General features: G+C 42.9%; 1 protein-coding gene across 1 annotated transcript; it reads left to right on the top strand.

Annotated features, from left to right (window-relative positions):
- The first annotated feature begins 28,466 nt into the window (after positions 1-28,466).
- KIF5B (kinesin family member 5B) lies at positions 28,467-141,778 on the top strand. Its single transcript, XM_073629863.1, has 26 exons — positions 28,467-28,807; positions 68,633-68,720; positions 77,059-77,132; positions 77,217-77,321; positions 80,997-81,045; positions 84,056-84,111; positions 84,362-84,449; positions 86,549-86,673; positions 87,924-88,028; positions 89,792-89,937; positions 92,720-92,868; positions 96,316-96,497; positions 99,317-99,385; positions 99,805-100,011; positions 102,098-102,241; positions 103,091-103,279; positions 107,697-107,814; positions 108,833-108,894; positions 109,011-109,120; positions 115,139-115,240; positions 118,401-118,461; positions 118,553-118,624; positions 118,725-118,829; positions 118,926-119,142; positions 121,833-121,966; positions 137,227-141,778. The coding sequence occupies exons 1-25, from the start codon at positions 28,682-28,684 to the stop codon at positions 121,958-121,960; spliced, it is 2,877 nt and encodes a 958-aa protein (XP_073485964.1). The 5' UTR covers positions 28,467-28,681; the 3' UTR covers positions 121,961-121,966; positions 137,227-141,778.
- The last annotated feature ends 2,401 nt before the right edge of the window (positions 141,779-144,179 follow it).

Raw genomic sequence — 144,179 nt, 5'->3', positions numbered from 1 at the left:
CATTGTGAGGCATTCAGTGGGCCGCCCAAACAGTCGAATGCCCTGCCACTTCGGGTATTCCCTGAATGGGAGAACAGCCAATGTTGGGGCCGAACTTATGCTCAGCCCAAACTGTTCGCCCAACAATATAAGCGAGCTGTTTTTCCTGCCAAAGGTTTTGTATTCCTTTTCATCCAGTCCTGAAGTTTACAAAGCTTTTCCACACAGTACCGTCCTATTTGGCAGGGAAGGAGACCTGATTTTTCTCTGCTGCGGTATTCTCTTTGGGTCTCCTCCCTACTCCCAGACTGCGATTGCACAATAAGTAGACTGATGAGATCATCTATCTGTCATTCTGTTCGCTCCTGCTATCAGTATACTTTGTGCTTTGCAGTAGAAATGTTTGGCTCCTTTTGCAGCCTCTCCCTCCCACATTTTCAAATCTACTATACTGTACATTGAGTTGCAAGAGGTATTTGCATTGATCGTTTTTTTTTGTTTTTTTTTACAAATACTTTAAAAGATCTAATAATTAATTCAGAGCTAAAGTAATTTGTGTCTTTCATATCTGCTCAGAGTTCAGCTGTATTAAAGTGGTTTGGAAAGGTAGAAGGTTTTTTATTTTAATGCATTCTACTCATTAAGATAAAAATCCTTCTGTGTGCAGCAGCCCCCCTAATTCTTACCTGAGCCCCATCTCGATCCAGCGGTGTGCACGAGAGACTCGACTGTCCAGGACTCTCCCTCCTGATTAGCTGGGACACACAGCAGGCGTCAGTGGCTCCCACTGCTGTCAATCAAGGTCAGTGAGCCAACGAGGTGAGAAAAGGGGCGGGACGAGCCGCGGCTCCGTGTCTGAATGGACAAACAGAGCAGCGGCTCGGCTCGGGTGCCCCCCATTGCAAGCTGCTTGCTGTGGGGGCAGTCGGCAGAAGGGAGGGGCCAGGAGCGCCGCGAGGGACCCGAGAAGAGGAAGATCTGGGTTGCTCTGTGTAAAACTACTGCACAGATTAGGTAAGTATGAGATGTTTGTTATTTTTAAACAATAAAAAAACAAGACTTTAGTAACACTTTAACTTTAAGCACTTAAAGTGATTGTAAAGGCTCGTTTTTTATTTAAAAAAAAAAACAAATATATCATACTTACCTCCACTGTGCAGCTAGTTTTGCACAGAGTGGCCCTGAACATCCTCTTCTGGGGTCCCTCAGTGGCTCTCGCGGCTCCTCCCCACATCGTATAACCTCCTAGGAGAAGCACTCTCCTGGGGGGGGGGTTACCTGGCGGGCGCGCTCCCGAGTCTAGTATTTGCGTCCATAGACACAAATGCCGGGCTCGGCCCCGCCTCCCGGCGCCTGCATCATTGGATTTGATTGACAGCAGCGGGAGCCAATGGCTGCGCTGCTATCAATCTATCCAATCAAGAGCCGGGACCCCGTGAAGAGAGGGGGGGCTAGGGGGTTCGGTCCCTGCCAGGTGTTTTTTCACCTTAATGCATCTTATGCATTAAGGTGAAAAAACATGAGGGTTTACAACCCCTTTAAAGCGGAACTTTACCCATAACAACTTGATCAAAAATATGTTCTTTAGCAGCCAAGGAACATACATTCCACATTAATAATTATGCTACCAACATTAGTGTGTGCTGTAAATTGCCTCCAGCATTGCTCCTGTTTCTTCTTGCTGGAGGTTGCCATTTTGCTGAAGCCCAGAGTCCCTGAACAGCAGTAAATCTTAAAGCAGAACTAAACCCATCGATTTAACAGTTTAAAAAAATTGTTACATTCCTGGAATGCAGGGATTCTTTACCCCCCTTTCACACTGGGGCGGTGCCAGCGTTAGCGGTAAAGCGCCGCTAGTTTTAGTGGAGCTTTACTGCTGTTATAATGGTGCTTTTTGACCACTAGTGGGGCTCTTTTAACCCCGCTAGCTGCCGGAGAAAGGGTTAATAGCGCCTGTGTTGCGGCCCTGCCAAAGTGCTTTGCAGGTGCTTCAGCAGCGTTACCCATTCATTTCAATGGGTAGGACTATTTGGGAGCTCCTGTCCCGCCCCAAAGATGCTGCTTACAGGGCTTTTTTTCCTGCCCTGCAAGCGCACCGCCCCAGTGTGAAAGCATTCGGGCTTTCACACTGGGGTGGCTTGAGAGGCGCCTTTCAGGTGCTTTACAGGCGCTAAAACACCTGAAAAGCGCCCCAGTGTGAAATGGGTCTAACTGTCACATTTGCTTGTGTCCTCAACCAAACTGTCAAACCATCAAATGGCTGGTGTCATAAATGATCACATGTACAGCACCATTGCAGTTGCAGATCACACAGAAGCAGCTTCCTTGATTGTAAAGGATAGAAGGGTTTAATTCTGCTTTAAGTCTGTCAGTAGATCGGCCTCTACAAATTCAGCAGTGCCTAAAAATGGAGAGCAACTGAGCAGGTGCAGAGCAGGCTGAGACAGTGTATTGTATAGTCACTTATTTTAAATATTTTACCTAGCTATATCTGAAAAAGGGGCCAGCCTGAAGAGATCTAGCAGGACGTAATTTTTTGATTAAGGTTCCATTTTAAAGTGGTTCTCTTTTTTCCTTTATTTTCAGCTGGTTATTCAGCCAATAAATCAGTTATTTTTCAACCTTCTTTAAGTGTAACTTTAATCAGAAAATTAAGTCCTGCTAGATCCCTTCAGGCTGGTCGTTTTTGCAGGTATAGCTAAGTAAAACATTAAATATAAGTGTCTATACTGTTTAAAATCCAGTAATACATCCTGCTTGGCACATGCTCAGTTGCTCTCCACTTTTAGCCACTGCCGAGTTTGTAGAGGCTGATCTGCTGACAGCCTTAAAGTGATTGTAAAGTCCAGTTTCTTTTCCTATAAAAATAACAAACATGTTATACTTACCTGCTCTGTTGCAGTGGATTTGCACAGAGTGGCACGGATTCTCCTCTTCTTGAGTCCCTCTTCGGTGCTCCTGGCCCCTTCCTCCTGTTGAGTGCCCCCACAGCAAGCAGCTTGGTATGGGGGCACCTAAGCTGAGTCACAGCTCCGTGTGTTCATTCAGACACGGAGTGTCAGGGTGATAACCGTAGGAGGGGTAATTCTGCCAGTATTCCTCATGGTGGCGCCCTTCTGCCTATTTAAGCCTACTGCTGGTGCATGCTGGTTGCTGGATTATCATCAGCTTCCTGTGCTCCTTGTTCCTGTTGTGATATCTGCTTCCTGTTACTACTCGGCTTGCCTGACTGCTCCAGTATTCCGCCTGCATTGACCCCGGCTTGGACCTGACTATTCTTCGGCTCCGCATCTGTACCTTGATCGTCCTCCTGTGTTTGACCCCCGGCTCAGCTACCTTCTCTGTTCCTGATTATCCTGCTGTACCTCACCTTGGACTGATTCCTGTGCTGAATGACCATTGGCCTGGCTCTGACTCCGCTCCTGGTTGCTCCACGGCTCCATATCTGGAATCCCTCCTTGCACGGTTGCCCTTCAACCTTACCAGCGCACCCCAGCAGCTCCCTGCTATCTGCTACTCAGCAACAGCACTCTGGCAACCCCTGCACCTTTGGGCACCGTACTCCCTATCTCACTCCCAGGGTTACGCTGCACTTAGCCGCAAGGGGCACCCCCTCTGCAATCCGGCCTCACATCCAGGACTCTGACCCGGCCCCGCCCCCTCTCTCCCCTGATTGACTAGCTTACAGCCAATGGTGCCGCTTCCGTGTCTCAGCCAATCAGGAGGGAGAATCTCAATCCGCTGAGATACTCGTGGACATCGCTGGACAGAGAGGGACCCCAGGTAAGTGTTAGGGGAGCAGAGGGGGGCTGCTGCACACAGAAGCCTTTTTATCTTATTGCATAGAATGCAATAGGATAAAAAAAAGTTTGCCTTTACAACCCATTTAAAGCGGAATAAAACTCAGAGACATCAGTTTTTCTGCACGTGTTCTGCAAGGGCACAAAAAAACAATTGTTTTCCATGTGTCCTGTTCACACCACAACTCTGGTATCATATGTGGATTTTTTTCTGCACAGGAATCTGCAACATGTATACAGTTTTCTGCATGGGAAAAAAACTGACGTGACATCAACATTGGTATGAATAGGACACATAACTGCTGCGCATGAAAACTGATGTCAACTGATGTGAAACTGATGTCTCTGCAAGTGAATTCTGCATGGTTTTCCCATCAGTTCCCATCAGGTTTCATACACGTATGGTGTGAACGAGCCCTTACAGCCAAGGAAGCTGCTTCTGTTTAATCTGCAACTGCCATAGTCCTGCACATGTGATCATTTATGACACCAGCCATTTGATGGTTTGACAATTTGGTTGAAGACACAAGAAAATGTGACAGTTAGCAATCCCAGCATTCCAGGAATGTACCTGTTTTTTTTTTTTTTAAACTGTTGTGTTTAGTTCCGCTTTATGACTTACTGCTGTTCAGGGGCTCTGGGCTTTAGCAAAATGGCTGCCTCTGGCAAGAAAAAAACAGGAGCTGGAGGCAATTTACAGCACACGCTAATTTTGGTAGCATGATCATTAATATGGAAAGTGTGTTCCTTGCTAAAGAACATTATTTTATATAGTTGTTATGGGTAAATTTCCACTTTAAACACACCAAACTATTGAACAAAAGTGGCAGTTAGAAGGTTGAGACGAACTATGTAACTCTGATGGGGTGCTTACTATGGTTAGCTTCTATTAATTTATCATTTAAATCTTTCCAATTTCAGCATAATTATATAAATGCCACGCTGAATTGCGAAAATTGACAGCAAATGCAATTGTTCTAATTTTTTTAATGTTTATTTTTCCAATAAAAACCATGGAGATTAGAATTTTTGTATCCACATTTACTAAAAAATAAAAGCTCTTTCTGTCCCCAAAAAATTATATATAATACATTAGGGTAGACTACAAAACCTAAACATTATATAGTAATATGTAGCAATATCACCAAAACAATAAAAAATGCTCTAGGACCCAAGGGGATTTAGGGAGAAAGGGGCCTGGGGACTCAATTGGTTAAATTCACTGTCACATACACAGAATAAATATACAAGGAATACAAAATTGTTTTACTAATAAATTAGGTTTGGAATTGGAATTGCAATTATATATTTTTCCCACTTATGAATGAAAAAAGGTGATTAGAAGTTCTGTTACAAATCTGTGTTTAGACATTTATGATGGTAGGTCTTTATGATCTAGGATCTTGTATCTCACAGTATAATGCAGCATAATTGTCCACTGGATTTTGTTGAGCTATTTAGAGCTTTCAAAACTAGCCTGCTTGACATCTGTTTTAGCCACCGGAATTTGAGACACTGATTCATAGATTCCATAGTGATCCAAACACATACTTCTATTCACATAAGCAGCTGGGTGAACAAATGCTGCTTGATTATCTGCTCTATGTTCTAAATATTCACAATCGACTGCTAGGCCTCACAGACTACTGCTCTCAAAATCCAAAAAGCAGAAAGTCAAAAAATTATAATGACTATATGAAAAGCATAAGTGTTAAAGGGTATCTAAAGTGTTTTTTGTATGTAGTATGTGTTTATACTTTTTTAGGTACATTTTTAAATGTTCTGTATAAATATTTTACATTTAAGCTTGTGCAGACACACTATAGTGACCCTGGTGACAACCAGAGAATCCCTCACTTTCTACTCACTTCCTGTTTGGCTATGGGACAAGAAGTGAAGATAAATCTCCCCAGTGGGACACAGATGGCAAGAAAAATATGACATGGGTTATAGCCTTCTTTTACCTTATACAAAATGAAAAGCGTTTGTTTCTACTTTAACCACCTGCTGACGGTAAACATATACAGTATATACGTTCCGGCATCAGGTTATAATAAATTAATGACTGTAGCTGCAGCCACAAGCTTTGTGTAATTGTTTTTCAGCTGGCAATTGGCTGTTGAATAAAAGTGATCTGGGCAGCTCTACAACCAACGGATCACTTTTACACTGTTACAGCCAGGGAAGCAGCTAATCAAGCATGATCTCTGCTTGATTAGCTGCATTGGAGGGCAGGGGAGACATTGGGGGTCTAAAAGACCCTTGATGTCTCCAAAAAGAGTACCTGTGCCCAACGCTATTACACGGGTGCTTTTTAGCCCCCTTGTGATAGCAATAAAGATAAATTAAAATAAATTTGAAAAGACTTAAAAAAATATATTTTTCCCTGAGTGCTTAATTATTTTGTATTACTCTGAGGGATTTAGCCTGTCCAGGTTTGACATTGACATCCTTGCAGATTTTCCTGGACCTTACTTCAACTTTCTAGGTTTTGCATACAACCAATGCCACTGTTTTCTTTTACTTGGTTAACAATATGTGAAGTCTTCCTCTGAGTTACGCTGCCACTCCAAGCCCCTGCATGGGCAGTTTGGATGCTTCTTTGTTATTCTTTTAAAAATTGAACAAAATATTTGTACCAGAAAAAAAAATACATAAATATACACGCATGATGGGGTGGTGACATCACAAGGGGTGTCTCCGGATGATGTCACTGGATGGCCACGCCCGTGGCAATATAAGAAATGGCAGACGCCCGGAGCTAACACAACAGCGGAAGCTAGCGTCGGAAGAAGACATCACCAGAGGGAGAAGAACTGGCAGAAGAACCAGAGGAAGAAGACAGTGGAGGGAGAAGAATCGTAGGAAGAACCAGAGGAAGAAGGTATCAGCAAGGGGAGAAGAACCAGAGGGAGAAAGAAGACATCACCAGAGGGAGAAGACATCACCGGATGGAGAAGACATGTTGGAGCTACGACAGGGGACATTCTTCATTTTTAATAAAGGACTTTGTCAAAAACCTGTGTACTGTTTTTATCTATTTTTGACACATTTTTGGGTGAATGAGTAGGGGTACAATTTACCCCTACTCATTCACATGGGGGGGTCGGGATCTGGTGGCCCCCTTGTTAAAGGGGGTTTACAGATTCCAATAAGTCCCCCGCCCGCTGACCCCCACAACCACCACCCAGGGTTGTCGGGAAGAGGCCCTTGTCCTCATCAACATGGGGACAATGTGCTTTGGAGTGGGGGGCGCAGAGTCCTCCCTGCCCCAAAGCACCCACCCCCCCCATGTTGAGGGCATGTCGCCTGGTATGGTCCAGGAGGGAGGAGGGGGAGGGCGCTCGCTCGTCCCCCTTTCCTGCCCTGCCGGGCTGCATGCTCGGATAAGGGTCTGGTATGGATTTTGAGGGGGACCCAAACAGATTGAAGGGCCTGGTATAGTCGGATCCCATTCATTGAAATCGCATGTAAGTCTGACATGAAGTCGTAGGGCAAAGTCAGATTGGAAGTTGTCCGACTTCCATGTCAGAGCAGTGTGAACCTAGCCTTAGAGGTGATTTCCATTTCCATTTGAGCGCATCTCACCGAAAATGACATTTTTGTTGGAGGGAATGCTCAAAATCTGATTTGTATCTTAGTTCAGACTACTGGGAAAATCAGTAGTCCAATCACAAAAGCATAAAATGACATGTCTGTGTACAGAACTCCTCCAGATAGCCATATTGCATTGCATTTTACGTAAAATTACAATGCTGCAGATTGAAAAGGAAAGGTAATTTTTAATAACATTCAATTACAATATGACTTGTGTCGCAATTGTATATGCTATATTATTTTTTTTTCTTGCTATTTTTTTTCCATGAAAGTGGAGTTACCCTTTACGGTTTTTTACCTTAATGCAGTCTATGCATCAAGGTAAAACCCCCATAGAATTTCCCTGGACAGCAAGTGATTAAAGTGTATTTAAACTGTCACAGAATTGTTGTATACTGTAGCTTTCAAGTCCTTATATGACTTAGTTTCTTTTTCTTTTCACCTGGGATTCCTGCAATTGACACATTTTCTGTCTCTGCATGGCTACATTCACTCCTTTATTGTATCTATTTAGCCATAGTTGCTGCTCAGGCTGGACTTCAATCACCTTACTAAAATATACAATGTTATACAGTGATCGCTTGTTATGATTTGAACTTCAAACAGGCCTGTCTTTGTTCCTTTTCATTACATGGGAGATGTTGGGATTAGTAGTTTACACAAGAAAGATAACATTGTTTTTGCTGTCTTATCATCTCTCAGGTAGTGACAAGGACACTGCATTTCTGGCAAGATCTACAGTTTTTTTCTGTACTTTCTGAAAATGTTCTAAAGCTGGCCATATATGGATTGAAATTCGACCGGCTCAGCAGGGAACGCCCGAATTTCAATCCATGCATGGGCACCCTGGTTGAACACCCTGGTTGTACACAAGTTGATCTATTGATTGACTTGTGTACAACCAGCCTGTGGAGTTTTTCCTGAACGATTAGTGATATAGCCCGCAAAACGAATCATTGTGTTCTGCCGGAAGGGAAGGCTCCCTGCACCCCCCGGCCGGCAGAACACAATAGCGCTGCGGGAGGGATTACCCATCAACACTAAAGCCAGCCATAGATGGTGCAAATCTCAGCTGGTTCAGCAGGGAGTGGCCAAGATTCAATCCATGTATGAGCAGACTGATTGTACCCAAGTTAATCCATTGACTGACTAGGGTATAGTCAGCATGTTCGATTTCTATTTCTAGCATGCAATTATTGCCAGCTGCTATAGCTGCTAGCAATAATCACTGTGTTCTCCCAGCAGGGACTGCCCCCCCATCAACACTGACCCGTAGTTGCAGGAAAGATCATTGCATCATCTATGGCCTGCCTTACTGTGTTGATGAGGGAATCTAGCAATTTTCTTTCCTTCTATCCAGTGGTGTATTAAGGTTTTGTGCTGCCCTAGGCCTGACTAAACTCGCGCACCCCCTAATTTTAATATGACCCACCCCTTCCTGTTAAGGCCACACCCCTTCTTTTTTAAGACCCGCCCTGTCATCTTCATGAGAGGAAGACAGAGGGACACCGTGGGAGAAGGACAAAGGGACGCTGTGGGAAGAGGATAGAGTGGGAGAAGGGCAGAGGGACGCCGTGGGAAGAGGACAGAGAGGGATGCCGCAGGGGGAGGACAGAGCAGGAGGAGGACAGAGATACGCAGTGGGAAGAGGACAGAGAGGGATGCCGCGGGAGGAGAACAGAGGGGGATGCCATGGGAAGAGGACAGAGGGGGACACCAAGGGAAGAGGACAGAGGGACGCCGTGGGAAGAGGACAGAGAGGGACGCTGTGGGAATAGGACAGAGTGGGACACCGTGGAAAGAGGACAGAGGGACACCGTGGGAAGAAGACAGAGGGATGCCCTGGGAAGAGGACAGAGGGGGACACCTTGGGAAGAGGACAGAGGGGGGCGCCGTGGGAAGAGGACAGAAAGGGACGCCATGGCAGGAGGACAGAGAGGGATGCCATGGGAGGAGGACAGAGAGGGACGCCGTGGGAAGAGGACAGAGGGGGACGCCGTGGGAAGAGGACAGAGAAGGACGCCATGGGAAGAGGACAGAGAGGGATGCCGTGGGAGGTGGACAGAGAGGAACTCTGTGGGAGGAGGACAGAGAGGGACGCCGTGGGAGGAGGACAAAGAGGGACACCATGGGAGGAGGACAGAGAGGGACACTGGGGGAAGAGGACAGAGAGGGACGCCGCCGTGGGAAGAGGACAGAGAGAAGGACGGCCACAGGAGGAGGACAGAGAGGTACGCTTCGGGAGGAGGACAGAGAGGGACGTTGTGTGTCAATAAGGCCTAGAGGATAGTAGGCACTTCCTAATGGCTCAGTCCCTAGGAACAGTAATGGATAATTGCCAACTGGCCCTCTTACCAGACCCAGCGAAACCGCAACAGTGATCCCTCTGGCTGGACGTTCGCTCACTCTGGGTTGCCCAGGCTTACTCTAGTCAGTAGTGTAGCATGTCTGTACCTGGCAGTGGCTCTGTCTTTCTCCCCCTTTGGTGGTGTGGCTCTCTCTCTGGTGGTGCGGTTACAGCGTGGCTCTCTCTCTGGTGGTGCGGGTACAGGGGTACAGCGTGGCTCTCTCTCTGGCTTCCCCCTGCACAGTCCTCTCTTTTTCTCTTCTCCTGCAGCACTCTGCTTTTTGCTGGGTTCCAGGTTCTCTTTCTCCCCCACCCCCCCCAGAGTGCATGCATTCTGGGGGACTGTAGCCTGCTGTCTGTGGACACACTGGGGCTGCCAATCTTCCGGGACTACATTTCCCATGATCCCCCCCAGTGTCTTCTGATTGGCCCTCTGCTGTGGCCAATTGGGAGGGGGAATCAGAGCGGGCAGGAAGCTGAGCGGCGTCACAGGGAACTCAATTAGAGCCTCTCTCTCTCTTCTCCTGTTCAGCTGACAGGAGAAAGGCAAGGGGGGCGAGCGGGGGAGATACACAGACACTGCGTAGCTCTCCTCTCCCTGTCACAGTGCCGATGCGGAGCTGGCAAACGGAGCAGGGGAAAACATTGGGGGGGGGGACGACACCCACTACAACTGCTTCCTGGTGTCACTCGGGTGCGGTCTGCCCCCCCCCCCCCCACAGCCCCACAGCGATGCCACTGGATTTAGATGTACTCGCCTGATGGCGGCCCTGCGTGCGGTAGCTGGGTGGAGGATGCCCTCGCAAAGTGCCGCCCTAGGCCTGGGCCTTGTCAGGCCTAGGCCAAAACACAGCACTGCTTCTATCTGTGGTGGAAAGAAAGAAGATTGCATAATCTACGGCCAGCCTATATCCGGGTACAGACAATCAAAATATCATACAAAAAATATTGCTTTCAAAGTGATTGTACGATATTCTGATTGTTAGTACACAGCTTTTGTCTGAAATTTTCGAAATGGACAAACATAAAAAAATTTCTAATACGATACACAATTTTCATTTTAATCAGTACAGTTTTCATCCAAAAATTCAATACAAATACATTACATCACTTACAAATTTTTATTCTGTCGTACAAAAATTTTCGTACTTCAGTAACCTCTTTGTTTTCGATATGAGACTAGCATGCAAAAAAACAGACAATCATTCGTCCAAAAATCTCATCGTGTCTCTAGGCTTACCTTGTGCAGCACCCTGTTGTCACCCTTCCACATTAGACAGTGAAGCCAGGGCCTTGTGGTCATGTGACCATATAGAATAATAATAGAAAAAAGGTGTTTATTTTGCAATTTATTAGAAAATGAATGCCGGGCAATGGGGAACACTAGGGAGTCAACATTTAAAAGTCAGTTTATAGTTTTGAATTTCCTGCCACTTTAATTTACTGAATTTCAGGCAAGATCAACTGATATTTAATTGGTTTTGCACTTTTTGAAAATATAAAACAAAAAGCACACCTCCCAACTTTCTAAAATGGTAATGAGGGACACCTATTAGCAAAAGTATGTACACATAGAACACACACCCTGTCACGCCCCTCTAATTGAAATGTACAAAAAAAATGTTTAGTTAAAATCACAAGTGCTTTTTTTTTACCACTACTATTCCTTTATATTGGCTCTTGGGATTTACAAATACAGCCATTTCGAAATTGAATGAAAGGTTTAGCACTGGGAAACACTTTTTGATAGATTAATAGTGCATTTTATATACAACTATATAGAGCAGACCAAAATGAGGGACAAATGAGGGGGAAAGAGGGACAGAGGGACTTTGTTCCAAATCAGGGACAGTCCCTTGAATTCAGGGACAGTTGGGAGGTATGCAAAAAGCTCTCAGTCATATGTTTAACATACAAAAGGGAGAAAATAATAAATTAACAGTAGCGGTCCCCAGGCTAGAGAATCGGCCCCCTTATCAGCTGTCTTGTCCTAAGCCCCACTTATTCTGAATACAGTTTACAACAACAATAGTATCACTCCGCTCTTAGAGTATAAAATTCAGTCCATTTTGAATTATTTATGTTGTTTGCTTTCAGAAAATGTTCTCTCAGCAATTTGAGGCATATTTTGTCTTTGAAATAAAATCAATAAAGAATTTCAGAAGTGGATTGGTAGTTGATTGAAAGCATGAATGATTTTGCATGTGCCAAAGCTGCACAATGTACCAGAACCACTAAGACTTTGTCTTTTCTAAGTAAGAAATATTAAATAAGGAAATCCAATGTTTGATGGAAGCTGTGGCTCAGGCTGGAGAGAATAAAATATGGGAATTCCCATTGCTGGTTTAAAGCATATCATTCTGAACACAAAAGCAAAAATGTATTATACTGCAGTTTATCAATCCTCAAAGTAACACTATGGCCAAAAAAAAAAAAAAATGACATACAGTAAGTCCCCTACTTATGAATGAGTTTGGTTCCGGGTGCTCATTCGTAAGTCCAACAAAGATCAGTGGATGCAGACAAAGGCTGTGAGTGCTGATAGTGTGTTCTGATGGGGGGAGATCACTATACCAACATTGCTTGTATTGGCACAGTGATCTGTCAGTTTTTTTCATTCAGCCCACTGGGTTGAATGAAAAAAAAAAAACCCCAGTGTAAATACATGTTGACATCTTTGAAAGTTCGAAACTTAAAGGTTCCTATGTAGGGGACTTACTGGCAGTATCATGAAAGTGGTTGCAAAGGCAGAAGTTTTTTTACCTCACTGCATTCTATGCAGTGAGGTAAAAAAACTTTCCGCATGCAGCGTTCCCTGCATCCCTCCTAAATATATACCTGAGCCCGATCTAGCGATGTGCGCGAGAGCCGAGGCTCTCTCAGGTCTCTCACTCCTCATTGGATCAGATGCAGCAGCAGGAGCCATTGGCTCCTGCTCCTGTCAATCAGAGCCAGTGAGGAGGGAGCGGGGGACAGGGCCAAGTCTCACTCTGTGTGTTTTATGGACACACAGAGCGAGGCTCGGGAGCGAGCACACACGAGTGCCCCTGGGGCAAGCGATGCTATAGGGGCACTTGGCAGGGGGTGGAACCAGGAGCGCCAGTGGGGGACCCGAGAAGAGAAGGATCGGGACTTCTCTGTGCAAAACCAGAGCAGATATATATGACATGTTTTAAAACAAAACAAAGAAAGCCTTTATTATTACTTTAACACAGTAGTCTTTGCTTTTCTGAGTCCCACCGTAATATAGTTTTTACTTGGTGATCTTCCTGTAACAGAACAAGCTGTCCAGCAAAAATGACAGAGGGTTGAGACAAACGATTTACCACTAACAGGATGCTTATGGTCAGCTGGTATTCATTTATATAAAACCTTTATCTTGCTTAAAGTGGTTGTAAAGGCAGAAGGTTTTTTTTTATCTTAATGCATTCTATGCATTTAGATAAAAAAACCTACAGTGTGCAGTGCCCCCCCTCAGCTCCCCCTAATACTTACCTGAGCCCCATCTGTATCCAGCAACGTGCAAGAATGCCTTGGCTGTCCAGGACTCTCCCTCCTGATTGGCTGAGACACAGTGGTGCCATTGGCCCCCAGTGCTGTCAATCAAAGTCAGTTAGCCAATCAGGAGAGAGAGGGGGTGGGGCCAAACTGCAGCTTTGTGTCTAAATAGAAGCTGCTTGCTGTGAGGGCACTCGACAGGAGGGAGGGGCCAGGAGCACCGATGAGGGGCCTGAGAAGAAGTGGCTCTGGGCTGCTCTGTGGAAAACCACTGCACAGAGCAGGTAAGGACAGTACAAATACCCCCCAAATTACCCCTTTTTGGAAAGTAGACAGTCTGAGGTATTTAGTAAGAGGTATGGCGAGTTTTTTTTAAATTGCAAATTTTTTGCCACAATTTGTTTTTTCACAATTTTTTTTACATACTGTCACCAGTGTAGTACACCATCATCATATGACTGGGGTGGTGGTGATAAGGGATACTGACTAGTGACAGTATGTAAAAAATAAATAGATAAAAAAATACATTTTAATTCATTTTGTATTCAATTTTTATTTTTAACATTTATTTTTTTACATTTTTTAATTTAATTTACAATTTTTTTTACATACTTTTTTTACATACTTTCATCTGAGTAATTCAGAGTGGTCAACACTGTAACAGCAATCAAAGTGTAAAAAAAAAAATCCTGATCAACCCAACATGGTAGTACAGTGTGTACTACCATATTGGGTTGATCAGGATTTTTTTTTTTTTTTTTTTCACACTTTGATTGCTGTTACAGTGCTGACCACTGTAACAGCAATGTTTGAACTGTCATGAATGGGGAACAATCATAACAGCTATAATTTACTATTGTGTGCTGTGATAGGCCCCCCGCTATCACATGGTACAGGGTGCTGTGGCCCAGCTGTGGGCCAATCACAGCATCACTATAGGAAACATAGCTGTTATGAATGATATTCATTCATAACAGCTTTGTTTACAATGTGATCATGGATCCCCCAGCCTCCGCAATCTGCTGCGTGCCATAGCAGGATGACATAATTGTATGTGATCATGCCTGGCTGTGCCTCCCAGGAAATGTACTATGGCCTGGTGGCAAGCAGTTAAAGGAAGTTTAAAATAAAGGAAAAAAGCTTAAAAAACAAAATGAATCCCGCCATCACATTTAAAGCATAACTAAACCCAAAAATTAATGTATTATAGCTTAGTAATCTTTGGATGTGGTGGCTGCATTAGTTTTCTTTTTTTAAAAGCTTTTATTTCTTTATTTTGATCCGATGATAGGCCAGTAACACACCTACTGTCTTAGAATGGCTACATTCCCTCCTCCACTGTACTGTATATATGGGGGAGCAACATGGACTAGATGGACTACTAGTAGATTAGATGGACTTTACATAAGTGACAAACAATGTAAGACCAAACTCAAGCTAACACTTATTATCATTTACCTGAAATCAGTTTAGGGTCGAGCACACATATATTATCCCTATTACTATCACATAGGGTTCTAATAGCCACTGTATCTGCCAACATACAGTACCTGTACAGCCTGAGGGGCAGTGGAGCCCAGGGTGCATGGCAGGGGTAGTCTGTGGAGGGTTGTACCTTTGGGGGCATGGGGGGGGGGGGAGTGTAAAGTGACTATAAAACAGTTGGCTGGACCAAGTCCCGGCTGCTATAGAAGCCAGAAATACTGTATGTGTAAAATCCTGCACTGCCACCAATGTGAACAAAATGGTTAAAGCATATATAGCTAGGCTCTCTCACATCTAAAGGAGCTTCGGGGATGTGCAGCTCCTAGACTCTGTTCCATCTACAGGAGCCCTGGGGATATGCTGCTTCTAAGATCTGTCACATTTAAAGGAGACCCACAGATACGCTATTTAAAGGCTCTGTCTATAGCTACGTGTTAGTGGAATTTGATAGAAAAGTTTGTGGGACAATAAGTCTCAGAGAGACTGTTAACTTCATCTTTGTGGACCTTCCATATCACCTCACCTAACTGGCCAGCACTGGTTCATAGGGAGGTGGATGATAGGCACAGTTGCGGTGTGGAGGACACTGCTCCGCCCCCCCCTTCTTTTGGGGGTATTTAAAACCGGTATTTGTAAATGGCTGGTTGGTTTTTTGGGGGTTTTTTTTTTTTTAGGACCTGCAAGATAAAGGCATAATGTGCCAGTATGCATCGCATACTGGCACATTATGTGAAACTTACCTAAAAACTAAGCCCTCCAGCGATGCGATGTATCTGAGGGAACGGCACGGGTGGCTGTTCCTTCAGAGCGCATGCGCCGATGACATCATCGGCTGCATGTAATGTAAATATCTCCTAAATGGTGCACGTTTAGGAGATATTTACAGTACCTATAGGTAAGCCTTAATATAGGCTTACCTATAGGTACAAATTATGCCTCTGAGCTTACTTCCTCTTTAATCACCACTGTTTTATTTTTTATTTTTTGCTAAATAAACAACAAAAAAAAATATGTTTTTCAGTTTGTTATAAAATTTTGCAAACAGATAATTTTTCTCCTTTACTGATGTGTGCGGATGAGGCAGCACTGGTGGGTACTGTTAAGGAGGCACTGATGTGCGCTGATGAGGCTGCACTGAAAGGCAGCACTGATGGGCACTGATGAGGTGTTTCATCAGATTCGGCGACCCATCAGAATGTGTAGCGGAAGTGACATTCTGTCGCCGCCATCTTGCTACACCCCACACTCCTCCACAGTAAGAATACAGTGAGAAGGGGGAAAGTGGATATTGATATGACTGATTTCTGATTGGGACTCTAAAACAAAGTTAATACTGCAGCTGCAGGAACAGATTCACAGGACTCAATCACTGTGTTTAAAATGTCCGTTCAGAGAAAAATTTATTATTACATGTTATTTTATACATAGATAAGAAAGGGGTGGTGTGAGATGTTATTAAAAACTAACAAATAGCAATATGTTATTAAAAGCTAACAAATAGAAATATGTTATTAAAAACTAGCGAATAGAACAATTGCAAAAGTAAAACCTTGAAAAGGGAGGGGGGAGTAGAGAGCGTTTAGTAGGAGAAGTGTCTGTGTGTTAGGTGAAGGTTACAGAACACATTTCAACAGTGAGAACAAAATGGATTCTCTTGTGCTTAAATGAACAGTACAATGAATGTCCATGTCATTTCCCCCCTTTTGTTTATTTGACACCATTCTTCTCCTCGTTACGTTCAGCCGATTGCTGGTAACTCCTGTTACATTGGCGCAGAGAGACGGCGTCCTGTTCAGCTCTCTCCTAGCTTTCTCACAATAATGGGTTCATCAGGGCTGGTGGTACATTTGTTGGTACAGCGGGTAGTCACACAGAGGCATAGCCTGATGAGGAAGTAAATAACAAACATGAGAAATAGGAACATCACAATGTAAGCGCCTAGTTTCTGTAACCATGTTGCTATGCCATATAAAAAATCACCAAAACCTCCTAAACCCTGAAAGGGGTTCCATCCATCTTTAGCAATATCTCTGGCCTTATTCTGTAGTTCTCTTATCTTAGCAAGATGCCCTTTAATAATGTCCTCATTATCAGAAATGTATATACAACACTCAGTGCGAAATATCTTACACATCCCACCTTGAGCTGCAGTGAGATAATTTAGCGTTAATCTGTGCTCTAATACTACTTTTTTTAAGCTGAACCATTTCTTCATTTAATAAACCTATATCAGTGGTAGTAAGGTTAATAATCTCATCTACAATTCTAGTGTAATTATTTAGTCTTTTCATTGCTTCAATTCCCCATCCTGTCCAGGAAGGGAACCATGACCATGCCATGTCACCTTCAGTGAACAGTTCTCTTTTGAACACTAAAGGGTATTCTGGACTTTGATCTGGTCGCACTGTATCTTTGCGAACAGCCAAAGCAGGTACTAACTTCCCAATGTAACATGTACCTGTAACATTAGTAGGAAGCCAGGCGTAAGCTTTATTTCCACATATATAATATAACCCTCTACGTATGGACGGTATGCCTGCTCCTAAAAAACTGGAAGCAATAACATGGAATCTCAGGAAATCGATATTTTCACATATTGGAAACTGTAAGCAATTTGTACTATAAAGGGTTCTATTTAGTTCTGGATCTGGGATATAATAATATTGACCATAGTCTCCTCCATAAACTGTAATTTTTGCTCCGCTGCAATCTGAATTGCCCAACCGTGTACATTTAGTGTTAAACGGGCATGTAATGTTTAAACAAATCTGTGGAGTGTTTATCTGTTTCGAAACCATCAAAGTTACTGATCTGTGCTCATTAGCTGTGGAGACTATGTATGAGCCATTTATTCTGGTCCTGTTTAGATCAGTGAAATTGAGAGGCATTGCTATCATGGGTATTGTTCCTGTTTGGGGATGTAAGTGAGAACACACCCAGCAGTTACTAGCGTTGCTATGGGTTGCATACAATTTTAACATTTGGATGAAAGGGTTATTTTTCCATGTCTCAGTTCTCACAAACAACAAAAAGAAAAGAAACATTATCATCTTTTTTTCAAAGGATATCATCACTTCAGGATTTTCTTGCAGTGACTGGCGTGAATCCAGGTGGGCTTTCCTTCCAACTTGACAGCAGAACCGGTTGTCAAAAGCACCAAATGTGGTCCGTCAAATTTTGGTTCTAGTGGCTTTCTGACGTGTCGCTTGACCACCACCCAGTCACCTGGTTGGATTCTGTGAATACCTGAAACAGAATCTGGGTCGGGGATAGATTTATAAACACCTTCATGTATTTTATTCAATGTTCTTTGCAAAATCTGAACATATTCTAACAGATTAGAGTGAGAAGCCTGCAACTGTTGGGGAAAATATAGCCCTGTTTTGGGTGGCCCTCCAAATAAAATCTCATAGGGGGACAGCCCATGTGGTTGTTTAGGGGTAGTTCGTACAGAATATAGGGCTAATGGCAAAGCTTCCACCCATCCTTTTCCTGTATCTGCTTTAATTTTTGCACATCTGTTTTTCAAAATTCCATTAAGTCTCTCAAATTTACCACTACTTTGTGGATGATAAGGTGTATGGAAAGCTTGCTGTATGTGAAGTGCTTCCATTACCTCTTTCATTACTTCCCCAGTAAAATGGGTTCCTCTGTCACTCTCAATAGTTTCAGGAACTCCATATCTACAAACTATTTCATTCAAAATTTTCTTTGCTGTTGTTTTTGCATTTGCTTTGGCTACTGGCCAGCTCTCGGGCCAACCTGAAAACATGTCAACACACACTAAAGCAAACTCATAGGTGCCTATTCTGGGCATTTGAATGTAGTCTATTTGAATTCTTTGGAAAGGGAAATCTGGCTTTGGAGAATGCCTTTGGGGAACATGAACAGGCCTCCCTGCATTGTACAGAGCACAAGTGAGACATGAAGCACAAAACCTGGCTGCAAATGCACTAAATCCAGGTGCTATCCAATAGCAGTCAGTAAGTGCCACCATCGCGCCCTTAGCAAGATGACTGACGCCATGTGCCAGCTGTGCTAAAACTGGGTACAAACTCCTGGGTAGACACCACCTGTTGTCAGCGCTCCACAGGCCCTGCTGATTTTGGGTAGCATTACATTTGATCCACTTATCCTTCTCTTCATCAGGGGCCTGGTTCTGCAACTAAATTAGAGTTTCTACATCCCACTGCTCTTGATGAGGGGAATCTGTCCCCGCTACCTGGGCGACCCCTACAGTGGGTGTGACTCCAAATGCCATAAGGGCAGCATCCTTTGCCGCTTGGTCCGCTAAAGCATTTCCTCTGGCTGTCATGTCACTTCCCCTTGCATGCCCTTTTGCCTTCAAGATGGCAACTTCTGCTGGTTTCTGAAAGGCCTCAAATAGCCGCTCTATGAGTTTTGCATGTCTCACTGGCTTCCCTGCACTAGTCAGAAAGTGCCGTGCTTTCCAGATAGGCCCAAAATCGTGGGCTATTCCAAATGCATATCTGCTGTCAGTGTAAACATTTCCCCTTTGATTCTCTAGGAGATGACATGCTTTGACTACAGCATACAACTCCGCTTCCTGTGCTGACATCTGGAGTTTCAATGCTTCCTGATATAAAATGGTGTCTGTAGTGGTTACAGCAAACCCTGTGTGTGGCTGACCATCGTCAGTGTAAAATCTGGAACCATCTATGAATAAGTGTGTGTCACAATCTGATAAGGGCTCATCTTTTGCTGGTGTGACAGAGGCCCTTTCTACCTCCATAAGAGCCATACAATCATGAGAAAAACTCTCAGGTTCTACATCAGTACCATTTGTTGCATCTTCCTCATCAATTATAGGAAGAAGAGTAGCCGGATTTAAAGTAACACATCGTTTGATTGTTAAATTCGATGGAGCAAAAAGAGCAGACTGGTACTTGTCAAATCTACTGGCAGACACATGTCTAGTATTTACTTGATTCATGATTTCCTGTACTGCATGTGGCACATACAGGATCAGAGCAGAATCTAGTACAAGCTCCGTTACTTTGTCTAGCAGCAAAATGCAGGCTGTTATGGCTCGCATACAACTGGGGGAGCCTTTGATGACAGGGTCTAATGAGGCTGATACATACATCACAGGCCTCTGTTTGTCTCCATGTAGCTGGATGAGTACACCTGCAGCAAATCCATTGACTTCATGACAGAACAACGAGAAAGTCTTAGTATAGTCAGGAAGTCCAATGGCGGGAGCTTCAGACAAAATTTTAATAAGCTCCTTCATCTGCAATTCATTGTCCCATGTGAGTTTGAAAGGGTTTCTAGTGGTAGCCTCATATAGAGGAGCCATAAGTTCTGATGCATTTGGAATCCAGTCCCTACAATATCCCACTAACCCCAGGAAGGCAGGTAGTTGCCGTACATTTCTTGGCTTTTCAAAGTTTTGTAGAGTTTTAACTCGATCTGGGGTTAGGTGACAGATTCCATGTGAAATGCAGTGACCCAGGAAGATCACTTTCTCTTGGCAGTATTGTAGCTTATCTTTGCTAACTTTGTTGTTACTGTTAGGCTCGGTTCACACATGGGCGGCACGACTTGCAGGTCGCCTCAGCGAGGCGACCTGCAAACGACTGCCGGGGCGACTTGCGAGACGACTTCTGCATAGAAGTCTATGCAAGTCGCCCCAAGTCGCCCCCAAAGTAATACAGGAACCTTTTTCTAAGTCGGAGCGACTTGCGTCGCTCCAATTAGAACGGTTCCATAGCACAGAACGGGAGGCGACTTGTCAGGCGACTAGGTCGCCTGACAAGTCGCCCCAGTGTGAACCGAGCCTAATAGAGAAACAGGAGAAGGCTTACTGTTTCTCTGCTACAAATGTCCTCTGTATCAGAACAAATAAGCAAATCGTCTATGTACTGAAGCAAAACTGTGTTTGGGTGTGAGGGGGACCATTGGTCCAATACTTGCTTTAACGCAGTATTATATTCAGAGGGGCTACTCACACAGCCTTGGGGCAATCTTGTCCATGCTAACTTTTGGGCATCATGGGTAAATGAAAAAAGGTGCCAGCAATCTGGGTGCAGGGGCACCGAAAAGAAAGCATTTGCAAGATCAATCACTGTAAAGCAGGTGCTGGAGGCAGGTATTCCACTTAGTAAAGTGCGGGGGTTGGGCACGATCGGGGTATCTGCCTCTATTATATTGTTAATGGCTCTCAAATCATGCACCATGCGATATGTCACCTGCCCACCCTTCTTGTCTGGCTTCTTTGCAATTGGGAACAGGGGTGTATTGACCTGGGACTTAATTGGTACAACAACCCCTGCTGCTTTCAGTTGAGTGATTTGATCCTTTATCCCCTCAGTCTGAGCAATACTCAGTGGGTACTGTTTAATCTGTGGGAGATGGGCTCCTGGTTTAATTTTTATCATGACTGGGGTGCAATCCAGCAGACCTACATCATATTTGCTGGTGGCCCATAATTCAGTGGGAATCACTTTCAATTCTGGTGGAAATGGCAGAGTGGAGTCTTGGATTAAAAATACTCCACAGGCAGAATTTAAAACTTCTCCTGATAGACTACTGACCACTTGGACTCCTGTAGGAGTGTAGTCTATGTTTGCTAAAATTTGGTTCAAAATGTCAGCTCCCAAAAGATTGGTAGGAACTGTGCCTGAAACTAACACTTTAGTGACAATTTCTGTTTGCTGTCCTAGCCTGAGTTTAAGTGGCTTGGACTCAACCAAATCAGTAGAGGTCCCGGTTAGGCCAACACCAGAGATAACATTTGTAGATAATAATCCTGGAGGTAAGTCCTCTATATTAACCACTTGACAACTGGGCACTTAAACCCCCTTCCTAACCAGACCAATTTTCAGCTTTTGGTGCTCTCACATTTTGAATGACAATTACTCAGCCATGCAACACTGTATATATATGAAATTTTTGTCCTTTTTTTCACACAAATGGAGCTTTCTTTTGGTGGTATTTAATCACCGCTGGGTTCTTTATTTTTTGCGCCGTAAAAGAAAAAAGACCGAAAAATCTGTAAAAAAATGCATTTTTCTTCATTTCTGTTATAATATTTTGCAAATTAGTAATTTTTCTTCATATATTTTGGCCAAAATTTATACCGCTACATATCTTTGGTAAAATTAACCCAAATCGGTGGATATTATTTGGTCTTTGTGAAAGTTATAGAGTCCAAAAGCTATGGTGCGAATATCTGAAAATTGATCACACCTGAAGTACTGACGGCCTATCTAATTTCTTGAGACCCTAACATTCCAGAAAAGTACAAATACCCCCCAAATGATACCTTTTTGGAAAGAAGACATTCCAAGGTATTTAGAAAGATGCATGGTGAGATTTTTGAAGTTGTAATTTTTTCCCACAATTCTTTGCAAAATCAAGGTTTTTTTTTTTACTTTTTTTTTTCCCACAAAATTGTCATATTAGCAGGTTATTTCTCACACACCACATATGCATACCACAAATTACACCCCAAAACACATTCTGCTATTACTCCCGAGTACGGCGATACCACATGTGTGAGACTTTTACACAGCGTGGCCACATACAGAGGCCCAACATGTAGGGAGCACCTTTAGGCATTCTGGAGCACCCAGGCCAATTCTAACATTTCTCTCCTACATGTAAAAATCATCATTTATTTGCTAGAAAATTACATAGAACCCCAAAACATTATATATGTTTTTTTAGCAAAGACCCTAGAGAATACAATGGCGGTCGTTGCAACTTTTTATCTCGCACGGTATTTGCGCAGCAATTTTTTTAACGCGTTTTTTTTGGGAAAAAAACTGTTTTGTGCTTTACAAAAACCAAAACAGTAAAGTTAGCCTAATGTTTTTGCATAATGTGAAAGATGAAGTTATACTGAGTAAATAGATACCCAACATGTCACCTTTCAAAATTGCACGCGCTTGTGGAATGGCGCCAAACTTTCCTACTCAAAAATCCCCATAGGCGACGCTTTAAAATTTTTTACTGGTTACATGTTTTGAGTTACAGAGGAGGTCTAGGGCCAAAATTATTACTCTCGCTCTACCGATCGCAGCGATACCTCACATGTGTGGTTTGAACACGGTTTTCATATGTGGGCGGGACTTACGTATGCGTTCGCTTCTGCATGCGAGCACGCAGGGACAGGGGCGCTTTAAAATTTTTTTATTTTTTTTTATTATTCATTTTACTTTATTTATTTTAGTTTGATGCTTTTTTCCAAAAATTTTTGACCACTTTTATTCCTATTACAAGGAATATAAACATCCTTGTAATAGGAATATGGCATGACAGGTCCTCTTTACAGTGAGATATGGGGTCAATAAGACCCCAAAACTCACCTCTAGGCTGGGAAGCCTGAAATAAAAAAAAAAAAAAAAACGATCCTGGCTTCTATCGTAGCGGTGAGTCGGTAGAAGCGCGGGAGGGGGGGACATCCCCTCTCGCCTCCCGTAAGAACGATCAAGCAGTGGAACAGCTGCTATGATCCTTCTCATGGTGTAGGGATTCGCCGGCTGAAAAAGCCGATATCTGAATGATGCCTGTAGCTGCAACCATCATTCAGATATCTCCGCACAAAGTCAAGGACGTTGTATGACGGCCGGTGGGCGGGAAGTGGTTAAAACGCATTTTTTTTTTAACACAAAGTTGTCCATTTATACAATATTTCTACCACATAACATGTACATACCAAAAATGATACCCCAAAATAGATTCCCCTGCTCCTCCTGAGTACGGCGATACCCCATGTGTGAGACTTCCACAGCTTGGCCACATACAGAGGCTGAGTACAGCTGAGCATGGCTCGGTATGGCGGGGTATGGCGGGGTATTGCGGAGTATGGCGGGGTATTGCGGAGTATGGCGGGGTATTGCGGAGTATGGCGGGGTATTGCGGAGTATTGCAGAGCATGGCAGAGTATGGCGGAGTATGGCGGGGTATTGCGGAGTATGGCGGGGTATTGCAGGGTATGGCGGGGTATGGCGGAGTATGGCGGGGTATTGCGGAGTATGGCGGGGTATTGCGGAGTATGGCGGGGTATTGCGGAGTATGGCGGGGTATGGCGGGGGCATGGCAGGGTATGGCGGGGGCATGGCAGGGTATGGCGGGGGCATTGCAGAGTATTGCGGGGGAATTGCAGAGTATTGCACAGCATTGCAGAGTATTGTGGGGGCATTGCAGAGTATGGCGGGGGCATTGCAGAGTACTGCACAGCATTGCAGAGTATTGTGGGGGTATTGCAGAGTATTGTGGGGGTATTGCAGAGTATTGTGGGGGTATTGCAGAGTACTGCACAGCATTGCAGAGTATTGTGGGTGTATTGCAGAGTATTGCACAGCATTGCAGAGTATTGTGGGGGTGTTGCAGAGTATTGTGGGGGTATTGCAGAGTATTGTGGGGGTATTGCAGAGTACTGCACAGCATTGCAGAGTATTGTGGGGGTATTGCAGAGTATTGCACAGCATTGCAGAGTATTGTGGGGGTGTTGCAGAGTATTGTGGGGGTGTTGCAGAGTATTGTGGGGATGTTGCAGAGTATTGCACAGCATTGCAGAGTATTGTGGGGGTATTGCAGAGTATTGCTCAGCATTGCAGTGTAGTGGGGATGGCTGAGCATGGATGGATGGATGCCTGGATGTCTCTGTGCAGCGCTGTGGGCACTACACATACAGCCCACAGCGCTGCAGACATCCATCCATCCCCCTCCCCGCTCACTGTGTACCGATCGGTACACAGGCGGGGAGGAGAGGGGGAGGAGAGGAACCGGCGTCATCAGATGACGCCGGTCTGTTTACATGTGATCGCGCCGTCATTTGACGGCGCGATCACATGATAAACGGCCGCGATCAGCGGCCATTTACCGGGATCCGTGATGCGCCGGGTCCTCCGGACCCGGCAGTCACGGATGTGTTCGGGTGCGCGCCCCAGGGGGCGCGCGAGAGGGGAATTCTGGGAGGATGTCATAGTACGTCCACCCAGAGTTATCCAACCGCCCTGCAGCCGTCATTCGGCTATGGGCCGGTTGGTAAGTGGTTAAAAACACTTCGGCTTGCACCAGTATCAATTAAACAGGTTAATTCTGTTTCTCCTCCAGGATAGGGGAGTTCTTGTAAAAATACTTTTACTCTGGCCTCGGGACCATTGTCTCCCCTATTTAACATGATTGATACTGGCATGCCATTTTCCTATGCCTGATCCACTGCTTTTGGCAGAGAACTGGGATCAACATGAGGTGCCTCTAAGCTCTTTTCTAGTCTACGGTCAGGAAGATGGCAGAATTTGGCTATGTGTCCTTCCCCATCACAATTGTAGCATATAATTGGTCCCCGATTGCCATGATTTCTGAAATTGCCTTTGCCTCTTCCTTTTCCTCTCTGCTTCCTCGTGTACATTACCTTGGGTTTGCTGTCTTTTTGGTTAATCCTGTTTTCTATGGATAACAGGATAGGCAGGACGTCTCGAATAGACATATTGCCTGCCTCAGGCCTTGCTGTGAACAACTTTTCTTTCAACTGGGGTATTAAACCATCAAGAAACCTTTGTTTCACCAGTTGTGTAGATGGACTTGCAGTTTCTCCCGCCTTCTCTTCCTCTATTTTAATGCCTGCTTCCTCAGCCATATCACTTAACCGCCTCCAATAAGCCCCTGCTGCTTCCTCTTTCCCTTGCTTAGCATTCATAAATTCAGCATGTTTGGTTTGTCCATATATTTGGGGCAATTTTTCCTTGAATTTCTCACAAACCTCCCGTCCACTAACCATCTTACCTAGATTTTTGACGTCTACACCACATTCTTTAAGTATATAGCCAGACATGTTGCTTCCCACTGCTTTAATAAGAAGCTGATGAATGTCAGTAGCAGAAGCCTCATATGCTTCCTGTGCAGCACTAAGTTTGTTTGCAAACCCTATTGGATTCTTTCTAGGATCTCCCAATCCCTCTAATATGGCTCTCATATCTTGGGGACTAAAAGGTACATGCCATTTAATTTGAGACTTACTGTCAACAGCATCACCTTCAAAAACTAATTGGGTTCTGACAGGATAAACTGCAACAGATTTCTCTATGCCAGGGGCAGAAGGGCTGGCATCTCCCTTCCTTCTCTCTTCATCTTGCTGCCACAATTTGGAAATTATGGTTTGCTCTGGAAGTTCAGACTCTATCTCTCTTTCTCTGGCCAAAGCCTTAAGTTCAGAGAGATCTAGGTTTGCATATGTGCCTTTTGATTTATGCCAATCATCTGTTTCTAGGATACGAGCCAAATCCCTCTTTGTAGGTTGATATGGGGCTATTAAACCTCTGCTCTCTACTATATTGCATAGCTCATCTTTTGTGTGTTCCATGTAATCTAATTCTTTTGCTTTTGTGCCTGGACCCCTTAAAGCCAAACTGGCAGCCACATAAGGTGGGGGGTCCTCCTCTACAGAGTCTTCTGGCCAAACGTAGTAAATTTGGCCAGTACTTTTATTAAATATCTCTGTCAAGCCAGTTTGATTTGCTACTTTAGCTTCTGTCTCCCATGTGCAAGCTATTCTCCACGTTCCTTCACTGCACAGTAGTGGGTCATAATCGTGCAGAAAAGTTTGCCATACTTTTAAATCAAAAGTCCCTTCAGATTTTAAAGGTTTAGCTGTTCCCTTTGTCCATTCTACCCATTTATCTTGGGGCTCAGTATAGGCAGAACCGTACCTTCGGTTCATATATTCTCTAGCGCTCATCTTGCGCTGGGCATTTTCTGAAGGCCTCTCTCCCTTCATTCCCTTAATTAATTTAATGCCCATAATGACTGGCCAGTCTTCTGTCTTCTCTACTTGTGCCTATACCCTCTTGCCTCTAAAACAAATAGTAAAGCAAATCTGCAGATTTACAAGAATAGTCTCCACTTATCTACGTGGATAGAAGGGGTTTATGACAATAGACAAAACACTCATTAAGAGACCCTCCTCGTCTCTTCTCTTCTCTGTGAGTTTTATCTGACCCTACCATGCGCCTCTGACCCAGGTCGCCCACAAGGAGTCAACGCAGGGAACTGCAGAGGATTTTCCCTATCCACACACAGTCCAACCCGTGAAGGGGGACACAAACACATTCACACACACACGTTACCCAACCAGAAAGGTCCGAGAGTGGTCTGGTTTCCTTGAGAACCGACAGATAGGATACATAGGAAAAGGCAGAAATATAGCAAGCTTAAGGGCAGCTTACCTAGCCGGCATTTGAGGTCTGCGTTTCCCGATGATCCCGATCGAAGCGCGGTTCCTTCTGGAGACTCTGCCAAACTCCTGTTATGGCTCGCCAAGACTGATATGACTGATTTCTGATTGGGACTCTAAAACAAAGTTAATACTGCAGCTGCAGGAACAGATTCACAGGACTCAATCACTGTGTTTAAAATGTCCGTTCAGTGAAAAATTTATTATTACATGTTATTTTATACATAGATAAGAAAGGGGTGGTGTGAGATGTTATTAAAAACTAACAAATAGCAATATGATATTAAAAGCTAACAAATAGAAATATATTATTAAAAACTAGCGAATAGAACAATTGCAAAAGTAAAACCTTGAAAAGGGAGGGGGGAGTAGAGAGCGTTTAGTAGGAGAAGTGTCTGTGTGTTAGGTGAAGGTTACAGAACACATTTCAACAGTGAGAACAAAATGGATTCTCTTGTGCTTAAATGAACAGTACAATGAATGTCCATGTCAACATCTTGTTACACCCACTGGAGTTTTGCATTTTACACTTATTTTTAACAGTACAGTGAGTTTATATAGTGAAATACCGTAGTTAGAACTCCGTCTGACTGGTTAGATGTTACATTTTAAAAGCAGCGGCAAGCCTGCTGATCTCACAGGTTTCCTAATCTGACAGAAGTTTGCGGCTTTTAAAATTAAACATCTAAACATTCAGACAGAGTTCTAAGTACTGTATTCCAGTATGTAGGCATAGGACACACCCCCAGCCACGCCCCCTTTAAGGAAAATTATTCATAAAAAAAAGATTAGTTAACCCACAAGTGCTTTTTTTTTACTACTGTTATTCCTTTATACTGGTTTGAAATTTACAAATGTAGCAATTTAGAAATTGGATGAAAGGTTTAGCACTGGGAAATACTTTTTGAAAGATAAAACGCACATTTTATATACATCTATATAGATCAGACCAAAATGAGGGACAAATGAGGAGGAATGAGGGACAGAGGGACATTGCTCCAAATCAGGGACAGTTGGGAGGTATGGTTTAATAAGTTCAAAAAAAAATCCTGTTGATCCTGCCAGAAATCCAGTGATCTGATAACGTCCTGCCCTCTGTTACATTGTTCTCAGCTATCTGTGGGGACTACAGAAGCACACCCCTCTGTTTTATAGAATAGAAGAGGGGTGGGGGAGCTCTTTAGTCCTAGTTTGTCTCTCTCCTGATGTTTCCTGAATGTGTATTGTCACTCTAAGACAAGAAGTGCATTGTTTGATCACCTGGTCAAAATAAAAGAATTCTAAAAAAGAAAACGGATACAATCATCACATTTTATCACTGGTGAGCTGCAAAATATTACATTTTTGGTTTGAGGATTAGAGCTCAGTCTTGGTCTACACAAAAATGGAGTCTGTGACTTGACAGCGACCATCCTACCTGGAATACATATTGTATTAGGTGTTTCTACCTCTAGTGGTGGCAGATTGCGAGTCTCCGCCCCTCTCAGGAAGACAGTGTTGGGAGGATGGCACATGCGCCGTGAACTAAGGGAGCCCCGTGTGCGGGTGACGTCACCTCCAGGCCAGCGCCGCCAGGAGGGGAGGAGCGGCATCGTCATCGCCGGCCTCCGCCATGTCTGCCATATTGGATGGGAAGTGAGCTGCCTCCCTCCGCCCACTGAGATTGGCGGCGCCGGTGCTCGTCCATTCACTGTGCCATAGAGGTTCCCCTGGCGCCGCCAGCCGCCTGATTGTTGCCGGTCACACCGAGGGGGGCAGATAGCGGGCAAGATGGCGGACCCGGCGGAGTGCAGCATCAAAGTGATGTGCCGCTTCAGGCCTCTGAATGATTCGGAGGTGGTGAGAGGGGACAAGTATGTGGCCAAGTTCCAGACAGAGGACACGGTGGTGGTCTCGGTGAGTGTGGGTGAGGGGCACCAGGGGGGCAACCAAGAGTCTGCTGATAGGGCAGAGCCGGGCCCCTCCATACCCTGACATTGGGGGCCCCCCCTCCATTCCCTGAGACTGGGGGCCCCCCTCCATTCCCTGAGACTGGGGGCCCCCCTCCATTCCCTGAGACTGGGGGCCCCCCTCCATTCCCCGAGACTGGGGGCCCCCCTCCATACCCTGTCACCGAGGTCCCCCCCTCCATACCCTGTCACCGAGGTCCCCCCCTCCATACCCTGTCACCGAGGTCCCCCCCTCCATACCCTGTCACCGAGGTCCCCCCTCCATTCCCTGTCACCGAGGTCCCCCCTCCATTCCCTGTCACCGAGGTCCCCCCTCCATTCCCTGTCACCGAGGTCCCCCCTCCATTCCCTGTCACCGAGGTCCCCCCTCCATTCCCTGTCACCGAGGTCCCCCCCTCCATTCCCTGTCACCGAGGTCCCCCCCTCCATTCCCTGTCACCGAGGTCCCCCCTCCATTCCCTGTCACCGAGGTCCCCCCTCCATTCCCTGTCACCGAGGTCCCCCCTCCATTCCCTGTCACCGAGGTCCCCCCTCCATTCCCTGTCACCGGGGTCCCCCCCTCCATACCCTGTCACCGAGGTCCCCCCTCCATTCCCTGTCACCGAGGTCCCCCCTCCATTCCCTGTCACCGAGGTCCCCCCTCCATTCCCTGTCACCGAGGTCCCCCCCTCCATTCCCTGTCACCGAGGTCCCCCCCTCCATTCCCTGTCACCGAGGTCCCCCCTCCATTCCCTGTCACCGAGGTCCCCCCTCCATTCCCTGTCACCGGGGTCCCCCCCTCCATTCCCTGTCACCGGGGTCCCCCCCTCCATTCCCTGTCACCGGGGTCCCCCCCTCCATTCCCTGTCACCGGGGTCCCCCCCTCCATTCCCTGTCACCGGGGTCCCCCCCTCCATTCCCTGTCACCGGGGTCCCCCCCTCCATTCCCTGTCACCGGGGTCCCCCCCACTCCATTCCCTGTCACCGGGGATCCCCCCCACTCCAATCCCTGAGACCGGGGATCCCCCCCACTCCAATCCTCCCTGAGACCGGGGATCCCCCCCCTCCAATCCTCCCTGAGACCGGGGATCCCCCCCCTCCAATCCTCCCTGAGACCGGGGATCCCCCCCCCCTCCAATCCTCCCTGAGACCGGGGATCCCCCCCCCCTCCAATCCTCCCTGAGACCGGGGATCCCCCCCCCCTCCAATCCTCCCTGAGACCGGGGATCCCCCCCCCCTCCAATCCTCCCTGAGACCGGGGATCCCCCCCCCCTCCAATCCTCCCTGAGACCGGGGACCCCCCCCTCCAATCCTCCCTGAGACCGGGGACCCCCCCCTCCAATCCTCCCTGAGACCTGGGACCCCCCCCTCCAATCCTCCCTGAGACCGGGGACCCCCCTTCCATACCCCGTCACCAGGGGTCCCCCCCACCTCTATTCCCCATCACCGGTGGGTCCCCCCCACCTCTATTCCCCGTCACCGGTGGGGGCCCCCCTCCATTCCCTGACACTGCCCCCCCCTCTATTCCCTGTCACCGATGGGGCGCCCCCCTCCATTCCCTGACACTGGCCCCCACCTCTATTCCCCGTCACCGGTGGGTCCCCCCCACCTCTATTCCCCGTCACCGGTGGGGGCCCCCCCCTCCATTCCCTGACACTGCACCCCCCCCTCTATTCCCTGTCACCGGTGGGGGCCCCCCTCCATTCCTTGACACTGGGGCCCGCCTGCTGTCACATTAAGTTGTAAAGCGTTGATAGGACTAGCTAAGTCCTCTTCCAGTTAGGCCTCATTCACACAGGAGTACCGATCCCTATACCTGTGTGAAGGGCCATCTTCAGTTGCCCGGGATGCACATGAGTTCTATGTAGGGGCAGCTGACATCATGTCCAAATCAATTAGAGGGCGGCCCTCCGTGCCCCCCATAGTGTACATCTGTACAGGGCAGAACACTGCCCGTCCCTTGTATGGCTCTGTGGATGAGTACACCTGTGTGACTGAGGCCTTCTAGCTTTACTACAGTCCTACCTCTCACTTGTGGGTTATCTGCCATCCCCATGTCCTCTACCGTTGTAGGACCATCCCGTCCAGTTTGTTATGATCATCGTCCTTCCTATATAGAGGCAACCAAAAGTCCTAAATAATATTGCTGGTTGGACCAGTAGAACAGGTGTAGTTGGAGTGTGTTTTATGAGTTTTCTGGCAAGGCTTTGATGCTTTTCCAAGGCTTTCTTCAAGTGAAATTTCTCAAATGAAATCTCTCTGGACTGAGGCCATTGCAGTCTCATCTTATGTCACCAGCACTATGACAGTTGCTGCCATTACTGCCGGTTCACACAGGGGCGACTTGTCAGGTGAACTAGCCGCCTCTCATTCTGTACTATGGAACCGTTCTAATAGGAGCAAGGCAAGTCGCTCTGACTTAGAAAAAGGTTCCTGTACTACTTTGGGGGCGACTTGCATAGACTTCTATACAGAAGTCGTTGTGGAAGTTGTGTGAAGGCCGCCTCGGTGAGGTGACCTGCAAGTCGTGCCGCCCCTGTGTGAACCAGGGCTTGTTGAAGTCCTTCCAGCCATTTTCCATAGCACAGTTGGCAGTGCCCCAGTGGTACCAGCCACAACAAGCAGGCCCCCATTATCATTGTCTGGTGCTGCTGGCTTACTGCCAACATGAAGGACTTCTGTCTGGGCTCTAGTCTTCTCTTTTCCTGAATAGCTCTTACATTTTGGCAGCAGCTTTTCTATTATCACCTGGCCAAAATTGTATTAGCAGAGTTGCGATTTGGTGTAATTGATAATCTGGTTACCTAGTAGTTTAGACTTTCATATTGTGGCATTGCATTCGTTTTTCTGGGCATTGCTTACTTTCTGTGGTAGTCTGATAAGGCTGGCTGTATGGGACTTGTAGTTCAACTAGAAAAGCATTTTCTTACTGACTTTATAATCGTCCCTGTTGAATGGTCGAAATTTCTATTTGTTCCCCCAGGATGGCTTTGTAATATTTTATCATTTCTAACCAGATTTCTGGGACTGATTCAATATACAGCCTTCAGTTTGTAGGAAGATTCCGTGCATATAGTTGATTGACCTTGTTATAGTGTTATCCCAAGATAAACATTCCCGCTTTGAGGTGAAGTGTGGTCTAATGTCTTTTAATGAAGGTTTGTTGTACTTTGGAGTGCAATATTAAACCAGATAACCGTATATCTTTGCTTTGCAAGGAAGCTGTGATTCATGTGATCTTTTGCTAGAGACTTTCATTTTAAAGGTGGATACGTTTTTCTGTATTTATAGTCAATAGAACTCCTGAGTCCTAATACATCTCCAGACTTTGCCAGGTCTGTGTTCACAATGCATATATCTTCTGCTTTGTTACTGCGCACTCGGGTGACCATTTTTATTGCTGATTTTGTGTATCTTCTGTTAGTAGGCCGAGTCTTGGCAGCTCTTTCCTGCGCTCGATCATAAAATCAGGCCAAATAAGATGATAAAATTTCACAGTATACATAATGTGTTTTTTATTCATCACAACAGATAGCAGGACCGTGCTTGTTTCATAGAATAGATTTTATATTTAGTGGGTATTTTCATTTTATCATTGTTATTTACAGGATCGATTAGTCTAAAGTCTATGTAGCCAAAGCACCTAAAGAGGAGTTCCAGTCTGTAAAAAAAAAAAAAAAAAAAAAAGGTAAAGTCTGCAGCTACAAATACTGTAGCTGCTGACTTTTAATACAAGGACACTTACCTGTCCAGGGATCCCGCGATGTCAGCAGCCCAAGCTGATTCATCAATAGGCTTTAGGTGCAGGCACACATCATGTTTCCTACTGTACATGTGCGAGTCATGCTGTACTTTCTGAATGGTCCCGCCGTCTGTGTCCCCCAGAAGTCAGCGGGGGGAAGGGGGAGGGGCCGTAAATGTCATAGATCGCTGTGCGGCGATCTTGCCTGGAAGTAAGAGCGGGTACCCATCAAAACCATGTAACTGCTCCCCCCCCAAAAAAAAGTGCCAATGGGGGGAGGGTGGTTGCGAACAAGTGGAGCTTCCCCTTTTGGGTGGAGCTCCATTTAAAAAAAATAATTTCACATGGGGCCTGATTTTATTCAGTGTTTTCTATTGACGACCAGCACGTATTTCTTGGTGTCTTTAGGGTCCTTTCACACAAGCATGTTTGGATGAGAGTCGCTTGTCAGTTTTTCTGGTGGATCTGCAAGGAGGCTCCATGTTAATCTATGGCCAGGCAAATGTAAATGGACTAGGTCTAAAAAAAGGAAAATGTTTTGTGCCCTTCTCTGGTTTTTCAGACTTAAACATGACAGATCAGAGGTAAAAGTATGTAAATGGATGCATGTTTGTTTACATTAGCTTGCCTATAGAACTAACATAGCTCTATTAGAGCAACGCATACATTATACATGGAAGTGGCCATATATTACGCATTTTATTTATTTTTTCCCTTCAACCATAGGGTAAAGGAAATAAAATTGCTTGATTTCCCCATGAACACAGTCAGTATGGGTAAATCCCTCCCGCAGCGCTATTGTGTTAGGCCGGCAGAGAGCGCAGAAAGCATTACCCACTGGCAGAATACAATGATCACCGCCGGCAGCGATCAGGTGAGGAAAAAAAACGGCAGGATGGTTGTACTGAAGTCGATTTATGGATCAACTTCAGAACAATCAGCCTGCCCATAGTCAGATCAAAATTCGGCCTGTTCCTGCTGAACTGGCCTGTTCCAATCCATCCTTGGCAGGCCATATATGGTTCAATTTCTTTCATTCAACCAGTAGTTTGAATGAAAGAAAATATACAGATTTCCCATCAACCTCTTCAGGGTGGATGGGAAAAGTCCCTCCCATGAAGCTATTGTGTTCTGACAGCGGGGAGGCTTCCCTGCCATCAGAATACACTGGGCAGACGGATCAAAATTAGTCTGGTCCCTGCTGAACTGGCCAAGTTTGCGATTCGTCTATGGCCAGCTTAAATGATATCTTTATTCTCCAAAAATAAACTATACACATCCACCACTTAGCCTGGGTTCACACTAGCGCGATCTAAGATCGCATGTGATTTGCATCCGCACTGCAGGTGCCGATCACATGCGATCGCTGAGCAATGCGAGTTCAGCTATACAGTTGTATGGCTGAACTCGCATTGGATTCGCACAGAAAATAGTGCAGGGACTTGTTTTTCCCTGTACTAGAATAGGATCGCATGGGTGTTCTCACCTATGTGATCCGATTCCTGTGCGAGTTCACAGTTCGCTCTGTGAACTAAACTGGGGGTGTCATTAAAGTGATTGTAAGGGTTTTTTTTTTTTTTTAAATAACAAACATATCATACTTGCCTCCACTGTGCAGCTGGTTTTGCAGAGTGGCCCTGAAATTTCATCTTCTGGGGTCCCCCGATGGCTCTTGCGGCTCCTCCCCACATCAGATGACCCCCTAGGAGAAGCGCTCTCCCATGGGGGTTACCTTGCGGGCGCACTCCCGAGTCCAGCATTCGGCGTCCATAGACCCCGAATGTATGACTCGGCGTCTGCGTCATTGGATTTGATTGACAACAGCGGGAGACAATGGCTGCTCTGCTATCAATCTATCCAATCAAGAGCCGAGAACCCCGGGCAGAGAGCGCGTCCCCGCTGGGTCAAGTTCCCAGGCTCAGGTAAGTAAGATAGGGGGCTGGGGGGTCGGTCACTGACAGGTGTTTTTTCACCTTAATGCATAGTATTACAACCCCTTAACTTTGTTAATGACACCTGAAGTGGTTCGCACAAGGCAGTGTGAACTGCCTGCGGGAGAGGAGCGATGCGGGAACCGGTGCTGGACTCTTGCTGGTTTCCGCATCACACTAGTGTGAACCCAGGGTTAAAGTGAAGATTCCTCCCTCCACGCTGCTTAGCATGGATGGGAGAATAAGGTCAAATCAAGCCATGGTAATTTGGGTGGAACAGTAGCTAGATATGTATGTTGACTTTAGGTGCACATTAATAAAACACAATACAAGAGCTTAGCAGGGAGATTGTAGTACTAATAACGCATAGTTAGTAGGGATGCACCGATATATCAACTGCCTGAAATTATTAGCTGAAAATAGGGTTATTGGTGTTTTGCTGATAGAAAAAAAAAGATGCCGATAATGGCTGCTGAAAAACTCACACGGTTTTGCCCCGGTTTTTACAGAGATTTTCACATACGTAATGTGACTCAAAAAATGCATAAAAAAATGCAACAAGGGAGGTGCGTTTTTTTACTGACCAAATATGCTCCAAAAATGTGGCATGCAGGATTTTTAACACTGCAATGGAAGTGCAACGGACCAGTGTGAAGACATGCACAGACTTTAAAGGGGTTGTAAACCCTTTTTGTTATTTAAAAAAAAAAATGTCATATTTACCTCCACTGTGCATTTTGTTTTGCGCAGAGTGGCCCCGATCTACCGCTTCTGGGGTCCCCTGGTGGCACTGGTATCTCACGGGGTGTCCATGTTGGAGAAGCGCTCTCCTTGGTGGAGTCCTGCCACCAGCTAGAGCTGGTGTGCGTGTTCGCAGCCGGAGAAAGACAGCGTTCATGTAAGTAAAAGTAAGTAAAAAAACCTTAAAAAAAATTGTCAGCAGCTACAAATACTGCAGCTGCTGACTTTTAATAATCGGACACTTACCTGTCCCGGGGTCCAGTGATGCGGGGGGAAGGAAGTAACGCTCGTTTCCCCCTCCGCTCGGCGGCGCCGGTATTTTAACTGTGGGCGCCCGGCTGCGGCTTCACAGCCGGGCACCCACTGCGCATGTGCAAGCCGCGACTGGCCGTGCAATCATCTGGGACCTGTCACGTGTCCTGCGCCGAGGGAAGTGACGTCAGGAGCCCAGGCGCAGAAGGTGGCAGACTACGAGGGACCCCCTAGCAACAGGCATTTAGAGGCGAGTAAAAAAAAAAAAAATTCTTCTCCAAATGTTTTTTTTTTTTTTAATTTTTTTTTAAGCACATTACTTTTTTTTTTTTTTTTTGGGGTGGAACTCCACTTTAAGATGAAAAAACATGAGGGTTTTTCTTTTAGCTGTTCTAACACAAAAGCTCTTCAAAAACTGCTTTTTGAAGAACGGCTTTTTTATTGTTCAGCCCGCTGGGTTGAATGAATAAATTACCTATGTGTGCCAGGCTTTATCGTGTGAAATTCTTGGGGAATTGCCATCCTGTAACAGAATTTCGATACAAAGCATTTGCATATAAGAATGCTACTGGACACTTTTAGTATAAGAGAATTTCTTAGTTGCTAAATAAATGTGTCATCCATTGAGACATCCTGCCAGAAATCTTGTGAGCTGCTGCACTGTTATCAAGTAAGCTGGCCATAGATGATTCGTTTTTTTTTTTTTATTTGCTCAGTGAGCTGAATAAAAAAACAAAACAAATGGATGCTTTCATTCACACAAACAAGGCGGATGGAGGAATCCCCCTGCCTGGACCTTGTATTCTAATGGCATGACTCTCCGTTGTCAGAATACACTGATCAGCGGCTGCAGCTGCTAATCGGCAAGGGTTTTCCAATATTCCTGTTCACCAAATGCTGATCTAACTATTGATTTTGTTGAACCGGGATGCCACATATAGATCAAAGTTTGGCCATTCCCTGCTGAACCAGCCAAATTTCAATCCGTTCATGGCCAGATTTACATTTGTTCCCAGTTTTTTCTGAGGACTACATAACCCCTCTGTCCTTTGTTATGGAGAAGAGGATGAGGGAGTCCTGTCCTTGGGTGGGGGCAGAGGGGGAAATGCTGCTTTTCCAAGAGTGAAACATAATAAGTGAGCGTTGTCATTGGACAAGTATAATCACAGGGTCACCAAGGCCCCTTTCACATGTCTGCTGATCCCCGCCGAGGAGGCGGGTGACCGGTCTGTGTTCGTTAGCCGAGCGGACACGGACACGGACACAGCCTTCTGTTCTCTATGGGGCTGTCGGATGGAAACAGACCGCCCGTCATCCGATCCATCCAGATCCCCATCCATCTGTTTTTAGCGGATAAAATCGGATGTCAGTGGATGTTGGCAGACACTTGTCCGCTGACATTTGCTGCTCAGTAGAGAGCCCAATAGGTCTGTCAGTGTGAAAGGGGCCTTTCAAAAAGAAACCAGCCCTGTAAAAGAGGCTCTTCACATCTTTCTGTTGGTGTCTTTTAGAGCTGCACAATTTTGGCCAAAATGAGAACCACGATTTTTTTGCTTAGAATAAAAAGATCACGATTCTCGCGACGTAAAATCTTTCACATTATACAAAAAAAGGCTAACGTTACTGGTTAGGCTTTTTTTTTTTTTTTAATTCATTAGTCATTTTTTCCAAAAAAATTGCATTTGAAAGACCGCTGTGCAAATACAGTGTGACATAAAATATTTCAACAACCAACATTTTATTCTCTAGGGTGTCTACTAAACAAAATATATATAATATAATGTTTGGGGGTTCTAAGTAATTTTCTAGCAAAAAAATTATTTTATTTTGAAACCAACAACAAATGTCAGAAAAAGGTTTAGTGTTTAAGTGGTTAAACTTTTTTCACTTACACAGGAAGTCTATTCCATTGACAAATTGTTACAATGTTTATACTTAAGTTCAACTGATAAAGAATTTTTTGATTCTTGTCAGTCTGCCTGGTTTCTTCCTTTCTTTTGAAGGCTGTGGCTTCAGAAGAGCTCAGAGAATTCTTTGCATAGAAAGAATCAGGAAACGCTTTAGTCAAGATCTCGATAACGATTCTTGACGATTTATCCTTTACAGCCAAGGAAGTGGCCATCTTAGCCTCTGGTTGATCTGTAGTTGCAATGGTGCTGCACATGAAATCAGCTAGGACACCAGCCATTTGATGGCTTGACAAGTTTGGTTGAGAACTAACAAAAGTGTACTAGTAATTGTAAGGGCTTGTTCACACGGGAGTTTGGGAGGGTTAATCGCGGGCCTCCTAAAATGTATGTGTAGTTTCTCATAATCTGTCCTTGCATGGAAATATATGGTGAACTGTTGGTACCACCTAGAATTCAAAATTGAAGAAAAATTGCTGGCTTAACAGTGACTTCATCATATTGAGCATTTTGACCGTTGTGGTTGCTGTGGCTGTCTGAATACAGTAGTTGGAGATGCAGATTTCTCCATCCACACAATGTGGATGAAGGAATCTCTCCTGTCGGCTATTGTATTCTGACAGTCACCACTGGTGGCTGCCAGAATACTCTTAACATTGGCTGCATCTGAGGAGAAGCAGCCACTGTTGGACTGATAATGTTCTCCCTGGATCTTTGGATTTTCCCAACAACGTTGGATGAGAGATTTTTGGGAGGGCCACCTACAGCTCAAATTTCTGCACAAATTTTCTCTGTGTATGGCTAGTTTCAGTAAATGGCAACACAAATGTCTTTTCCCTGGGCCCAAATAATCAGTGATTTTAAGTCTTGGTGTTTTGATTACCAGAAGACAAAAGAACAGAATTTCTCTGCAGTCAGCAGACCAATTCTTTATCTTCCTCCTCTTACTTCCATAAAGGAGATTGTCTGTCTGCTGCTAGGAAGAACAGATTGTGCCTGATCTGGCAAAGGAGCCGGAGTCTGGGCCTGCTGAGTCCAGATGTTCCTGCATTGGGGCTTTTTAAGTGAAAATCTGTATGTTGTAATAAATAGTTCTGAGAAATAACACAATGCAGCTTACATTTGTGGTCTCTAAAAATGTGCAAGTGGCTGGACAGCAAAATGTTTAGAATTGCTGGTTGTAGGAAGGGCTTTCAGACTGCTCTAGTCTGCACAGCGTATATGTAATCCTTTTAATAATTGCTTTAACTGTAAAATCTAAGATTTAATTTAGTTATGCCAAGCCTTTAAATCAGGCATGTCTGGCGTATAGTCATGTTCTCTGAGAAGCTTGATAGATTACTTCATAGTTATTGTTTACGGCTGTGAATAGCCGGTGTCACCTGTGGGATTTGATACTCCCTCTGCACAGTACGGATAGCTGGGTGCGCTTTGTTAGTCATCCCACTCATCTTGCTGGTTCTTGTAGAGTCACTCTTCGAAAATCTTCCTCTCTGCGAACCTGTTAGTCATTGTGGTGCTGGAGGTGACCGTTTAAAAGAAACCTGTCCTGAGAGAAATATAAAGCTGCTATTGCAGACATTTTCCTTTTTATCTTAGTTGCTTGGCATTTTCAGAAATAAAATGTGTGTACACCCTAACAATGGACGACGACTTTAGTTTCTTTTATTCTGATAAATATACCACAGGGGGGTGGAAAAAAAATGAAATTGATGTCCCAGTCTACTTGTCCCGCATGACAATCTACTTGTCGTGATTAAATATATATACTTTTTCCCAGGATAGAAAATGATGTTTTTATTAGGCAGAGGTGCTTTTTAGCAATGTCTGGGGCTTTTAAACATGAAAGGGCTTTATGGTGAATTAAACTTTTAATGCTTTATTTTTTTGCTAGAGCATTTCTTAGAACACTCAAACATTTATATTTATAGCAGAGACCCCAGAGAAAAAAATTGAGGGGTGTTGCAATTTTTTTATGTCACACAGTATTTGCATGGTGGTTTTTCAAGCGCAATTAAAAAAATAATTTTTTTGAATGTTAATGCAAAAGAAGCACAATGCATAACTCTATTTTTTGATAAAATGAAAAAGATGTTACGCCGAGTAAATAGATACCATCGTGCATCGGCGATGAACGTAACTTTTACTAACTATAGAAGCTTTAAAAGCCTTTACATGTTATCACTTTAGATTCACACGGGGGTCTGGTGCTAGAATTACTGACATTCGCGATCATACTTTTACATGTGTGGGACAAGACCGTATGCAACCGGTCTAAACTACGTGGCATGTTTACCAATGCCATGAGTCTGGCGGACAAGACGGGAGAACTAGAGCTACTGTTGTACGAGGAGCATTTAAATTTTTTGTAGGATTTAGAGACTTGGTTTGACAGCTCTCATGATTGGCTGGCAACCATTCAAGGGTATTCCCTATATCGCAGGGATAGAGAGGGTAAAAAAGGGGTGATATGCCTGTATCAAAAATGATGTACAAGTGAATGTGAGAGATGACCTCACTAAGGGAGGAGGTGGAATCCTTATGGGTAGAGCTACAAAGGGAGGAAACTAAGGGGAAAGTAATACTGGGAGTCTGCAATAGGCCCCCTCTCCAGAGGGCAGAGGCGAACCTTTTATCACAATTTGGATTAGCGGCAAGAATGGGAAGTGTCATTATAATGGGGGATTTTAATTAATCAGACATAGACTGGGTGGAAGGAACCGCACATTCATCTAAGGCTCGCCGGTTCCTAAACGTCATGCAGGACTATTTCATGGGTCAGATGGTAAATGCACCAACTAGAAGTTCTGGGCACCAGTCTCCTCAGGAAGGATGTACTGGAAATGGAGAGAGTCCAGAGAAGGGCAACAAAACTAATAAAGGGTCTGGAGGATATTAGTTATGAGGAAAGGTTACGAGCACTGAACTTATTCTCTCTGGAGAAGAGACGCTTGAGAGGGGATATGATTTCAATTCATAAATACTGTACTGGTGACCCCACAATAGGTATAAAGCTTTTCCGCGAAATGGAATTTAATAAGACATTCAGCCATTCACTAAAATTAGAAGAAAAGCGGTTTAACCTTAAAATGCATAGAGGGTTCTTTACTGTAAGAGCAGTTAGGATGTGGCATTCTCTTCTACAGGCAGTGGTTTCAGCGGGGAGCATCGATAATTAAAAAAAAAAACTATTAGATGGGCACCCGAACGACCACAACATACAGGGATATACAATGTAATATAATCACACACATAGGTTGGTGTCTTTTTTCAACCTCGCCTACTATTTAACAGCCATGGTTACCGTGGCCAGCACACATGGGGACACAGGAGCAGACAGAATCAGCCAGGTATTTTACAACCATAGAAAGAGGCAAATTACATTGCAGAAGCACTATATGCCCATGTCCCATCATGCCTCTGAGTGTCATGCTTGTGTCTGTCAGTCTTGCTATGCCTCATGGGACTTGTAGTTCTGCAACAGCTGGAGGGTCCGCTAATTGCATATCCCTGGTATAGATCATACCTTAGAGCAGGGATATGCAATTAGCGGACCTCCAGCTGTTGCAGAACTACAAGTCCCATAGCAAGACTTTGACAGCAATAAGCATGATACCCAGAGGCAGAGGCACGATGGGACTTGTAGTTTTGCAACAGCTGGAGGTCCGCTAGGTGCATATCCCTGCCTTAGAGGAACAGAAACTTTTCTTTTTTTCGGCCCTTTTCACACGGGCCGTCTGATCAGGTCCGTCTGTCGGCTTTTCAGGAAGACCTGATTGGACCCTCCAGTCTCCCCTATGGAGCGGCGGATGTCCTTGGTGACATATCCTCTGACATCTGCCGCTATTTGATCCGACCCTGTTCGCATCAAAACTCAGGCCCCACGCTCAGGAAGTCCCGCCTACGGACGTAACGTGTAGAGGGGTTTGGTGTCACGCATGACGTTACCCGCGGCCATCTCGTATGATACCATTACACGTATATATATTTTTTTTTTTAGTAGAGACCGTATTGTTGTTGCAATATTTTATGTCACACTGTATTTGCGCAGTGGTTTTTCAAATGCAATTTTTTGTAAAAAAAATTACTTTGATTAATTAAAAAAAAAAAAAAAAATAACCAGTAAAGTTAGCCCAATTTTTTTGTATAACCCCTTCCCGCCGAGCGTACACATATATGCGGCCCCAAATACCTGTTTTTTTTTCCCGTGGGGCTGCACATCTGTGTACATGTATTCTGGGCGGGATCGCGCCGGATCGCGTGCACGTAGCGAGGAGAGGGGAGTGTCAGTTACAGCCTCGGGTCTCGGGCTAATGATTGACAGGTGGGGGAACCCACCCCCAGTCATGTGATCACTGTGACAGCCAATCACAGCGAGCACATGAATGGGAAGCCTGTCAAACAACTTCCGAGTATCTCTTTCTCCTCAGATCGTCTGTGAGGAAACTGATACAGTGTTACCTCCACTGAGAAAAAAAAAAAGTAAAATACCTTATAATCAACCCACAATAGGTCTCAGATTAGGCTCTGATCACCCCTGTTAGCATTAGTTAGGTTAGGTGCAGTGACGGCTTCAGTTCAGTAACAGTGACAGTTTCAGTTTTAGAATATTTTGTATTGTCGTAGTGTCAGTAGTCTGAATGTTAGCCGTTCTGTCACAGTTCATCTCAGCGTTAGCGTCTGTCACTAGGCCTGCAACTAACGATTATTTTCATAATCGATTAGTTGGCCGTTTTTATTGTTTCGGTTAATCGGTTAATAACCTTAAAGAGAAAGTGTGGTGTATAATTTAGTTGATATGTAAAGTTTAAAAAAAAGGCAATTCTTAAATATCTCTATGCAGCGTTAAATATAAACAACCAGCTATATGGTTAGGGAGCAAAATATTGAATCCACTCTGAGAATAACAGAAGAGATATACTGTTTATACTATTAGAGGAGATATACTGTATATATTAGAGGAAATATAGAAGAGAAATACTGTTTTTTGGCCAATTTGTTGCTGGGCAGATTAAAAAATACAAATTGCTGCAAAAACGCATTACATGCTTTTCTGCAGCTTCTCCATTGAAGTATATTGAACCTAAAAAGCACCGTTTTGCATTTAAAAAAAAAAAAAAAAGTCCTTGACCCTTTCCAAATACGCAGCGGCTGAAAAAAAGGATAGATGTGAACGTGTCCCATAGGAAACCATGTTAAATGAACTGTAGTGTGTTTCTGCAAAAAGCACCAAAAAACACATAGATATGAACCAGGTCTAAGACGTTTAGTAACATAATGGGGTTAAAAGAAACTAAAATGAGCCCTTTATAGTACAAAAAAAGCAGATAATCACTACTATAAGGGGTTCATTTTTTTTACTGAAGAATGGTGAAAGTAATATTTTACAGTAGCGATTATTTGCCCTTTTTGTACTATAAAGGGCTCATTTTATTTTTTTTAATCCCATTATGTTAGTGGCTGATTAATCGATTATGAAAATAGTAATCGATTAATTTCATAATCGATTAGTTGTTTCAGCCCTATTTGTCACAGTTCATCTCAGTGTTGGCGTTTCTGTCACCGGAGTTTTAGTTTAAAAAAAAAAAAATTAAAAAAAATTATATATATATATATTTATTTATAGAAGTATACTGTTTTAGTGTGTGGGGTGTAGTTTGTGCCCATACTGCCAGCGTTTGTGTCTGCGCAAGTGTGAGTTAGTGCCTCGGCCAGTGTCAGTGTCGTTGATGGGGTCAGTGTTTTAGGAAAAAAGTTTTAGATTTCAGTATTTTATAATATATAACAAAAAGGTTTACTTTTGCATAGTTCGGGGTTTGTAGAGTGCCTAAAAAAAAATGGCAAGTAGGCGGTATACTGTTGAAGAGGCATATGCCCTCCTGTGCCCGGACAGTGAAGCTGAGTTGGGCTCAGAAGATGAGGATTTCATCTGTGACAATGAAAGTATCACTTCAGGCATCTCTTCTGACTATGAAAGGCCTGTTACTAGCATCAGTTGCACAGTAGTACACCTCTCAGTGGATACCAGCGAGCTCTTTTACCCCTCAAGTACCAACATTTACAACCTCACCGGGCATAAATATCAATGTTGAAAATTTTGGCCCTGTGGATTTCTTCAAGATATTTGTGGATGACGAGCTCCTACAGCACAAGGTTGATCAGACTAACCTTAATGCCACCCAGTTTATAGCACAACACCTGACATCTTCTCACAGGAGGAGATGGGTGCCAGCACACCTTACAGAAATCAAAATTGTACTGGGTGTGTTACTCAACATGGGCCTAGTCCGAAAGCCTACAATTCGGCAGTATTGGACCTCCAGTCCCATCCATGCCACGCTAGCTTTTCCTGGAGTTATTTCAAGAGACCTCTTTGAAGCATTGCTGCACTTTTTGCATTTTAACGATAATTTGCAGTGTCCCCCAAGCAGTGACGCTAGATATGACTGCCTGCGGCCCCTAATTTCTTTTCTGTCTAATACATTTTCAGTGGTTTATACCCCAGACAAAAATATCTCTATTGATGAATCCCTGATGAATTTTAAAGGCCGACTGCATTTTAAGCAGTTCATACCATCCAAACGTGCCCGGTGTGGCATAAAATTTTACAAACTGTGCGAAAGCACAACAGGATATACATTTGGATTTCTGATCTATGAAGGATTGGACAGACAACTCAACCCCCAGGGCTGCCCAGACGATCTTGGACGATCTCAGTGGGAAACTTGTCTGGCACCTGATCCAACCTCTGCTCCACCAAGGCTACCATCTTTACGTCGACAACTACTACAGCATTGTGCCACTTTTTAGATCTCTGCATGCTGCTGGCACAGGAGCATGTGGGACCATCCGGAAAAACCGCAAAGACTTTCCACAGCAGCTGGTGAGGCACATCACTCAGCTACCAACAGGAGGAAATGATGGCTGTCAAATTCTCAGACAGAACAGACATCTATATGCTGACAACGATCCACCCAGGGGGCACAGTGACTGTAACAGAATGGGGGTCAGCTACACAGAAAGAAAAGCCACTGTGCGTTACGGCATACAACAAATACATGGGTGGAGTCGACCTCTCTGACCTGATCTTGCAGCCCTTGTTTTGAAATTTACCACACCATCCCACATTATTAGAAACCAGAAATATCGTGAGGTAGGAGGTTAACGTTTGCCTTATTTCTTCCCTTTCATAAAATGTCAGTCGTTTACGCAGCATTTTACGCAGGGTTTTGGGTTAGACTTAAAAAGAGAAATTCACCTTCACAAAAAAAAAATTCACATTTTTTGCAGGTAAAAAGAAAATGCTTTTTTTTTTTTTTGTCTTTGTTAGGAGCCTGTAAAGCATTGCACCCACGGTCAGCAGATCATGGGTGCAATTACACGTTCCTGTGGACTGCCTGTGTAGCTTGTACTGCCTGTAGTTACACGACAGGAAGCATCAATGAACTACCTATAGATCTCAACATCGCCCTGGTAGTTCATTGAGAACTACAAGCCGACAGCCGCAAACGTTATCGGCTTGTAGTTTTCACATTCGATTGTGACAGTGAGCAGGGGATTTTCTCCCCCTGCTCACTGTCACAAAAACGGGGGATCGGGAGGGTATGGGGGTAGATGTTACATGTTACACCCATATTGAGGGTGTAACATGTTACAAAAGGTGAACTTACTTTTTAAAAGAATAACATCACACTGCAGAGTGTCTGTAATGTATACATTAATAATTAGACTTGGATGAATTGCCCTCTCTGAATGCAGCATATTTTTGGATCCTGCTATGGGTAAAAACAACGTATATTGTACACGTATATAGTATCCCCATGCGCGTCAGAAGTAGGAGAATTTATTTTGGGTTGATTTTTGGTGGTGGGTCAAAGTAATGGCACAAAATATATAGATAAATTGAACGTTTGTGAAAAAAATGCAATTTATGTTTTTGCCTACCAAATTCAAAATTATTCCCACAAAAATTGAGAGGCTAAAAACCCAAGATTTACCCCTAGATAGATGCCTAGGGGGTCTTGATTGCAAAATGGAGTGATTTGGGTGGTAATTCCATTATTTGGATACCACAAAGTGTCTGTAATGAATTCATAGTACCTGAAATGTTAACCTGGATTAATTGCCCTCCTAAAGGCAAAATGTGCACTATGGTTTCTGGGCCCAATTATGGGTACAAACAACATATAACACACACACATATGTGGCATATTTATTCATAGCAGTAATAGAAGAAGTTATTTTGGGTTGTTTTTTAATGGTGGGTCATGATAGCGACCAAAAATATACAGCCAAAACGTAAAAACTTATTTTTTTTTTTTACCTTTTTTGGCCAGTTTTCCTTTAATAACAAAACTAAATTCATGAGTTATACAATAACATTTACCACCGAAAGAAAGCCTAATGTGTCCTGATAAAACAAGGTACAATTCACCTGGATACACTAAGCAGTTGCAAAGATATGTACGGTTTAACTAACACATGTCAAAATTGCAAAGCTGCCTTCAGGCATTAAGGTTTGTTTTACCTTTAGGCATGAAAGGGATGATGTGAAAGGTTTTATGTCGCGAGAATCATGATCTTTTTTTTTCTAAGCAAAAAAATGGGGATTCTCACTTTGGCCAGAATTGTGCAGCTCTACTAGTATATGTCCTGTGAGCCCAGAGAGTGATAGATGCATCCCCTTTGGGGGACTTGTGTTGCACAGAAATGCATGGTAGTGGTAATCACATTGTTTTCAATGGTGCACATTCACATCAATGCATCTCAGCATGGCACATTTTTGGAAAAGATTCTTGTTCTAGCACAAGTTTGTCCCCATAGAAAATGCAAACCACTTTAAAGTAGCATCCAAATTGCACTTCGTCATCAAAATGACAGCAGTGGAACCCTAGCCTGATTGACAAGCTGGGCTGGCTTAAAGGGTATCTGCAGAAATGGCTGCTGAAAATGGGTCTGTGCAATCATATCTGCATAATAAATTGGGTTATTTCAATATGTAGCGTCTGTAACCTTCGTTATAACTTGGCTGCATTTTTTAGGCTTGGTTCATATCTCTGTGTTTTTAAGGCTCCATTCATACTTGTGCAACTTTGGACATCAGTGTTGCATGACACGTTGTTCCCCATGTTTTCCAATGATAACCATTCATATATGCGCAACTTAAAGTTGCTGCAACTTCAGAGTAGTTCATGCATTACTTTGGTCAAACTTTCATGCAACTTGAGGGCCATAGACTTCTATGTTAACCCTCAGAAGTTGCATGAAAGTCATACCTGAATGGTATGCAATGCAACTTGTGTGCAACAGTTGTTCATTATCACTGGTGAAAGCCAACGTCGTATCAAAGTTGCACTTCAAAGTCAGCGAAACTTTGGAGTCGTACAAGTGTGAATGGAGCCTTAGGGCGTTCACAGATCTGCAGAAACACACCACAATCCATTTACATTTTCCTGTGAGTCCTGTTCACATTTATGCAGTTTCGTGCAAGGACTTTTTTACATGCAGCATGATGGGTTTTTGGCTCCATAGATTTCGGTGGAACTGCATTAAAAACACATGTATTTTTTTATGTGTACTTACAGCGCTGTCAGTTTACATGGTGCTTTACATATATATTGTACATTCACCTCAGTCCCTGCCCTTAAGGAGCTTTACAGTCTAAGGTCCCTAACTCACATTCATGCATACACGGACCAAATTTGACAGGAGCCAATTGACCTACCAGAATGTCTTTGGAGTGTGTGGGCGAAAACCCATGCAGGCACGGAGGGAGGACCTCCGATGTAGTAGCGACTTTACGTCACGTCTGCCTAGTATTCCAAAATGCAGATATTTTTTTTAGTGCAGAGGAAGGATTTGGGATCCCTCCATAAAGAGTACCTGTCACGCCTATTACTGTCACAAGTGATGTTTACATTCCTTGTGACGGCAATAAAAGTGATCAAATTTTTTTTTTTAAAAGAGACAGTGTAAAAAAACTGCCCCCTGCATGCTTGCGCACCAAAGAAAACGCATACTTAAGTCGCACCTGCAAATATAAACGGTGTTTAAATCACAAATGTGAGGTATTGCCGCGATCGCCAGAGCAATAATTCTAGCAAAAGACCTCCTCTGTAACTCTCTAAACTGCTAACTGTTAAAACATTTTAAAACGTTGCCTATGGAGATTTTTAAGTACCGTAGCTTGTCGCCATTCCACGAGTGTGCGCAGTTTTAACCGTAACATGTTGGGTATCTATTTACTCGGCAGAACATCATCTTTCACAATATACAAAAAAATTGGGCTAACTTTACTCTTTGTTTTTTTTTTTTAAATTCAGTAAAGTATATTTTTTCCTCTTTCTAAAAAAATATATAATGTTTGGGGGTTCTAAGTAATTTTCTAGCAACAAAATACGAATTTTAACTTGTAAACAACATGTGTCAAAAATAAGCTTGGTCCAGAAGTGGTAAAGCAGAGTTTATGCTATTTCTGTGATATTTATTATTTGTTACACATGCTTTACGATTATATTTTATTGATACGGGTTGCACAGTGACATTATAGCACTTTGAAGTTTATCTGCACAGGTTTTACTAGCACTAGATGTGCAAGAGGATTAGATTTATTGGTTCCCTGCACACGCTACACTGATACAGGATAGATATTCACCCTTTTACATTGCTGGATTGTTTCACAGGATACTGTGCAGACAGACACACTACCTGCACACCTCTCCAAATTTTTTTATATATTTATTTAATATATTTTTTTCCTTATATTTTGCCTTTACCGCACACTATCATATAGTTACACTTTACTGGACCAGCGCAGCACTATTGATTTTTATTTTTTACACTACCCATGGGCTTTGTTTGATCCCACTCAGTGTTTGCAGCTGTCCATGTGCACCATTGTTTTTCCAAGGTAGCGCAGGAATAATTTATACATATAAAGCAGAGTTCCACTTGCTCGTAAATTTATTAAAAGTCAGACAGCAGCTACCAAAAGTGTAGCTGCTGACTTTTAATAAACAGACACTCGCCTGTCCCACTGTCCAGCGATGCGGCCGCCGAAGCCTCGATCCTCTCCCCCTTCTGTCTGCTGCACCGACATTGCAAGTGTGGGCACCCGGCTGTGTCAGCTTGCGGCTTCACAGCCGGGTGCGCACTGCAAGAGTCGCACTGCACTCTGCTCTTAATGGCCAGGCAATCTTCTGGGACCTGTGACTTGTCCCAGAAGATTGTAGAGGAGGAGGCGATGGTAGAAGGAAGTGGAACAGAAAGCACAGGTCAAAACTAGGTACCCCCCCAAACGTGGCATGTAAGAGGGTTAGGAGTGCTTAAAGTGGAAGTTCCACTTTTGGTTGGAATTCCGCTTCAATATTACCTTTTGAAGCTGAACATTCAAGAAACAGATTGTTTCACTTTCTCAATTTTGGCAGAATTTGGTGTCTGTTTGTGGAGCATCCCTTTTAAAGGGAAATTTTAGCGCAGCAATAAGGTTCAAGAAAGCAAATCTTAATCCTCCTGCTGTATCAGAACAATACCATGTTGTTTTTTGATCATTTTACAGCTCCTACTGATTGCCCTTCCTATTTTCTGGAATAGACTGTTCTTTGTTTCCTGTCTGCATCTATTTCCTACGTCCTATAAATATTTCTGTTATTGGCTCTGCTTTTCAGAGCAGCAAGTTTCTATTTCAGGGGGGTGTCAGTTAGTGTAGGCTCTATTAATATTCAGTACAGTTGGAACCTCTGTATAATCTGTCCGCCCTGTTTCATTGTGATTTTTCTCCTAAGGTGAAGGTGTGTCTTGTAGCTAGAAAGGGTTTTTGTTTTTTCTTCAGTATCCTGACTAAGCAACTTTGTGAAATGAAGGCTTGGGCTTGCAGGGAGGATGGCAGAGTTACAGCAGGCAATTTTTATGTAATACAGTTTACTTCTACACTGCAGTAATAACACTGATTTGTCTAGATATATTAATCTACTAATTATGCGGACTGTCGTTGATCACCAGCTCCTGAAAATGCTTGTTGCCTGGCCTGTTTTTGGCCTCAAAGCTTTCTGCGACAGTAACTTGGAACAAACATGATAGACAGTGAAAGTCAGAGTAATGTCAGAGCACCTCAATTCAAAATCTTTAGCCATTGGAGAAGTGTTGCAGCCGAGGATCTATCATTTTTAGTATGAGAGGCGATGGTGGCCTTTCATACAAAGATATTGGTTATACTTCTGGATTGTTGCTGTGCTAAACTTTTGTCAGATTCCTTTTAGAGCCCTTCCACACTGGCTGTCAGCCACGTTAGCTGTAAAGTGCAGTTTTAGAGGCGCTTTCCAGCCACTAGCGGAGAGCTTTTTGCACAGAGCAGCCCCAATCCACTACTAGTTGAGTCCCCAGCACTGCTGACTCCACCCCCGACCATTGCCCCCAATAGCAAGCTGCTTGCTATGGGGGTACTGGTGCGTGCTCCCTCTTGAGTCATGCTCTATACTTCCATAAGACACAGAAAGCCATGGCTTGGCACTGCCCCTACTCTCTCATTGGCTCACTAGCTGTAATTGATAGCGAAGGGAGCCAATGACTCCCACTACTGTGTCTCAGCCAATGAGAAGTGAGCGATGGACCGGGAAAGCTGAAGCGCCCGTGCCTTGTGCGAGAGGGGCTCAGGTGAAGGTTGATTGCATGAAGGTAAAACCTTCAGCTTTTAGAACCACTTTTAGGTAAACCCTTATGTTTTTCTTAAAGTATAACTAAAGGCAAAGAGAGAAGGTGAAATTGTCCAATGGGGACACTAGTTCTGGTGACCTGGGGGTCCCCAAGAGATTCCCTTAATTAGCAGGGCTTTCCTCTTACTTCCTGTTTTGGCTATGGGACAGGAATTTAAGCTCTCCCCAATGGGACACAGATGGCAAAAATAAACCTTACAGGGGTAATGACCCTTCCTTACTCTAACCAAAACGAAAAAAAAGTTTTGCTTATAGTTCTACTTTAATGTACCCACAGGTATGAAGTATATTAACCTCCCTTGCGGTTTTCCCGAGTGTGGTTTGGGGTTAAATTTCAGTACCATTAGCGGTAACCCCGAGCCACACTCGGGATTGCATTGCAGTATACTTGTCTTGTCCCCAGGATCCTGCGATGTCCCCCCCCCGCTGTGTCCATGGGCTCTGTCCTCCGCCCGAAACCTCTGTGTGCCGGGCTCCGTTCCCAGCGAGCGCCGCGATGCACATGGGCGGAGCCCGGCGGCAAATTCAAAAAATGTAAAAATAACACATACAGTACACTGTAATCTTTCAGATTACATTACTGTATGAAACTGTATTCACATCCTGTTTGTCCAATGCCCTGCATGCAGTTTTATATGATATGAGATATATATATATATATATATATATATATATATATATATATACATACACTGTTCTTTCTGCCTGGAAACTGGAGATTGTCAATAGCGACCAAAAAGTGTCCCTTTACGTCAAGTGGTTTTAGACCAGCTAGGAAACAGCGATAGTAAATTAGAATACTTGCAGAATTGAGCGATAGTGATTTGTGGGGAAATTAATTTTGTTGTTGTTATATTTTATAATTATTTATATTATAATGTATGATTTTGTGTTTCAAACTTCATCATACCCGGGATGTCTACTAGACTCTTGTTTGGACAGATTTAAGTGTGTTAATTAGGGATGAGCTTCGAGTCGAACTCGTGTTCGACTCGAACATTGGCTGTTCGCAAGTTTGCCGAACAGCGAACAATTTGGGGTGTTCGCGGCAAATTCGAATGCCGCGGAACACCCTTTAAAAGTCTATGGGAGAAATCAAAAGTGCTAATTTTAAAGGCTAATATGCAAGTTATTGTCATAAAAAGTGTTTGGGGACCCAGGTCCTGCCCCAGGGGACATGGATCAATGCAAAAAAAAGTTTTAAACGGCCGTTTTTTCAGGAGCAGTGATTTTAATAATGCTTAAAGTCAAACAAAAGTGTAATATCCCTTTAAATTTCGTACCTGGGGGTGTCTATAGTATGCCTGTAAAGGGGCGCATGTTTCCTGTGTTTAGAACAGTCTGACAGCAAAATGACATTTTGAAGGAAAAAACTCATTTAAAACTACCCGCGGCTATTGCATTGCCGACAATACACATAGAAGTTCATTGATAAAAACGGCATGGGAATTCCCCAAAGGGGAACCCCGAACCAAAGTTTAAAAAAAAAAATGACGTGGGAGTCCCCCTAAATTCCATACCAGGCCCTTCAGGTCTGATATGGATATTAAGGGGAACCCCGGCCAAAATTAAAAAAAAAAAATGACGTGGGGTTCCCCCTAAATTCCATACCAGACCCTTCAGGTCTGGTATGGATTTTAAGGGGAACCCCGCGCCAAAAAAAAAAAAAGGCGTGGGGTCCCCCCAAAAAATCCATACCAGACCCTTATCCGAGCACGCAACCTGGCAGGCCGCAGGAAAAGAGGGGGGGACGAGAGTGCGGCCCCCCCCCTCCTGAACCGTACCAGGCCACATGCCCTCAACATTGGGAGGGTGCTTTGGGGTAGCCCCCCAAAACGCCTTGTCCCCATGTTGATGAGGACAAGGGCCTCATCCCCACAACCCTGGCCGGTGGTTGTGGGGGTCTGCGGGCGGGGGGCTTATCGGAATCTGGAAGCCCCCTTTAACAAGGGGACCCCAGATCCCGGCCCCCCCCTGTGTGAAATGGTAAGGGGGTACTTACCCCTACCATTTCACTAAAAAACTGTCAAAAATGTTAAAAATGACAGACAGTTTTTGACAATTCCTTTTATTTAAATACTTCTTCTTTCTTCTTTCTTCTATCTTCCTTCTTCTATCTTCCTTCATCTTCTTCTGGTTCTTCTGGTTCTTCCTCCGGCGTTCTCGTCCAGCATTTCCTCCGCGGCGTCTTCTATCTTCTTCTCCTCAAGCCGCTCCGCACCCATGGCATGGGGGGAGGCTCCCGCTCTTCTCTTCTTCATTTTCTTCTCCGGGCCGCTCCGCATCCATGCTGGCATGGAGGGAGGCTCCCGCTGTGTGACGGCGCTCCTCGTCTGACAGTTCTTAAATAACGGGGGGCGGGGCCACCCGGTGACTTGACGGGACTTCCCTGTGACGTCACGGGGAGTGCCACAGGGAAGTCCCGTCATGTCCCGTGCGTCAGAGGGGGGCGGGGTCACCGGGTGGCCCCGCCCCCCCCGTTATTTAAGAACTGTCAGACGAGGAGCGTCGTCACACAGCGGGAGCCTCCCTCCATGCCAGCATGGATGCGGAGCGGCCCGGAGAAGAAAATGAAGAAGAGAAGAAGGAAGAAGAGAGAGCGGGAGCCTCCCCCCCATGCCATGGGTGCGGAGTGGCCCGAGGAGAAGAAGATAGAAGACGCCGCGGAGGAGATGCTGGACGAGAACGCCGGAGGAAGAACCAGAAGAAGATGAAGGAAGATAGAAGAAAGAAGAAGTATTTAAATAAAGGAATTGTCAAAAACTGTCTCTTGTCATTTTTAACATTTTTGACAGTTTTTTAGTGAAATGGTAGGGGTAAGTACCCCCTTACCATTTCACACAGGGGGGGGGGGCCGGGATCTGGGGGTCCCCTTGTTAAAGGGGGCTTCCAGATTCCGATAAGCCCCCCGCCCGCAGACCCCCACAACCACCGGCCAGGGTTGTGGGGATGAGGCCCTTGTCCTCATCAACATGGGGACAAGGTGTTTTGGGGGGCTACCCCAAAGCACCCTCCCAATGTTGAGGGCATGTGGCCTGGTACGGTTCAGGAGGGGGGGGCGCACTCTCGTCCCCCCCCTCTTTTCCTGCGGCCTGCCAGGTTGCGTGCTCGGATAAGGGTCTGGTATGGATTTTTGGGGGGACCCCACGCCGTTTTTTTTTTTTTTTTTTTTTGGCGCGGGGTTCCCCTTAAAATCCATACCAGACCTGAAGGGTCTGGTATGGAATTTAGGGGGAACCCCACGTCATATTTTTTTTTTTTTTTTTATTTTGGTTCGGGGTTCCCCTTTGGGGAATTCCCATGCCGTTTTTATCAATGAACTTCTATGTGTATTGTCGGCAATGCAATAGCCGCGGGTAGTTTTAAATGAGTTTTTTCCTTCAAAATGTCATTTTGCTGTCAGACTGTTCTAAACACAGGAAACATGCGCCCCTTTACAGGCATACTATAGACACCCCCTAGGTACGAAATTTAAAGGGATATTACACTTTTATTGTTTTGACTTTAAGCATTATTAAAATCACTGCTCCTGAAAAAACTTTTTTTTGCATTGATCCATGTCCCCTGGGGCAGGACCCGGGTCCCCAAACACTTTTTATGACAATAACTTGTATATTAGCCTTTAAAATTAGCACTTTTGATTATTCATGTTCGTGTCCCATAGACTTTAACAGTGTTCGCGTGTTCGAACAAACTTTTTTCCTGTTCGCATGTTCTGGTGCGAACCGAACAGGGGGGTGTTCGGCTCATCCCTAGTGTTAATGCTAAGAATTACAGGCCTACAATATAAAACACCAAATTTCTATGCAAAATAATTGTACCGCTTTGAGACGCAAAAATCTGACATCATACCGCCAGGGAGGTTAAGTAGTTCATTATCAAGTAGCATTGTCATTGAAATAAAACAATAATAGAAAATGCACTGGCAGGTATTAGGGCTGGGCGATTTTCTTAAAAAAAAAAAAAAATCTGCGATTTTCTTTAAGAAAACTTGATTCACGATTCGAATCGAGTTTTTTTTTTTTTTGGACACCGCGCCGGTCCTGAGGAGCTGCGGGCAGGAGTTTTTAGGCAAGGCGTCCCGCCTCGTGGACTAGACCAAAGCCGCGGCCTCGCCTAAAAACTCCTGCCCGCAGCTCCTCAGGACCGACATGGTGAAAAAAAAAAAAAATCGATTTGCTTAAATTTTAAGAGGGGTCAAATCGATTCAAGATTTAAATTGATTTTTTCCCCAGCCCTAGCAGGTATATAAACAGGAATAAAAGCTGCTGGCAACAGAATAGTTTGACTAATTATGCATTATAAAATTCCTAACGCGCTGAAGTGGACTAAAAAGATTTTTGTAGAAATAGTGAAAAGTACAATAGTGAAAAATACAATAGTGAAAAAATAAATATAGAAGGTAATACAGCTGCAATCAATTAGTGACACCCCACAGTTTAAGATAAATAAGTAAAGTGATGCGCTTGTATTATCTATTTGTTAATGTGCTGCCTCTTGTGCCTATTTGATACTTCTAAAATAAGTGAAACATTGTGTAAAACTTTTCTTAAATAGTAACTTGTGTTTAAATAAACCATAACAACTCAATTACATAGAGTAGTCGCATATAAAAAGATATGTTCAGGAGAAAATGTGTTCAGAGCCTTTTTCTATTAAACACTCCCAAAAACTTTCAGCCAGTGAATAATAATGAAAATTTCTAATATATAAAGCATATAATTTTATGATGAAAGTCAAAACATATTGATCCACCAATTTATATTGGAACGATACCTCCTCCTTACAGACAAGCCGCTCCACTGCTGACAGAGTCTCATTGAGCCTGGGCTTAGCAGAGGAGGAGGTATCGTTCCAATATAATTTGGTGGATTAATCAATATGTTTTGACTTTTCTAATATATAAAGCATATAATTTTATGATCAAAGTCAAAACATATTGATTAATCCACCAAATTATATTGGAACGATACCTCCTCCTCTGCTAAGCCCAGGCTCAATGAGACTCTGTCAGCGGTCTAGCGGCTTGTCTGTAAGGAGGAGGTATCGTTCCAATATAATTTAGTGGATTAATCAATGTGTTTTGACTTTGATCATAAAATTATATGCTTTATATATTAGAAATTTTCATTATTATTCACTGAAAGTTTTTGGGAGTGTTTAATAGAAAAAGGCTCGGAACACATTTTCTCCTGAACATATCTTTTTATATGTGTCTATGTAATTGAGTTGTTATGGTTTATTTAAACACAAGTTACTATTTAAGAAAAGTTTTACACAATGTTTCACTTATTTTAGAAGTATCAAATAGGCACAAGAGGCAGCACATTAACAAATAGATAATACAAGCGCATCACTTTACTTATTTATCTAGACTAATTATGAACTTGCATGAATAAAACAAATTTTAGCTTAGTATGCATAAAATTCCCAAGATGTATGATAGAGGTTGCAAACAATGCTTTACAAAAATTACCAGTCCAAGTAGGCGCGGCGACTTCGCATGCATTAGCACCACCAAAAGCGTTTCGTCATACGTGACATCAGGGGCATAAACCATTGCTTGGAACCTCTATCATGCATCTTGGGAATGTCATGCAGACAAAGCGCGTATTGTTTTTATTCATGAGTAGTATTCCCACTTTAAAGTGCAATAAAACCTTTTAGACTGTTTTGCACTGTGAATTCTTCCATTTTTGATTTTATGTGGAAATTTGTGCATTTGTGGTTACCATTGATTAAGGTCACGAGATACACTGCTGAACTCCAGCCAAAACAATATGAACCAGATTTCTGCTTGATGGGATTGTCATGTTTATGCTGATTTGACTCTGTAGTGAAGTCCTCATGTTCTGAGTCCATTGCTTGTAGTCGGTAAAGGCTCACATGGTGATTGTCAAAGTGGATTGAACGCTGTCTTGCTGCAAAGTATCACTGCAGTTTTGGAAAACCTAATCTGGACTATATTCACTTACATATGCACATGTGTGTGTTCTATATTTTATACGTTATATTTCACTTTAATTGAGTCACCTTGTACATTATATTTTAGCATGGCAATTTACACTGAGCTGTCTGAGCCTCAGTCATGTGATATGGAGTTCTGTTTTCAGCTACAGGACTATTGAATTGATGATCGCATAAAACACATAACACACAAACTTACTGGAACTTCACTCACCCTTTACAAAAGTAAAAGATTCTACAAATACTGTGGCTGCTGAGTTTTAGAAAACATAAATAAGATGATAAAAAAAAAAAAAAAACTGAACAGATTCTCCCATACCCAAGCAAGGTGAATGGAGGAATCCTCCCCGCTGTGCTATTGTAATCCGATAGCGAAGATTCTTCAGAGCTGCAGTCGATTGGCTGATCAAATAAAATTTCAATGAACAGTCCTGTTCAAGAGGAGTCCTTATTAGATCCACTCCTCTCAAACAGGGATGTCCATAGGTGGATCGAAATTCAGACAGTCCCTGCTTAACTGGCCGAATTATAATTTATCTATGGGCAGCTTTACCAGACCATGATGTCCGGTGCGGTCTTAATCACACCTGATTCCTTGAAGAGACCCTATTCCTCTGCGCGACCATCTTACATTCGGGAGACAACTGTCACTGTGTGTGATGTGTATCCCAGGAGGCTGCAAAGAGGACAGGGAGGAGGTTTGAGGGCTGTCATGCAGCATGCTCCCATAGGTGAGGAAGGAAGAAGTCGGATCAAGTTCCTGTAAGAAAAAGACTTTATTCAGTTACGGGGGTGGTGGGGTGGTTATGATGCAGAGTTCCTATAAGTGCTGCTATATTAAAGTAAGAACCACATAAAGTGGTTGTTAACCCACTTGGACTACTTCATATAATCCTCTGTATCCTAATGACAGGTGCTCCTGTCTCTGTGCCTTCTTTACCTTATTTCACAGCGTCTCCTGGTGATTACGTGACCGACCGGCTCTCTTCTCTCCCCATCTATCCCCCCACCCTCCTCCAACATTAGTCAGGAAGAGAGGAGGAAAGGAGAGAGCCGGCCGGTCACCTGATTGCCAGGAGATGCTGTGAAATACGGTAAAGGCATTTTTTTTTTTTTTTAAACACACAGGAGCACCTGCCATTAGGAAAAAGATGATTATATGAAACAAAAGTAGTTTCAGCAGCAGGAGGGGAAGGGGCGGGCACTAACACAGGAGTGACAGGCAAGAAGGGAGGGAGGAGACAACAGAGCAGGGCTGCAGATGACAGAGGCACGTAAACTGACCAGTGTCAGGGCTCAGCAGCCATGATATACCGTGTTCAGTTTACAGGGGGAGGGTATAGCCAGGCAGGATCAGCTAGGTTTTTTAGGCAATATGGGGGGGGGGCGGAACACAAATTTCACAGCACAAGCGCTGTGCTGCATAACATGCTTTAAAGGAACAGGATCCTTTTTCTTCTCCTTTTTTTTTTTTTTAAACAAACACTTTTAAAGTATAACTAAAGGCAAAACTTTTTTTTTTTTATCTCTATTTGTCCTGTTTGCCATTATCAGTGAAAGAAAATCCCAAATGTTGTGGTTGGGCTGGTTGTGCCCAGGAAAAGTAATATAGGAGACATCTTCCAATGGTTACACTAGTTCTGTTGACCAGGGGCTCCCCAAAAGATTCTCTTAATTTGCAAGGATTTCCTCTTTTCCTGTCTTGGCTATCGGACACGAAATGAAGGGAAATCTCCCCAATGGGACATAGATGACAAAAAAATAACCCTCCCTTAACAGCTTCAGCTTTATAAGGTTTACCCTCCTTTGTGACCAGGCTGTTTGTTTGCAATATGGCACTCCGTTACTTTAGTTGACAATTGTGCGGGGCGTGCGATGCTGTACCCAAATAAAATTGATGTCCTTTTTTTCCTCACAAATAGAGCTTTATTTTGGTGGTATTTGATCACTTCTGTGTTTTTGGGGGTTTTTTTTTTCGTTTTATTTGTTGCACTATAAACAAACAAAAAAAAATTTTTTTTGAGAGAAACAATATTTTTTACTTTCTGCTATAAAACACATCCAATTAAAAAATGTAAAAAAACAAATTAGAAATAATTCGTATAAGAAAGTAGTAGTATTCTGCTACATGGGGTTTTTTTTTTTTTTTTTTTTTTTTATAAAAAAAATCCCAATAAGCTATATTGATTGGTTTGCAGTTATAGCATCTACAAACTATGGGATATTTTTATGGCATTTTTTTTTTTTTTTTACTATTAATGGCGGCGATTAGTGACTTTTATAGCAGGACTGCAACATTGCAGCAGACAAATCAGACACTAAGTGACACTTTTGATACTTTATTTGGGGACCAGTGACACCAATACAGTGATCAGTGCTAAAAAAAATTGTCATCACTGTACTAATGACACTGGCAGGAAGGGGTTAACATCAAGGGCGATCAAAGGGTTAAATGTGTTCCTAGGGAGTGCTTGCTAACTGTGGGGGAGGTGCTTTGTGGGAAGACAGAGATCCATGTTCCTGCTTAGCAGAAACACAAGAAAGGCAATCTGTCTTGTTTACATAGGCAGACCGCTGTACTGCCTCTGTCAGGAATGATTGGTTGGTCCCGCCGGACCTGCTTATTGGCTCCCGCTGTGTCCAATCACAGCAGAAGAGGCCACCGGAACCTCGCAGACCCGGAAGTGCAAAATCACAGACCTGTACTTGATTTTACACAGAGGAGCTGCTGCCTCACAGTAAATGTATGTTGGGCAGTTGGCAAGAGGTGGCTCTATCCAAAATGGAGGGGAGGGGGGACTTTTTGCCTGTAGTTCTACTTTAAATAAAATGATTGTGGAATGGGAGCAGGTTGGATTCTGCAATAAAGTTTACTTTAACCGATACATAAATATCAAAGCATAACTAAAGGAAAAACTTTTTTAGTTTTATTTAGGTAGTTGAGAGGGATTGAATACGCTGTCAGTTTTTATTGCTTTCTGTGCCCCCCATTTAGGAGATTCACCCTCTTTGTCCCCGTTTTTATAGTCCTCATTGAAAGCAAACCCCAAATTTTGAGTTGTCCCCCCAGAAAAGTATTTGAGGGGAAACCTTCCAATGGGGACACTAGTTCTGGTGACCTGAGAGGCCTCAAGGGATTCCCTTAATTTGCAGGGATTTCCTCTCACTTCCTGTTTGGCTATGGCACAGGAAGTGAAGGTATTTCTCCAGTGGGATATAGATGACCATAAAACGGACTTCCTTCATCTTATTCGTTTATCAGAGCAATACGCCTTACCTGATTTCTCTGTTTTATCACTTACATTTTAGCTTATCAAGAGCGGGTGCTGTTACCAGTAGCAGCCTATCAGACATTCAGTATAGCTGTCCATTGGGGCAGAATATCCAGACTTATTTTTATGCATGTAAATAGTTAGTTCTGAAAATTTCACAGCATGCCAATAAAGCTTCAACCTCAGCAGATTTGAAATACACAAATGAATGCAGCTCTGTATTCATGAATACATCCTTAAAATAGAACTAAGGGCAAAACTTTTTTCTATTTTTGGATGGTTATAACCCCTGTCAATTTTCCCATTGGGAGGATTTCCCTTCATTTCCTGTCCCAATGCCAAATCAGGAAGTGAAAAAATCCCTGGTTATCACCAGGGTCACCAGAACTAGTACCCCAGTTGGAAAATTTCCCCTCACTTTCTGTTCCTCCTAACAACCCAAAATGTGGTATTGTATTTAAATTTTAGTGAATGTTGCTAAACAGTATGAATAAAGAGTGACATTTCCTAAAGGAGACACAGCAACAAAAGCCTGAGAAGTGTTCTATGCCCTCTCCACTCTATTCGAAATTGAAAAAATGTTTTTCCTTATACTTTTAAATGTGGTGTTTTAAAGAGGAAGTAAAGGCAGGGAAAAAAAAAAAAAAAACACCCTGTAAGGCATAACGAGCTAGTATGCATAGCATACTAGCACATTATGAATAACTTACCTGAGATGGAAGCCCCAAAAGCATGCGCCGTAGACCTCGGTGCCAGTCTTTTGCAAATATCTCCTAAACCGTGCAGGTTTAGGAGATATTTGTTGCACCTACAGGTAAGCCTTAACCACTTCCCGCCCGGCCCATAGCAGATGGTTCAGTTATCCTGATTTGGCGTCATATAACGTCCAGCAGGATAACATGCCGCCGCGCGCCCACGGGGACGCGCATCGCGGCGATCTGTGTGTCAGTCTGACACACCGCTACACCGATCTTGGTGAAGAGCCTCCGGCGGAGGCTCTTTACCACGTGATCAGCCGTGTCCAATCACGGCTGATCACGATGTCAATAGGAAGAGCCGTTGATCGGCTTTTCCTCACTCGCATCTGACAGACGCGAGTAGAGGAGAGCCGAACAGAGGTTCTCCTGACGGGGGGGGGGTCTGCACTGATTGTTTATCAGCACAGCCCCCCTCAGATCACCACACTGGACCACCAGGGATCGTCACTAGGACCACCAGGGAGAGGGGCAACATGTGGATGACTAGGTGTGTACCCCATGGCCATCCACATGTGCCCAGTCAGTGCCCAATCTGTGCCAATCAGTGCCCACAAATGGGCACTGATTGGCACCATTATATAGCACTGATGCCCAGCAATGCCACCCTTAGGGGCATCAGTGCCATCAATCAGTGTCATCAGTGCCACCCATTAGTGTCCATCCGTGCCCATCAGTGCCCACCTATCAGTGCCCATCCGTGCCACCCATCCGTGCCACCCATCCGTGCCACCCATCCGTGCCACCCATCCGTGCCACCCATCCGTGCCACCCATCAGTGCCACCCATAAGTACCCATCAATGCCACCTACAAATGCCCATCAGTGCCGCCTATGAGTGCCCATCGGTGCTGCATACCAGTGCCGCTCATCAGTGCCCGTCAGTGCCACCTCATTGGTGCCACCTCATCGGTGACCATCAGTGCCCGTCAGTGCCACCTCATTGGTGCCACCTCATCGGTGACCATCAGTGCCACCTCATTGGTGACCATCAGTGCCCGTCAGTGCAGCCATATCAGTGCCCGTCATTGAAGAAGAAAACATACTTATTTCCAAAATTTTTTTTACAGAAACCAAGAAAAACTTGTTTTTTCAAAATTTTCAGTTTTTTTTTATTTGTTGCGCAAAAAATAAAAACCGCAGAGGTGATCAAATACCACCAAAAGGAAGCTCTATTTGTGGGAACAAAATGATAAAAAAATTTGTTTGGGTGCAGTGTAGCATGACCTCGCAATTGTCATTCAAATTGCGACAGCGCTGAAAATTGTCCTGGGCGGGAAGGTGTCTAAGTGCCTGGTATTGAAGTGGTTAATCTAGGCTTACCTGTAGGTAAAAGTGGTCCCAGAGGGTTTACAACCACTTTAAATGTAAGCTGTGTATGTACCTGCATTTGAATTGGAATCTGTATTTTGCAGTCCCTGTACAGCCGAGCTCAGACTGGGAGAGAAGAAAGCCACACAAAAAGCAAATTGGTTGTGCTGCAGTGCAAGGAGCATACTGATAGGAAGACAGAGCAGTGCGACCAAGAGATGAGATTGTCTATCTACTATTTCTTCTCCTTTCACAATCTAGTCATGGGAAGGATGTGTTACCGCACAGTGCTAGTAAAAAATAAGGTCTGCTGTCCAGCTGAACAGGGCCGTGCTCTGTGACAGAGCTGGGCAAATCTTTAATCCGGATGGGCATAAATACAATTTCTATAATGGCTCAACTATATATTTCATCTGTCAGGGATACTCAACCAGGGTTCCCCCAGGGGTTGCTAGGGGATCCTTGAGCAATTTCTGCCTCCTGGATGAGTTCCCACTGATACCATTATTTTAGCCATCTGTGAGGAGGTAATTCTTCCCAATGACCACAAATGTAAGGATCATTCTTCACACTGACCATTACTATTGCAGTCAAACTCCATTGCATAGCAGGCCGCATCAGCATTATGGTTCCCCTCAAAGGGCAGATTGTATTTGTAAGACTAGATGTCCAGAGCACCCAGATCAGATGTCAAGAGTCTCCCATCCTTGCTTACTAGGGTTGTCCCGATACCACTTTTTTAAGACTGAGTACAAGTACCGATACTTTTTTTCAAGTACTCACCGATACTTTTTTTTTATTGTCGTGTGACAGTTTGATGGGCACTGATAGGTGGCACTGACTGATGGCTGGCACTGACAGATGGGGATTTACAGATGGCACTGACTGATGGGAACTGATAGGTGGCACTGATGGCATTGTTAGGTGGCACTGACAGGTGGCTGGCATTGATAGGCAGCACTTATGTGCAATGATGGATGGCACTGGTAGGCGGCACTTATGGGCACTGACTGGTGGCTGGCACTGATAGGAGGCATTTATGGGCACTGATAGATGGCACTGATAGGTGGCTGGCACTGATAGGTGGCTGGCACTGATAGACGGCACTTATGGGCACTGACAGGTGGCTGGCACTGATATGCAGCAATAAATGACATGAGGAAAGAATTTATTTTGAAATGCTATGCTGCAGCGCTCACCTTGGTACACCCTGCACTCGGCCACAGTAAGCAGCAGCAGACATCTTATTACACCCAGCCTGAACTCTATGGGCTGGGTGTAACAAGATGTCCACTGCTGGCTTACTACAGCCAAGTGCAGGGTGTACCAAGATGGACGTCGGGATGTTCAGCTGATGACGGCGACCGAATGTGACGGCTCCGGTCCGCGATCCTGATGAGGCTGCGCCCTGCACCCCTGACAGCTTACCTAGCTAGTTCACTGAAGGTGAGGACTTGCTCTCCATTCCGCTGACTCCGCCCGCTCTCTCCATCCACCAACTCCGCCCACTGACTCCACCAACCCTCCCCGTCCACCGACTCCGCCCACTGGCTCAGTCCGCCCTCATCGCCCGCCAAACAGGTATCGGATAAGACATCGAGAGCATTTGTGAAAGTACAAGTACTCGTGCAAATGCTCAGTATCGGTACAACCCTATCGCTTACATCGCAGTACGCTCCCCTTACCTTGTTCTGCTGCCTGGAATAAGCTAGGGGCGAAGCTGGGAAGCAGAAAGTGCAAGGTCTGGACGAGGACCAGAGGAGGGACGGTGTCTACTGAATGCTGAGACCAGGGGAGGCAGAAACAAGGGTGTGCTGTAGCTGCACAGAGGTGCAGGATCTGTAGGGGGAGATCTGCTGCTGAGGCAAAGTGGGGGCGGAGATGATGGGGTTGCCACAGCCTCAGGAGAGATGCAAGGGCCACATGAAATTGCCAGGCTGGATGCGATTTGACATGTCAAACCATAATGCAAAGCGGCGGATATTGCCGGCATTGGCACCGTCAGAATTGGTGCGGCACTGATTCCCAAAAGTTGTTCCTGCACTACTTTTGGCGACTTCAGGGTGTGATTTGTATAGACATCTGTGCAGGAACCCACACAGATGTCTCTGAAATCGCTCCCGAAGTCGGGAGTTCAGCCAAAGTTCAAGTTCAGCCAAACTCGCACGATTTCTAACCCGCTGTCAGTGTGAACCTAGGCTAAAAGAGAAGAATGGGATTTTTTTTTTTTTTCAATCCTACTTCCCTATGTGGATGCAGCATCGGTCCCGTTGGCTCTAACACTGAGAACCAGTCGATCGAACACCACCTGATTGCTCGGTTCCCACAGCTCCCTGAGCAGAGAGCTGGTGACTTACATGACTTGCCGCGTTTACATGAGGTCTCATGCACACGAGACGCTGTTAAACTCGTGTTTAGAGGCAGTTGGACACTTTTTTTCAACTGCCCCTGAACCCATTCAATGTTATCCTATGTGTCCATGTACACCGTCTCGTTTTTTGGCGTTTTTAGGCAGTTGCGTTTAACCTCGTTTTTCCAGAAGCAAAAAAATGGGTTCAGACGCAAAAGTTTTTCATGTTTCAGACACCAGATGTGGCCAAACGCCGGTACCGCGTTTAGCCGCGTTTTGCGTTTTATAAGTGTTTTTAAAGGAACATTTTACGACCCGACTTTGGGGCCACTTGGTGCTAGCAACCCCAAATTTGGTGTGCTAACACAGTGGAACTAACACTATAACGTGCTAATTTGGGGTTCCTAGCACCAAGTGGCCCCGAGATATGGGGCCCCAAAGTCAGGTCACAAAATGTCATTCTCTGCTGCAGAAAAGTGCTTGACATTTTTCAACCCGAATTTTGGGCCCCATATCTCGGGGTCACTTAGTGCTAGGAACATGGATATGTTTTAGTGCTAGTTCCACTGTGTTATCACTCCAAATTTGGGGTTCCTAGCATCAAGTGGCCCCGAGACACGGGGCCCCAAAGTTGGGTCGCAAAATGTCATTTCTAAACGCCGGTTTCAGCTTTTAAAAACATGTGTTCAGCAGAGTTTGCATCGGCGTCTCGTGTGCATGAGGCCTAAGTCTAACTAAGGTTTTTGTGGAAATTGGGTTGTTGGTGACAATCAAGCGATACAGTGTGAAAAATATTTTTACCAGCCAGGGCAGTACAGCCTAGGGTTGGTTCTCGAAACTGGGCTTTGTTTGGGGAGTGCACTGGGATTGGGTATCTGATCACCAGGGTGGGTTTGAGTTAAATCACTAGTAAAAAGGCTTACTTTAAATCAACTCTAAAAAATTTGATTTATAAGAGCAACTGTCATCTCTGACCTGCTGTTGACTCACCGACAGTCCCATTCACTTTAATGGGACGGCTGGTGATGTGGCAGTGACACAACAAGGTGAGGGACGTGGCAGCAGCAGGTGAGTGGATGACCGCTAACAGGCGCTGCCATGATGGATCTGAAATGACAGGTGCTCTTTAAATGTAAGGACTCATTCCTGCTGGTAGTTAGAATCTTTAATATTTGCAAACAAAGTGAAGGTTTCCTATTTAGAATAATAGGCTGTCAGGTTAGTAAAACAGTGATATCAGAACCGATTCATACAGTTTGTAGTGTACATAGATTTGGAAAACAATGGGATAAAGGAATATTCCTGAAATTTGTTTTATCTCATGGTTACTGTGAAATTGTGTGAATGTATCAATACAGTGCAATGTTCCCCGCTTGCAGAGCTTGGATTCATTGAATGAGTTTACCAAAATGTAAATATTGCAGCATATAGAGCCTCATGCTACGTAACTAAGCTCCATTTCATGCTGAATAAACTAAATTATTGTACCTTGAATAGAAAACTATCTTTAGATTTTTTACTCAAAAAGAATTTTATTTAAATGGATTTGATTACAAAAAAATCTAATTTTTAAATCCAAAATATTTCATTAAAAAAAAAAAAAAAAAAAGCATTTTATCCACCCTGCTGATCACACACATGGCTTCTCCCTGTAGGCATGCTTCCTTCTCCAGTACAAACAACTCTCTATAGATTGAATTATTACATCACCACCATGCAGTTATCGTATTAGATAATTGATTTTAATGTTTCTTGGGTCTTGTCCATCTTGGTGATTTGATGTTTTGTAGACAGCTAAGGGCGTCACTCCGCTGTTATGTCAGATGAGTTGGATGTTTACCTCTGGACTAGTAGCAGATGCATTCGGATAAGGGCTGAAGTATAAAATGGAAAGTAAAGAAAATTAAATTTAGGCTTCTGTACTAAAAGATGAAGGTGGAATGTCAGTCAGCAAATGTTGTAACGATTAAAAAAAAAAAAAAAAAAATGTATCTGTCTTGCTTTTCGGATCCCAAAGAATATTCCACAATGTTTTAGGCTTGTGGCCTTCGGCATTGAAAAGCAATACAGCCACTTTCCCTTCACCGTATTCATTTGGTACACGCTTCCAGAATAATTTGCAGGATAGAAATGCTGATTTAAAGGATTTCCGGCAGTGTATTTTTATCACAGAAGTGTTCTTATACTTTAAAGTGGAGCAAAGTTCCTCTGGGTGGACTTGTGCCATAATGTGCACATCACTTACCTCCTAATATGTGTAGTCTTCCAACCATGATGGATCTAGGTTCCAGTCAGTGCTCCGTTGTTGCCATCTTTCTCACCACCCTTTCCGTGTCCCGTGACACGTCTTTTTATTCATTAGTTGGCCACTGACGATTTAACTCCAGCAAATGCGTATAATGGTTGTCATCCCTGACGCTCAGCTCTGTTCTTAGTGAGTCGGAATAATGTACACTGCATGGCGTACCTATGTTCTCCCTATATTATAGGGAAGAGGAGAGGGGTTTAGATAACCTTCATAGAGGAAGTTACATTGAAAATTCTGCTGGTGAATGACTACGATATCTTGGTGTAGTAAAGCATGTATATTTCTCCTGGAGGTCACATTTCAGAAATTATAAATTAGTATGATAGTTTAAAAAATAATCCTGGCTATGAAACAGAATAGAAGAGGAAATCTTTATATAATCCTCTTTTTATCTGTGTATGAAGAACATATTTCATTCTTCATGTACCAGACGTTCTCAAATGTGTGATGAGTTAATGTGGCCTCTGTGCTGTAGCTAACTAGTCTGTTTTAAATCTGTGTGGCCTTATAACGGGTCATATGCTTGTACTGTATATAATGAGCGATTGTATAATTATAGCTCGCCATTTGTCCAAGGGGAAAATGATTGCTGCATTTAGCTTAACCATGTGTTCTTATTCCAAGTGTACTCTGCACATGCTTTATTAAAAAGAAATAAAAAGTGTGTGTAGATCGAGGTAGACCATTTTGCTCAACCTTTGTGCTGTATCTATATCATATAGGCTTATTGATGGACTAATTTTCTGGTCTAACCTTACCTCACTGCTACAATATGCGTAACTCGTCATAGCACATTATACACAATTTCTGCATTAGATGGCATTCTAGTTACAAGATGGCATATTGGTAAAAGAATAGTGTGCCACATTCTGTCTTAGGCCTCATGCACACGAGACGCTGTTAAACTCGTGTTCAGAGGCAGTTGGACACTTTTTTCAACTGCCCCTGAACCCATTCAATGTTATCCTATGTGTCCATGTACACCGTCTCGTTTTTTGGCATTTAGGCAGTTGCGTTTAACCTCGTTTTTTCCAGAAGCAAAAAAATGGGTTCAGACGCAAATGTTTTCCACGTTTCAGACGCTAAACGCGGTACCGCGTTTAGCCGCGTTTGCGTTTATAAGTGTTTTTTACAACCCGATTTTGGGGGCCCATATCTCGGGGCCACTTGGCGCTAGGAACCCCAAAATGGTATGCAAACACAGTTGAACTAGCACTACAACATATCCAAATTTGGGGTTCCTAGCACAAAGTGACCCCAAGATATGGGGCCCCAAAGTCGGGTCACAAAATGTCATTCTCTGCTGCAGAAATGTGCTTGACATTTTGCGACCGACTTTAGGGCCCCATATCTCGGGGCCACTTAGTGCTAGGAACCACAAATGAATATGTTGTAGTGCTAGTTCCACTGTGTTAGCACACCAAATTTGGGGTTCCTAGCACCAAGTGACCCTGAGATACGGGGTTCCAAAGTTGGGTCACAAAATGTCATTCTCTGCTCTGCAGACGCTTCTAGATGCAAACGCAGCTAAACGCGGCATGCAAACACGGCAAAACTGGCGTTTCTAAACGCCGGTTTCAGCTTTTAAAAATAGTTTGCACCGGCGTCTCGTTTGCATGAGGCCTTAACCTGTATCAGTTGAAAAATAACACTGGATCCTTTAGGTCAGGGATATGCAATTAGCGGACCTCCAGCTGTTGCAAAACTACAAGTCCCATCACGCTCTGGTTCTGGGTGTCATGCTTGTGGCTGTCAGAGTCTTGCTATGCCTCATGGGACTTGTAGTTCTGCAACAGCTGGAGGTCCGCTAATTGCATATCCCTGCTTTAGGTTATCTTATTATTCTCTTAGCAGGTATTTATATAAGTAATCTGTTTCCTGGAGGGGTGGCTTCTACACCCTGGAAGATCTCCATGGTCTCTTTGGCTTGTAGTGTAAGGTAACAAAAATGTAAATTGAAGTGCCACATCACCGCTGAAAGGTCCAGAAGGAATTATATTCAAATAGATTAGAGGGACAATCCAAAAAGTACCAGGGCATTGTGAGGGTCCCAAAATGCCCCTTTCATCAGGAATTTATTGAAAACAATGCGAATGGACTAGAAGTGAACTGAACCTTTACTGATATTTCAGTGTGATTACAAGCAGGGGTCTTGTCTGCCAAACCAGCTGCTGACAAAACCCGTGCTTGTAATCACACTGGAAAAAATACCATTGCATATGCAGTTTACTTGTTGTCCATTCGCAATGTTTTCAATCGAGACCTGATGCAGCTGGCATTTTTGGACCCCTAAAATGCGTTGCCTACTTTTTTGGATTGTCCCCCTGACTTTCATGGGAATAAGGTCATGTCTGGACCTTTTTAGAAATAGTGCTGCGCTTCAATTTACATTTTTGTTACATTAACCAATATCAGGACCCTGCACCATAGTCTTTCCCTTATAAATAGCATCTCAGGATGGCATACCATACCACTATAACCATTACCATGGCCTGTCCTCTATAACCTCCATGCTGATCTGATTTTTTTTTTCCCCCCTTTTATATAGGCAAAACCTTATGTCTTTGACCGAGTATTCCAGTCAAACACCTCTCAAGAACAAGTTTACAATGCCTGTGCTAAAGCAATTGTTAAAGGTAAGAATGATTATGTTAAATTGTTTAAACGTAAAAAAGTTGTGCTTTTATTAGTTATCAGATTTAAGATACTTCGTGTCATAACTACAGAAGTTTGTTACCCCCAGTATTGCATGTTTAGGGGCCATTCACACCAGATCAAGAGACTGGTTCTATCCGAATTTATTTCTACAGCTATAATCGCTCAGAGTAATGATACTCTGACCCAGCACTAGACTTGGAGGCATAGGATAGAACAGGGTGGATTTGATTTAACTCAAGTAAATTTAAATCACTAGTAAAAAGCCTTGTTTTAAATCAACTTGATTTAAATCATAATTTTTAAAGAGCTGTGCTGTAATCTCTGTAACTGTCATCTCTATCCTGCAGTGGCTCCTCCCCTGACCCGCTGTTTACTCACTGACAGTCCCATTCACTTTAATGGGACGGCTGGCGATGTGGCAGTGACACAACAAGGTGAGGGGCGTGGTGGCAGCAGGTGAGTGGATGCCCGCTAACAGGTGCTGACATGATGGATCTGAAATGACAGGTGCTCTTTTTAAATGTAAGGACTCCTTCTTGCTGGTAGTTAGAATCTTTAATATTTGCAAACAAAAATTAAGGTTTCCTATTTAGAATAATAAACTGTCAGGTTAGTAAATATTCCCAAACTTTTACGGCCTGCTGCCATTTTGCTCCTCAAGGGAGAAAAAAAGTAGGGCTGTTACTGATTAAAATTTTCGTGTTCGATTAATCGTTTTTTTTAATCAATTAATCGACTAATTTTGATTAATTATAACGCACATACAGATCCAATTACTTTTAGCTGATTTAGCACCGTTGTTATGGCAACGGCCGAAGCCGGACATAGCAGGGCATGGCTAGGACGTCGCACGTCATAAACTCAGCCTCGCCGTGCCCATAGTCGCAGCCTCGCCGCGCCCATAGTCGCAGCCTCGCCCGTATAAAGGAATATTCTTGAATTTTGTTTTATCTCATGATTACTGTGAAATTGTGTGAATGCATCAATGCAGTGCATGCTATCTCAGCTTGCAGAGCTTGGATTCATTAACCGCTTCCTGCCCGCTGTACGCCAAATGACGTCCTCGGCTTTGAGCGGGGATATCTGAGTGATGCCTGTAGCTACAGGCATCATTCAGATACAATAGATAATAAATAGCAGCGCTACATAGACTAAATACCATACACCAATAATAAATGATGTAAAGAAGTAAAAGTGCTAGTGACATGAAAAATTACATATATATGAGATTGGACTAGCATATAAACTGTATAAGCGTGAAATTTGACAAATCAAAAGCAGCACTAAATGGGCAATAATTAAAGTCCATCTAGATGTAAGTGAAAAAGTCCAAAACCCAGATCACAATCTTCATAGTGATATTGGATACAATAAGTAGGTAAATGGTTCCTCCACCGCACCGCTGTGATAACACCAATAAAAATGTGCGCTTACCACAAGGCAAGCCCAAAAAAGCTTGCGACCTTAACCCGGTCGGGGCCTTTATCCAGAGGGAATAATTGGAAGGCAATGATCCACCAAGCCACATAGAGGGATCGATCACAGCATAGAACACTTCATATGCACCTCCAAGGCACCGGGATAGTTACCACTCAGGGGTTCCCCAAGAGAAGAGAGGGAATCGACATAGCGTAATCCTGATAGTTAATCGTTTATTAAAATTGTAGAAAACACACTTACATTGCAGTAGACATAAGACAGCATAAAAAAGTCAGCCGGCTGGCTTAAGCGATCACCCGTCCTGCAGACGGAACACACGAAACGTCAGCACGTCAGCTCCTCCCTATCATTCAGATACAGTCTTTTAGAGGCGGCGAATCTGTGCACCATAAGAATGATCATAGCGGCTGTTCCGCCGCTTGATCGTTCTTACGGGAGGCCTGAGGGGACGTGTGTCTCCCCCCTCCCTCCGGTGCTTCTACCAACTCACTGCTACAATCGGTGAGTCGGACATAGGATCCGCCGGCCCCGGTTGTTCAGAATAGAGATTTCCGGCGGACCAGATGGTTGCCGGAGTCTCTATGATCGTTCAGAGGCCGGGCGCGATCTTATGACGTCACGCCCGGCCTCTGTATTTAAAAAAAAAAAAAAAAAAAAAAAAAGGCGAAGCGGTGATCGTTTTTTTTTTTTTTTTTTTTTATTTCAGGCTTCCCAGGCTAGAGGTGAGATGTGGGGTCTTATTGATCCCATATCTCACTGTAAAGAGCACCTGTCATGCTTATTCTTATTACAAGGGATGTTTACATTCCTTGTAATAGAAATAAAAGTGATCAAAAAAATTTGGGGGGGAAAAAGTGTCAAGCTAAAATAAAGTAAAATTAACAAAAAAAAAAATTAATCTTAAAGCGCCCCCCGTGAGCTCGCACACAGAAGTGAACGCGTACCTAAGTCCCGCCCACATATGAAAATGGTGTTCAAACCACACATGTGAGGTATCCCCGCAAATGTTAGAGCGAGAGCAATAATTTTGGTCCTAGACCTCCTCTGTAACTCAAAACATGTAACCAGTAAAATTTTTTAAAGCGTCACCTAAGGGGATTTTTAAGTAGCGAAGTTTGGCGCCATTCCACGAGTGTGTGCAATTTTGAAGCGTGACATGTTAGGTATTTATTTACTCGGTGTGACCACCATTGTATTCTCTAGGGTCTTTGCTAAAAAAAAAAAAATATACAATGTTTGGGGGTTCTATGTAATTTTCTAGCAAAAAAATGATGATTTTTACATGTAGGAGAGAAATGTCAGAATTGGCCTGGTAGGCAAGTGATTAAATGAGTTTCCCAAAAATGTAAATATTGCAGAATATACAGCCTCATGCTCAATTTCATGCCGAATAAACTACATTTTTAATGTATTTAAAATAGAAAACTATATTTTTGGATTTTGTACTCTTAAATAAAAAAAACAATGTAAAAAATTTTTTTTTTAAATCATCGGTTTTTATCCACCCTGGGACAGGAGGATGCAGTTGTTACACTTTCCAATGTCCATACACCCTTCGGTCTCTATCATGATGGACGTCTTTGCTGTAGCTAAAGAGGGGAAAGTTCTCCACCTCTTTTGAAGGTGTTGAAGATGGTCACCAGCTTAATGGGCTGTGGAGGAGTTCTGGATTACTTTCCGGTGTAAGGATTTGGTCTGCACGGGAGTGGGTGTCCATCAATATTCTAGAACAGCAAGTGATTTGATCCTCCTGAATCGGTCAACGCAATGGCAAGAACTCAGTCCGACAATAGTTCTCTTTGGGGGAGCGGCTCTTCACCTGGAGGGGTTCCAGCAGAGCTGTAGGCAGTCAAACATACTAGTTATGGATCTTCTGCCGTCCAGGTTCATTGCAAAACTAGACAGGTTCCATTCCAGGACCAGAGATCCTCAACCGTTTTGTTGTGAATGCTTTGGGGACAACATGGGATCAGTACCTTCTGACTTATGCCTTTCCTCCACTACTGCTTCTTCCACGTCTGCATCCCAATATTTGGGGGTCAAGATCACCGATGATTCGATTTGTTCCGGCTTGATATAGGGGAATGTAGTGGACTGTCCTTGGGTTCTTCTGGATTATCATGACTACCTGATGCTAGGTTCAATCTTCCATCCTTCTTTATGGTCTTTAACCACCTGTCTATTGAAGCCAGAGTCTTGAAAGATGGGAATTTCTGATTCTGTTATTCCTACTCTTTTAAAAAAAAAAAATAGTCTACCTTTGAGGAAGATTTACTGCTGGACCTGGAAATTATATTTTGCCTGATGAGACTAACACGTTTCATCCCTGCAAGTATGTTGTGATCCGTTTCTTGGATTTTCTCTATACCGGGGGTTAATATTTGCTCGGTCTTGAGTATGTTTAGAGGTCAGTTTACAGCTTTAGCCCCCCCACTGATGGATTTTTCCTCTCGTTCCTTGGTGTGTGATTTTATACAAGTTGCCACAGGTCTTGCTCCTCCGGCCTAAAGGCCTTTGAACTCATGGCACCTCAGTTTGGTTTTACAGAAAGCCCAGTTTGAACCTATTTGAGACCATCTGTTGGTACATTTGACGAAGAAGGTCTTATTTTTGGATGCATTTACTTCAGCTCATAGGGCTTTGGAACTGACAGCCCTTAGAAAAAATGTCTGGTTCTTCGGCCTCGGCCTTGTTTCTTACCACATGTGGTTTTGGTTTTTCTATTTAAACCAAGACATTATTTTACCTGCTTTTGTGGTTCTCTTGGGCCTCCGTCACAGGAGGGAAAAAACACCACAGTTTAGTTGTGGTCAGTGCTATTAAAATTGGTCTGAAGTCCTTGAACAATTAGATATTCAGTATGTGATTCTTGAGGATCCAAAGATAGATCATCCAGCTTCCAAATCTTCTATTTCTTGTTGGATTTGCCTGGAAATTTCTCAAGCTTATGGGTTGGAAGACATGGTTCCACCTTTTTCTCAATGACTGCTCTTTCTACCAGTAGTGTTGGGCTTCCTGGGCTATCTGCCATCACGATTCAGTGGCTCAGGTTTCTGAAGCCGCTACCTGGTCTGTTGTTCAGGCTTTTACGAATTTTTAACATGTTGATGTTAGCGTCGCTGTAGACGCTTCTTTTAGCCGTAGTGTTTTGCAGGCTGCGCTTGAGGTGCTTTCCTGTTTCTGGTTGTTTTTGGGGGATTGTTGCTGTTTCCCTCCCCTCATTTAATTTCATTTAATTGCTTTGGGACATCCCTGATACCAAGGATTACTTAAAGCTGCTGTGTCCTGTGATGTACTATAAAGAAAATTGGATTTTTGACTTGCCTGTAAAATCAATTTTTTGGATTACCTCATGGAAGACTGATCCCTCTTCTCTGTGTTGTGGTTTATGGCTTGCTACAAAACCGAAGCATCTCTCACATGGGAAGGGGTTATGCCTAAGGGAGGGGACTTCCTGCTTTTCTTGCCAGTGTCCAATCACCAGTATTTGGCACGCAAGGTGGATTTGATTCAAGTCGATTTAAATCACTAGTAAAAAGGCTTGATCTAAATCATAATTTTTAAAGAGCAACTGTCATCTCTGTCCCGCAGCGCCTCCTCTGACCCACTGTTGACTCACCGACAGTCCCATTCACTTTAATGGGACGGCTGGGGATGCGGCAGTGACATAACAAGGTGAAGGACATGGCGGCAGCAGGTGAGTGGATGCCCACTAACAGGCGCTGCCATGATGAATCTGAAATGACAGGTGCTCTTTAAATGTAAGGACTCATTCTTGCTGGTAGTTAGAATATTTAATATTTGCAAACAAAATGAAGGTTTCCTATTTAGAATAATAAGTTGTCAGGTTAGTAAAACAGCGATAGCAGAACCGATTCAATCATACAGTTTGTAGTGTACATACTGTAGATTTGCAAAACAATGGGATAAAAGAATATTCCTGAACTTTGTTTTATCTCATGGTTACTGTGAAATTGTGTGAATGAATCAATGCAGTGCATGATGAGTTTAACAATAATGTAAATATTGCAGAATATACAGCCTCACATAACTAATCTCCATTTCATGCTGAATAAACTAAACTATTAATGTATCTTAAATAGAAAACTATCTTTGGATAGATTTTACTCCAAAAGCATTTTATTAAAATTTGATAAAAATTAAAAAAAACAGATTAAAAAAAAATCACAGATTTTTATCCATCCTGGTGGCACGTACCCCTAATAGTAAGGATTATTAAATATGCTCCGTTTTCCCTGGTGTCAAAATGGGTTGTGCACGTTAGTCGAAAATCCAATTCTCATTCATTTCTATTGGCTACAGTGTGAAGCAGTAAATGCGCCATGCTGAGCTTTAAATCAAAATGTACTATATAGACTATAGTTTTGGAACTGAATATTTTTCACCTGTGGTTAACTTTTACAGATGCCTATACTAGAATAAAGGTTTAGGAATGTTTTTGCTCTCTCTCCATGCCGTATTTGTTTTTAAAGCTGTTTACACTTTTATATACTGTGATCTGTTAATCAAAATATACATTGAAGCTCAGGGAATACAAAGACATGTACATTTTTTTTTTTTTTGTGTATCTAATGTGGCTACATCATGATATTAGCATTTTTGAAAACAGTAAGGCCCCTTTCACACATTGTCGTTTTCAGGGGGACCTCATCGAACACGCCATTCATCTGACGCTATCCGTTCCAATCCTGTTCGCCAAATCTAGATGGATGGATGGAGGTCTTATTTTCCATCCATCTGGGGGATCGGATGAAAACGGAAAGGCGGTCCATTTTCATCCGACCACCCCCACCCCCATAGAGGAGAGCGGGGCTCTGACAGGTCCGTCTCTGCATGGAAACGGACCTATCATCGCCTGCTCAGCGGAAATCAATGGACCGATCCCTGCTGAGCAAGCGGAGTCCGTCAAAACGGATGTTCCCCCATGTGAAAGGGGCCTAATTTTGCATGCTAAAGATATTTAGCTCCTTATATTGAATTTTCATTACACTCATTGTCAGAGTAGCGGAAATTAGGTTTTGTTTTGTTTCGCATGTTGACACACAAGTACATTTATTGGCATTCTTTGTACATTTAGCACACATCAAAAAATGTTTATAACCTCAGCAAAAGAAATGTTTGATTACTGATGAAAGCTAGCATAAAGGTAAAATTTACACCATCACAGCAGTAAATACTGAAACAATATGTGATAATTACAGTCAAAATTCTATTGCCATATGAGAAAAGGTTTGACACCTATTTACCATGCCCTGGAATAATGGTGCAACAAAATGAAATATGGGCAGCACACACAGTTAATAGTTTCTTAGCTGTGACTTAGGGGTATGATGGTGGGGGACAAATCTCCCTCATCTTTGTGTTTCCACAGTGTGTAATTGATATGGGCATGGGGATAATTTCTTTTTTCATTTTATAAAGAAGTGCTTTTACTTGCCATGGGGTCCCTAAAACTTGAGAGTCCTGTGCAGTCCTTATTTAAAGGAAGTCTGTTCCTTTTTTTTAGGCTGAGTTCGCACTGCCCCGACATGGGGGCTTATCGGAATCTGGAAGCCCTCTTTAACGGGGGGGGGGCAGATTCCGGCCCCCCACCCTATATGTATGAGTATGGGGTACATTGTACCCCTATTCATTCACCCAAAAAAAGTGTAAAAAATTAAATAAAACCAGTACACAGGTTTTTGACAAAGTCCTTTTATTAAAGTAGCTCCAATGTCTCTCTTCTGCCTCCGGTTCTTCTCCCTCCACTGATGTCTTCTTCCTCCGCTGATGTCTTCTTACTTTTGATTTTTCTGATGGTTCTTCTCCTCCCTGAAGTCTTTTCCCAACGCTAGCTCCTGCTGTTAGCTCTGGCATGTGCCATAACTTATATAGCCATGGGGCGTGGCTATTCTGTGACGTCATCTGGAGACCTTGCCCCTTGTGATGTCACCGCCCCATCATGCCTTGGCAGAAGACAACGCAGAGAGAAGAACCAGAGGTTATGTCTGGGGGATAATGTGTATATGATGTCTTTTTGATGATGACTATCCCTCCAATACTCAAATGTCTTTAAACAGTAACCCCCTTTCTCCAAACATATACACACCCTGAAGAAGATTATATATAAAGTGAATTTTACAACGTGTTGGGTGTTCATTATTTGGAGTGTCCTGCTTGGGGATCTTCAAAATTGTGTATATCGTGTCAATGTAACCCTTATGGAAAATAGCCATTCTCCCTTTTTAACATTGTGTAATGTGTTTTTTTATATTCTATGATGTGAATACATTTTTTTGTTACAATTTTAGATTTAATTTCAAGACCAGTTATTTACCCACTTCCTTTTGCTGCTTAACGTCCCACCTATGAGGGTTCCCCTTTTTTTCTAGAAATTTTGAGATGTTGGCAATTACCGGCCACAGTCTTGATATGCTTTCAAATCAATGGGCTGAAATCGTGCCCAAGTCGGACCTGAGTAGTGCTGGAACCTTTTTCAAAGTCAGACTGACTTGTACCAGTTAATACGGCTCTCATAGGGAATCATTGATTTATACACATCATGGGACATGTGCTCCCAAAGTCGGCGCTTGTGTCTCACCAGTGTGAACCGGGCCTTAGTGAAAACTTACAATCCCTGTAAAGCAAGCAATTCTCAATTCTCGCCTATTCTGCTACTCCCACCACTAAACTTCACTGCCGAAAGATCTTCAGTATTCAGCACACTTCCGAGTATCTCTTCTATTCTTCTTTGCTGGGATTGCCTTCCACCTTTTTCAAATGGCAACAGAGTTGCTTTAAGAGGCTTTTCAGAATGGGGAATGATTATATTGTCTTGGTTTGCTTGCATTAATATCTAACACTTTGTCGTTCCAGATGTACTCGAAGGATACAATGGTACAATATTTGCCTATGGACAGACATCATCCGGAAAGACCCACACCATGGAGGTAAAAAACAAACATGCAGTTTGCTGTGGTATGTGCTGTGATGTTGTGTTTATTGTGCTAAGAATGTTTTCATTTTCTACTTAGGGAAAATTACATGATCCAGATGGAATGGGAATTATTCCTAGAATAGTGCAAGATATATTTAACTACATTTATTCCATGGATGAAAACCTGGAGTTTCATATAAAGGTAAACCAAAACAGAGCATAAGTTAAACTGCCCTAAAATAACATGCAGTGTGAGAGCACAGAAGTGGCATCCTTTTTTTCTTTTTTTTTTTTTCCTGTCTCATAGAATGTGTTTTGATTTTAACTCGTGGAATTATGCACTACTTCCAAGTCTTCTACCCTAGTTTAAATATTTTCAGAACTAGTAGTCCTTTTTTTTTTTTTTTTTTTTTTTGCCTGCATTAAAGGATACTTTTATTAGCAAGGCCTGTGTTTAAATCAGGCTTGGGCTGGTGTTAAATTATATAGCCAAAAATTTGTGGACACCCTTCCAAATTGAGTTCATGTATTTCCAGTGAAGGGTAGTGTTGAGGCTATAGCATACAGTGCAGAAACATTTTTGACACTTATGGGCTTCCAACCTTGTGGTAACAGTTAAGTGAAAGACATATTTTCTGTTCCAGTATGAACGTACCCATGTGCACAAAGCCATTTCTGTAAAGACAGTTTGACAAGTCTGACTTGGAGGAACTCAAGTGGCGGCCTTAGATGGTTCAAATCTCGGCCGGTTCAGCAGGAACCGAGTGAGATTCGAACTGTGTATGGGCAGACTGAATGTACAAGTTGATCGATCGACTGGATTTACTTGCGATTATCACTAGCAGCTACTATAGCCGCTAGCAATAATCAGTCTTCTGCCGGCAGGGTCTGCTTCCTGCAACCCATAGTTGCGGGAAAGAAATTTGCACCATCTATGGCCTGCCTTTACTTTAAAGTAGAACTATAGGCAAAACTTTTTTTTTTTTTTTCGTTTGGAACAGTAAGAGAGGGAGGAGTATAACCCCTGTCAGATTTTTCTTTGCCATCTGTGTCCCATTGCAAAGATTTTCCTTCACTTCCTGTCCGATAATCCGAACAGGAAATGAGAGAAAGTACCGTATATACTCAAGTATAAGCCGAGTTTTTCAGCACATTTTTTTTGTGTTGAGAATGCCTCCCTCGGCGTATACTCGAGTCAAGCACTTTTTCTGCAGCAGAGCATTTTCCAAACCGACTTTGGGGCCCCGTATCTCGGGGTCACTTGGTGCTAGAAACCCCACATTTGGTGTGCAAACCCAGTGGAACTAGCACTACAACACATCCTAGCGTTCCAAGCACCAAGTGGCCCCGAGAGACGGGGCCCCAAAGTCTGCTCGGAATATGTCATTCTCTGCTGCAGAAAAGTGCTTGACATTTCTGAACCGACTTTGGGGCCATTTAGTGTTAAGAACCCCAGCTGGATATGTTGTAGTTCTAGTTCCACTGGGTTTGCACACCAAATTTGGGTTTCCTAGCATCAAGTGGCCCCGAGATATGGGGCCCCAAATTCAGTCAACTGTGTCCATCTGCAGCAATGTCATTTCGGGACCCTTTGGGTCCAGAGACCCCAAATTTTGGCTGCAGCGAGGGGGCATCTAGGAACCCTTAACTACCGAGTTCGGGGGACCTATGGCTGCAAATGGGCACAGTGAGACATGCAAGTGGGCACTGTGAGGCTGCAAATGGGCATTGTTGACCCTCTTTTCCACTTACAGTAGCTGCGCATTTCTCACCCAAGGCTTGTACTCGAGTCAATAAGTTTTCCCAGTTTTTTTGTGGTAAAATTAGGTGCCTTGGCTTATATTCGGGTTGGCTTATACTCGAATATATATGGTACCTGCAAATTAAGGGAATTCCTTGGAGACCCACAGGTCACTGGAACTAATAGCCCCAATGGAAGAGTTTGCCTCTATTAATTTTCTGGTGACAGCCCAAAACTGACAGGCGTTCTAATTCCTCTCTACTCTATCCAAAACTAAAAAAAAAAAAAAAAAAAAAAAATGTTTTGCCTTTTAATTATACTTTAACTTTCGTGTAGCACCTTTGAGATGAGTTTGGGAGCCAAGTCTCATCCAGCAGCATTGCCTGAACTCATAACTGCTTCTTTGGCTGAAAGGGCACAAATTTCCAGTCGCGCCCCAAAATCTTATAGAAAGCCTTTCCAAAGAAGTGGAAACCATTATAGCTGCAAAGGGGAGGGACAACTGTGCATAGTTTTAGCTCACATATGTGTGGTTATTAGGTGACCACAAACTGTTGGCCTTTAGGGCCAGTTCACACTGGTGCGATGTCAGAGATCGGATGTGATTTGCACTGCAGTGAAAATCACATGCGATCTCTTTGCGATGCGATTTCAGCCATAAAGATTGTATGGCTGAATTCGCATTAAACTTGCACAGGACCTTTTTTTTTGTCCGCAGCAAAATTTGGAAGTCTACGATATGCAAACTGATTTGGAGGTATCATTAACTTTTACCTGACACTCCCAGCAGTTCGCATAGGACAGTGTGAACTGCCGCCGGGAAACCTGCGATGCGGGTGCAGCAGTGTGAACCTGCCCTTAAAGACTAAGTTCACCTTCTAAGAAAAAAATAAATGCACGTGTTTTTGCAGCTAAAAAAAGGGTATGTATTTATTTTTTTAAACTGGAGCCGTCAAAGTATTGCACACACAATCGGTTGACTGCAGGTGCGATATCCAGCTTCTGCAGCCACATCCTACAGCTCTTAGCCCATACCAGTGTACTGGCTTTCAGTTATTAGGGCCGGTTCACACTGCTGCAATGCGGGAACCCTGCGGATCCACTGCGGGTTCCCGCATCGCATGTTTCCCGGCGGCAGTTCACACTGCCCTAGGTGAACTGCTGGGAATGTCAGGTAAAAGCTAATGGCAATCCCCAAATCAGTTTGCATATTGCAGTGTGATCTGCAAACTCGGACAGGAATTGGATCGCATGGGTGTGAACACCCATACGATCTGATTCTGCTGCGAACGAAAAAGAGTCCTGTGCGAGTCTAATGCAAATTCAGACATACGATCTTTATGGCTGAAATTGCATTGCACAGAGATCGCATGTGATTTGCGGTGTGAATCGCATCCGTTCTCTGACGTCGCACCAGTGTGAGCCAGCCCTTAAGCTCCACAAAGTGTCAAAAGATTGAGTGCATTGATCAGCATGCTCGTAGTCCATTGAGAACTACAAATCCATCTGCCACTGTGGGACATGGGACTTGTAGTTTATTGATTCACAGATTTCTGTGAATGAATAACGTGCTGCACGAGTGGAAACCTTGTCTACTGTCATGGAGGGTGGCAATTGGGGTGAAGTCTGGGGTGCTTAGGAACATGTTGCATGATAAAGACAGGTGAAACATGTTGCTAGAGGTGGAGAATGCATTTAAAAGCACTACCCTGCCCACTATGCTTCTTGCATCCCGACTCTGCTGCTTCTGTGATTTAGACCTGCTTTGCCCACAACCTACAGCCAAATGGGTGTTATCTTTCTCAGGCCAGACCCTAGCGTTTAATATATTGAGGCAGACCCCACCTATTTGACTGCCAGTTGTGAATACACCAGCATCTGTCCCAAAAAGCAGCAGTTCAAGGAATTGCACATAAAGTTGTTTCCAAGGTGTTAAGGGTAATTTAATTATCTAAAGGCAGCTGATTTCTGCCTAACCTAAATGCAGGCTTTGCTACAGAAAATAAAGCTATCCCATAAGAAAAGGGGCAACCTGCTGTTCAATTGCTTAGGCAAAGAATATTTTACAAAAATCACAGTGAAATATATTTGTGTTGCTCATAAGTGTGTGGTTTTTTTTGTTTTTTTTTGTTTTAGGTATCATATTTTGAAATCTATCTAGACAAGATTAGAGATCTATTGGATGGTAAGTTTTATATGCAGATTACTAGTCTGAACTCCCATGTGGTGCATGTATATGATGGAGTTGCAACGTGTCGCAGCCACTTGTGGTCTGCATCAGGGGGAACATGTGTGATAGGGTGATAACACGAGGGCACATATGGGACCAAGCTGCAAAATCTTGTCCATTTTTAAACAGGAAGTGCCTGAACAGTATTGTAATAAAAGATGCAGATTTGAAAATTACTTTTTAAAACACAATAGAAAGTTAAAGCGTATCTTAACTAAAAACAAAATTTTAATGTTTCAGCTTACCAGTCCATATATGTACAGATTGAATTTTTTCAGTTAGTATTCCTTTGAATAAAACTTTCTGTCTCTGGGTAGCTAAACTAATTTATCCACTGTATTTATGAAGCCATCCATGGTTGCCACACGGGATAGACCTTAAACATTACTGCCCTTGTTCATCTCTGTTACATGGGGGATGCAGAGAAATAACACCACCAGTCTAAGGACTGGTAAGCTGCAAAATGTAACACTTTTGTTACTCATTGTTTTCTTATCTGATTTGGTTTATATATACAGGTGCATCTCATAAAATTAGAATATCATCAAAAAGTTAATTTATTTCAGTAATTCAGTTCAAAAAGTGACTCATATTTTATATAGATGCATTACACCTGGTGATGTATTTCAAGCATTTCGGGCATGGAGGCGATCAATTTTGATGATTATGGCCTACGGCTAGTGAAAACCCAAAATTCAGTATCTCAGAAAATTAGAATATTACATAAGACCAATAAAAAAAGGAATTTTTAATACAGATATGATGGCTTACTGAACAGTATGTCCAGTATAGTATGCACTCAATACTTGGTCGGGGCTCCTTTTTGCATGAATTTCTGCATCAATGCAGCGTGGCATGGAGGCGATCCGCCTGTGGCACTGCTGAGGTGTTATGGAAGCCCACGTTACTTTGAAAGATTCTCTGTGGGGTTTAGGTCAGGTGAGTTTGCTGGCCAATCAAGCACAGTGATAAAACACAGTGGACCAACACCAGCAGATTACGTGGCTCCCCAAATCAACAGACACTGGACCTCATTCAACTTGCATTCTGTGCCTCTCCACTCTTCCTCCTGATTCTGGGACCTTGATTTCCAAATGAAATGCAACATTTTCCATAGTCCGTGATGATTTGGGGAGCCATGTCATCTGGTGTTGGTCCATATCGAGTCCAGCACTGTGTTTTATCAAGTCAGCGCAGCCCTCTACCAGAAAATTCTTGAGCACTTCTTGCTTTCCTCTGCTGACCAGCTTTATGGAGATGCTGATTTCATTTTTCAGCAGGACATGGCACCTGCCCACACTGCCAAAAGTACCAATACCTGGTTTAATGATCATGGTATCAATGTGCTTGATTGGCCAGCAAACTCGCCTGACCAAAACCCCATAGAGAATCTGTGGGTTATTGTCAAGAGGAAGATGAGACACCAGACCCAACAATGCAGGTAAGCTGTAAGCCACTATCAATGAAATCTGGGCTTCCATAACACCTCAGCAATGCTACAAGCTGATCACCTCCATGCCACGCCGCATTGATGCAGTAATTCATCCAAGTATTAAGTTCATACTATACATGGATATACTTTTCAGTAAGCCAACATTTCTGTATTAAAAATTCTTTTTTTTTTTTTTTTTTGTTATTGGTCTTATGTAATCTAATTTTTCTGAGATACTTAATTTTCAGTTTTCACTAGCTGTAAGCCATAATAGTCAAAAATAAAATAAAAATTCCTGAAATACATCACTGTGTGTGTAACGCATCTATATAAAATATTAGTTTCACTTTTTGAATTGAATAACTTTTTGATGATATTCTAATTTTGAGACTTCAAGGGGCATTCTATGGCTCTTCCTTAAACTACAAAGGCAGTGGGCAGGGATGTAAATATGCTGTGATGCTTTGCTTCACAGCCACGGCATGAAATAAACCCCTCGTCACATTGAGCATGCACTACTGGTCGTCGAGTGCGACCCAACCATGTGGTTGTGCTGCACTTATGGGGTTAAAACAGGTAATGAGGAGGTGGCATATTGCCTCTTCACCACCTATCGAATGCCCTACTGCATCTTATAGTTCAACTTTTTGCCTTCCTGAGCCTTTCAAGTAAAAATAAAAACCCTACAATAAATTTGTTTTTCAGTCACCAGAAAGTTAATTTATTCAATGTAATTCTATATTCATTCTGATGCATTTTTTCAGTGATTAATCCCTAGGCCAAAGCATTACACAAACTCTTCCCCAGTGAATTTGTCCTATTCGCCATTCACAGCTTCAATTAACTTATGCGAAATCTTTCCCATGGAGAAGTTTGATTTGTGAAAACAAACAAAATCACAGGTTACCGTGTTAGTGGAATAGTGAATGGGTTCCAACTCGACACAAGACTGCTGAATGGTAGCCGCCATGGTTAAGCCTGAAGCCAAGAATCGATCAAATGCGGTTTCCCAAGGGCTCCAGGCTTCAAGTAAGCTGGCAAAGCAATGTTCACCATCATATTTTTTTTTTTTCTCCAAAATGTCTGTTTCAATGCGTCTGGAGGAAGGGGCCACAGTGACAGCCAAATAGTACTTGGACATCTTTTGTGTTGCATGCCATGACTTCTCTGTGGATGGAAAAAAAGAACTTAAGGAAGGCTAGATAACTCTGGCATTGTGCATACCCCTTTTATGTAACACTGGTATTGGGATGAATGAGATGGTGATTTTTATTTTTTCCACACAGAGTCTAAATGTGGGCAAATGTTACTGTTCCTAGCAAGCATCCAGACAATGATTGTCTCACCAGTCTGTCTGTCGGTGCAATTCTAAATTCTGTTAGCGGATCTGAAACTGTCAAAATGTTTCCAATCAAGCCTTGAGACTTGCCGCTGAAACTGCTGTGCACATGCCTGGACTGACATGGTTCCCATGCAGAGGCGTTACCGCTAATGTACTCCAATGCATTCAAATTCTTTCATCTTTTATTGCAGTGTCGAAAACAAATCTGTCTGTTCATGAAGACAAAAACAGAGTTCCGTATGTAAAGGTGGGTCTTTTTTTAATTATTTGTTATGGAAACTGTGCGTATGTGTGAAAAAATAGAAAAAAAAAAAGTGTGTGTGTGTATATAGATATACATATAGATATACATACATATAGAGATATATATATATATATATATATATATATATATATATATATATATATATATATATATATATATATATATATATGTATGTATATGTGTGTGTGTGTGTGTGTTTTTTGCGTTTAATGGATTTCCTTTTCCTCTGTAGGGTTGTACTGAGAGGTTCGTTTGTAGTCCTGAAGAAGTCATGGATACTATAGATGAAGGAAAATCTAACAGACATGTAGCTGTGACAAGTAAGTTTCACATGACTGATGATCCCCTTTTAAACTGAAACAGTCCTGGGAGATTGTAAAAATAGGATTTCGCGCAAACACATGTATCAAATAAAACGTGCCACACCAATAAAAAATCAAAAGTAGTGTCCAATAATGATAAAAAATGTGTAAACTTCTATCTTCCTGTTGGATACTATAATGGAAAATTGGCTGGGTGATGTATTTTCACATATAATCAATGATAGGATGATGTCCTTCCCTTAAAAAAGTCTCCCATTGCCCTTACCTTAAAGGGCTTAAAATAAAGCCTTGATGTGGATACAGGTGATGGTCCGGGAGTAACTGGAGTCTGTCCTCTGGTGGTGGTTCCTGGTGTGTTGAAACTTGGGGTACTTCTAGTCAGGAACGATTCCGGGTCCTGGGCTGATGACTGATGATCCCCTTTTAAACTGAAACAGTCCTGGGAGATTGGGAGCCGCTGCTACTGCCTTTTTTTCTGGGGCAAAAACAGAGTTTTTGTCCTTTCTGCTTTTCAGAAGATTTAGTTTCATGCATACTTAGCCTAGGCAGATTCCACATTATCATATTGGGTACATGTTGAATGCAAACAATATTGGTGTTTAAAATGGCATTTTAGCACAACCTCTTTATCCATAGCCTAGGAAAATCAAGGCTATGCCTTTCTCGTCTTTATCCTATTAATGCCTAATTTTCATTTAGTTTATATCTATCAAATCATGGCATAATTTTAATGCTGGTAACCTATTGCATCCAAGTTTTACAACAGAGGTAATTTTTCATCAAAAAGTTAATCTGTTTGCCTGCCATAGACCTCTCTTACAAGACCCTTGCGTACAAGGCTTCTCATGCTAGGATTGCTGAACAATCTCCCAAGAAGAGCAGATTTGGAAAGTTAAAATTTGTATGGATGACAAGTCAAAGTCCTGTTGCCAGTTATATTTTTTTTTGTGTGTCCTCTTGTCTGCCTTTTTCAGTGTATGGCACACCACCTGCTCTGCGTCATGGCTAGACAGGGTAAACTCTCATAATGCTGTTGAGCTGCTGTTTCTTTGCTCCAGTAAAAATTACATCATCTTAGCACCATCTTTTAATATGATTATGGGGGTGATTTGTTAAAGTGGTTGTATACCCATTTTTTGCATTTTTACCTACAGTTAAGCCTATAATAAGGCTTGCTTGTAGGTAAAATGAGTATCTCCTAAGCCTGTACGGTTAAGGAGATAATCACTTTGCATGCAGCCGCTGACGTCCGTGGCACATGCTCTTTGAATGCACGGCTGAAGGTCTGGCAGATGCTGCCGGATCTTGCCAGGAGGAAGACTCCCGCGCGCCCCTCACAGTGCCAGAGCCGCAAACCCGGAAGAGGGAGCAGACGTTTTGCCCTCCGGTGTGGGCCAGGATTAGCTACCAACGCTTTGTTATAAGGTATTTCATAATGAGTATTTCATAATGAGCTAGTATGCGGTGCATACTAGCTCATTATGCCTTTTGCCTTACAGGTTTTTTTTACATTATTTATTTAAATTTTTTTGTGTGCGGATATACAACCGCTTTAAATAGCTTTTCAGCAGAGAATTCCCCCCCCCCCCCATATTTATAAAAACCAGCATTGTGCTTCATATGTCACTTGTTTGGGGTCTCTAAATTAAAGCCCTGTTTATTCTAGCAAATGGAAGTGGTGGGAGGTGGTGGGAGGAGCCTGTTGCATTACTTTGAGGAGGGCTCTCCTGTCCTTGAGTGTTCTCTGAAGTGGTATGCGGAGAACATCCAAGAGATGCTGCACTGTGCTCTGTGTTTTTTGAATGAAATGTTAACTCTGCAGGATTTGTGTGGGATATTCACTGTAATATGCTTTGGAGTACGCACTCATTATTAGGGTTTTTTATGTTCCGAAGATGTGCTGTAGCAGAGATGATAATTTCCAGTTGTCAAAACACATTTTTAAGTTCTAATCTTATGTTTTTCTCATGCATATTACTAAACAAAGCTTTGTCCTCAGCTTGGTGGCTGTAAAGAAAACACGGTACAGTATCAGACTACAATGGAAAGTGTGGTCCTCTGCTGTAGATGTAATGATGTTCTTTCCCCTCTTTTAGATATGAATGAACACAGCTCTAGAAGCCACAGCATTTTTCTAATCAATGTAAAGCAAGAAAACACTCAAACAGAACAGAAACTGAGCGGTAAACTTTACTTGGTTGATTTGGCTGGTAGTGAAAAGGTAAACTGCTTTAGAGGTTTTCCAGTGTGTGTGTGTGTGTGTGTGTGTGTGTGTGTGTGTGTGTGTGTATATATATATATATATATGTAATGTTGTCTTCAGTTGCTGTTCCCTATATACACTTGGGAACTAAAGCTTGATCATACACGGTTTGTTTTTGTTTTTTGTTCACAAGGAGGTGGGTGGTGAAGGGGTGTAGAAAAAGAGAGGACCCTGGGAATCTCAATAAGCATAAGATCCGAAACAATATGTAAATCTAGATTGATGGGCATAATCAATCCAGGAATGCCAAGTACGGGGGAACTTATGAGAGTCAGCCAAGATGGCTGTCAACCTTTCGTTAATCATGTCATTCATGCTGTGTTTTGTACCTCAGAACTAAGGGTAGAAGTTTTCCAAGCCCTGGCTATAGTTAATTTAGTAGCTGTGAAGAATTGGGCAGCCAATTGGCATTCCAAGCGGAAGGGAGAGTCGATTGGTTTATGAAGTGGAGCCTCATGGTTTTTTCTTTAAATTGGAGTGAAGTAGTGTACGTAGTAATACGTAAACCCTGATCAACAGTCTGCTCACCCTTGGACATGTCCACCAAATGTGCACTATTGTGCCTGTTTAAGCACGACCACCAAAGCGTAATGGAGAATACTGTGGAATAATGCTTGCCAGACGGGCTGGCGTATAGTACAAGTGGTACATTATTTTGTAGGCATTTTCCAAAATGAGTAAGTTCTGGGGACATTTAGTGATATTCTGTGTCATGACCTGCTAGTCGTTTGGATCCAGCGCAGCCTCTAACTCACTTTCCCATTGACGCTGAAAGTTACCAGAGGTTTCCTCAGAGACAGTAGTGAAGTATAGGAGAGAGATGATACCCGAAGAGTATGAGCGTGATTTGCAGATACTTTCAAAGTCAGGCTTTAAGGGAGCTTTCATACGAAGTCTAAAAAACAAAATGTCCAAGAGGCAGATGGCCAAAATGCTCTCGCAGTGGAATTTGTATAAAGTTTATTAGTGAAAGGTGGATTGTGATTGGTTGCTAGGAGTTAACCGGCTATGCTATATGTGCTTTGCTGAAGAAGCTTGTGTTTTCTGAGGTTATGAACATGAAGCAGATAAGTTGGAAGTACTTTGAACACAAAAAGTAAGGGTTTTAATTTTGTGTGAATCCGTATTTCTTAATGCTTTTTCTTTAACACAAGAACACCAAACTTTTGCTCCTCATTTCAAACTGTATTTCTTTCTAATGTTTTTAGGTTAGCAAAACTGGAGCTGAAGGAGCTGTGCTTGATGAAGCTAAAAACATCAACAAATCTTTGTCAGCACTTGGAAATGTCATCTCTGCACTGGCTGAAGGCAGTGTAAGTTGTCAGCACACTTAAAGTGGAGGTCCAGTGAAAAATTAAAAATGTTCTTGTTAATAATATGTTAAATATCTTTATCTTTGATATTATTCATTTTCTGGCTAGCCGATTGTTTAGCTTGGAAAGTCTTGTCTAAGCCAGACAATCAGCTTCTTCCTGTTCTTCACCGACAACGCTATCTCCCTTTGGTGTCCGTTTATGAAGCAGTAAAAATATCCTGGCTTCATTCTCCGGCATTCTCAGAGGAGATCGTTCTCCTCTGTGTGCCAGTTTATGAAGCTTTGTAGATCGCTTCTCCTTTTGGAGGAGTGAAGTGATCTACAAATGCTTAAAACAGTGTAGAACGGCCCCTGATACTGGAATTTCGTGAGACTTTGAGATTACAGTACCAGAAATTCACTGAAACACTGAGATGTCAGTTTATTAAGCAGTGATAAATTATCACTTCTCAGTACACAGACAGACGGCATGGTTAATGCTAATAAATAGTCCCCCTACATATATAAGTACTGAGATCGCAGCTTCATAAACTGCCCATTTCTGTGTCGGTCAATGAGGATTCTCAGTGTGCGGAGATCATCGGCGGGAGAACATGTTCAAACATGTTCTCCCGCGATTACCTCTGTTTCATAAACCGTTTATGGACTGTGATCAGTGGCGATCCTCGGGATCACTGCTGTTCAGTTTCATAAATGGTCACCACAATCTGAATTTGCTAAGCTGTCTTTTCAGCTCCTGAAAAGGTTGTCGGTCATTCTTAGACAGGCATGCCTAGACCTACCCAGCCCCACCCCCATCCCTCCTTTCCTTCACAGGACATGGTCAAGAGAGAGAGGACAGGCTTTGGACATATGTTATTTTTGTTAGAAACTACAAGCTAGATCACAATACAACATGCTGCAGATTTTCTACAGTGTAGAACCACTTGTTTGTTTCTGCATGCCACTGATGGCGCACTGTGTGCATGGTGTGGCTCACGCCCAGCTGCTGTGAATGGTGGAGGGAGCTGGGGAAGAAATAAGGTACACAGGAACATTTTTGAAAGTTTGGAAGGATACAGATCAATTTCTATTGCTCATTACATGTGAGTAATAAGTTTAAGGCTCCGTTTCCACTAGTGCAAGTCACAACCCATTAATTTCAATGGCAAACATTCCTATCTATGCGACTTTAAAAATCAGCAACTTTGAAAAGGTGCCTTCACTACTTTGATGCGACTTTGATCCAGAGTGTAAAGTTGGATCAAAGCTGCATTCAAATTTGCAGTCTAAATCGCACATCTTTGGAGTCGCACTAGTGGAAACGTAGCCCAAGGCTAGAGTGCGACTTTGGAGTGTGACTTTGAGTGCAGCTTTGATCCAACTTTACACTCTCTGGATCAAAATTGCATCAAAGTGTAGTGCAGGTACTTTTTCAAAGTCGCATAGATGGGAACGGGTACCATTAAAATCAATTTCTCTCCTGTATGTTCACCTGATTACTTCTATGTATGTATGTATGTATGTGTGTATATATATATTCAGGAAGGATATTTAAAAAAAACACCTCTTTTGCCAAGGAATATACATTTCACAACTTGTTTTGTTGGCTGAGCATTGTAAATAAGGTCATTTACATCCTCTGCTGAACAATTATATCCGGCCCTGGTTCTAGTAAGAATTCCTAGCCTGTTTTATTTTGTTTGAAGGAAACAGCAGTCATAAATGTAAGTTTAAATGTTTCAGCTTGCTTGCTTGATATGACATTATGTCCCCATACAGGTCTATATTCCATATCGAGATAGTAAAATGACTAGAATCCTCCAAGACTCCCTAGGAGGCAATTGTCGAACCACTATTGTAATTTGCTGCTCACCATCCTCCTACAATGAGTCTGAAACAAAGACTACTCTAATGTTTGGTCAAAGGTGAGAAACATGATGTGCAACTTAACACTCACCACCACCCCACAAAACAAAATTGCGCTTACCAATATCTAAGCAGGCTGTGATTCTGCAATGTTAATTTAAAAAGTTAAAATCTATTTCATTGGGGTGATTTTGGTAATTTGTTTAATCTCTATTAATAATATTAACACAAAACGTGTATGTAAGAACTGGCATGCAAGTATTTAAATTGCTCTGTTACAAGGGTCGGAAGAAACCATGATAGCAGGGTGAGATAGATATACACAAACCTAGAGCCATTTTTATTCTTGCATGCCGAATCAGCCACCTCGTATAACCCAGCCTTTCTCAACCTTTTCAACACCGAGGAACCCTTGAAATTACTTTCCGGTCTCAGGGAACCCCTACTAAAGACTATATCTACAACTCATGATACATTAGTGCGATGGTCAGTGGGAAGAATGCTCCTTACACTGGGGGGTCATTGGGAAGAATTACCTCCTTACAAGTAGCTAAAAAAATCAATGGTGTCAATAGGAACTTTATCTGAGAGGCAGAAATTACTCATTGCTCAAGGAACCCCTAGCAACCTCTGGGGAAACCCTAGGGATCCACGGAACCCTGGTTGAGAAACCCTGGTATAACCAGCTAAATAAGTTCAGGTTTGGTTACAATTTCTTAAAATGGAACTGAACTCAAAAAGTAAAGAACTGTTAATTGTGCCTAAGCAATACCCTGAAAGATTTGACCTTTTTGTCTGAAATTCATCCTGAAAAATACCGATAGCAATGTGCTTCCTGGTATTTGGATGTGCCTTCAGCCTCATAGATGTTTGTCTGCAATGTAAGATCTGAGGCACTGTTGCTGTCTCAAGAGGTTGGGAATTGGGTCACTACTGTGTTGCTTGCTGTTCTCTTTACTAGCGGCTCTGAAATGAGAAGGTAAAGCCCTGCTTTTACCAACATGACTGCCTCACAGAGAAACTCTATAAAACAAAGAATGGTAAGTCAGTAGTGGGGAAAAGATTATCTGCAAGGAGAACACGGGTAAACCTGGTGATAGTCCTTTGCTCTCTGTGTGCCTTTTGTTGGCCAGATCTTCGAGTTAGGTTCCCCTTCATAGCTCATTTTTAATCAGCATAAACCTTTATGAATGTGGCAGGACATTATGAACTGTTTCCCTTTTGGTATTAAAGGGGTTGTATAACCTTGTTTTTTTAACCACTTAAGGACCGAGCCTCTTTCTGGAAATTGGTATTTACAAGTTAAAAACTGTTTTTCTTTTTTTTTTTTTGCTAGAAAATTACTTGGAACCCCCAAACATTATATATATTTTTTTCTAATACCCTAAAAAATAAAATGGCGGTCGTTGCAATACTTTCTGTCTGTATTTGCGCAGCGGTCTTACAAGCGCACTTTTTTTTTTGGAAAAAATACACTTTTTTGAGTTAAAAAAATAAGACAACAATAAAGTTAGCCCAATTTTCTTTTATATTGCGAAAGATAATGTTACGCCGAGTAAACTTTTACCCTCAAAAATCTCCATAGGCGACGTTTAAAAAATTCTACAGGTTGCATGCTTAGACTTACAGCAGAGGTCTAGGGCTAAAATTATTGCTCTCGCTCTACCGATCGCGGCGATACCTCACGTGTGGTTTGAACACCGTTTTCGTATGCGGGCGCTGCTCATGTATGCGTTTGCTTCTACATGCGAACTCGGCAGGACGGGATCGTTTAAAATTTTTTTTTTTTTTTTTCTTATTTTACCTTTTTTATTTTATTTTTTTACACTGTTCTTTAAAAAAATTTCACTTTTATTCCTATTACAAGGAATGTAAAGGAATGTTAACATCCCTTGTAATAGAAAAAAAGCATGACAGGACCTCTTAATAATGAGATCTGGGGTCAAAAAGACTTCAGATCTTATGTTTACACCAAAATGCAATAAAAAAAAATAAAATAATTTTATGTCATTTGAAAAAAAAAAGAAATGTCCCTTTTAAGGGCTATGGGCGGAAGTGACCTTTTGACGTCGCTTCCGCCCTGCAGTGGTATGAAGATGGGTGGGGGCCATCTTCCCTCTCACGCGTCTCCATGCCAAGCCAGGCACAGGACACTATCGCCTCTGCCGCAGCGAAGGCACCGGAGAGCGGCAGGAGGGCGCCCCCCTCCTGCCGCCGATAACAGTGATCTCGTGGCGAATCTGCCGCAGAGACCACTTTTATCTTGAAACAGACCGCCCGCTGAAGAAGAGGATACTGGTGGTTAAAAAAAATAAACAAACATATCATACTTACCTCCACTGTGCAGTTCGTTTCGCACAGAGTGGCCCCGAACCTTGTCTGGGGTCCTCTGACGCTCGCAGCTCCTCCTCGCATCGGAAAACCCCCTAGGAGAAGCACTCTCCCTGTGGGTTACCATGCGGGCATGCTCCCGAGTCTAGCATTTGCGTCCATAGACACAGAATGCCGGACTCGGCCCCACCCCCCCGGTCATTGGATTTGATTGACAGCAGCGGGAGCCAATGGCTGCGCTGCTATCAAGCTATACAATCAAGAGCCAAGACCCCAGCCAGAGAGTGTTTGCGCGTCTCTGGCGTGGGAACGCACGGGCTCAGATGAGTAAAATGGGGGGCTGCTCAGTGACGGAAGTTTTTTCATCTTAATGCATAGGATGCATTAAGGTGAAAAAACGTGAGGGTTTACAACCCCTTTAATGCATAAATGCCATTTAGTTACACAGCTACGTCTTAGTGCTAGAACAAAGTTGAGAAGAGTAACAACTTTTTGTTTTACTTTCACTAGAGCGAAGACCATTAAAAACACTGTGTGTGTTAATGTTGAGCTCACAGCTGAGCAGTGGAAGAAAAAATATGAAAAGGAAAAGGAGAAGACAAAGACATTGCGAGCTACGGTGCAGTTCCTGGAAAACGAGCTTGCCCGCTGGCGTAAAGGTGAGGTCAAGCATAGCTTTAGTACTGTCAAAATGCTGCTGCAGGGAGGGGTTTTCTAAACTTATTTGCTCTTCCTTATACAAAAATCTTATGACCCAATGGCTAATGTTTTGGCCATGAGCCCAGATATTAAACAGTAGCATTTTGTCCAAGAAAACCACGTATTTCAGTCCTTTAACCCTTTTCACTGGCCACCGATGTTTGTCATAGATGGGCTGCAGCATGGGGGGGGGGGTGTTCATACACAAACTCCCTGCTGCCTCTGCAGCCAGGAGTGCTGTCAGATCTGACAAGTCCACTTTTGGCTGTCGGGTGTAAGTGATCCGGCAGCACTACCAACGAACCCCGGGACTTTTGCTCCCCTATGTGAAAAAAAAAAAGTTAAGGTAAAAACTAGAATTCTACTAAGGTAGAATGTAAACGTGTGCATGGGGGGGCCTATATATGAAAACATCAATTGAGCTACACGTTACATATTTCCGCACGCAGTAATTCTGCAGCCACCCACTGTTGAACCCAAAGTGATGACTTGAAGGAGCTTTTAGAGAATCCCATTTGATAAAATTTGGGTTCAAAGGTTCTTTGTAATTTCATAGACGTAATGTGCTTGGCACATTTGATATCTAGTGACTTGGCTCAACCTCTTGTTTTATATTTTTCCAAGCATTTGGTAATATTTTTCATATGTATGGCCTAAAATGAACTTTAGTGTATTTTTTTTTACTTTTACTTTTTTTACCCTGCTGTGCTAATATCAAGTGACACAAATTTTTGTAATCAACATTTTATTCTCCAAGGTCCCTGCTTACAGAAAATATAGGTTATGGGGCTTTAATTATTCAGGCCTAGAATTTAAATTTAAACGTGTTCAAAAAAGCACCAAAATGGCTCTAGTAATAAAAGGGTTAAAGTACTTTATCACAAAAGCTCATATGCTAGCTCATATGCTTTCTTTGGTTCTAGGCTAAGTTTTGAGTACAGATTTAACCTTATTGTGATTTACTGTCTAAACTGGCTGTGTGATAACCACTTTAGTAAGGGGCACTTTCACCCCCTTCCCAGGCCAATTTTCAGCTTTCAGTGCTGTCTCACTTAGATTGACACGCGGTTGTGCAACACTTTTGCCCCCCTCCCTTTTTTTTTTTTTTTTTTTTTTTTTTTTTTTTTTTTAGACCGCTTTATTTTGGAGTTGGTTATTCAGCCCTGGGGGATTTTATTTTTTGCTAAACAATCAAAAAAAGACTGAAAATTTTGAAAAAAAAAAAAACACTTTGTTTTTAGTTTGCGATAAAATTTTGAAAGAGTAATTTTTCTCCTTCACTTATGTGCGCTGATGAGGCAGCACTGATTATCAGTGTAGATGTCCCCTATCACAATTGCCGGTTACCAACTCTCCTCACGCTGTGGCAGCTTGCGAGAAAAGGAATGCCGATAACCTGCAAGTTTGTTTACATGTGAGCAGCTGTGATTGGACACAGCTGATCACATGGTAATGGGCCGCTGTGATTGGCCCTTTACTCAGATCTGTGTGATCAGAGCGTGCGGGGGGGGGGGGGGGTAGATTAGGACAACTGTTTTTACTGCTGTCTGCCCCCTGTTAAGGATATTCATGCTCCCCATCTGCCCTGTTTACTGTCGAAAGTAAAAGAAAATCACAAATTTTGGATTGTCCCCAGAACAGTAATGAGAGGGGGTGCGGGCGGGGGGAGGGAATCTTTTAATTGGGGAAACTAGTTCAGGTGACAATGGATGCCCAGCAGATTCCCTTCATTTGTAGGGGTTTCCACTCGCTTCCTGTTTTGGCTATGGGACATGAAGTGAAGGTAAATCTCTCCAATGGGATGCAGATGGCAAAATAACTGGTTAAAACCCTCCCAAAGTACTATGTGTGTATGTATGTATGTGTGTGTGTGTGTATATGTATGTATATATGTGTATATATATATATATACACACACACACAATATAATGTTAATTTACAGAAAGTTGCATTTTAGATTTGCAAACTGATATTGATTGAAGGATGGTGTGCTAAAGTATAATTTCTTTAGACACAGACTTGGGCCAGACTACCTCTGGGTGTTATGGGACGCATTCGTTTAGTTAAAATGATACTCCTCCCAAAGATACTCTATTTGATGTGGCATGCCCCCCTGTATATACCACAAAAATTCTTCAAAATAATTGAATCCATTCTTCATTTATATGGGGCCACAGCAGACACAAATTATCTTGGAGAATCCTGAAGAACCCAGTGACGGTGGGAGGAGCTGTTCTTCCAGATTTTCAGGACTATTATCTTGCGTCCCAACTGTCCCATTTCTATCATTTTGACAAAAACAAGCTACCAAGATACCAGCTACTACTCTGTGAGCACCCTGGTGACCCAGCCCATACCCCACTTCAGTCAGTCCTCAGAGCCCCATTGATAAGACGTCCCTCCCAACACAAAGCAGACATGCTGACACACCACAGGTCCACTCTTACACCCCTCTCTGGTTCAACACACGCTTACACGAATTATTGTCCATTCCAGACCCGGCGGCGTGGATACGACATGGGATCCTATACATACACTAGATCATGACCACTATGGGACTTAAAACATTCCAAACGCTAAAGGACGAATTTTACCTCCCCATTTGCCTTTTTCTTTAGGTATCTACAACTCCGCCACGCTATACAAACCCAGTTTACTGGCTCCGACCCATCCCTGGTAGTCCCCTCTATTGTCGACATACTCCGCCTCCCTAGTACCACAGCATTGTCCTATACTGCCAAGACTAGATGGGATGTGGATGTTGGAGTAATTGAGGATGAGGATTGGGACGAAATTTTGGAGGACGTGAAAATAGTTTCCCCCAAACTGTCAGACCGCCTCACACAGTTGTATATTATACATAGGATGTATCTGACTCCTCAGAGGACAGCGCGCTACAAACCCACGCACAATCCAGGGTGCCTCCTATGCCACCACACCCCAGGCTCCCTCTGTCACCTCATATGGTCCTATCCAACTATCCAAGCGTACTGGATACAGCTGGTACGCTTCCTGCTTGACCAGATGGGCTTGCCTGCTACCCTAGACCCAAAGATGTCTGCCTGCTCGATCTGCTGCCAGACTTAGACGGTGATAAACCCCTGCGTACCCTTTTACATGAGACGCTATTCTTGGCGAGAAGTCGTGGCTCGCAATTGGATGTAGGCCCTGCCCCCTACAATCCAGTGCTGGAAAAAAGAGATTAACGATACTCTTCCATTTAAGAAGCTGATCTATGTACATAGAGGGTGCCCGCTTAAGTATGAGAAGGTCTGCAGCAGATGATCTGTCTATGATTGGCCATGATGGCTTATACCGATTTATGTACCATGCATATACTTTCCAATAAAGTTGGTTTTCCAATTAAAAAAAAAAAAAAAAGTATCATTTCTTTCTGTGTCCTGCAGGTGAAACGGTGCCTGTTGATGAGCAGTTTGACAAGGAGAAGGCCAATCTGGATGCATTTGTTGTGGACAATGTGGTAGCCAATGATAAGCCAGCTGTGACACTTACTGCTAATTTCACTGATGCTGATAGAAGACACCGTGAGGATGAAGTTGCTAAACTGTATAAACAGCTGGATGACAAGGTAAACTTTATTCTGTGCATTTATAATATGTTTTAACATAAAGAGCCTGGTACGAATCAGTATCGGAGTTGTTTACACACAGTAGTGATGTAAACATCAGCAGTAGGAGCCACAGGACCCAGCTTGAGACATCCAAAAACACTCGGAAGTGTTGGATAGCAGCGACACCGGTATCTCTTCAAGAGAACATTTGCTGCCCTTTGGGAATGCAAGCATTAAACCTTGTTCACACAGGTAAAAATTGCCCTCCTATGGATTTTTGTGGCAAGTATACTGCAGATCCCTAGACATGGATCCTAGGTGTTCCGGCGGCTGCTCTGCCTGTACAACTGCACATCCAGTGGTTACCTGTGATTAAGAACAGATGTCTGTCCCTGATGGCAATCTATCTGTGTTTTAGAGGTACCATCTGTTTCTAATAGCAGGTAACTACTAATTAGAACTAAAAAAAAAAAAAAAAGCATCTATTGGATGTTCAAAACATAGCATCTGGCACAATACCATAATACATAGCATAATAAACCTCACAAAACCATAGAGCAGCTCTAAGAGTCACCACAAATTGAAAAAATAAAACCAAGAAATCCAAATTTGATGCCAAAAACTGAATTCCATGTTTCTTCGATTTATGAGGAAAATGACAGATGTGGATACCAACCACCCCCAAACATCATGATAAACCACATAGCACCTTGGTGCTGTGTGACCCCCCCCCCAAATAAAAATGGTCAACCAGCACTTGTGTATCAATTAAAGAAAACCAGCTTCCTTCAAAATCAGGTCAAACAATGGTACGTTGTAATCGCTGTGCATATATACTCAGTTGGACATAGTATCATGAAAAGAAAGACACACTCTCTATTGTGTAATCCCGATAAAAACACAGATTTCAATGGTGAACATCTCTTCATTGTAAATGCCCTTACAATGAAGAGATGACAACCAGGCACTTCATATCATATAAAGAACGCATATTTCAGAATCCAAGATGGTCGTGGCTGAATCGCACATGCGTAGTAGCGTTTGTTTCGTCTCCGCCCTCATCTCTTCATTGTAAGTGCTTTTGCCACATTAAATTGCTGTTTTAATCGGGTTTACACTATAAAGAGCGTGTCTTTCTTCATGATACTATGTCCAACTGAGTATAAATACACATCGATCTATTACAACGCAGCAGTACCATCGTTTCACGTGGTTTTGGGAAAAGCTGGATATCTTGGATTGTTACACAAGTGCTGGTTGACCACTCCTAAATAAGGCTCATATAATTCTGGTAAGTCTCCCTCTGTTGCACACTGAGGTGCTGTGTGGTTTATCATTAAGTAGTTTGGCATCCACATTTCCCTCATAATCGAAGAATCACGGAATTCAGTTTTTGGCTTGACATTTGGATTTATTTTTTTAAATTTGTAGTGACACAATTTATATTTTCATTGTACTATTGTATTGCATATACATTCTAATTTATCTTGGCGCTGCATTATTTTGTGATGTTTATTAAGCAGGTACTGGTTATACTGATACATGCATTTAGATGCTTACATCAGCAGAATGGTGCAGCTGCTGCTTATCAGAACACCTAGGATTCCAGCTGCAAGTATCGGAAGTTTACTTGAAGCAGAAATTTGTAGGAGGGCACTTGTTACTCACATGAAGGAGGCCTTAAACTTCCTTTTAGAGGGCCTATGTTTCATTGGTTTTTTTTCTGTGGTGACAGACTTGCTTTAACTTTTGTCAGTTCTAAATTTCATTGTAAATACAACCAACTGCATTTATAATGTCCTGTTTGCTGAAGGCAACAGAAGGAATAAACATAGATTTTATCTCTTGCCTCTGTCATGTTACATGACTTTGTGGTGTGCAGAAACTGGATATTATGTCACAATTGCACAGCTGTGTACAGGTGTTGGAGACCTGTTTCTCCATTTTTTTTTTTTTTTATGACTCCATCTTAAAGTGATTGTAAAGACACATGTATTAATTGCTCTAATTCTCTCTGTTTTAGGTCCCTGTTCAGTAGAGTGTATGTGTGTGTTTTCCTAAAATTATAATGCTAAATACCTTCTTTGCAGAGCCCTGCTGTGCTGTCATGTGACCCCCTCTGCTTCCCTTCCTGATGTGAGTACAGTGGAGGGGGCTGAGGTTCCCCTCTGGTGAATGCAAGCCAGCAGAGGGAGTTCATGTGTCTGCACAGCAGGGTTCTGCAGAGAAGGTATTTAGCATTATAATTTTAGGAAAACCCACACTGTACTGAACAGGAACCTAAAACAGAGAGGATCAAAGTAATATATTTTTCTTTACAAGCACTGAAGCAGCTGCAGGGAATAAAAATACACAAGCAGGAGAGCAGAGGGGCGGAGAGGATATCTGTTCACACACAGACTATGGAAATGACAGGGAGAGGGGGAAAGGGGAGATGCTGAGGAGAGAGCAGTGTGACCGAGGCACGTAAACTGACCACGGTATCTGAAATCCACAGCCCTAATAAACGCGGTCAGTTTAAACGGGAAGACAGAAACAGGCAGGATCAACCAGATATTATACAACATAGAATGGGACAAATTATCCTATGCTATATATTATGCCTTAAAGAGACAGGAGCATTTTTTAATTTTGGGGTGGGGGGGGGGGGGGGCAGTTACAACCACTTTAAACGAGAAAATCAGGTGGACTTCTGTCTACAGTGGTCCATCTTCTAATAGTTTCTGATTACTAAAAATGTCAAGTTGGTTGACATTCTAGCTGCTGTGTTTATAAAATGTGGTGTTTGTCCTACAGCATTCATTTGAACATTTTTTTTTTTTTTTTTAACCTTGCAGGATGAAGAGATCAATCAGCAGAGTCAATTAGTAGAAAAACTGAAGCAACAAATGTTGGATCAAGAAGAGGTAAGCTCTTGTACAGAAACATGAAGATCTTTAATACGTTATTCGAAGGCTGTGTGTGCTGTATCATACAAGATTACCATCAGCTACTTACAGTGTGCAGCACTGTGTGAGTTGGCCTGAGTTCTTCTCTACCGTTCAGAGAAAGCCTTGTATTTTTATTGATGAATACAAGGCTCTGGAGAAGCAGGCAGCTGTTTTCATGATCTCCACCTCGGCTTGGCCCAAACAAAGTAAAGTGACAGGAATCCTGGAATTCTTCTTTAACATTTCTATCCATGTCCCATTGTACATCTTTAGCACTGTCTCCCTTTCTTCTTGATAGATTGTTCTTACATATGTGAATTCATACTAGTGTTCTACGTGAATCTCATATCTATTCCATGTTTATGTATTAGTTTTAAAGTATGTTTATCTCTCAGCTACTGGCCTCCACAAGGCGGGATCAGGATAACATGCAGGCTGAATTAAACCGCCTACAAGCTGAAAATGATGCCTCCAAAGAGGAAGTGAAAGAAGTCCTCCAGGCCCTGGAGGAACTGGCTGTTAACTACGATCAGAAGTCTCAGGAAGTAGAAGACAAAGCTAAAGAATACGAGATTCTTAGTGAAGAGCTTAGCCAGAAATCGGTGAGGTTCAGAAGGTGTCTTGGTTTATCAAGGTTGGGTTATTTAATTAATAGCTATTAGTAGCTAATTTAACATGATTAGGAGGAATTTCCCCTGTATGTAGTAACATTTAGGGAATCGCAGCCAATTCTGCAACTCTCATTGGGGTGTTTAGTTACTTTTACAGAATGTGTATTTGTTGCTTACCTGTCAGAAACCGTTAATAACATGTAATAATTATATGTATTCATTCATGCACAAGGTGACAGGTGGGGACTTCATTTTTATTACATTGAGGGTCTCCAAATCAGGCGTGTTATTTTTCTTGGATATCCCGAAATGAAAGAAAATTCAGCAACCCAAACAGAAAAGTATTTTGTTTAACAACTTACTGACCACCCGCATTGTACTGTGGATTAGGCTCTAGGTTTAGGGTGCGTGCCTGCACGCCAACACTCACCCCCCCCCCCCCCCCCCCCCTCAGCTGGCTTCCGCTGTGAATTACACAGCGGGGTAGCCTGTCAGCAAGTCCTGGCCAATGATTCACACCTGGGACCTGCCGACCGGCTATATACATTCACACCTTGGACCTGCTGATCGGTTATGTACATTTATAGCCCAGAGCTCTGTATTGACATTCAACACTGAGCTCTGTACACAGGGAACAATCTTTTTTCTCATCCCTGTAAAGCAGGGATCAAAAACTTAGAGGTCAACTAATAAAAGAAGCACACTTTACAAACATTACACATAGTTGAGCACATATTTAACCGCTTCCCAGCCAGTGTCATTAGTACAGTGACACTATATTTTTAGCACTGATCACTGTATAATGGCACCGGTGATGTTCGTGGCAGTTAGTTCACCTCAGTGTCAAATTGCCCGCCGCACTATTAGTCTCATTATAAGCCATTGATCGTCACCAAAAATTAAAAAAAAATTCAAATTCCAGTGTATATACCATAGTTTGTAGGTGCTATAACTTTCACACAAACTAATCAATATACACTTATTGGGATTTTTTTCTTTATCAACAACATGTAGCTGTTTATATTTTGGCCAAAATCTATGAAGACATGTGTTTTTTTTATTTTTTTTTATTGGATATGTTTTATAGCCAAAACTTTTTTGTTTTCTTTTTGTCTTTTTTTCACACCCAGTGGTGATTTACCACCAAAAGAAATCTCTATTTGTGTGAAAAAAAAATTGTATAAATTTCGTTAAGGTAAAAAAAAAAAATTAGCACTTGCTGTGCCCCTACCCCCCACCAAACACCTGTTTCCTGTATCAATCCAGTGCTGTGCCCGGCTGCAGCTCTTCTCTCCCTCTTCTCACAGGCTGCACTGATAGCGAGAGCCATTGGCTCCTGCTGCTGTCAATCAAATCCTGAGAGGAGGGAGTGGGGGCACAGCCAAGACATGCTGTAAGGGTGTGTCTGTTAGGGAGACACAGCCCAGCTTGGGCGCTCACCCATATGTATGCCCCTATAGCACATAACCTGCTATGGAGGCACAGGCAGAAGAGCAGGAACGGACAGCCCGGACGGAAACCCTTAAGAGGAGGTAAGGGGATGCTCTGTGCAATACCATGCACAGAGAAGGTAAGTATAACATGTTTATTCTTTTAATAAAAAACAAAATTAGCCTTAACAAATTCCAAGATCCCTCAAATGGCAAAACAAATTTGTTGGAGTCAGGGAATCCAAAGTGCTTTACTATTTAAACAGTTAAGTCATGGAGTGTGCGCTTATGAGTGGCACTAAATACTTAGATGCAAAAAGCCAAGTTGAGGACTAGCTTGGTGCACATACACATTATAATGCCCTCCATTCTGTTTATGGACATATCCTTTTATTTGTCTAAAGAAGCCAGCAGGCATTGAGATTCTAGGAAACCTGTGCTTCTAATGACAAAAATGGAGAGAGCCATAGTTGAGCCATCTGTATTTGTTTAAGCACATCGACAACGTGTCCTCTGGATGTATCAATTCCTGGCTCAGCTCCTGTTTATCGCATTGTGATCAGGCTAAGAATCACTCCACAAGTTGACCTTTTTGTATTCCTGTTTTTTTTTTTGTTTTTGTTTTTTTTTTTTTTTTTAATTTTTAGGTTATTCTTAGCAGCATAGACTCTGAACTACAAAAACTTAAAGAAATGACCAACCATCAAAAGAAAAGAGCTACAGAAATGATGACCTCTTTACTGAAAGATCTTGCTGAAATTGGTATCGCAGTAGGAAATAATGATTCCAAGGTAACTGGTCTGTCTTTTTCATGAATATATTTATTATAGATTAATAATGCAAGCCTCCCTGTTCTCAGTATGCTTTTTGCAGGCCCCTCCTGACTCTGATACAGCCTCACTTAACTCATTTTCTCAATTTAGAAATGTTCCTTAGATCTACTTGATACAGTCAGTCTGGAATTAATGTGGCTTATGTTTTTATAAAGTTAAAAAAAAGAAATGTTTGCTTGTACCCATTCAGAGGGCTTTATACACTGGCAAAATATTTGAACTACTTTGTAAAGTATTTTCTGTTGATTGTGAGTCTGATTGGAAAAATGCATCTTTTTTTTTTTTTTTTTTTTTTCTTTTCGGATAAAACAATTTGTTTCGTTTAAAGAGGTACACATCATAAACTTCCTATTGGGAAATATTGACTTGTCCTGAGAACACTGCAAAGATGTCTGTAGACCCTTGTGGTTTGGCCTTGTCTTATAGAATCGGCTTTACTGTTTTTTTTGGTTTTTTTTTTTTTTGTTTTGTTTTTAACCCTTGCAGTGCTGGCACAGCCCCTCTGCTAGGGGTATTTTTACTTGTTGCCCAGAGTTGGGCTGTAAAGAAAATTGGGTGTAATCAACTAGCACTCCACCATGTGGAGTGCTACATCTAGAAAGGAGCCACCAATTCAACGTTTTTGTCTGTGTTGATATTTTTAATCTGTCACTTGTTTAAATTGAGGTGAGCAGTGTACCCTGATTTTCACTTGACTGGTTATCAGTAGGCAGGTTCATGAAAACTGCTAGTTGATCCATTTGTTCAAAATAGAGTAACCTCTGTCAAGCAATAGGCAAATATCTCACATCTGCTTTCTCCTGTTAGCAACCTGAAGTGAGTGGCATGATTGACGAAGAGTTCACAGTGGCCAGACTATACATCAGCAAGATGAAATCTGAGGTAAAGAGCATGGTGAAGCGCTGCAAGCAGCTGGAGGGCACCCAGTCTGAGAGCAATAAGAAAATGGAGGAGAATGAGAAAGAACTTGCCGCATGTCAGCTCCGCATCTCTCAGGTAAGTTCCGCAACCCACACTTGGGGGATGGGTGTTGTAAAAAGGTATCATGATTAGTTAGGAGAAGCCAAGTATTAAAACTCCAGCTGTGGCATGAACACTTCACATATGGCTTTATTAAAGCAGAACTATAGGATGTTATAAAAGGCACACATTACTGCAGCTGCTTATTATTTAATACATTTTTGAATGCAAGCAGTGTAAGGACCTGAATCTGACCTGGTATCAGCTTTTTGCAATCCGCTATACAACAGAACTCAGACTGGGAGAGAGAGAAACAACACAAGGATACTATCTGTGCTTGTTTGCAAACATTATTTTTACACAATAACTTATCTTCCAGGAAGCTGTATTGAACGACATAGACCCCATACACACTATTAGATTTTCTTCAGATTTTCCAAAACCATGTAGTGCAAGGGCCTGCCTGATTATTATTATTATACAGGATTTATATAGTGCCAACAGTTTACGTAGCGCTTTACAACTTGAGGGTAGACAGTACAAATACAATACGTTTTAAAACAGTAGCAATCAGAGGGCCCTGCTCCTTAGACCTTACAATCTAAGAGGGAAAGTCAAGAGATACAAGAGGTAATAACTGTGGGTGATGTGCTGATTGAGAAGATAAATGTACAGTTGTTAGGTGGGGGCCTGATAGGCTTCTCTGAAGAGATGAGCTTTCAGGGATTGTCTGAACGTGGATAAAGTAGGAGAAAATCAGACGGATTGGGGTAGAGCATTCCAGAGGATGGGAGAGGCTCTGGAGAAGTCCTGAAGGTGAGCATGGGATGAGGTGACAAGGGAGTTTGAGAGCAGGAGGTCTTGGGAAGAGCAAAGAGAACTATTAGGTTGGTTTTTTGAGACTAGGTTAGAGATGTAGCTGGGGGCCAGGTTGTGGATGGCTTTGTAAGTTATAGTTAGTTACCGAATTAAATTCAAGATACTGAGTGGCAGCCAATGGAGGGATTGGCAGAGGCTGATGGCAGACGCTGAGCGGTTTGTGAGGTGGATGAGCCTGGCAGCAGCGTTCATGATGGACTGAAGTGGGGATAGCCTATTTAGAGGTAAGCCAATGAGAAGGGATTTGCAGTAGTCGAGGCGGGAGATGACCAGGAAGTGGATTAGAAGCTTTGTGGTGACATTGGTTAGGAAGGGGCGTATCTTGGAGATGTTGCAGAGTTTAAGGCGGTAAATTTTGGATAGTGATAGAATGTGGGGCCAAAAGGTTAGTTCAGAGTCCAGGATTACACCTAGCACTTTGGCGTGGAGATGGGTTGATAGTTGAGCAGAGGAAATATCATGAGCTCGGTTTTGGATAGGTTGAGTTTGAGGAAGTGATGTGACATCCAGGCTGATATGTCTGCTAGTAAGTTGGTAATGCGTGAGGAGACAGATGGAGAGAGCTGGGGGGTGGAGAGATAGATATGGGTATCATCAGCGTAGAAATTATATTTAAAGCCGTGGGAGGCAATCAACTGACCCAGGGAGGTGGTGTAGATTGAGAAAAGGAGAGGTCCAAGAACAGAACCTTGGGGGACACCAACAGAGAAAGGAAGAGGAGAGGAGGAAGTAGAGTTGTAAGTGACACCGAAGGAGCGGTGGGATAGGTAGGATGAGAACCAGCGAAGAGTACAGTCACCGAGACCAAAGGAGTGGATTTTATTGAGGAGGAGGGGGTGGTCCACTGTGTCAAAGGCAGCAGAGAGATCCAGGAGAAGTAGTACAGAATAGTGTCCACTGGTTTTAGCCGTTAATAGGTGATTGCACACAAATTGAAACTCTTAAGGTTTGACCTCATGTTATATGGTTTTGGTAAATCTGAAGACAAAAATCTGCAGAAAATCTAATAGTGTGTAAGGGGTCCTGTAGTCTTGTTGATGATCTCCTAGTAGTAGTTTTATGTTGTGAACAGTTGTTCTGGGTATATCTGTAGTCTCTCTTAAAGTGGAGTTCCACCCACTTTTACAGTTCTTCAGCATCCCTCACTAAACTGTGCACTGTAAACTAATTGTATATTTTTAAAATGTTTTTCTCAGCACCTACTGTATATCTGCTGTATTCATTTTTCACTTCCTCCTCCCTGGCCGCGGCCCATCGCATCATTTCCTGTTTGCAATGCCTTCTGGGAAGGGGCGGCAACTTCCTCTGACACTGCCTTTGCTATGGAAACCTGACCTGAAACCTATTACACTGCTTGTGCTGCACTGAGCATGTGCGTGATCTGTAAGGATGAGATGCAGGAAGAAATACAGTCTGGCTTCAGATGCCCACACTTAAGATGGCCACAGCCTGCTGGAAGTTTATAAAATAACAAATTACTGCTATAAACTAAAAAAACAGACCTTAGTTTACAGACTAACTTTACTAGAATACATTAAGCTTGTGTATTATAGGGGTATTTTTATTTAAATTGTATAATTTCAGCCGGAACACCACTTTAAATTTAAGTCAGGTTGTGATACAACATGCCAACAGTTCTGTAGAGAACTGAACTATCATCATTGGGTAAAGTTGTCCTTAAAAAATATGTATTGTGTCATATTGGGGTTGATTTACTAAAACTGGATAGTGCAGCTGTGCATGGTAGCCAGTCGGCTTCTAACTGTTCATTCAAGCTTTGACAAAATAAATAAATCTGGAAGCTGATTGGTTTCCATGTAGAGCTGCACCAGATTCTGAACTTTCCAGCTTTAGTAAATCTGTCCCATTGTGTTATAGGTTTATTGCACCTGTTCATGTAGCTAGGTAATGCATGCAGTTGTGCTCATAAGTTTACATACCCTGGCAGAATTTATGATTTCTTGGCCATTTTTCAGAGAATGTGAATGATAAACACAAAAACATTTTTTTTATCTCATGGTTAGTGTTTGGCTGAAGCCATTTATTATCAGTCAACTGTGTTTACTCTTTTTAGATCATAATGGCAACAGAAACTACCCAAATGACCCTGATCAAAAGTTTACATACCCCAGTTCTTAATACTGTGTTTTTGTCCACTTTAACATCAATGACAGCTTGAAGTCTTTTGTGGTATTTGTGGATGAGTTTCTTTATCTTCTCAGATGGTAAAGCTTCCCATTGCTCTTGGGAAAAAGCCGCCAGTTCTGTAAATTCTTGGGCCTTCTTACATGAACTGCACGTTTGAGTTCTCCCCAGAGTGGCTCAGTGATATTGAGATCAGGAGACTGAGATGGCTTCTTGGACCTTTACTTTATTCTGCTGTAGCCAATGACAGGTTGACTTGGCCTTGTGTTTTGGATCATTGTCATGTTGGAATGTCCAAGTATGTCCCATGCGCAGCTTCCTGGCTGATGAATGCAAATGATCCTCCTGTATTTTTTGATAACATACTGCATTCATCTTGCCAACAATTTTGACAAAATTTCCTGTGCCTTTGTAGCTCACACATCCCCAAAACATCAGCGATCCACCTCCGTGTTTCACAGAAGGAATGGTGTACCTTTCATCATAGTCCTTGTTGACTCCTCTTCAAATGTAACATTTATGGTTGTGGCCAAAAAGCTCAATTTTGGTCTCGTCACTCCAAATGACTTTGTGCCAGAAGGTTTGAGGCTTGCCTTTTTTGTCTCTGTGCTGTTTGACGTATTGCAAGTGGGATACTTTGTGGCATTTGCGCAGTAATGGCTTTCTTCTGGCGACTCGACCATGCAGCCCATCTTCCCTCAAGTGCCTCCATCTTGAAACAGTCACACCACACGTTTTCAGAGAGTCCTGTATTTCACCTGAAGTTGTTTGTGGGTTTTTCTTTGCATCCATTTTCCTTGCAGTTGTGGTTTTAACAGAACCCCTCATTTTCCACTTCTTGATTAGTTTGAACACGGCTGATTGGCATTCTCAATTCCTTGGATATCTTTGTATATCCCTTTCCTGTTTTATACAGTTCAACTACCTTCTCCCGCAGATCCTTTGACAATTCTTTTGCTTTTTTCATGACTCAGAATCCAGAAACGTCAGTGCAGCACTGGATGAAAGATGCAAGGGTCTGTCAGGAATCCAGAAACTCCTTGACCTTTTATACACACACTAATTACAGGCAAACAGATCACAGGTGAGGATGGTTACCTTTAATAGCCATTCAAACCCCTTTGTGTCAAATTGTGTGCATTTTATCAGGCCAAAATCACCAGGGTATTTAAACTTTTGATCAGGGTCATAAGGGCAGTTTCTGTTGCCATTATGATTTAAAAAGGGTAAACACAGTTGATTGAAAATAAATGGCTTCAGACAAACACTAACCATGAGTGAAAAAAGTTTTTGTGTTAGAGATATTCTCTGAAAAATCGCCAAGAAATCATAAATTCTGCCAGGTATGTAAACTTATGAGCACAACTGTATATTAATGCATTACGCTTAGATTATATTATGAATGTCTAATTTTGTTGTCTCTTTATAGCATGAAGCAAAGATCAAGTCCCTGACAGAGTATGTACAGAATGTGGAGCAGAAGAAGAGGCAGTTGGAAGAATCCGTGGACTCGTTGAATGAGGAGCTTGTCAAGTTACGGGCACAGGGTGGGGCTTTATACAGTGTTAAGTTGTATAAACCATCTCTGAAAGTCATTAGAAACTCCTCAGACCAGATATTCGAGAAAACCTGCTAAGCATTTTATTAAAGCAGGGAGGGGCAATGTGGGCAGGTAAATTATTTGCACTATGGCTGGGCATGCTAATTATTTTATTTCATACTTTTTCAGATTTCAGCATGAATCTGCTTGCATTTTAAGTTTTAAAGTACATTAAAAAGAACTTATTCATGATCGCCACAGTGCTCCTATTCTAGGAGCTGCCATTGCCCTACTGATATGAGCTGTGCTGGCTTCAGAGCTCAGCACACCTTTGCAGCGTTGTCCTCAGTGATGATTATGCAGCGATTCTGATAGCTAGGCAGCGACAGTCATTAGCAGTGGATGGGGACCTCAAATGTGCTAGGTCAAATCCATTGTGCTTGATTGCATTTAACAATGGCTGTGACCTAGCACAGGTCACCCAACCCCCCCCCCCCCCCCCCTTCCTGATTTCTTGTACAGGTGTCGTAAGAATTGGCAGTGAGGGAAAATCTCCCCCTAGGGGGTCACCCCTTTCCAAAGATTGTTTTTGGCGTTTGTTAGGCTTTAATGGTAGAGACCTGCTTGGCTTAAGGCTTAATTTCGCTTTACCAAAATACTTGTAGGGGGGAAAAAACAGACATAGCTTTTTTTAGAGTTTTTCAAACATGGGGCCTGTTATACACATTATTAGCGTTAATAGCTAATTTGCGTGGACAGAACTTTGGGAGCTGCCATTACTGACTTTAGAAGCAACCTCCTGGGCTGTTATCCCAACATTGGCTTAATTTTTCAATGAATGGGTGACTTGCCGCAAGCATATTGGGCTGAAGTTCATTGTTTTCAGCCTGCATGCTTGCTCCAGGCCACTGACCCTCTTCGTAGTGAACCAATGTTGGGACAATGGCCCAAAAATCTGTTAGCTCCAGATGAAATCCAGGGGACATCACTGGACGCAATTAATTTTTAAAAAATTATTTTTCTAGAAAAAGTTCATGAAATGGAGAAGGAGCACTTAAATAAAGTACAGACTGCCAATGAAGTTAAGGTATGTTGATGAGCCTTTTAGGCTACTTTTTTGACGTGAAGTAAATGTGAAGTTTTATTTCTATAATGAAAACACATTCATAACAAAATGATTAAAGTGTTATTTTCCTCACTTAGCATGCTGTGGAGCAGCAGATTCAGAGTCATCGGGAAAGCCACCAGAAACAGCTGAGTAGTCTGAGAGATGAGATTGAGAACAAGGAGAAGCTGATCACAGATCTTCAAGAGTAAGTGACAAATGTTCCCCTGCTATAGAACAAATGACACTGACCTGCTATTTTGTTAGTGATGAATAGAAAATCTCCACGGTCTGTATCATTAAGTTATTGTTAGAATGCATATCATGGCTGAGTTTATATTGCGAAGCTGTCACTGCTCAAGTGGCTCCTTGGATATCTTCACTAATAAGTGACCAACCAGATTCCCCTGGAATTTTACTTTGCTTTGCTCATGGCTAAGCAAATGGCAATCTGTAACATAAGTGGCGCTAACTAGAGTGCATAAATAATATAGACAAATGTCACAAATAATATGGCTGAAACATGTAACTAGTAGTAATTCTGCAATGTGACATCAAAAAACTAACAAAATAATATTGATGTAAAGGTCCAATCATGCAAAAATAATCAATTAAGATAAATAAATCCAAAAAAACTAAAAGTGCATAAGAGTGAAAAAAATTTAAAAATTGTAAAAAATCGCATAAAGTGAATAAAAGTCGCATAAAGTGTAAAAAAGTGAAAAAAAAACAAACCGCTAATTAAATAAATAAAAGTGTATAGTCCAACAGGTGCAATATGGTTCCAACATAAATGGAACAAATCTTTATATAACAGTTCATGCAAAAAAACAAAAGTGCATGTGCAAAAAAATGATCAGTTTCAGATACCTCCAATCATCAGCAATCCGTGGTGCACCACACGATTCCCCCAGTGTCTCACCTCTAATAGAGACCCCATGGGTCAAATCAAGCCTGCAGTCTGGAAGCAGATGAGAACCAGCAATCGATCGATCTCCTCCAATCGTCACAGCACTGGCGGGTCTCTGATGGAAGGTTTCAACCACAAAAATGTCGGCTGACCTTTCTCCTGTCTGTGCGCACACCTAGATGTGCCTGGTTGCTATAAAAACGTGCGCGCGCAGACAGGAGAAAGGTCAGCCGACATTTTTGTGGTTGAAGCCTTCCATCAGAGACCCACCAGTGCTGTGACGATCTGAGGAGATCGATCGATTGCTGGTTCTCATCTGCTTCCAGACTGCAGGCATGATTTGACCCGTAGGGGTCTTTATTAGAGGTGAGAGGCTGGGGGAATCGTGTGGCACACCACAGATTGCTGATGATTGGAGGAATCTGAAACTGATCATTTTTTGCACATGCACTTTTGTTTTTTTGCATGAACTGTTATATAAAGATTTGTTCCATTTATGTTGGAACCATATTGCACCTGTTGGACTATACACCTTTAATTAATTAGCGGGGTTTTTTTTCACTTTTTTGCACTTTATGCGATTTTTTTTTTTCTATTTATGCGACTTTTTTCAATTTATGCAAATTTTTTTTTCAATTTTTTGATTATTTTTTCACTCTTATGCACTTTGAGTTTTTTGGATTTATTTATCTTAATCTATTGTTTTTGCACGACTATATTATTTATGCGCTCTAGTTAGTGCCACATATTTCTTATATTCATATTTGTTTTTTCTGTGTGGGAACACTTTTATATGTTTGGCGGCTTCTCTTACTCTTATTTATTTCTGTTATAGCTCACTTTGGTTTGCGCATTAGTTCCCCCCCCCCCTTCTTTTCTGTAATATAAGTCAATTTATTTATTTATTTTATTTTTTGGGTTTTTTAGGATACTCATTATGTGGATCTGCTTGTTTTGGAGCTAATATTAATAGTCACAAAAAAAATGCAGCGCTCTCCTTCAATAAAGTGCATTCAAATTATAGTGCACAAATAAATATCTGAAAACGGTGTAAAAATCATCTATATTTAATTTTAAGTGAGTCCATCTTTATATATATATATATATATATATATATATATATATATATATATTTGTGTGTATGTGTATATATATATATTACACACAGTCCATCGATAAGAGAGAGATTCAATGTTTGTGAAAAGTGCAGTCCCATACACCAGAAACTTTTTAGTAATAGCCTCTGATCACCACAGTGCCCTTCACCCCACCTATGGGTGTTGTCTCACCTGCTTGATTGGACCTCACTAGTTTAAAGGAGGGGTTTATGTGCTTTGCAGTGTTATAAGTGGCACCGCTCCCACTGGCTGTACACTCCAAATCCGTGGTTCTGGTGTCAATCCTATAGGAGGCAAGAGGAAAGAACTATAGTGCAAATTGCTAATAAAGTATTTATTTATTTCCCTATAAAAATCTACTCACATTTACCAAGAAAAAAAAACAAGCATTTCACAATACAGTTCTTTGCATACACAGCTCCACCTAGCCTAGAAAAAGTAAGCAGATATTGGAGAGGGGGGAATTTAATGCGAAAAATTAGCCAGAGAGAATCATGGTCAATCCATCAAACAAAAGTACCTACCCCTGGAGGGCTTAACATAGAATTTGATTTGAAGATTTATCTCACCGAATAATAAAAGTGGATTACTCAGAGATGGATGAACTCTGTGTGGCAAGACTGGGCTTAAATGATAGGAAATCTTATACTCTACAGTATGATATATATATATAAAAAAAAAAAAAAAAATTCGGGTTTACATCCACTTTAAAGGTTCCACTTTCTCAGTGTAGACCTATTAGTGTGCTCAGACTAATTGCAAACAAGATGAATGTATAACTTACTGCACATTTACAAATTCAACTAATAACTGCAGTAAATTTAGGTAACTGTAAAACCATGTATCTTTAATTAAACACTATTGTATTCAGTTATTTAATGTTTCAAAAATCCTGCAGCATTTAATAATCTTATATCTTGTGGAACGGATCTTTTTGCAATAAATAGCAGTGCTGAGTACAGTTCATTCAGTTCTAAATGTAAGGATGTCAATGTGGCCAACATTTTTAGCTGCGCAGTTATTGAGAAGGGATGCTAATTCCACTCCTAGACATACTAGAGGAAGAGTCTGTAGAACCCTGTATGAAATGCAGTCATGAAAAGCAACAATGAGCATGTAAAAATTTGGAAGTTGCTTAAAATATTCCTTTTGGGGTACCTGTTAAAATATCTATCAAAATGTGTACTCATAGAAAGTATTTTTTGGAAAGGTTTTTTGTGAACTAAAATTATTTTCTTTCGTTCATCGACGGACACAGTGCCTCCTTAATCTTGACCATTGGATTATATCACCTCAGCAGTAGTAGGACTAGGCAGAACAAATAACACCTGGCTACGCCCATGGGCTGTCCTCAGTCAGTATATAACCCCCTCCCTGCTCTAGGTATTCAGTTTTGTAGCAAGCAGTAATAGAAGTGTCATAAACTCCATAGAGGGGTGGGTGCTGTGTCCAAAGGGACACAGCATCTCCTTAATCTTGACCATTAGGGCGTCCAAAAGCAGTGCCAAAGAAAAATGAGGGATGGGGAAAATAACCCAAGGACTAACAAGAGCCCTAACCAGGACACGGGAGCCTTAACCGGGTCAGAGGAGCCCCATAAAAAATTGAAGAAAAAACACCCCTCAAGTGGCAACCCCCCTCTTCAAACAGCAGCCTGCAAAACCTTGCAGCCAAAAGAAGCATCCACTGATGCCAAAATATCTACTAGAATTTAGTAAAGGTATGCACTGACAACCAAGTGGCCGCCTTGCAAATCTGTGATATTTGCAAGGCAAATATCACAGAGTACTAAGTACTAAGCGCCCGAGTAGAATGCGCCGTGTCAGGGAAAGGAAGAGCCTGACCTTTTTAATAGAATAGGCCTGAGTCACAGTCTGTCTGTTTGATCCATCTGGAGATGGTAGCCGAAGAAGCAGCTAGCCCTTTCCTTGGTCCTTATATAACCACAAAAAGTGAGCCTGACCTCCAAAAGGACACCGTGACTGCCAGATACACACGAATCGCATGAACCACATCCAAGGTATGTAAAGCAAATTCCTTGGGATGAGCCGACTTGGGACACAAGGACAATTAACACAATGTCCTCATTCAAGTCCAAGACCACTTTAGGTAGGAACGATGGACGTTTTGCACTCCTGTGATAGTCCGCTCTCTGCTGATGTAAAAAAAATCCATCCAGGCACCGCGTCATCCCAACAATGAAAGTCTGGATCCGCCAGGTGCCTGGACTGACACTCGTCTCAGCCCCTCAGCGAGCTGCTGAGAGCCTGAGACGGCCGCTCCCTGCCCCCTCCATAGCTCACCGCTCCAATGAGGGAGCAGAGCGGAGAGCTGTTGATTGACAGGCAGCAGCTCTGTGCTTAGGGAGCTGTGAGAACCGAGCCATCGGCGGTGTTCCATCGCTCGGTTCTCAGTGTAGAGGCGCCACAACAGGGACAGAGGCAGCATCAGACCAATGCTGCATCCACCTAGGTAAGTATGATACTGAAAAAAAATCCCTTCTCTTTTAAGTAGGAATTTCCAGCATGCATAGGGATGTCACTCTATCCATGGGTAACAGAGTGAACACATCACTGTGAAGTATCGTAACACCTTTCGGTCATAGCGTGTGTGATATGCTGGTTAGCGAGTATAGATGTCCATTTAAACTGACATATTGAAATTTATTAACATAACGTGGACAATACTAATTATTATTATTATTATACAGGATTTATATAGCGCCGACAGTTTACGCAGCGCTTTACAACATTAGGGCAGACAGTACAAGTACAATTCAATTAAGGAGGAATCAGAGGGCCTTGCTCATTAGAGCTTACAATCTAGGAGGGAGGGTCAAGTTATACAAAAGGGTAATAGCTGTGGGGGATGAGCTAATGGAGAAAATAGTGCAGTTGTTAGATGGAAGCAGGATAGGCTTCTCTGAAGAGGAAAGATTTCAGGGATCACCTAAAAGTGGATAAATTTGGAGACAGTCTGACAGATTGGGGTAGGGAATTCCAGAGGATGGGAGAGGCTCGGGAGAAGTCCTGGAGGCGGATATGGGAGGAGGTGATGAGGGAGCTAGAGAGCAGGAGATCTTGGGAGGAATGGAGATGGCGATTAGGTTGGTATTTTGAGACTAGGTTAGTGATGTAACTGGGGGCAGAGTTGTGGATGGCTTTGTAACTTATTGTAAGTATTTTGAATTTAATTCATTGGGAGAGTGGTAGCTAATGGAGGGATTGGCAGAGAGGGGTAGCAGACACTGAGCGGTTTGTAAGGTGGATGAGTCTGGCAGCCGCATTCATGATGGACTGAAGGGGGGATAGTCTTATTTAAAGGTAAGCCAATGAGGAGTGAGTTGCAGTAGTCAAGGCGAGAGATAACCAGGGAGTGAATCAGGAGCTTTGTGGTTTCGCTGGTTAGAAAGGGACGTAGTTTAGAGATGTTGCGGAGGTTGAGGCGGCAAGCTTTGGAAAGTGGATATGGGGCTGAAAGGAGAGTTCAGAATCTAGGATAACACCTAGCACCCTGACATGTGGGGACGGGTGGATGGTTTTGCCATTGCTCTTCACAGATAAGTCAGGGAAAGAGGCACGTGGGGGAGGAAATATTATAAGCTCGGTTTTGGACAAGTTGAGTTTGAGGAAGTGGTGTGATATCCATACAGATATGTCGGTTAGTAAGTTAGTGATGCGTGAGGAGACTGATGGAGTGAGTTGAGGGGTGGAGAGATAGATTTGTGTGTCATCAGCATAGAAATGATATTGAAAGTCGTGAGAGGCTATCAGCTGACCCAGGGAAGAGGTGTAGATTGAAAATAAGAGGTCCAAGAACAGAACCTTGGGGGACCCCGACAGAGAAGGGAAGAGGAGTGGAAGAAGTAGAATTGTAAGTGACACTGAAGGTGCGTTGGGATAGGTAGGATGAGAGCCACTGAAGAGCACAGTCACGGAGACCGAGGGAGTAAAGTTTTTTGAGGAGGAGGGGGTGGTCAGCCGTGTCAAAGGCAGCTGAAAGATCCAGAAGTAGGAGTACAGAATATTGTCCGTTGGTTTTTGCAGTTAGTAGGTCATTTGTGAGTTTTAAAAGAGCAGTTTCTGTGAAGTGCTGAGGGCGAAATCCAGATTGAAGGGGATCAAGAAGGTTGTTTTTAATGATTTTATTATCTAGTTATGATCTAATTATTTTAATACATTTCCTTTGTCTCTCGCAGCCAAAACCAGAAGATGATGCTGGAGCAGGAACGACTTAGAGTGGAACATGAAAAGCTAAAATACGCTGACCAGGAGAAGAGTAAGAAACTCCATGACCTCACGTAAGTAGATATTCAAGTGAAGCAATCAATAGCCTGCAGATAATTTTCATTGGATGCACTGATGTGTTAGGAAAGGGATTAACTTGGCTGTTTTTCAAATGCTTGAGATGTTTGCAGCAAAGTTTTCAGATCTAATGCCTGTTTGAGTTTACTCAATATATTAAGAGAAATACTTCTCCATCATATAGGGTGCTTGGTATACGTTTACCACTCTTCTGTAGAGGAAGAAGACAAGTCTAATATACCTTTTTATCTTTATAGACCAAAAATTGAGATTCACTTGTGATAGGATGAGTGGAGTGGCAGTTTGAGATAGGTGCTAGGTTTTATACAGGTTTTCCCTCCATGAGGGGCATCCAGAATATACTAGTGTGATTTTTGCTCCCAGCAGGGCCTGGGATACTTGGTAAAGGAAAATCTGTGGCTGGCAACTTTTTCCACCCTCTGTTCAGGATTAAAATGAAGTTCCACCCAAAAATTTAATTTCCGCTCAGCTTATCTGATTCCCGTCTGGTGCCACCTTTCGGGGGGGAAGGTGGAGCGGGAACCTGGTACGGGTACCTTGCGGGAGACCGGGCTGCGGTAAATTATGTTAGCAGCTCGGCCCCCCTCCCCTTTTGCCAGTAAGAGAGCGCAGCCCGCTTTGTGCATACGCAGTAGGGACCTGGCCGTGAAGCCGAAAGGCTACACTGCCGGGTTCCCTTGCCCACAAAGGCGACGGCAGCACCCGGCCATCGCTGCGGTGACCGACTTTGCTGGATTCCAGTACAGGTAAGTGTCCTAATGTTAAAAGTCAGCAGCTACAGTATGTGGTGTAGTGCTGACTTTTAATTTTTAAAGGGGCGGAACTCTGCTGAAAAAACTAAATGGCACCTTCTAAACTTTTTACATCTTCATAACATTTAAAATTGGTTACAAAAGGAATTCTAGCAGTTATGTGGCTAGCACACATCTCAGGCTTTTACACTATCCAGTTATTTTTTTGCCCTAAAGTGGGTATAATAAAAGCCTTAACATTTTTTACCGTAACTCATTCCTTGCATTAAAGTGATTGTAAAGTCTTGTCTTTAAAAAAAAAAATAAAAATAAGATTTTATACTTACCTGCCCTGTGCAGTGGATTTGCACAGAGTAGCCCAGATCCTCCTCTTCTGGGGCCCCTCTTCACTGCTCCTGACCCCTCCCTCCAGTCAAGTGCCCCCACAGCAAGCAGCTTGCTATGGAGGCAGCCAAGTTGCAGCCACGTCTGTCCATTCAGACATGGAGTTGCCGTTTGGCCACTGCCCCCTCTCTCTTCTGATTGCTCAACTGACTTTCACAGCCGAGGGAGCAAATGGCACCGCTGCTGTGTCTCGGCCAATCAGGAGGTGAGTTCCGGACAGCCAAGGGATTCGTGGATATTGCTGGTCAGAGATGGGGCTCAGGTAAGTATTAGGGGTGCTGGGGAGGCTGCTACACACAGCAGGCTTTTTATCTTGATGCATAGAATGCATTTTGCTTAATTGAGCCCTCATTTAATCGTGCAGCTCTTCTCTCCCCTCTCACTTTCTGGTCTCACTGGCCTTGCTTAGGTAGCGGAAACTATTGGCTCACTGCTGTTACACAGTAGCCGTTTCTCAGGCTCCCTCTCCGGAATCGAACCCTGATTCCCCGTTACACGTGGTCACCATGGTAGGCGCAGAAAGTACCATCGAAAGTTGATAGGGGAGACATCCGAATGTATCGTCGCCATCACGGGGACGTGCGATCGGCCGAGGTTATCTAGAGTCACCAAAGGGGCCGGAGCCCCCGGTCCCCGGATTGGTTTTGGTCTGATAAATGCACGCATCCCTGGGGGTCAGCGCTCGTCGGCATGTATTAGCTCTAGAATTTCCACAGTTATCCAAGTAACAGATGGAGCGATCAAAGGAACCATAACTGATTTAATGAGCCATTCGCAGTTTCACTGTACCGGCCATGTGTACTTACACGTGCATGGCTTAATCTTTGAGACAAGCATATGCTACTGGCAGGATCAACCAGGTAGCCCGTCGTCGGGAACAGCCTCCCCCCCCCGGAGAGGGGAGGGCTGCGTGCCATGGGCCGGAGGTGGGAAGCCGTCCGCCTCGTCGGGGGTAGCCCTCGAGAGGCGGCCGGGCCCGGGGCGACGCTTCCGTGGGGTGGAGGAGGCTCGGCCAAAGCCTCCCCCCATCGGCCTCGACGTCGCGCTCTCCCGTGGCGGGTCCGCGGGAGGGTGCCTTGGGGAGGTTCCCGGGGGCTGTCTGAGACAATCTGCGCTCGGCCGCCGAGGAGAAGGGAGGGGCGGCCGAGGACGGTCGGTTAAAACCGACCGGCCCACGCCCTCGCCCGGCACAGCCCTGCTCGTCTGGCTGGCCTGATTCTCCTTCGGGTCCTGGCAGACTCACCATCGGGGACCGCGGGGGGGAGGCCCTCCCCGGGCGGGGTGCCGGGCTCCTCTGCCCCCGCGACGGACGGGGGGACCCGCCGACCGCGGAATCCTTCCCGGGGTGGACGGTAGGGGGGTCGGGGGGTCTGCGACCTCCGGGGCCTGGGCGCGCTCTCCCCTCCCCGCCGGGGGGTGGTGGCCATCATCGGTGAGCAAATCCAGTGATGCGGGGGTTGGCCGAGTCCTGCTGTCTGTGTCTAGATGCAGACAGAGAGGCTTGGGAGCAAGCCCGCACCAGCCCCCCCATTAAAAGCGGCTTTCTATGGAGGCACTCCCCGGAGAAGCGGAGTCAGAAGCATTGGCGGGGGATTCGAGAAGCGAAGGATCTGAGCTGCTCTGGAGTTCCATTGCACAGGGAAGGTACGTAAAATCCGGGGTTTTTTTTATTTTTTTTTTTGTGGTGTTGTGGTTTTTTTTTTTTTTTTTTTTTTTTTTTTTTTTAAGAAAAAAAAATCATTTACAATCACTTTTAATATGCCTCAGCTAGGGTAGGCATATTCAATGGTAATGTGCTAAAAAAAAATAAAGTAAACCGTTGTCCAAAGGAATGGCATTCAGAGTTCATTTTTCTTTAGTTTAGAGAGTTTGCTAATAAAGTGTTAAAATTGTATGCACCTTTTGGATAATACCTTGCAACACCTAAATGCAGTTCCCACTTTCAGACCTTTTCCTTGGTGATTGTCAGTTTTCCTAATGTACTTCACTATTTCTTCAGGGTAATGCAAGATAGAAGAGAACAAGCACGGCAGGATCTGAAGGGACTGGAAGAGACAGTGGTGAGTAAATAATTGAATGAATATATACATTGCTGTTTAATTCTACTGCTCGAGTTTCTAACAAAAAAAAATAAAAAATGTATTATTGTAGGCAAAAGAGCTTCAAACCCTGCACAATCTCAGGAAGCTGTTTGTTCAAGATTTGACTACTAGAGTGAAAAAGGTATGTCTCTATCTGCTATATAAAATGTCTCCACTTACTATCCTTGCACAGTCCTTTGCTCTGGCCACCCCTGTGTCTTAACAGGGTGTTTTATTTGTAGAGTGCAGAAATGGACTCTGATGATACAGGGGGAAGTGCTGCACAGAAGCAAAAGATCTCCTTTCTTGAGAACAACCTGGAACAGCTCACAAAAGTCCACAAACAGGTATACACCCCCTTCCCCCAAGTTTTTTTTTGTTCATGGCATGAAGTAAAGCAGTAAAAAATTATAGGTAAGCATATGTTTCCTCCTTTATTGTAGTTGGTACGTGATAATGCAGATCTTCGTTGTGAGCTTCCAAAGCTGGAGAAACGACTTAGGGCTACAGCTGAGCGAGTTAAGGCCTTGGAGTCTGCTCTAAAAGAAGCCAAAGAAAATGCATCTCGCGATAGGAAACGGTATCAGCAAGAGGTGGATCGCATCAAGGAGGCCGTAAGGTCCAAGAACATGGCTAGAAGAGGACATTCTGCACAGATTGGTAAACATAATACATATACTTGTTGTAATTATTGGAAAACAGACCTTTGCACTTTTGCAAAAAAGTCAATCAAGCTCATAGGCCACATTATTGGTCACTTTTGTGTGATTGTTGGCCTAGTAGTAAGTCCTGGAAGGATTGTGGGGGCTTACCAAAGTTTGGCTTTCTCTGCAGAAGTTTTGTTTATAGAGCACACAGTTTGAAAACTTGGCACTCAGGCAAGATGACACGCATTTACTTTTAAAACAGACCTGTCCTAAAATTAAACATTTATTGCTTACCTCCTCTTCTAAAAATACTAGCTACTTGGCTGTCTAGCAGACCCCCTTATTGAGTCAAAGTGCCAGGAATGTAAAAATACCCCTGAAATTACCCCTTTTTGGAAAGTAGACGGACCAAGGTATTGAGTAAGAGGTATTAAGTTTTTTGACGTTATAATTTTTTTCAAAAATTTGAGGGAAATTAAGAATTTTTTTTCTTTTTTTTTTACAATGTTGTCACTTTAACAAGTCATGTCTCGCACACAGCATACTTTTATTTACACCCTCGAACACATTCTTCTACAGTGAGGGGGAAAAAAGTATTTGATCCCCCTTGCTGATTTTGTACGTTTGTCCACTGACAAATGATCAATCTATAATTTTAATGGTATGTTTATTTTAACCGTGAGAGACAGAATAACAACAAAAAAAAAATCCAGAAATAATCCATTAAAAAAAAAGCTATACATTTTTTTTTTTGCATTGAGTGAAATAAGTGTTTGACTACTTCGCAAAACATGACTTTACTTTGGTACTTGGTGGCAAAACCCTTGTTGGCAATCACAGAGGTCAGATGTTTTTTGTAGTTGGCCACCAGGTTTGCACACATCTCAGGAGGGATTTTTTCCCACTCCTCTTTGCAGATCCTCTCCAAGTCATTGAGGCTGATGTTTGGAAACTCGAACCTTCAGCTCCCTCCACATGTTTTCTGTGAGATTAAGGTCTGGAGACTGGTTAGGACACTCCAGGACCTTAATGTGCTTCTTTTTCTCCTTTGTTGCCTTGACCGTGTGTTGGGTCATTGTCATACTGGAATACCCATCCACGACCCATTTTCAATGCCCTGGCTGAGGGAAGGAGGTTCTCACCGAAGACTTGATGGTACATGGCCCTTTCCATCATCCCTTTGATGCAGTGAAGTTGTCCTATCCCCTTAGCAGAAAAACACCCCCCAAAGCATAATGTTTCCACCTCCATGTTTGATGGTCGGGATGGTGTTCTTGGGGTCATAGGCAGTATGCCTCCTCCTCCAAACAAGGCGAGTTGAATCGATGCCAAAGAGCTCGATTTTGGTCTCCTCGGACCACAACACTTTCATCCCGTTCTCCTTTAAATCATTCAGATGTTCATTAGCAAACTTCAGACGGGCCTGTACATGTACTTTCTTGAGCAGGGGGACCTTGCAGATGCTGCAAGATTTCAGTCCTTCACGGCGTAGTGTGTTACCAAATGTTTTCTTGGTGACTATGGTCCCAGCTGCCTTGAAATCATTGACAGGATTCTCTCATGTAGTTCTGGGCTGATTCCTCAATACTTTTTTCCCTCACTGTATGCTTCCTGAGTATGGAGATAACACATGTGTGAGACTTTTTCACAGAAATTATATCTCCTGGACGCCCACTGATCGTCCAAGTGAACAGGGTTGCTAGTGCAGGGTCCAAGGTGTTTAAGTGGGTGGTGAGGAGGCGATACGATGCCTCGTTACTGCCTCTCAAATCCATGTTCGGATCGCTCTTCAGAGAGCATTGTACATGTGAACTAGTCCTTATGGTGACACAATGACTGCCACGGTGGTAATAAGGGACGCTGTTGACAACATGTACAAAAAAAAAATATTCACCGCCGTGACACTGTACTACTCTCGGGGAGATGATCAGGATTATTTTTTTACACTGATTGCTTATTACAGTGTTCACTTTAAAAGCAGTTGTTTTAACTGTCATGAATGGCTTTCTTTCATGATTCATTTTTTACTATTGTGATTGCTATGATTGGCTCTAGTTATCCGATTGTACAGGTCCAGTGTCAATGGACGTGTACCATGCGATCACCGTGACCAATCAAAGATCACAATAGTAAACCATGCTGTCATGAATGGATGCCATGCATAAAAGTTGTTTGCTAGTGGGCATGTGACCTCTGTAATTGGCCACAGCAATCAGTACTGAGCACTGTGATCTGCTGTGTCCGGTGGACACATGGGTCACAAATTGTGCCACTGTGCGCCAGCGGGATGACCTACAGCACCTGTACATCCTCCTGGAATAACAGAGCACCCGCCTGGCCGGGCAGGAAACAGTTAAATTGGAGATGTGTATCTGAATTCTTGCAGTTATCTCCAGAAAGCTGCATTTGAAATATGAAAAGCTTTTTTACAATTTAAAAAGCAAAGTATATAAAAAAAAAAACATCCTCCTCCCTTCGCGTGGCCATATGCTATGCAAAATATCTAGATAAGTATTATTTGTGATGGGTCAAAGACTTAAGTCACGCCAGCAATCAATACAATGTATATCGTTGCTAAGTTCTTGGGTTTAGATGCGCTTTTTACAGGACAAAGTTCATTCTTAAATGTCCGAGATTATTTAAAAAAGTTATGTCACTTTTATAATGATTCACTTGCTAACAATCCATTATTTTCCTTTTTAGCTAAACCCATCCGTCCTGGACAGCACCCAGCTGCCTCTCCAACACATCCAAATGCAATTCGTGGGGGAACCGTGTTCCCTCAGAATAGTCAGCCAGTGGCTATTCGTGGAGGAAGTACTAAACCCTGACAAAACGTAAGCTTTAATGTTTGTTTCTTTTTGTGAGAACATTACTGATCTGTTATGTTCAGAGTGCCTTTTTTATTCTGTTAAAGCGCAACTACACCCTCCTATTCTTTACAGCCAAAGAAGCTGCCATCTTAGCCTCAATCTGATCTGCAGTTATCACGGTACAATACATATGATCAGTTTTGACACTAGCCATTTGATGGCTGGGCGGTTCGGTTTAGAGCACAAACAAATGTGGCAGTAATTATTTGCGACATGCCTTTAACATAACTGTTTTGGGAAACCATTAAAGTGGAACTAAAGTTCTGCTCTTATGTACTGCGAGCGGGCAAGCTTTTTATCACAGAAGAGACATGCAATTTCTCTTCTGCAATAAAATACTTACCTGCCTTGCTCAGAACAATCCCCACAATGTAAACTGAGCTGTGCATGCTCAGCTTACAGTGTGCCAGAATGACTAGTTCCTGATCATGTGAAGGAGTGACGTCATCCCGCGCTGGCCAGTAAAGATTTTCAAAAACCTGCACACAGGAGAAGATGCTGACGAGGGACCATTGGAAAAGTGAGCATTGATACATTTAGTTCCACTTTAAAGCAGATGACAATTATGTATTCCATAAGGTGTTCTATCATAAAAAAAATTAGCCCTATAAGGGAAGAACCATCTACTGTAACTCCTACAACCACTCAGATTCAAACAAGTAGTTAAACATGGCAGTTGGGCAGTGAAGGTTTGAATTTGATTCATTGCTATGAATTCATAAGACCGTGAAAGGGATGGCTCATACCCTGGTGAATTGAACACTGTTTTTTTTTATATCTCTTTTCAATCCGTGAATTCCTACCATATCTTTTCTGGAATGTGGAGTCTAGTGTAGTACTGTACAGTGGATATAAAAAGTCTATATACCCCTGTTAAAATGTCAGGTTTCTGTGATGTAAAAAAATGAGACAAAGATAAATCATTTCAGAGCTTTTTCCACCTTTAATGTGACCTATAAACTGTACAACTCAATTGAAAAACAAACTGAAATATTTTAGGGGGGTAAGTAAAAATAATGAAGAAAAAATAATCTGGTTGCATAAGTGTGCATACCCTCTTATAACTGGGGATGTAGCTGTGTTCAGAATTAAGCAATCGCATTCAAACACATGTTAACCACTTCAGCCCCGGAAGGTTTTACCCCCTTCCTGACCAGAGCACTTTTTACAATTCGGCACTGCGTCGCTTTAACTGCTAATTGCGCGGTCATGCAATGCTGTACCCAAACGAAATTTGCGTCCTTTTCTTCCCACAAATAGAGCTTTCTTTTGATAGTATTTGATCACCTCTGCCGTTTTTATTTTTTGCGCTATACACGGAAAAAGACCGAAAATTTTGAAAAAAAATGATATTTTCTACTTTTTGTTCTAAAAAAAATCCAATAAACTCAATTTTAGTCATACATTTAGGCCAAAATTCGGCCACATGTCTTTGGTAAAAAAAATGTCAATAAGTGTATATTTATTGGTTTGCGCAAAAGTTATAGCGTCTACAAACTAGGGTACATTTTCTGGAATTTACACAGCCTTTAATTTATGACTGCCTATGTCGTTTCTTGAGGTGCTAAAATGGCAGGGCAGTACAAAACCCCCACAAATGACCCCATTTTGGAAAGTAGACACCCCAAGGAATTTGCTGAGAGGCATGTTGAGCCCATTGAATATTCATTTTTTTTGTCCCAAGTGATTGAACAATGACAAAAAAAAAAAAATTACAAAAAATTGTCACTAAATGATATATTGCTCACACAGGCCATGGGCATATGTGGAATTGCACCCCAAAATACATTTAGCTGCTTCTCCTGAGTATGGGGATACCACATGTGTGGGACTTTTTGGGAGCCTAGCCGCGTACGGGGCCCCGAAAACCAATCACTGCCTTCAGGATTTCTAAGGGCGTACATTTTTGATTTTACTCCTCACTACCTATCACAGTTTTGAAGGCCATAAAATGCCCAGATGACATAAAACCCCCCCAAATGACCCCATTTTGGAAAGTAGACACCCCAAGCTATTTGCTTTGAGGCATGTTGAGTCCATGGAATGTTTTATATTTTGACACAAGTTGCGGGAAAGTGACAAATTTTTTTTTTTTTTTTTTTGCACAAAGTTGTCACTAAATGATATATTGCTCACACAGGCCATGGGCATATGTGGAATTGCACCCCAAAATACATTTAGCTGCTTCTCCTGAGTATGGGGATACCACATGTGTGGGACTTTTTGGGAGCCTAGCCGCGTACGGGGCCCCGAAAACCAAGCACTGCCTTCAGGATTTCTAAGGGCGTACATTTTTGATTTTACTCCTCACTGCCTATCACAGTTTCGGAGGCCATGGAATGCCCAGGTGGCACAAACCCCCCCCAAATGACCCCATTTTGGAAAGTAGACACCCCAAGCTATTTGCTGAGAGGCATGGTGAGTATTTTGCAGCTCTCATTTGTTTTTGAAAATAAAGAAAGACGAGAAAAAAAATTTTTTTTTTTTTTCTTTTTTCAATTTTCAAAACTTTGTGACAAAAAGTGAGGTCTGCAAAATACTCACTATACCTCTCATCAAATAGCTTGGGGTGTCTACTTTCCAAAATGGGGTCATTTGGGGTTTTTTTTTGCCACCTGGGCATTCCATGGCCTCCGAAACTGTGATAGGCAGTGAAGAGTGAAATCAAAAATTTACGGCCTTAGAAAGCCTGAAGGCGGTGCTTGGTTTTCGGGGTCCCGTACGCGGCTAGGCTCCCAAAAAGTCTCACACATGTGGTATCCCCGTACTCAGGAGAAGCAGCAGAATGTATTTTGGGGTGTAATTTCACATATTCCCATGGCATGTTTGAGCAATATATCATTTAGTGACAACTTTGCGCAAAAAAAAATAAAAAAATTAAAAAATTGTCTCTTTCCCGCAACTTGTGTCACAATATAAATTATTCCATGGACTCAACATGACTCTCAGCAAATAGCTTGGGGTGTCTACTTTCCAAAATGGGGTCATTTGGGGGGGTTTTGAACTGTCCTGGCATTTTATGCACAACATCTAGAAGCTTATGTCACACATCACCCACACTTCTAACCACTTGAAGACAAAGCCCTTTCTGACACTTATTGTTTACATAAAAAAATAATTTTTTTTTGCAAGAAAATTACTTTGAACCCCCAAACATTATATATTTTTTTTAAAGCAAATGCCCTACAGATTAAAATGGTGGGTGTTTCATTTTTTTTTTTTTCACACAGTATTTGCGCAGCGATTTTTCAAACGCATTTTTTGGGGAAAAAACACACTTTTTTACATTTTAATGCACTAAAACACACTATATTGCCCAAATGTTTGATGAAATAAAAAAGATGATCTTAGGCCGAGTACATGGATACCAAACATGACATGCTTTAAAATTGCGCACAAACGTGCAGTGGCGACAAACTAAATACATTTTTAAAAGCCTTTAAAAGCCTTTACAGGTTACCACTTTAGATTTACAGAGGAGGTCTACTGCTAAACTTACTGCCCTCGATCTGACCTTCGCGGCGATACCTCACATGCATGGTGCAATTTCTGTTTACATTTGACGCCAGACCGACGCTTGCGTTCGCCTTAGCGCGAGAGCAGGGGGGACAGGGGTGCTTTTTTTTTTTTTTTTTTTTTTTTTTTTTTCTTTATTATTATTATTTTTTTATCTTATTTTTAAACTGTTCCTTTCATTTTTTTTTTTTTTAATCATTTTTATTGTTATCTCAGGGAATGTAAATATCCCCTATCATAGCAATAGGTAGTGACAGGTACTCTTTTTTGCAAAAATTGGGGTCTATTAGACCCTAGATTTCTCCTCTGCCCTCAAAGCATCTGACCACACCAAGATCGGTGTGATAAAATGCTTTCCCAATTTCCCAATGGCGCTGTTTACATCCGGCGAAATCTAAGTCATAAAATGCTCGTAGCTTCCGGTTTCTTAGGCCATAGAGATGTTTGGAGCCACTCTGGTCTCTGATCAGCTCTATGGTCAGCTGGCTGAATCACCGGCTGCATTTTCAGGTTCCCTGTTGAGACAGGAGAGCCAGAGAAAAACACGGAAGACGTTGGGGGGGAGGGGCATTCCCTCCCACTGCTTGTAAAAGCAGTCTAGAGGCTAATTAGCCGCTAGGATTGCTTTTACATGAAAGCCGACCGCTGGCTGAAAAGAATGATACCAAGATGATACCTAAACCTGCAGGCATCATTCTGGTATAACCACTCAAAGTCGTGAATGGCGTACCTGAAGACAAAAAAATGGTTAACAATAAAGCACAGTAAACGGTAAGGTATAAAAAATTGCATACCTGAAAAGCAAACATGATAAAACATAATAACAATAAAACATTGCAGAATAGAATACAGTAAAAAAGAGCAGAACAATAGAGAGAGAATAGAGAGAGAGAGAACAATAAAACGACAACTATTTTTTTTTATTTTATATTTTTGTATGTGTTTTTTTTTATTTATTTTTTTTTTTTTTTTTTTTACACTTTTTTTTGTAACTAACTTTTATAACTGTAACCGGTTCCAGGTTCGGGTCTCTCAAAATGCGATGGCATCTTGGGAGACCCTGTGAAAGTGTGCCTAGTCTGTGCAATGCTGTACCCTACGCTAATACTCAACTAGTGAATGGTAGCGTTCAAAACATTCACCAATGCAAAGACCAGGATTGTCAGGACAGGAGGGACAATAATAGCGGGTGTCACGCCTATATTCGCGCTTGCTGCAGACACGACATCTTTTTTGGGGGTTCGTTGGGTAGGGGTACTCGGGAGGACATAAAGAAAATGCCTCTCATGCAGCCGACTGCATTTGGTTGGGGATGTGAATGGGGGAAGTACGGGCGCTGCAGAAGCGGTGGGTTCCCAATTAGGATTGGCGAATGCAGCAGGAAGGGCACTATGGGCACGACGGGCCTGTGTTTGTCTTCTTGGTGGCAGCGGGACACTACTTGTGCTTGCCACCTCACCAGCTTGAACTGCACTTATGGGACTCGCCACGTCACCAAGTGTTACTGCAGTGCTGGTTTGACTACGACCGGGGTGTACTAGGCCGCTGGTGCTTGCCAGTTCACCAAAACGCTACCAAAAAAACCGTTAGCGATCGCAAGGATCAGGCCTGACTCTGCGAACGCTGCAGTTATGCGTTTAGTGTTTTGTAAGTGTCAGTGATCGATCGATACTGCACTTGGGTGGGCTGGGCTGGGCCGGGCGGAGGGGCAAAACGCAGGTGCTAGCAGGTATCTGGGCTGATCCCGCTAACACTGCGTTTGTGGGAACCCTAAACTGCTGGGGACGCTAGTATAGATCTGATCGGATCAGATATTGATCCGATCAGATACTATACCATTAAGGGAGGCGTATGCTGCGTGCGTGGGTGTTAGCGGTACTGGCACTAACCTGACACTGCTTGGGGCTGGTGCTTGCCAGTTCACCAAAACGCTACCAAAAAAACTGTTAGCGATCGCAGGGATCAGGCCTGACTCTGCGAACGCTGCAGTTATGCGTTTAGTGTTTTGTAAGTGACAGTGATCGATCGATACTGCACTTGGGTGGGCCGGGCAGAGGGGCAAAACGCAGGTGCTAGCGGGTATCTGGGCTGATCCCGCTAACACTGCGTTTTTGGGAACCCTAAACTGCTGGGGACGCTAGTATAGATCTGATCGGATCAGATATTGATCCGTACAGATACTATACCACTAAGGGAGGCGTATGCTGCGTGCGTGGGTGTTAACGGTACTGGCGCTAATCTGACGCTGCCTGGGGCGACGCATATCACCACCGGGCGATCAGGGGGCTAAACTTTTATTCGGTAATAAACGGCGGGTGCCCTGACACTATAAAAAATAAACGAACTAACCAGCGTCACCCGTAACAGTTATACGGTGATCAGTGGTGAAAGGGTTAACTAGGGGGCAATCAAGGGGTTAAAACATTTATTAGGTAGTATATGGGGGTCCCTGTCGCTATAAAACGCTGACGGCAAACCTAAATATTTACCTCACTAACTAGCGTCACCAGCGACACTAATACAGCGATCAGAAAAATGATCGCTTAGTGACACTGGTGACAGAGGGTGATCAAGGGGTTAAAACTTTATTAGGGGGGGTTAGGGGGGTATCCTAGACCTAAAGGGGGCCTAACACTCACTGCCCTAACACTGTAACTGTCACAAACTGACACTATGCAGTAATCAGGAAAAAAAAAAAAAAAAATACTGCTAATGTCAGTTTGTGACGGGGGGGGGGGTGATTGGGGGGGGATCGGGGGGGGATCGGGGGTGTAAGGTATGCCTGGCATGTTCTACTGTGTGTGATTGTGTGTGTTGTGCACTTACATGTCTTCTCTCCTCGGCGCTGGACGGAAACTGCCAGACCGAGGAGAGATGACATCACATCCTCTGCCTGTGTGAAACTACACACAGGCAGAGGAGGATTCCCATTGGCTGGGAGCGATCGCGAGGGGGGGGCCACGATCGGATGGTCTCCCCCTCGCCTCCCGACGCTCCCAGTCAGATGCCGACCGCCGCTGGCACCGGGGGGGGGTCCGATCGGACCCCCCGCCCGCGGGAGGCAGATCACGTATATATACGTGATTCTGCCTGCCCGTGCCACTCTGCCGACGTATATCTACGTTAGGCGGTCGGCAAGTGGTTAAATAGGAGTCTGCACACACCTGCCATCATTTAAACTGCCTCTGACCCAAAATAAAGTGAAGCTGTTCTAGTAGGTCTTTCCTGACATTTTCTTAGTCGCATCCTACAGCAAAAGCCATGGTCCGCAGAAAAGTTCCAAAGCATCAGAGGGATCTCATTGTTAAAAGGTATCAGTCAGGAGAGGGGTACAAAAGAATTTCCAAGGCATTAGATATACCATGGATCACAGTTAAGACAGTCATCAAGTGGAGAAAATATGGCACAACAGTGACATTACCAAGAACTGGACGTCCCTCCAAAATTGATGAAAAGACAAGAAGAAAACTGGTCAGGGAGGCTGCCAAGAGGCCTACAGCAACATTAAAGGGGCTGCAGGATTATCTGGCAATATCTGTGGCACATGTGACAACAATTTCCCGTATTCTTCATATGTCTGGGCTATGGGGTAGAGTGGCAAGATGGAAGCCTTTTCTTACAAAGAAAAATATCCAAGCCTGGCTAAATTTGCAAAAACACATCTGAAGTCTCCCAAAAGCATGTGTGAAAATGTGTTATAGTCTGATGAAACCAAGGTTGAACCTTTTGCTCATTATTCCAAAAGATATGTTTGGCGCAAAAACACTACACATCGCCAAAAGAACACCATGCTCCACTGTGAAGCATGGTGGTGGCAGCATCATGCTTTGGGGCTGTTTTTCTTCAGCTGGAACAGGGGCCTTAGTGAAGGTAGAGGGAATTATGAACAGTTCCAAATACCAGTCAATATTGACACAAAACCTTTAGGCTTCTGCTAGAAAGTTGAACATGAAGAGGAACTTCATCTTCCAGCATGACAACTACCCAAAGCATACATCCAAATCAACAAAAGAATGGCTTCACCAGAAGAAGAATAAAGTTTTGGAATGGCCCAGGCAGAGCCCAGACCTGAATCTGATTCAAAATCTGTGGGGTGATCTGAAGAGGGCTGTGCACTGGAGATGCCCTCACAATCTGACAGTTTTGGAGTGTTTTTGCAAATATTCAAGTCAAGATGTGCCAGGCCGATAGTCATACCCAAAAAGGCTGGGTGCTGTAATAAAATCAAAAGGTGCTTCAACAAAGTGATAGTTTAACCACTTCAGACCTGGAAGATTTTACCCCCTTCCTGACCAGAGCACTTTTTACAATTTGGCACTGCGTCACTTTAACTGACAATTGCGTGGTCGTTCGACGCTGTACCCAAATGAAATTTGCACCTTTTTTTTTTCCCCACAAATAGAGCTTCCTTTTGGTGGTATTTGATCACTTATTTTTTGCGCTATAAACAAAACAAAAAAAGCGTCCATTTTGAAAAAAAAACAACACTATTTACTTTTTGTTATATCACCCAAAAAATGTTTTAAAAAACAAATTTCTTCAGTTTAGGCCAATATATGTTGTTCTACATATTTCTGGTAAAAAAATCATAATAAGTGTATATTGATTGGTTTGCTCAAAAGTTATAGCGTCTGCAAACTATAGGAAAGATTTCTGCCATTTTTTTTTTTTTTTTTTACTAGTAATGGCGGTGATCTGCGACTTTTAGCAGTACTGTGACATACAGTTTGACAATTGACACTTTTTTGGGACCATTGGCAATTATACAGCGATCAGTGCTATAAAAATGCACTTACAGTGTAAATGTCACTGGCAGGGATGGGGTTAATTGTGTGTTCCCTCAGCATGTTCTAACTGTATGGGGATAGGATTGACTAGGAGAGGAGACATATCGTTTTTCCTACTTAGTAGGAACAAACAGTATGCACCTCTCCTCTGACAGCACAGGGATTTGTGTTAACAAATCGCGCCCGCCCGTCTATGCTCATAAAGTCCCCAGCCGTGCAGCGTTCCCTCTGGTGGCCGAAAAAAGGAAGGATGTACCCATATGGGAATTCGCCCAGGGAAGCTATTCTGCCACAGTATAGCTGCGTGACATGGTCGGGAACTGGTTAAGGGTGTGCACACTTATGCAACCATATTTATTTATTTTTACTTATTGCCACCTAAAAGATTTCAAATTGTTGTTCAACTGAGTTGTACAGTTTATAGGTCACATTAAAGGTGGAAAAAGTTCTGAAATTATTTTTCTTTCTCGAACATCACGGGACACAGAGCCACAGTAATTACTGATGGGATATATAGGTATCACTGGTGATTGGACACTGGCACACCCTATCAGGAAGTTCAACCCCCTATATAATCCCTCCCCCTTGCAGGGATACCTCAGTTTTTACGCCAGTGTCTTAGGTGATGGACGTGTAAAGATGTCCTGTGCTGAGCTCCAAAGGGAATATCCTAAGATCCTATACTGGGGCAAGCCAGGCGAACCGGATCCATTCAAAGTGTCTTTTCATGGCCGAATTGAATGGTACCCGGGCCTCGTGTCCGAAGAAACGAGGTTTTACCCGTAATGCTTCTCTTTTTAGAGAGCTGGACCCCGCAGATCAGAAAATGGCTTTAAACTTCCTAATTTCTGGCGAGGTGCTTTACGGTCCCAGAACTGTTGGATCCCCCTACTGATGGGGGCCCCAGTCTCTGACGGTTTTTTCAAACGGAGCCCACCGTGAGAGGTGAAGATTGGGTCTGTGTAAACAGCACCCTGCGGCTGGATAAGGTAAGAGGAGATTCCACAGAATTTTTGAGTTCTAGTGGCTTTTCTCCTTTGAGGTAAATGCATGCTATGCCTATTGTGACCACCGGGGGCTGCCAAGAGCACAAACCTACACATGCTGACTGACTGTCTCAGGTGTTCAGTGCTGATTATGTCCCAGCATCTCAAAGCAGGCTGCAAGCAGGTAAGGTGGAAAGGGGGATTTCTCATGTTTGAATGTTCCCCCCAGGCTAGAGAGGGGCCACAGGGGTCTAGAAAGTGGTTATACCACCCGGGCTCTGCGGCCTAATGGCCACCATCTCTGAAGATAGTCGTTCAGGCAGATCTGGTTACCAGTCTCCCTCCTCCCCCCCCCCCCCCCCACCCCCAGCCTTTTCTCCAGAAGCATGACAGGAGAGTCGGCAGTGCGGGAAGCGCTCGTTTTTTTCAAAACTCGAGGGGGGGGGGGCGGTAGAGGAGGGGGCGGGATGTCAGCACAGAGTGTTTAGACTCCCACTCAGGCCAGCTGCAGGCTATTAAAGGCACTCTGTACAGGTGCACTCAGCCTTCTGAGAGACACAGAGCTGACGGTCGCATGTAAGGTGGGACACAGGCATTCTCCTAGGCAGCATTTACTGAAGTAACACCAGACTGAGCATTGGGTAGCAAGGCTTTTAGCCAGACTACATCGCTCAGCGGGAAGTGTTCATTTGTATACCTCACACCTTGTTGCTTTGCACTATGGGTAGAAGAGGTTCAAGCACCCCAGGAACCAGAGACACTAGGGGATCTCGTTAAGGTTCTGAGGGCCCCCTGTCGGCAGCATCCTCCCCCCCTAAAGATGGGCCAGGGACGGCTAGCCAGGGAGAGCCATCGGGGTCAGGGGCTACACCTGCTTCTGGCACTTCAGCCCCTGTATATATTACACAAGAGGTTTTTTCCTCAACCATTAATGGTCTAGAGGAAAGATTAATGGCCGTGATTACGTCTTCACTCAGTGGAAGAAAACGCACTAGGCTTTCCTCTGTTCCCCAAGACCCTCAGACAGAGGAGCTCTGGGATAAAGGAGATGAATCCCTTTCAGAGGATCGGGATGGGATGGATGATTCCTCTTCGGAGGATTCAGGTGGAGAGGGACCCTCTGCGACTTCCCAAGAGGAGAAAGTCTTAGTGCAGATCCTCACTGGATTGGTCCGCTCCACATTTAAGTTGCCCCTACCTGAAACTGCTAAAGAATCCTCTTCTGCTTTGGGGTCACTGAAACATTTCCAAGCAGCACATGCTTTTCCTGTTCATACTTTACTTGAAAAGCTTATTTATTCTGAGTGGGATCACCCAGACAAACGTTTTTTTCCGCCGAGAAAGTTTTCAACACTTTATCCGATGGAAGAAAAGTTTATTAAAATGTGGGGAATACCGGCTATTGATGCCGCCATTTCCTCCGTAAATAATAGCCTGACTTGTCCTGTAGACAATGCTCAGATGCTCAGGGATCCTGTAGATAAAAGGATGGAATCCCTATTGAAGGATGTTTTCTCCTTGGCAGGATCAGTGGCCCAACCTGCAGTAGCAGCGATTGGAGTCTGTCAATACTTAAGAGACCATGTTAAGCAGGTCATCAAAGTATTACCTGAACAGCAGGCCCAGGGGTTTGCTAACCTTCCAGCGGCCTTATGCTTTGTGGTTGACGCCATTAGAGATTCTATCGTGCAAACCTCCCGTCTTTCACTGGGGTTGGTGCATATACGTAGAATCCTATGGTTGAAAAATTGGTCAGCCGAAGCACCATGTAAGAAGCTACTGGCTGGGTTTCCATTTCGTGGTGCAAGGTTGATTGGAGAGGACTTGGATAACTATATCAAGAGAATCTCTTGTGGGAAAAGCACTCTTACCTGTCAAGAAGAAGAGTAAGCGTCCCTCTTTCAAACGGACTCTTTCCCCAGCGCCGGGGGCTTCAGCCTCCAGGCAGTCTCGACGGCCACCTCCATCGGGGTCCAGAGACAAGAGTCAACCCCAGGGACAAAAGAAGTCCTGGGGAAAGAAGCCTACTAGGCAAAACACTAAGACCTCTGCATGAGGGGGCGCCCCCGCTCACTCGAGTGGGGGGAAGACTGCGACAGTTCTCAGAGCTCTGGCACGAGGACTTCCAGGACAGATGGGTAGTCTCCACGGTAACCTTAGGGTACAAGCTGGAGTTTCAGGAATTCCCTTCTCCTCGGTTCCTCAGATCAAATGTTCCCAGAGACCCAGAGAAGAAGCAGTCGCTCCTTCTAGCGTTAGAGCGACTTTTGTCGCAGGAGGTCATTATGATAGTTCCCGCAAAGGACCAGGGATTGGGCTTCTATTCCAACCTTTTTACGGTCCAAAAGCCAAATGGGGATGTCAGGCCCATTTTGGACTTAAGGGATCTGAACCGATTCCTAAGGATTCAATCCTTCCGCATGGAATCAATTCGAACAGTAGTTCCCACCCTGCAGGGAGGAGAATTTCTGGCATCAATAGACATCAGAGATGCATATCTGCATGTGCCCATTTTTCCTGCTCATCAGAAGTTTCTGCGCTTCGAGGTAGGAGGGCGCCATTTCCAGTTTGTGGCTCTGCCTTTTGGGATAGCCACTGCACCTCGAGTGTTCACAAAGATCTTGGCTCCTCCTCTGGCCAGATTAAGGGCTCAGGGTATAGCTGTCATAGCATACCTAGACGACCTGCTCTTGATAGACCGGTCGGTAGCCTCTTTGAATGGAAACTTGAGGACCGCGGTCAGGTATCTAGAACACCTGGGTTGGATCCTCAACTTAGAAAAGTCTTTCCTAAAACCAGTAAGAAGACTGGAGTATTTAGGTCTGATTATAGATACAAGCCAGGAGAAAATATTTCTACCCCAGGCAAAGATCACTGCTTTGAGAGAGCTGATTCTGACAGTAAGGACCAAGAAGGGTCCCTCAGTCCGCCTTTGTATGAGGCTACTAGGGAAGATGGTGTCTTCATTCGAAGCAGTTCCCTATGCTCAGTTTCACTCAAGAATGCTGCAACACAGTATTCTGTCGACCTGGAACAAGAAGGTTCAGGCATTAGACTTTCCGATGCACCTGTCGCATGCGGTGCGTCAGAGCCTCAATTGGTGGCTCATACCCGAAAACCTGCAGAAGGGGAAATCCTTTCTACCGGTTACCTGGACGGTGGTAACAACAGATGCCAGTCTGTCAGGTTGGGGAGCAGTTCTGGAACAGGCTGCGGTCCAAGGGGTATGGTCCAAGACAGAGAGGACCTTACCCATCAACATTCTGGAGATCCGGGCGATACATCTAGCTCTAAAAACCTGGACTATCAGGCTACAGGGTTGTCCGGTCAGGATCCAGTCCGACAATGCCACAGCAGTGGCTTATGTCAATCATCAGGGAGGCACCCGGAGCCGAGCTGCTCAAAAAGAGGTGAACCAGATCTCAGTCTGGGCAGAGATGCATGTGCCATGCATATCGGCAGTTTTCATCCCGGGAATAGAGAATTGGCAGGCGGACTATCTAAGTCGCCAGCAGTTACTTCCAGGGGAATGGTCTCTGCATCCCGACGTCTTTTGGGCCATATGCCAAAGATGGGGGGTTCCAGATGTAGATCTCTTTGCATCCCGATTCAACAAAAAGATAGACAGATTTGTGGCAAGGACAAAAGATCCTCTTGCATGCGGGACGGATGCGTTGGTGATTCCGTGGCATCGGTTCTCACTGATTTACGCATTCCCGCCTATTCTGCTACTACCACGACTCCTTCGCAGGATCAGGCAGGAAAGGAAGTCAGTACTTCTGGTGGCCCCCGCTTGGCCCAGAAGGACTTGGTATGCAGAAATAGTAAGGATGACGGTGGGTTCCCCGTGGACCCTACCGGTACGCCCAGACCTGTTATCTCAGGGTCCAGTGTTCCATCCTGCCTTACAAACGCTAAATTTGATGGTTTGGCTATTGAGACCCACGTTCTGAAGAGTCGTGGGCTCTCAGGTCCTGTCATATCTACCTTGATTAATGCAAGGAAGCCAGCTTCCAGGATGATTTATCATAGAGTCTGGAAGGCTTATATAACCTGGTGTGAATCCAGAGGTTGGCATCCCAGGAAATATGTCATAGGTAGAATCCTTGATTTTCTACAGATGGGATTAGAGATGAAGCTGGCCTTGAGTACCATCAAGGGCCAGGTTTCTGCTTTATCAGTATTATTTCAGCGGCCACTTGCTTCGCATTCTTTGGTCCGAAACTTTATGCAGGGGGTGATGCATCTTAATCCTCCGGTTAAAGCGCCCCTAAACCCCTGGGACTTGAATTTGGTCCTGGCTGTGTTACAGAAACAGCCTTTTGAACCAATAAGTCAGATTCCTTTGGTCTTGTTGACAAGGAAATTAATTTTTCTGGTGGCCATCTCTTCTGCTAGAAGAGTATCAGAATTAGCAGCCCTTTCCTGTAAGGAGCCTTATTTGATTATACACAAGGATAGAGTGGTACTACACCCTCATCCTAGTTTTTTACCGAAAGTGGTTTCTGATTTTCATTTAAACCAAGACATTGTTCTACCTTCCTTTTTTCCAGATCCCTGTTCTCCGGAAGAGAGATCTCTACATTCGTTGGATGTAGTAAGAGCAGTTAAGGCCTATCTAGGGGCAACTACTCAGATCCGCAAGACGGATGTTTTGTTTGTGCTGCCAGAGGGTCCCAATAGAGGACAGGCAGCATCAAAAGCTACCATTTCTAAATGGATTTGACAGTTGATCATTCAAGCTTACGGTTTGAAACAGAAGATTCCTCAGTTTCAGATCAGGGCACATTCCACAAGGGCTATTGGTGCTTCTTGGGCAGTGCATCACCGGGCCTCTATGGCTCAAATCTGCAAGGCCGCAACCTGGTCTTCAGTTCATACATTCACCAGATTCTATCAGGTGGATGTGAGAAGGCATGAGGATATCGCCTTTGGGCGTAGTGTGCTGCAGGCAGCGGTACAGGGTCCTCAGGTCTGATTGCACCCTACTTGGTCGTGGTTCCCCCCCCTCAGGTAGCATTGCTCTGGGACATCCCATCAGTAATTACTGTGGCTCTGTGTCCCGTGATGTTCGAGAAAGAAAATAGGATTTTTTAAAACAGCTTACCTGTAAAATCCTTTTCTTTCGAAGGACATCACGGGACACAGAGGTCCCGCCCCTCTTCTAATACACTATATTGCTTGGCTACAAAATTGAGGTATCCCTGCAAGGGGGAGGGATTATATAGGGGGTTGAACTTCCTGATAGGGTGTGCCAGTGTCCAATCACCAGTGATACCTATATAACCCATCAGTAATTACTGTGGCTCTGTGTCCCGTGATGTCCTTCGAAAGAAAAGGATTTTACAGGTAAGCTGTTTTAAAAAATCCTATTATCTTTGTCTCATTCTTTTACATCAGAAACCTGACATTTTAATGGGTGTGTAGACTTTTTATATCCACTGTATGTGCGATTTTACTACACAGTGGTGTAGTGGATAGCACTCTCGCCTAGCAGTAAGAAGGGTCGCTGGTTTGAATCCTGACCACGACACTACCTGCCTGAAGTTTGCATGTTCTCCCTGTGTCTGCGTGGGTTTCCTCCGTGTACTCCGGTTTCCTCCCACGCTCCAAAGACATGCTGGTAGGTTAATTGGATCCTGTCTAAATTGTCCCTAGTATATATGAATGTGAGTTAGGGACCTTAGATTGTAAACTCCTTGAAGGTGTAGGGACTGATGTAAATGTATATGTAAATCTCTGCGTAAATTGATGGCGCTATATAAATACCTGAAATAAATAAATATATAAAAGTTGCAAAATTGGGCTTAGGCATAAAGATTTGTTTTTACCCTTAGGCGCGAAGGGGTTAAGTTTTCAGTTTTGGATGGAACATCTTTTCACAGAATTGCAATACACGTTGACACCTACATTTATTTTTTCTTCTGTGTTTCAGATGGTGAAGGATCATTGAAGTACCGATCAGAATGACAGCAGTGCCCAACAGCCATTTTTGGGGTTCATTTACCTTTTGGGATTGTAGGATTGTTTTTTCCAATTGTAATTTATATCTGGCCTGTACAGCTCTTCCTTTTATTCCCAACAAATAATTTTCTTTTTTGGGGCAAATTTGTAATGATTTGCAGCAAAACTAGAGTGCAATTTTGATGTCTTTGCATACAACATGTAATTTAAGGTATATAGCTCCATCTATTGCACAGTTTGTTATCCATGTCTTAAAACTTAGTCTGCACTGTGCCAAGTCTGAATGTATGTTGCTGGTCGAGTAGAACCTAGATAGGTCTCTGTAAATCTTTAGTTTTGGGGACATGGAGCAAACATTAACGGTTTATTACACTTCAGGTTAACCTGTTTAATTGTATAACACTACTGCTTTATTATACAAGAGCAGTAGAGCGCTTTCTGAAGTGACTTCATTAAATGGCGATGCTAAGATATGACGCTGTCATATTGTACAGTGTACTACAGTGTCTGGCTTTTAAAAGTGTGCTTTACACCAAGCTGCCACCAGTGCAACTAGCAGAAAATCTAAATTTCCAGTTCCTATGAGGCTGCTCTACTGTTATCCAGTGGAATAGCTAATTGCCATGCTGTCTTTGGTTTAAATAATGTATAATAATGAGATACAGGAGTAAAACTTTTATACAAGACAATAGGGATTCGTTGTTGGCAAACCTTGACTGTCCTATAGCAAGCATTAATGTGTCACGACTGCTGTGAAAACATTCTGCTTCGTTCTGTTAATAAATGTGTATGGGATTATCATGAGCTATTTAATCATTTTACTGTAATACAGAGCTTGCACTGGCAGTTAGGGTGTTTTTTTTTTTTTTTTTTTTTTTTTTTTTTTTTTATTCGGTTTTTTTTTTTCTGTGTTCTTCGAATACCACTTGTAAGTGTCTAGCTCCGCTAAGAGATCAAACATTCCTTGCAGCAGTGGTTTTCTGAAATAATGTACGTGTACTTAATGGGAAGCAGCAGTTAGTTGATCGCTCAAAACATTTTCCCTAACGTTTTACAGCAGGACCTCCAAATTACTTAAGAGCAAACTGGATTTTATGCTCTTTTAGGAATTGAATTTATTTATTTTTTTTTATCTTAGACATGGTTACGGGAATGTGTTTTTGTGGGTTTTATGGTGAATCTGGGGCTGTCTGTTGTCACGCTTAAGGTATATAACAGTGTTAAGCCTTCTCTGTTATACAATTAGCTACTTGGGTAGGAAATGTCAATTGGGAGACAGTTGTTCATAAGGCCATTGTACAGAGGCAAAGTCTGGATGATCTGAAGGTATTTTGGAGAAAACCAAGTGTGTCAGTAGTCTGGTTTGGCATGTTGTTTTTTTTCTTTTTCTGGGGATCACAGGAAAGGTGACTGTGGTGCAATTACAAGAAGTGACACTGTTGCACATAACGTTTAGTCAGTTAATTTTAAAACAAGTAAATAGATTGGACAACACCACCCTTGCTCTAATTTTTATAAAGCAGAACGCTTTTAATGTGTGGAGGGCTAGGAGTATCAATCGTTATCTGTGGCCATGTTTAGTAAATAGATTTGGCACTTTTTTGGAAAATAATAAAATGCCTGTTAAAGGAAGCTTGCACTGCGGACAGTATGTAAGCTGCCATTGCAGTCATTTTTATTCCTTTTGAAAATCCAGATAATTGAGGTCATCTTTCTGTGACCCGGAACTAGCAAGTAGAATATAAACTTGTCATATTTATTCCAGGACATTGGCTCAAAGTTTAGAAGCTACTGAATCAGGGTGCTAGCCAGCACTGGTAGCCGTCCATAATTTTCTCAGTAAGATTTCAGAATATTGTCTTTTCTATTATTTAGCTATAGTGATTTTTTTTTTTTGTTTTGTTTTGTTTAGGGAGTTAATGTCATTAGTTATGCACTCTACCTCTTTACAGATTGAGATTACCATGTATAGCTTTTCATCCCCCCCCCCCCTTTTTTTTTAAAACAACCCATTTTTAAGAGTCAAGGGCAGATGTTAACCACTATCTCCAATTAAAGTAGATTCAGTTCTTACATATAATGCAGTCATCCACCATACAATGTGGCTCACTTAATAAACTGACATACTGCATTGTCCTCCATATTGTTTTGGCTTATAGTCTTCTGCTGTTATGGATACTTAAATGGCATATCCTGTAGTGACTGGGATAAGTCTGAGTTTATATGGCTTGCTGCCTGTTCATAGTGGTCTGGTATTCTATTTCTTTTTTTTTTTTTATAAGCTTTGCCTGGTCATTTGCAGTAGTGGCATGATAGTGTGAGCTGCAGTATTGTTAATAGATCATGCAGGTCATAAATATATATATATATACTTGACTTCTAGGTGGCTTTAAATACCCATAGCTGTCCTTCACTGGTAAGTTTTAGAATTCTATTTAAATACCTCCTTTTAATATGTACACTCCATATCTACGTTATAACTGCAAAATTGGTTCTGAGGACAGCAGGACACCTCTTGGCTTCTGGGAGTACTGATGTACTGTAAAATGGATTCAGTGCTAAACACTAAGCCCGTTCAGGGTTATTGAAATCGGTTTCTGTCCATTTGTACAGTGTGTGAATGGTCATTGGGGGTATAAAGGGCACCTGTCACAGTAAAACATTCATTTTGTGCTGAGCGCATACATGCAGCATGCAAAATTTTAGGTAGTAGAACATTTGGGTCAGTGTTTGGGCTTGTAGGCTGTTTAAAATAATAATTAAAAAAAAAGCTGTCTTTAAGTTTGTAGGTTTTTCAACTCCAGCCTTCAAAACTATTTTAACGGTGCATATTTTTTTTCCAGATCCAGTGATACGTTTCCCCAACTTTAAATGGCCTCATGCCATGTCTAAGTGCCATTGAACTTCAATTTAGGCCTGCTTACACTGCAACAATTTTCTTTTTTTTCCAGCTATTTCTGCTGTCTGAATCTTTGCACTCTAAAAGTGTCTGGGTCATCCTGTGGATAAAATCAGGACACTGCTTTGTTCCAAAAAAAACTGGAGGTCATAGAAGCAGACACTCCCCACCACAGTTTACATCTCCATGGACACTTGGTGCCTGATACCTGTTATTACATTAGTTTTTTTTTTTTATAATTTCTTTTTTTTTATTTTTTACTCCTTGTGTGGATTAGCTGCTAGACATTAAAGGGTGAAGTCCTCAGTTGGTTTCTTTATTCTTTCCACTGTTTAAAAGCTCTATAATGCACTGCTATTTGGTATACATTGGACACTTGGGGTATCCTATACTAGCCTATATGGCTGGTAAATAGAAATTGTATCTCGTTCAAGATTGAGTGTTCTTTGTGCCAAATAGGAGATGTTTAGGCTGTGCTTGCTATATGAAAGGACTTTAGCTGTCTACAGGATTCCATATGACAACAAGCAAAAATTGCGTTCACAGCTGGGTACAGCTTTTAGTTCAAAGGGCTGCACAAGCTTATATTATTGGATGTTTTTAAAAAAAATGTAGTTGACCATGCTTTAATTAAAGGCACATATGCTTCTAGGAAGAGGGTAGAACGTACACAGCAGTCCCTGAAGGAGCAGGATTGAGCAGTGCTGGCATAGACAACAGGTGCACTTTATCAGAGAACTGCCTCACACCATATGCATCACACTAACGGGAAGCAGAATATTTTCCACTGTTTATCCACTTTTTGTTATGTTTTAAAAGTTCTTCATGATATTGGAATTTATTTTGCTTTGTCAAAAATACAAAATGCTTGAAATAAACAATAGTCTGAAGCTTACATTGGTATATTTTCTCTTCGCTTCCCCTAGAACTAACTTATTTTAAATTATGTTTTAAGTTCTAGCCAGGATAAAAATGACCAGAAAACGTACTATACTGGTTATATACTTTCTGGTTTGTTCTTGATTGCGAGCTACTGAAAATCCCTGCATTAAAGTGTGCACGTCAAACCCTAGCAGGAGAGTGTAAAGTGGCAAATGGCACATTGCGTGGAAGGGACGTGTCCACTGTTGGAGCCATTACGCTGCAGCAGTGATGAATCAGACAGGCTTGTCATTCCAACATAGGCCCAAAACTTGGTCTAATTGGTTCTACAAAATTGTGCACATTCAAATAAGAAGCAGGCATATATAAATAGCCATTCACATCACATCCTTATGATTGTGTGTTTTGTCTTCTCTGTTAACTGCTATTAGGATTTTTATAACTTTCTGCAAACCATTTTCTACATAAAACACTTTCCGTTTTTGTTCTCCTTTTCTTATCTTTGCCAGGCACATGTGTGGGGGGATAGTAAAGCATCCTATTTATTCTTGATTATCAACTAAGTTATTTGCATTATTTAAAAGCTATAGACTATTACTGGTCATCATGAAAAAATAAAGCCAGTAAGATGTCTCAGCCATGTAATTCCAATACACCAACTCACATCAACACCATTTACATCAGACTCTCTGCATGCTGTAAATGTATTTGTGTTTAAAATAAAATACAAAAAACTTGAAAAGGTGTTTATATTTCTTTTTTTTTTTTTTCTTTTTTTAGGTGTGGGTAATGCTTTGTTGCAATGTTTTTTGTATGAGATTGAATCACAATCAGCCTCTGGTTTACACTGATGTGGTGCGGGATTCACAGATTCTTGTGCCACATCACACTCACACTCCATTTATGTGAACTGCTGCGGCTGTCAATGTTAATCTAACGACACCCCAAAAACGATTTGCAAAACCCAGTGCAATTGGCAGAATCGGATCACATAGATGTTAACACCCATGCGATTCGATTCCAGTGTGGCAAAAAAAGGTGCATGCACCTTTTTTGTGCGGTGTAATTTGAGCTATTCAAAATGTATGGCTCAAAATGCATCACACAGACATCGCATGTGGTGTACACAAGAATGCGATGCGATTCCTGTGTAACTCACATGCAGTGTTACGCACACACTCGTGTGAACCCAGGCTTGAGCTGATGATAAATAGTAGTCAGTAAACACATACTATCAGTGAAAGTGACTCTGATTAAGCCTATATAAAGTTCAGCTGTTCTAGTAGCATTTTGCTGACATTTACTCAGTTGCCTCTTACAGTAAAAGCTACGGTCTGCAAAGTGCTTACAAAGCATCAAAGGGATCTCATTGTAAGGTGTTGGTCAGGAGAAGGCAGAAAAAATGGCATTATATATACCAAGGGACACCGTTAAGACAGTCATTAACAAGTGAAAAAAATATGGCACAATAGTAACATTAGCAAGAACTGGACATTCCTCCAAAATTGATTAAAAAAAAAAAAAAGGAAAACTGGTCTGGGAGGCTGCCAAAAGGCCTAAAGCAACAGGAGCTGCTGGAATTTCTGGCTAGTCCTGGCACTTTACTACATGTGACCCTTATCTCCCATGTTCTTCATATGTCGGGGCTGTGGGATGGGGGGGCATGACGGAAGCTATTTCTTATGAAGAAAAACATCCAAGCCCAATACATTTTGCAAAAACCTACATCACATCTGCTAAAAGCAGCAAGCAGGAAAATGTGTTCTGGCCTGATGAGACCAAGGTTAAACTATTTGGCCATAACACCAAAAAGTAAATTTGACACCAAATCAACACTGCGCATCACCAAAAAAACACCAATAACCCCAGTGAAGCATGATGGTGCCAGCAATTATGCTTTGGGGCTATTTTTCTTCAGCTGGATCTGGGGTTATAGTTAAGGTAGATGGACTTATGAACAGTTCCAAATATTAGTCAATTTTGGCACTAATCCTTCAGGCTTTTGCTAAAAAATCTGAAGATGAAAAAGGAATTTCAGCTTGACAACGACCCAAAGCATACCTCCAAATCTGCAAAAGAATGGCTTCACCAGAACACTATCATTTTAGAATGGCCCAGCCAGAGGCCAAACCTGAATCCAATTGAAAATCTGTGAGGGTGACCTCGAGAGGGCTGTGCACAGGAAATGGCCTCAAAATCTTACAAATATGGAGCACTTTTGCTTGGAAAAGTGGGCAAAGATTCCCAAGGCAGAATGTGCCATGCTTATGGACTTCAAGGTGCTCCAACAAAAAATTTTTTAGGGGTGTGCATATTTATGCAACCTTTTTATTTTATTTTATTTTTTTCCCCCCTTTAAAGATTTCAGTTTGTTTTTAATTGAATTGCACAGTATAGGTCACATTAAAGGTGGTGAAAATTCTAAAGTGATATATCTTGGTCTGTTTTTTTTTTTAAGGTTTTTCTTTTTTTAGTGTTTTATTTTTTACTTTTTTTACATCTCAAAAAAAAATAGCATTTTTACAGGGTTGTGTAGACTTTTTACATCCACTGTAATCAGGCAGAGGCAGCGCCAGCCATTGATTTGTACAGACAACAAATCTGACAGTGGCTCCTGTTCGCACAGTTTGTGAAAGCAGCACTTGGAATCACTTCCATGTGACCATCAGAATGTAGCCTTGGTGTACTGCAGAAAGAAATTGTGCCGCAGGAATCCCTTTTTTTTTTTTTTTTTTTTGCATTTTTAATATGCTCATAATTGTGTAGAAAATAAAGAAAAAACACTGATGGGGGGCCATAGATGGTACTCAGACTATGGGCCTCTCATTCTGTACATTTGGTCACCTGCTAAATCTTGCCAAATCACAATAATTTTTCTCATAGCATTTAATTCGTTCCATACTAATACGGTGTAATTTGAGCTTTTCCTCAGTTTCACATAGAAATGCGCAGTCTATATTATGTCTTTAATAAGCTTCAATAATTGCAGCAAGTTCTCATCTGATGAGAACATTGACTGACTCGTTATGTTTTCCTCCTTTTTACTCTTGTACGTGGAAGACTGAAAGATCTGGTCTTGTAAACCGTGTGTATGAGTGCCTTGCAAAAGTATTCACCCCCTTGGCTTTTTACCTATTTTGTTA

Source organism: Aquarana catesbeiana, linkage group LG05 (genome assembly GCF_042186555.1).
Source record: "Aquarana catesbeiana isolate 2022-GZ linkage group LG05, ASM4218655v1, whole genome shotgun sequence".
NCBI classification, from domain to species: Eukaryota; Metazoa; Chordata; class Amphibia; order Anura; family Ranidae; genus Aquarana; species Aquarana catesbeiana.
Note: the sequence above shows the minus strand (reverse complement) of the source record. Positions and strands in the feature narration are given on the sequence as shown.

Coding starts and splice junctions, on each gene's coding strand:
- KIF5B (XM_073629863.1), top strand. CDS start 28,682: ATGGCGGACCCGGCGGAGTGCAGCATCAAAGTGATGTGCCGCTTCAGG. Junction 100,012..102,097: donor AAGAGCTTAGCCAGAAATCG/GTGAGGTTCAGA, acceptor TTTAATTTTTAG/GTTATTCTTAGCAGCATAGA. Junction 103,280..107,696: donor GTCAGCTCCGCATCTCTCAG/GTAAGTTCCGCA, acceptor GTCTCTTTATAG/CATGAAGCAAAGATCAAGTC.